This window comes from Rhinoderma darwinii, chromosome 4, assembly GCF_050947455.1.
Source record: "Rhinoderma darwinii isolate aRhiDar2 chromosome 4, aRhiDar2.hap1, whole genome shotgun sequence".
NCBI classification, from domain to species: Eukaryota; Metazoa; Chordata; class Amphibia; order Anura; family Rhinodermatidae; genus Rhinoderma; species Rhinoderma darwinii.
In genome coordinates, this window is record NC_134690.1 from 100605576 (window position 1) to 100749754 (window position 144179).

General features: G+C 43.5%; 1 protein-coding gene across 1 annotated transcript; it reads right to left on the minus strand.

The window, feature by feature from the left end:
- Positions 1 to 50944: 50944 nt before the first annotated feature.
- SLC25A36 (solute carrier family 25 member 36) lies at positions 50945 to 102767 on the minus strand. The gene is made up of 7 exons (XM_075861432.1): positions 102314 to 102767; positions 77274 to 77444; positions 68874 to 68951; positions 66190 to 66290; positions 57742 to 57808; positions 54984 to 55273; positions 50945 to 53741 (listed from the first exon to the last, which is right to left on the minus strand). The coding sequence occupies exons 1-7, from the start codon at positions 102352 to 102354 to the stop codon at positions 53548 to 53550; spliced, it is 942 nt and encodes a 313-aa protein (XP_075717547.1). The 5' UTR covers positions 102355 to 102767; the 3' UTR covers positions 50945 to 53547.
- Between the last annotated feature and the right edge of the window lie 41412 nt (positions 102768 to 144179).

Genomic DNA, 144179 nt, shown 5'->3' on the forward strand with positions numbered 1-144179 from the left:
CAAATAAAAATATTCCACTCCCAGTACGCTTGGAACGCATCCTTTGCGTATGCGCATGCGCGGTAATGATTTTCCGGCCATGTGCGTTCCATTTGGCCGAACTTCCGGTTGGGCGCCATCTTTGAACATGCGTAGTGGTTGTACGCGAACGCTGTGCTTTGAACACATGTGAGACCAGCAACTGTACCATGCTTTGGAAAGATTTGTATGTATATACATATTTCTGTGTTAGTGGCCTCTGCCTGATTATAATCTAGCCTAATTGCTATTTAAGTCACTGTTTGCTATTTGATATGGTATGTATTGATATTTTGTGTACTTTGCATACATATCTATGAGAATTATTATGCACTTTATACAACTATCCTATGATAGGGAATTTCACTTATATTTATATGATCGTTTTTTATGAAATATACACTAACAATGTATTCACTAATTGGTGATTGTACTTCCTATGTAAACCTGAGACTGTGTGCAGTGTGTTGTAGCTTGAGAAAGGCAGTTGCATCTGCCAAAACGTCGCTTACTTGAGGTGAATAAATCCATCCTGTTTCATCTACCATGAAGTTCTGGTGCCGTTACTTTGCTCTATGGTCATTATATATATATATATATATATATATATATATATATATATATACATACAATGCAGAGCACCTCTGAACGTATATAGGGGGCAGCAGAGTATATAGGGGCAGTAGAGTATATAGTGGGCAGCAGAGTATATAGGGGCAGCAGGATATACAGGGGGCAGCAGAGTATATAAGGGGACAGCAGAGTATATAAGGGGACAGAAGAGTATATAAGGTGCAGCAGAGTATATAAGATGACAGGGGAGTATCTAAGGGGCAGCAAAGTATATAGCGGGCCGCAAGGTGTATAAGGGGCAGCAGAGTATATAAGGGACAGCAGAGTATATAGGGACAGCAGAGTATATAGGGGCAGCAGAGTATATAGGGGCAGCAGAGTTATAGGGGGCAGTAGAGTATATAGGGGGCAGCATAGTATATAGGCGCAGCACAGTATATAGGGGCAGCACAGATATCTCCATTTCATCTGTTCTACTTTAATATTGAACACACACTTACAACGAGACATAAACACACACACACACACACACACACACACACACACACACACACACACACACACACTGTAACATATACAGACACACATATACTGTAACATATACACACATATACTGTAACATACACACACACACACACACACACACACACACACAAACACTTGCCCTCCCTCCATGCTGACAGGATCACAGGTTTCTTGCAGGATGGGCTGTGGGCGGCGCTTCCTCCTCGGCTCCTGTTTACTACGTGTGTGTAACGAGCTGAGGACAGAGCAGAGTCCAGTGGCACTCCCTACATGCGCTCGCACACCCAAGACCGGCCCTGTTCACGACTTCCAGTGCCTTATAGGCTGCAGGCCTAACGTGACCTGCAGCCTATAGTATTAATTTGTATGTGCGTCCTGAGGAAAACGCACACGCTCGTGTAAATCCGGCCTCATAGCGGGAAAAAAGGTCAAAATGGCCAAATCATAGTTTTTTTGCCACTACAACCCTCACACAAAATTGAATAAAAAGTGATCAAAATGACAGACATTCCCCAAATGGTATTAATTGAAACAACATCTTTCCACGTACAAAAAGACGCCTTACACAGCTCTGTACACAAAAATATAAAAAGGTTATGGGGGTCACGATATGGTGATGCAAAAAAATGTTTGTTTCTTTCAAACGTTAATTTTTTTTAACCCCTTCCTGACCGCCCACCGTCTTTTGACATCAGGCGGTGCAGGTCCGCAGTCTACAACGACGTCTTTTGGCGTCGCTGTAGATCAGGTTGATGAGCGCTCGTGTGAGCGCTCATCCTCTCAGCAGGAGCTGTAACGAACAGCTCCTGATCTCAGAGCATGTTATCCTTTTTTTTTTGGGAGGCCAGGTGACAAAAAACAGCAATTCTGGCACATTTTTTTAGATCTTTTTATACAGCGTTCACCACACATCATAAATTACATGTTAACTTTATTCTGTAGGTCAATCCGATTCCGGCGATACCTAATTTATGGCACTTTTTTATGTTTTACAACTTTTTGCACAATAAAATTACTTTTGTAAAGAGAATGTATTTTTTCTGTCGCCAAGTTGTGAGAACCATAACTTTTTAATTTTTTCGTTGACGGAGCTGTATGAGGGCTTGTTTTTTGCGAGACGAGTTATAGTTTTTATAGGTACCATTTTTGGATACATACGACTTTTTGATCACTTTTTATTTCAATTTTTGGAATACAAAGTGACTTAAAAAACAGCAGTTATGGCAGTATTTTTTAGTTTTTATTTCCGGCGTTCACTGTGCAGGATAAATAACATAATATTTTTATAGTTCAGGTCGTTACGGATGCGGCGATACCAAATATGTATGGCTGTATTCTGTATTATTTTTTTACAATAATAAATGACTTGATAAGGGAAAAAGGTTTGATTGTGCTTTATTTTATTACTTGAAACTTTTATTGTATATTTTACAACTTTTATTTAGCTCCACTAGGGAACTTGAAGCTCCAATTTTTGTTTGATGTTCTAATACACTGTGTTCCAAATTATTATGCACATTGGATTTAAGTGTCATAAACATTTAATTATTAGTTTTTCAATTAAACTCATGGATGGTATTGTGTCTTAGGGCTCTTTGGGTCACTGTAATCAATCTCAGACACCTGTGATAATTCGTTATCCAGGTGTTCCCAATCAAAGGAAAACTACTTAAGAAGGACGTTCCACATTATTAAGCAGGCCACAGGTTTCAAGCAATATGGGAAAGAAAAAGGATCTCTCTGCTGCCGAGAAGCGTGAAATAGTGCAATACTTTGGACAAGGTATGAAAACATTGGATATTTCAAGAAAACTTAAGCATGATCATCGTACTGTGAAAAGATTTGTGGCTGATTCAGAGCACAGACGGGTTCGTTCAGATAAAGGCATAATGAGGAAGGTTTCTGCCAGACAAATTAATAGGATCAGGAGAGCAGCTGCTAAAATGCCATTGCAAAGCAGCAAACAGGTATTTGAAGCCGCTGGTGCCTCTGGAGTCCCGCGAACCTCAAGGTGTAGAATACTCCAGAGGTTTGCAAGTGTGCATAAACCTATTATTCGGCCACCCCTAAACAATGCTCACAAGCAGAAACGGTTGCAGTGGGCTCAGAAATACATGAAGACTAATTTTCAAACCGTGTTGTTTAATAATGAGTGCCGTGCAACCCTGGATGGTCCAGATGGATGGAGTAATGGATGGTTGGTGAATGGCCACCATGTCCTAACAAGGCTGCGACGTCAGCAAGGAGGTGGCAGAGTCATGTTTTGGGCTGGAATCATGGGGAGAGAGCTGGTAGGCCCCTTTAGGGTCCCTGACGGTGTGAAAATGACCTCTGCAAAGTACGTAGAGTTTATGACTGACCATTTTCTTCCATGGTACAAAAAGAAGAACCGTGCCTTCCGTAGCAAAATTATCTTCATGCATGACAATGCACCATATCATGCTGCAAAGAATACCTCTGTGTCATTGGCTGCTATGGGCATAAAAGGAGAGAAACTCATGGTGTAGCCTCCCATGTTCCTCTGACCTCAACCCTATTGAGAACCTTTGGAGCATCCTCAAGCAAAAGTATCTATGAGGGTGGGAGGCAGTTCACATCAAAACAGAAGCTCTGGGAGGTTATTCTAACATCCTGCAATGATATTCAAGCAGAAACTGTCCAAATACTCACAAATTCAATGGATGCAAGAATTGTGAATGTGATATCTGTAGCGTCCATGGCCGCGGGCCGTCGGGTTTACTCACCTCCCGACGCCCGCAGCCATGGATCTGTTAGCGCTGGTCCCCATCTCCTTCCTAGGGCCAGCGCGCGCAAATAGGAGTAAGTCATCATCATCAACTGCCATGATTTCCTGGTCTATAAGAAGGCCCCTGGCCTTCTAATCCTTGCCTGAGCGTTGTTAGTTTTCCCAGTCTGTCTTGGAAATAGTCCCTTAGTGTTTCCCGTTCCTGTTGTGACCCGTGCCTTGTTTCCCGTTCCTGTTTCCCGTGCTGTTCCTTAGTATCAAGTCATGCCACGTCCTGTGTCATCTGCCACGTCCGGAGGAATCCGCCACATCCTGTGTCATCTGCCACGTCCGGAGGAATCCGCCACGTCCTGTGTCATCTGCCACGTCCGGAGGAATCCACCACGTACTGTGTCATCTGCCACGTCCGGAGGAATCCACCACGTACTGTGTCATCTGCCACGTCCGGAGAAATCCGCCACGTCCTGTGTCATCTGCCATGTCCGGAGGAATCCGCCACGTCTGCCACAACTTGCGGCTCCTGTATCATCCGCCAGGTTTGGCGCTATCTGCTGCATCTGTGCCAGAGCTGCGGCCACCGTCTGGACTATCCAGGTACCCTTGTGCGGGACATTGTATTTCTGGGGTGTCCTGTTGTTTGGCCAGCTGCCTCCCCACTACGGTGGTACGGCCTAGTGGGTCCACTACCCGCTTTGTGACAGTACTCTCAGGCCATGGACCCCGCTGGTCAACCTGAGACTTTGACGACACAAGCCATGCTGGCCGAGATGGAGGATCTCCAGTCACGACAAGACCAGCTCCTCCTGTCGGTGAACGCCATAGCCCATCGTATGCTTGCTCCAACCACAGTCGTCACCGCACCCGTTCCTGCGGTTCCTCCTGCTACACTTCCTGTCTGTACCAGTACCAACCCCCTGTGTATCTTGCCGCTACCTCCACGCTATGACGGAGATCCGAGGTTCTGCAGGGGATATTTTAATCTGTGCCTGATCAATTTCAGACTACATGCCAGGTCCTTCTGTTCGGATGACGTCAGGATCGCCTTCATCATCTCTCTCCTTACTGGCAAAGCCCTGGCATGGGCTAATCCTCTGTGGGAACATCAGGGACCAGAGACCCTGGACTTGCAGTGCTTCTTACGGACCTTCCGCTCGATCTTTGAGGAATCTGGGAGAGTTTCTTTGGCTGCTGCATCCTTGCTAACCCTACACCAGGGAGACCTCTCCGTGGGCAAGTATGCCATCCAGTTCCGTATCCTGGCTGCTGAATTGACCTGGAACAACGAGGCTTTGGTGGCTACATTCTGGCAGGGACTGTCTTTAGGGATCAAGGACGAGCTGGCTGCTCGCGATCTGCCATCTACCCTGGACGATCTTATCCTACTCGCCTCCCGGGTTGACATGAGGGTCCGGGAGCATTCCCAAGAGGTTCTCCGGGAGAGAGTACTTCCTAGGCTGGATTCTACTTTCCAGCAATCCTCCTCAGTCATCCCACCAGGGGATCCGATGCAGAGTAATTATGTCAAATTCAGCATTGTGAGAAACTAGACATGGACCGCACAATCCACAATATATACGTTGATTAAAGAAATGAGGAGGATAGACTATACAATATCAGCATTGTGAGAAACTAGACATGGACCGCACAATCCACAATATATACGTTGATCTGAGCCGCTAGGCATAATTTAGAAACATGAACATGGGCTTATACAGTTTGATCAAAATGTTTACAAAGAACCTCATGTTCATGTTTCTAAATTATGCCTAGCGGCTCAGATCAAAGTATATATTGTGGATTGTGCGGTCCATGTCTAGTTTCTCACAATGCTGATATTGTATAGTCTATCCTCCTCATTTCTTTTGTTTTACTTGGTACCAGCACTCCACGCATTTGAAAAAATACCCAGCTGATTTTAATTCAGGAATGACCTCATAAGTGTTCCTGCTCTTGCTTGTGCTCTCAGTTGGACACTGGGGGCGCATGGCAAGGTGAGCTCATTCCATCTGTTCACATGTTGTGGTGCTGTATGGTGGTGTCTGTTGCTGTAGTGCTGCACTTGTAGGGGGACGTCGCCCAGAGCCAAGTAGGCTTGGCACGGTCTGTTAGCATGGGTGCTTTTGGACCACTGGGTTGCTCCCTCTGCGGGAGCGGTGCTGTGGTGGAGGGGGCCGTCATGTGGTGCTGCAGCCAATAGAGTAGGGACCCACTTTAAAGAGGTTGCCGTGAAGTGGCAAGTGGGCTTATACAGTTTGATCAAAATGTTTACAAAGAACCTCATGTTCATGTTTCTAAATTATGCCTAGCGGCTCAGATCAACGTATATATTGTGGATTGTGCGGTCCATGTCTAGTTTCTCACAATGCTGATAATTATGTCAAATTGTCTACCCAGGAGAGACAACGCAGACGCACTTCTGGACTTTGTCTATATTGCGGCCTCAGAGGCCATATTGTGCGTCTGTGTCCCCAGAGGCCAGAGAGACCCCATTGCCTAGGATTGGTTGGAGAGACAACCCTAGGTGGAACGAAACCTAACATAGCATTCTGTTCCAAGTTGACTTTTCCTGTGACCCTAGTATCCGGCGACAGGATGCATCAAGTTTCTGCCTATCTTGACTCTGGCTCTGCTGCTAACTTCATCCAGAAAGAGCTAGTGGATCATCTTCAGTTGCCCACAGTTCCCCTAGAGACGCCTTTGGCTGTTGACTCAGTTAATGGACTGCCTCTGCCTGATCCCATCATTTCTAAAACCAAGCTGTTGAAGCTCCAAGTTGGAGTCCTGCATTTTGAATTAATTTCTTTCCTTGTTTTGCCCAAGGCCATCAATCCTGTTCTCCTGGGCCTGCCTTGGCTTCGACTACATGCCCCAGTCCTGGACTGGAATTCTGGAGAGGTTCTCCAATGGGGCTCCAAGTGCCATGGTCGTTGTCTGTTGCAGATCCATCCTGTCAAGCCTCCTCTGCCTCAGTTGTTGGCGGGACTGCCTCCCCATTTTGCTCAGTATGCAGATGTTTTCAGCAAAAGGGAGGCTGAGACGCTGCCTCCACATCGGACCTATGACTGCCCCATTGAACTGGTTCCTAATGCCTCTCTCCCCCGTGGACGGGTATATCCTCTCTCCTTGCCTGAGTCTCTATCCATGTTGGCCTATATCAAGGATAATCTGGAGAGGGGTTTCATACGAAAGTCTTCCTCCCCGGCCGGGGCTGGATTCTTCTTCGTTAAAAAGAAGGACGGATCCCTTCATCCCTGCATTGACTACCGGGGCCTCAACCTGATCACAGTCAAGAACAAATACCCGTTGCCACTCATTTCTGAGCTATTTGATCGCATACGAGGAGCCAACATTTTTTCTAAGCTGGACCTGCGGGGGGCTTACAATCTAGTCCGGATTCGCTGGGGTGATGAATGGAAGACGGCATTTAACACCCGGGACGGGCACTACGAATACCTAGTTATGCCCTTCGGACTGTGTAATGCTCCCGCAGTGTTTCAGGAGTTCGTTAACGATATCTTCCGGGATCTACTCAATGTCTGTGCTTGTTGTTTATCTCGATGATATTTTGATTTTCTCCCCATATCCGACGACTCATCGGGGGCATGTCCGTCAGGTTCTACTACGATTGAGGGAGAATCATTTATACGCCAAGCTGGAGAAGTGAGTCTTTGAGAGGAATTCTCTGCCCTTCCTGGGCTACATCATCTCGGATCAAGGCCTCAAGATGGATCCTGAGAAAGTGAAAGCTGTCCTGGAGTGGGCACGTCCTCAAGGCTTAAGGGCCATACAGCGGTTCCTGGGATTCGCCAATTTCTACCGGCAGTTTATTCCTAACTTCTCTTCTCTGACGGCTCCCATCTCTACCCTTACCAAGAAGGGTGTGAACGCCAAAATTTGGACTCCAGAGGCAGAGTCCGCATTTATTAGCCTCAAGAAAGCCTTCATTCAGCCTCGATCCTCCATCATCCTGACGTATCTCGGCAGTTCTCTCTGGAAGTGGATGCTTCCTCTGTTGGTGCAGGTGCACTTCTGTTCCAGAGGAGCTCCAAAGGAAAGGCAGTAGTATGTGGCTACTACTCAAGACTGTTTTCTTCTGCTGAGCGCAATTGCTCCATTGGAGATCAGGAGCTACTGGCCATCAAATTGGCCCTGGAGGAGTGGAGACATCTTCTAGAGGGCGCTGCTCACCCCATCCTGAACTTCACCGACCACAAGAACCTTACCTACCTTCAGTCTGCACAACGACTGAATCCCCGTCAAGCCAGGTGGTCGCTGTTCTTCCCCCGTTTTCAGTTTGTGCTCCACTACCGTCCCGCGGACAAGAATTTGAGGGCCGATGCCCTGTCCAGATCGTTTGAGACGGAAGACACGGTGGAGTCCCTTCAGACTATCATAGACCCATCCTGCATTGTCACTGCTAATCCTCTACAGGTTAGAGACATCCCTCCTGGGAGGACTTTTGTTCGGTTGGCAGACAGGAGACGAATTCTCCGCTGGGGACACAGTTCTAAACTTGCTGTGCACGCTGGTGTCCGTAAAACCCAAGACCTGATTGCTCGTCACTTTTGGTGGCCCACGCTACCTAAAGATGTTCTGGACTTTGTCTCTTCTTGCACCGTGTGTGCCTCTAACAAAGTGACTCACTCCAAGCCTGCCGGCCTGCTTCAACCTCTGCCTGTACCCAATGCCCCCTGGCAGCACATTGTGATGGACTTCGTCACAGACCTTCCTCTGTCAGCAGGATGCAACACTGTCTGGGTGGTGGTGGACCGGTTCTCTAAGATGGCTCATTTTATCCCGCTGACCGGCCTACCTTCTGCTCCTCGTCTGGCGAGTCTCTTCATTCTACACATCTTTCGCTTGCATGGCTTGCCTCTACACATCGTGTCAGATCGGGGTGTTCAGTTTACCTCTAAGTTCTGGAGAGCCCTCTGTAAACTCCTGGATGTGAGTTTGGACTTTTCCTCAGCCTATCACCCCCAGTCCAATGGGCAAGTTGAAAAGATCAACCAGATCATGGAAAATTATCTCTGCCACTTCATCTCTTCACAGCACGATAACTGGGTACAGCTTCTTCCATGGGCCGAGTTTTCAAACAACAACCACACAAGTGAGTCTACCACTACCACTCCGTTTCACATCGTATACAGTCAACATCCCAGAGTCCCTCTTCCTGTGTCGACTTCAGGTACCCGCTGCTGACTCTGCATATGGGGACTTCCTGCAAATCTGGCAACAGACCCGGTCCTCTATTTTGCTGGCGGTAGATCGCATGAAGCGAAAGGCAGATACTAGGAGAAGAGAGCCGCCTCAGTATCTTCCGGGGACTAAAGTCTGGCTGTCCTCTCGGAACATTCACTTGAGGGTGCCTTCATACAAGTTTGCTCCCTGGTTCCTTGGTCCTTTCGAGATCCTGCAACAAATCAACCCTGTCTCCTATAAGCTGCGGCTGCCTCCTACCCTCAGAATCCCTAACTCCTTCCATGTGTCCCTCCTGAAACCAGTGGTCCTGAACCGCTACAGCAAGACTTCTAGTTCCACAGTTGCTCCCAGCGGTCCTTCTGATGTATTCGAGGTAAAGGAGATCCTGGACTGCAAAAGGGTAGGAGGAAGGACTTTCTATTTGATAGACTGGAGAGGGTTTGGTCCTGAGGAGAGGTCCTGGGAGCCAGAAGAGAACCTCAGCGCTCCTGCTCTTATTAAAAAGTTCCTCTCTCGCTCGGGCCCCAAGAAGAGGGGGCGTAAGAGGGGGGATACTGTAGCGTCCATGGCCGCGGGCCGTCGGGTTTACTCACCTCCCGACGCCGCTGCCATGTATCTGTGAGCGCTGGTCCCTATCTGCTTCCTAGGAGACGCCAGCGCTCACTCCCGCTTTGTTCAGCTGTGTCCCGTAGGGTGCGCGCACACGCTCGTGCCCGGCCTTAAAGGGCCAGCGCGTGCAAATAGGAGGAAGTCATCATCATCAACTGCCATGATTTCCTAGTCTATAAGAAGGCCCCTGGCCTTCTAATCCTTGTCTGAGCGTTGTTAGTTTTCCCAGTCTGTCTTGCAAATGGTCCCTTAGTGTTTCCCGTTCCTGTTGTGACCCGTGCCCTGTTCCCCGTTCCTGTTTCCCGTGCTGTTCCTTAATATCAATTCGTGCCACGTTCTGTGTCATCTGCCACGTCCGGAGGAATCCACCACGTCCTGTGTCATCTGCCACGTCCGGAGGAATCCGCCACGTCCGGAGGAATCCGCCACGTCCTGTGTCATCTGCCACGTCCGGAAGAATCCGCCACGTCCAGTGTCATCTGCCACATCCGGAAGAATCCGCCATGTCTGGCGCAACTTGCGGCTCCTGTATCATCCGCCACGTTTGGAGCTATCTGCTGCACCCATCTCCATCTGTGCCAGAGCTGCGTCCACCGTCTGGACTATCCTGGGGTACCAGAGGCGGAGACTGATCGGCTTTCATAATGGCAGACAGGAGGCCATTGTTATGCCTTCTGTTGTCATAGTAGCAGTCGCCAGCCTTGCCATCGCATGGCAGGCTGCCGATTTGCTACATACCGCTAAGATTCAGCGATCGCATTGGATCGCTGCATCGAAGGGGTTAATGGCAGGAATCGGAGCTAGCTCCGGTTCCTGCTGATACATCGGGGTGTCCGCTGTAACGTACAGAGGACACCCTCTGCTGATGACGCCGGCTCAGCTTCTGAGCCGGAAACTGAGCCGGTGCCATCTTGCCGATGGTACTGGAAGCCTTTTAGGCCCCGCCAACGAGCGTGGCATAGGAGGCTTTCGTTGCTGGCTGACCGGGAGGTAAGTAGCAGGCCTCCGATCGCCTTTGCAGCCACCGGCAACCCAATGAGCATGTTGCTGGGGTGCCGGTGGCTAAAATCTCCTCACATGCTGCGATCTCTATTGAAGGCAGCGTGTGAGGGGTTAATAGGTCAGATCAGAGGCTAGCTCCAGTCCTGGCTGATACCTCAGGGTGCCAGCTGTAACATACAGCTGGAACCCAGCGGTGATGGCGCTAGCTCAGCACCTGAGCTAGCTTCATCTCCTTCACATACGTGGAAATGCGTTAAAACACCAGTTTCCATCACGTAACTGTACGTGATTTTGTGGGAAGGGGTTAAGGTCTTTTCAGACCCGGTCTTTAAGGGGTTAAAGGTACTAAACAAAAGCTATATAAATTTGTTATCACCATGACCATACTGACTGGGAGAATAAAGGTAATGTGTCAATTTCACCGTACATTGAACATCGTAAAAAGAAATAACCCAAAAGAAAATGGCGGAACTGCTGTTTTTTGTCCAATTTCACCCCATTCTGAATTTTTTTTCAGCTTCCCAGTACATCGCACATATTAAATAGTACCATTAGAAAGTACAACTTGTCCCGTAAAAATTAAGCCTCATATGGCTGTGTCAATGAAAAAATAAGAGTTATGACTTTTTGAAGGCCGGGAGGAAAAAACAAAAGCATAAAACTAAAATTAGTCTAGTGCTGAAAGGGTTAAAGTCCCTTCCAAGGTAGGATTAGTTCTCTCTTTTAATTACGTTCATTGTGTCTTACTGGAGATGCTCTTAGTGACCATAGTAACCTTGAAACTCTTCTCTATTCAGTATCCTAATTTTCTTAGTACCAGTTCTCATCAGTCTGCTTGACAATGAAGGAATAGAGTGCTGGATTTATGTTGGCCGACAGGTACAGTATTTAGCATCTCAGATTAAGTATATTTTTTTTACTTATTTTGCTGAGTACAGTAGGGGAGATTTATCAATGTATTTATGCCAGTTGTCTGGCATAAAAACATAGCAAAAAATATAGCATTCGAGCCCACCCCCATATTTATAAAGCCCATGTGCCACATTAGATTTCTGAAAAGTGGAGGGGATATCAGAGTTAAGCATGACTCATTTATCAAAGTTTTCCATGACTGTTCTGGCATTGTTTTAAGCCTACGGCACATTGATCAACAGCAGTGCTTCCCAAACTCTCTGAGTCTGGGACCCACTTTTGACCTAGAGTTTTGTTTGGGAGTCCCCACTATCACACTTTTTGTCTGACGTATGTCAACATCATTCGTAGTTAGAAGCCGTTACAGGGGATTGGGCGGGCTCAAGGTATCCTACTGCTTTGCGTCGCTGAGCCCGACTATGGCTGCTGATGGTGGGTCATATTACCCAACTCTTCCATCAATGGCAATCAGAGGTGTAGTTAGGGGTTTGGCATAGGGGGTGAAACACATCTCAGTGGGCCCCAACCCAGTGGGCCCCCTACACAGTATAATGCCCCTATAGCTGCCCCCATACAGGATAATGCTCCTATAGCTGCCCCTATAGTGCCTCTCCAAACATAATAATGCCCCCATAGCTGCCTCTACAGAGTATAATGATCCCTTAGTGCCCCCACACAGTATAATGACCCTATAGCTGCCCCCATCCTGGATAATGCCCCTATATCTGCCCCCACACATGATAAGGCTCCTACAGCTGCCCTCCCCACAGTATAATGCTCCCCATAATTGCCCCACGCAGTAAAATGTCCCCATAGCTGTCCCCACACAGTATCATATCCCCATAACCGCCACCTCACAGTATAATGCCCCACAGCTGCCCTCACAGTATAATGCCCCCATAGCTGCCTCCACACAGCCCCAATAGTGCCTAATAAAAATAATAAAATGCATACTCACCCATGCCCGTTCCCACGACGGGTGGAGGAGATTATTTTTGCTCCTCGGGTCTGTGCAGTGTGCGGCTCTGCGCAGTCAGGCACGATAACGTCACTACATCGCACCTGTCTGTGCTGAGCCACTCACGGCAAAGTGAATGCTGGAGCAAGGAGCCGTCAGGTCCTTGCTCCAGAATTAAATTCAACTGTATCTGCGTCCTGAGGACGCAGATACAGTTGAAACCGGGACATCAGTGAGTGGCTCACGACCCCCGGAGGTCTTAACACGAGGCTTGAACTCTGTTGATGAGTCTAGTGTACACAGCTCTGGGGAGAGACTGGCGCAATATAATAATATATCGCTACCAAATTTCATATTGTGTTATGGCCACACTGCCCCAAAGAAGTTTTCCGCCAACTCTTACCAGGTTAAATTTATGACTCTTGCATGAAAATACAGAAATGGTGAGTGACCTATTGGTGGAGGTCGTTTTTTTTTTTTATCAATTAGTATGTTAATATTGCTATTATAAAAAACTTTTTAGACTTGTTTCAATTAATGTTTAAGTTTACCTGATTTTATTTTTTATTTTTTTGTAACAAAAAGCAGCAATATGCTGTATGCCAACTGAGGAAACAAGGAAAATATTACATTAAAAAACTATTTTTACATGCTTGGGAAAAAAAACTTATAGGAAAATGAAGCCAGTCATGTTGCCATTTTGTATGCAACTACACATTTTTGGAGGGTCCTAATTGGCATAATGGTGACAGGTTAACATTAAACATTAAAAACATCCCCCAAATATTTTTCTTTTTTTTTAAATCCCACAAATTCCTCCATTAATATTTTCTTGTCTTTGATTGGATTTTGTCTCATATTGAAATTAAAACTGAGAAATATATTAAGAAACAAAATCTTCTATACATGTCACAGGTAAGTATCCCCGGTCCAAAAGGGATCACAAATCCATAAAGCGAGAAGGGTCTGCAGCACTCAAATGTAAATTTTAACCACTCCAGGTGCCTTTTGTTTGCTGTTCAAATACCTTTACTATAGTTCTCTATGAAGAATAGGAGGTTCATCTGCTACAACATTTAAATCTTCACAGCATAATCTCTTTATTCATAAGTGAAGATGAAACACTACATGCATGGGTGAATATAGAATATATATTAATTGTTCTAGGTACACTTGCATAAAGTCATGGATTTTGTAGGATTATATTCAGGTGTTTGATTAACCAATTGTACCATACAGATGATAATGATCATATTTTTCAGTGTGTAGGGGGCTTAAAACTGGGTGAGGTACAGCCAAATTCTGCTACAAAGGTGAGGTTGTAGAAGACAGTTTCATGTTACAGGTCCACCATGGCAAGACAGAGCACAGCAATAAGACACAAGGTAGTTATACTGCTTCCGCAAGGTGTCTCCGAGGCATAAATTTCAAAATATACTGGGGCTTCAAGATGTGCTGTCCAAGCTATTTTGAAGAAGCACAAATAAACGGGCAACGTTGAGAACTGTAGACACAGTCGTTGGTCAAGATGGTGCAGGAGATCAAAGACACGTCATGCTTACTTCCCTTTGAAATCGGAAGATTTCCAGCAGTGCCATCAGCTCAGAACTGGCAGAAACCAGTGGCACCCTGGTACACCCATCTACTGTTCGGAGAAGTCTGGCCAGAAGTGATCTTCATGGAAGAATTGCGGCCAAAAAGCCATACCTCGATGTGGAAACAAGGCCAAGCGAATCAGCTATGCAAGAAAACATAGGAACTGGGGTGCAGAAAAATAACATCAGGTGCTCTGGACTGATGAGTCAAAATTTTAACTGGTTCCCGACCGCTGGCTGTATTTTTACGGCCAGCGGTCAGGGTCCTTAAAACCCGAGCCATAGACTTTTTACGGCTCGGGTTTTAACTTGCTGCCCGCGCGATCGGGCAGCTGAATGTCGGGTCTCCGGCTGTCAGTGACTGCCGGGGACCCTGAGGAGAGGATAGAAGCAGCTTTAGCTGCTTCTGTCTTCTCCTATGTCTTTTTACACAGCGCTCAATGAACGCTGTGTATAGGAATAGAGACAGCAGCAGCGGTGCTGTCTCTATTCCTCCCGGTGATCATGTGACTGGTCACATGATCGCCGGGTGCCGTTAGTGGCAGACTGTTGCTGGGTCTTACTAGACCCAGCACAGCCCTATTAGTGACAATCGTCACTATGAGAGGGCTGATTTCCCCTGTAACTGGGGCTGCTGTGCAGCTCCAGTTACAGTGGAAAAACACGGTGTAAAAGAAAGAAAAAATATATATAAAGTTCCCCAAAGGTCTTTTTTGACCTTTGGGGGACAGACCATAGTAATAAAAAAATAATAAAGTAAAGTGCAAAAAAAAATTAAATAACAAATACACATAAAATACCCACCCCAAAAAAAAACGTCCCCCCCCCCGCCAATCATTGTTGTAACGCTAGCGCTGACCCAATTACCCTAATATAGACATGTAATATATTAAAATTTATGGTAGACAATGACGATCACAAATAAAAGGTCTATTTTAGGGTAAACCTAAGTTATTACCTAAAAAAAATTCTGAAACGTAAAAAAGCTTATTTTTTTACTATTATTTTCAAACTTTATGAATAAAAATTCTAAAATAGCAAAAAAGGTGTGTATAAAAACGATAAAAAATTAAACCTGCATTGTCTACGGAAAAACCGTCGCAAAAATCACGTCGTTAGCCCAACAAATAAAAAAAGTTATAGCCATTTAACTAACACGTGCTAAAAATGGGTAAACGATGTCTGGTCCTGAAGGCGCAAAATAGCCCGGTCCTGAACTGGTTAAATATTTGGCTGCAACAGAGGGCAGTTTGTTAGACACTCATACAAGCATAAGACAACACCCTTATATCAAAGGCATAAAAGTACAACACAAAACAGCGGTGTTCGCCGACGACCTTCTCATCGTTACGTCAAACCCTTTGACAGAATTGCCAGTGGTAATAGACATCTTTATCAAACTTTAAAGGGAACTTGTCACCAGCATTTTAACTATCAAGCCAGCAATACCTGGTGAAAGTGGGTGAAAAATCATTGTTATCTAACCTATAAATATGTTCTAAGTAAGCTCTGTACCTTTAGTATTCAGTTTTTCAGTGGTCCTGCGCCATATGCAAATGAGCAGAAAAGAGTAAAATCTTCATTTGAAAAGTCAGATTTTCATTCCTCCAGCGTCTTGACTCCGCCTCCTTCTTTTTGATTGACAGCTACTCTCACTCCACCGCACACGAAATCCTGCGCTTGCGCATTGAGACACCAAATCTGCTGTTCTCACATTCTTTTACGTCGCATGCTCGGCGTTCAGTGTGACGTCAGAGTTTAAACGACAATATTTACGCACAGAGGAGAACTTCAGGAGAGAAGAGAACAGAAACAAACTTTGGACATCTGCGGCCATTGAGGGGTCAGGCGAGTTTAACAGGTAAGATGTTGATGACAGGATCCCTTTAAGATAAATACAGAAAAATCAGAAGCCTTGGGGATAAATATTCCTAACTCTATAACTAGACTACTGGAGACTCAATACCCTATCAAATGGCCTTCAAAATACATCACATATCTGGGAATAAAATGATGCAAACAATGGTCAGACCATTTTGCTCTTAATTTTACTCCACTTATTCACACAGCGAAATCTAACATGGATTCTTGGATTGCTCCATTTATATCTTGGATGGGCCGAAAGAATCGGGTAAAATTAGTACTACCCAAACGTAACTATTTATTCCAAATGTTAACAATCTCCGTTTCATATACATTCTTCACACGTTTAAGGTCGTTAACTTTTCATTATATTTGTAATAATAAACATCCTAAGATTAACTCTGCAACACTATCACTACCAAAGACTATGGGAGGGATTGGAGCTCCCAACCTAAAACTATATTATCACGCAGCAGTTATTTCCATAACAATAGATTGGTTTTGAAAACCAGATGATAAACTCTGGCCTTCTGTTGAAGAAGCCCTAGCACCAGCTCCACTGAGAGCAATATTACTCACTCCTAGTAGCCTCAATAATATCACCTTAAAAAATGACCTAACTAGATCAGCTCTAAAAATATTGTCTCTTTATAAATGCGAATTCGTTCAATCCCCTTCCCCACTAACTTGTGTAATAGATCTGATCGACCTACACCAGGACGAATATGGAATCCACCCTAGTAATCCCTCTATCAAGATATCTGAACCTATAGAATCACTTCTAGAAAATGGAGCCCTTATCTCCTTTCAGGAATGGTCAAAAGCCCCCAATCGCATAAAGTTACATCCAATGCAATATTCTTCTCTCAAAAAAGCACTTATCCCTTACCTTACAAGCGAATACCTTACCTTACATTAAATAGACCACTATTCAAATTAGAAACCCTTCTATCCCAGGCAAAATACCCATCAAAAGTATTTTTTGCGCATCTATCAACTCTTGATTGCCAGGGACATACCCTTGAAAAGGTTCTATGTACCCCAATGGGAGAAAGATCTGGCTATAACGTTGTCTTCAACAGATATTAAACTACTGTATAAATACTCATATGGCCCTTCACACTGTATAAGGATTCAGGAAAACTCATATGAGATTATCTCACGCTGGTCCACCACACCTGTTAAAACACATTTATGGTACCACTCCATTCCGGACACTTGCAGGAGATGTAATACCGAAATATGATCTTACGTTCATACCTGGTGGTCAGGCTCTCGCTTCGCAGTTTCTGGGAGTCTGTTTTATCATATACAAAAGATATTTGTAAAATCTCAAAACCAATCCCCACCTCCACCATTTTCTTAAATCTACCTATAAAAGGTATAGACACTGCTACTAACCACATGATATCGTTTCTATTGGCAGGAGCCAAACTTCTTATTCCTCTGCAGTGTAGGTCTACCCAGATACCCACTATACCACAGTGGCTGAACAAAATTGAGCAGATTTACCACATCGAAGAGGTAGCCACACTCTCTAATAGATCCTTTCCTCGCTTCCTGAAACTTTGGAAACCTTGATGTGATTTTAGAGACACAACACAATCAGAGATTTACTCTCGGAGCCCCAGGGACTGCCATAAATAAATAACAGGACCCTAACTCAGCAATCACTTGATATGTATAGCTTTGATATATATGTCAGATCAACTGTATTTTTAATATATATTTACATACATATATTATTTCTTCTATCTCTGTTGTACCTCCTAAACCTCAAATGTACCTAGCCCCCCCTCCAACAACCCCCCTTTTTTCTCTCCTCTTCTCCATCTTTCCTTATTCCCACATACCTTCACATCCATGTTAGACACTTTTTTCATTCTTGATTGGATTTCCAGACTCTCTCCATTCGCATTAATATTGAATGTATTCTGATCCTTGTATTATCACTCTGTTTCTAATATTCGGCTTATATTGGCCAATACCACTTGGCCTTTTATTTTATCTAACTAACTTTACTAAACACTATATTTATTGCTTGTTATGTACAAAACTGTTTTGAAGTTTTCTCAAATAAAAAGAAAATGTAAAAGAAAAGAAGGCAGTTTGTTCTCCGAAGGGCTGTAAAGCGGTACAATAGCGAGTGTCTGCAGGTAACAGTGAAGCACGGTGGAAGTTCCTTGCAAGTTTGGGGCTGCATTTCAGCAAATGGAGTTGGGGATTTAGTCAGGATTAATGGTGTCCTCAATGCTGAGAAATACAGGCAGAAACATATCCATCATGCAATACCTTCAAGGAGGCGTCCGGTCGGCTCCAAATTTACTCTGCAGCAGGACAACGACCCCAAACATACAGCCAATGTCATTAAGAACTATCTTCAGCATAAAGAAATAAGAGCCCTGGAAGTGATTATATGGCCCACCACAGAGCCCTGATCTCAACATCATCGAGTCTGTCTGGGATTACATGAAGAGACCGAAGGATTTGAGGAAGCGACCTCCACAGAAGATCTGTGGCTAGTTCTCCAAGATGGTTGGAACAACCTCCCTGCTGAGTTCCTTCAAAAACCCGTGTGCGTGTGTACCTAGAAGAATTGATACTGTTTTGAAAGCAACGTGTGGTCACACCAAATATTGGTTTGATTTACATTTCTCTTCTGTTCATTCACTTTGCGTGTTTTTAATTGATTAAAAAAAAACTTTGCAGCATATTTCCACAGCTGCCTAAAACATAATACTATATATATATATATATATATATATATATATATATATATATATATATATATATATATGCATATATAAAATATACTTTCATAATACAGCTTTTTCGAATTATTTGTTCACTACAATAAGGGTTGGAATCACTTGCTGGTGGCTTCGGATCCATAAGTGTATTTATATGCACAATTCTCTAAATGTTCTGTATTGATGAGACCTTTTTGTAGATTAGCTGAAACAATCACTAATTTTACAATACTATACAGTACGTTCATCATCTCATAAATTTCTTTATCCTATGACTCTTCATAAATCTACCCCAGTATGTAGGCAGCAAAAGGAGGGTGAAGGCAGGAGATTTATAGTTACACATTTAAAATTAACTGCTCAAACAGTCTTTGGCGAACAGTCAAAATATTCCTTTCAGATGTGTCTTGCCCCAACACTGTGCAGTAGGTGGAAAAGCTCTCCTCTGTTGGTTGACCTGAGACTTGTGGTTCTACCCGGTGTAAACCCCTGTCTAGATTCAAGCCTGCCAAATCCGATGTTCAGTTACCCATTAAGAAAAAAGTGTGCAGTACAGCACATTATTGTTCTCCACAACAGCAATTTAATATAATATTAGCAAAATACAAAAATATTAAAACAAAATCACAAGTGTCACCCGACATGCCAAGTCTTTTGCCCAACCCTGGGATTTGCCTTTCCAGCTTCTTCTGGACATATGTGAGTATTTTATTAAAGTGCTTTTGTGGACAATGAAACTGTGCTGTACTGCAATATGTAACATTTGTCTTAAAGGGTGACTGAATATCGAACTACGCAGCTTTGTATCCAGCCAGAAGTTTACACTGGTTAGAACTACAACTCCCAGGTTATCCAACAGCAGCAACCGAGGAAACCCTTTCCACCTATTGCACAGAGATGGGGAAAGACACCTCCAAAAGGAATATTTAGACTGTTAGCCTGAACTGTTTAAGTGGTAAACTTTAAATTTGTATTTGCATTAAAGTGACCCTCCAGTCAAAAGTAATAATTTTACTATACATTGCAAATGTATAGTTATCATACCTGGTGCCCTCCTCCTGAACAATACTGCCACCCCTCCAGCATTCCAGTCCCACATTGTCATCCCTCCAACATGACCACCGCTGCAGTCTCATATTTCCCTATGCAAAGCGTTCTTAGGAAGTCTGAGACACGCCCCCTCCACTGCCCACCGATGTACCAGCGCCAATGACATCATCGGTGCTGGCCCATTGGAGGGCAGTGAAGAGGGGGGCTTATTTCGGACTTCCTAAGAACACTCTGCACAGGGAAGTCTGAGACTCTGGTGGACATTTTGGAAAGGTCACATCGGGGGTCCGGAATGCTGGAACGGAACGGCGACAGGATCATTTAGGAGGAGGGCACCGGGTATGATGACTATACATTTGAAATGTAAAGTAAGATTTTAACATTAAGGTATACTGGACTTGACGTTTTCACATGCTCCTATCAGACATTTGGAAAGTGTGGGTAGTTGTATGCAACTAAACTTGTTAAGGAACTTTATAGTGTCGTGCAGGTGAAGAGGAGTTATGGAGCAAGGAGGGACAGGTAAGCTTGTCCACACGTAACAGATTTGCTGCGTATTTTCCGTCCGGAGTTGCGGACGGAAAACACGCCTCGGAATACAGTAGCAGCAAAGTGGCTGTGATTTAACAAATGTCATCCACACACTGTGGAAAAATTCAGTCCAGAAATTCACCTGTGGTGAGTAATTTTAGTTCCGCAGTATGTCAATTATTGCAGCGGAAAGTGGACTGATTTTCCGCGTTTTTCTGATGTACTGTGTAATTTGCTGCACAATTTCTTACAGGGGGTTGGAAATTATATCACAGGGAGAAGAAATATCACCATCACACAGCACCAAAAAAACACAGCAAAAATCTGCAAAAATGGTGCGGATTTTCCGCAATGGATTCTCTGCTATTTGATGCGTAAATGCTGCAGAAATTTTCTGCAGCAAATCCGTTACGTGTGGACAAGCCCTAACTCCCTTGAGTACTTCTGCAGTACTGAGAGGGTGGCTAGTGCAGAAAGAACAGAGCAGGGAAGAATGTGGGCAGAGGAGGAAGAGTACTGCAAAGAGGGGGGCCTGGATTATAAGTGATGCTGCATTTAAAGTGCGCCCACACATACCTACCTAATTCTGTGCCTAGGCGCATGCCCCACCAGTTCTAGCCCTGCTCAGCTCTACTCTCTCCCTACACAATCACCTCTGCACATGACACAGAGCATGCTCACTACAATCTCCCATAGAAGTCAATAGGTCATTTTCAAAATATAAAACCATCATAGTCTGGTTTGATTGAAAAACACTTTTTAATTGATTGTAATTCACTGAGGTTTTTTTCATGTTCCTATAACACTAACAATACCCATCACACAGCAGATTATCTTGCTTTTTTGTTTTCTTCATAAAGAGGAATATTTAATAATATCTCCAAACCATTGTACAACAACATGATATGAAACGAAGAGATTTTACTTCCTTACTTGTTGAAATCCATTTTTCTTGTCACTTTGCTTTGAATAGTATTCCCAAGACACACAATTATCAGAATGACCAGCTATAAAAGGTAGCCAGCACTGTACCTGGAGCCCGCCTCATGCTTTATGACTTTGTACCAAACATATAATTGGACCAATAAATAAATCTACTCTACAGAGAAGTGTTTCTTTGATTTATTTGAGTAATAGGTCTTTATTTCATTTTATGCTTTGCTTCAACACAAAAGCTGAAACAATTAGGTTTTATAGTGAAATGTTACCGGAATATATGACTTAAATGCTAGTGAACAGATGTTATTTCTATTTTACTATTATATTCCGCTACTACGATAGGGCCATCGGCAGCAATCTAGCTAATGGTAATATTGCCTAGACATGTGAATATTACCGGTATATACTTTCAGGGTAACTTCAAAAGGTTATATGGTCATAAACAAGCAGTGGCTGTATACAGTTTATATTTTGGAATGCAAAGATGGGAAAGCAATAAACAAGTAATTCTAGAAAAGGATTGAAAGCATATTAAAATGGAAAGACTAAAGGGGGTTTTACACTGGGCAATTATCGGGCAGACGAGCTTTCATAGAACTCTGTGTAAACAGGCCAGCGATCAGCAGATGAATGAGCAAACGCTCGATCATCTGCTGGTCGTATAGTTTTGAAAAAGTTAAATATCGTTGTTGGCGGCACATCTCCCTGTGTAAACAGGAGACATGCTGCCGAAATAATAATAACGTATGGGGGGGGGGGGGAGTGGCCGGATGTAGAGCAGCAAGAAAAGTTAGCTCCGTACATCAGGGGGACAAAACTGCTCAAAGCAGGCATGTAACTGAAAAAATACCACCTTACCTACTCTCACTAATCGGCTGTTAGCCCAGTGCACCCGCCGACATGACCAGGATGAGACAAAAGCTGGGATGCCCGGCCAAACTTACCTCCTCCTTCTACAGCGCCGCACAGAACCAAGATGGCGCCGGACTGCATCGGCCTCCTCACTACAGGCGGGAAGTCCTCAGTCTCCTCCTCGCTCCAACACAGTCAGAAATGTGAGGACCTCGATCCCGGTCCTTAAGCAGTCCAGCCAAGGTGAGACATGCAGACAATCTCCTTTGCCTCTCAAAAATCACTGCAATAAATCCATGGGGGAATTTGCTACCACATCTACCACATACTCCATGTCTTCTGCAGAACTTCCTATCACTATCTCTGATATGAAATTCCTGCTGTATGAGTTAAAGGAAACTATACATGCAGACATTCATAGTGCAATATCATCTTTTCACACTGAGCTGATAGCTATTGGAGAAAGAACGGCACATTTAGAGGACAAGATGGAGGATTTCACCACAGCTCATAATAGTTTGGTGGACGCTCATAATGCTACAGAAGAGGATTTAACACTTATTAAGCTGAAACTAGCTGACCTAGAAGACCGTTCTAGGAGGAACAATATTCGATTCAGGAATATCCCTGAAAATATTACGGATGACAAGCTGAGAGAATATTTAACTGACTTATTCACAGCATTGATTCCCAACGCCTTAGAAAGAGACCTAGTCATCGATAGGGCCCACAGGGTCCCTAAACCAAGACACCTAGCTCCTGCAATTCCTCGGGATGTTCTGGCTAGAATACATTTTTTTTTTTCATTTCAATGATGCGCTGCTGAAGGCTGCAGCTACTACAGAAAATCTTCCTGAAAGGTTTCAAGACATTTCACTATATGCAGATTTATCAATAGCCACACTGGCCAGAAGAAGAGAATTTGCTCCAACACCCAACTTTTGAGACAACATAATATACCCCACAAATGGGGTTTTCCAGTCAAATTGATAATTCGAAACAACGGAACGACTCACTCTGTCTCCTCTCCTAATGAAACAGCCAGTTTACTTAAAGGGAAGGTGTCATGAATTTATTTATTTTTATCATATTGCTTTTAATGTCATATTTTCAAAAATGTTATTACATTGTGTTCTCATGTTTTACTTTTTTATGTTTTCTGACTTTTACTTCTCTATGGGGGCTGCCATTTTTTTTTCATCTCTGTATGTGTCGATTAAAGACACATACAGAGATGGAATATGGCACATACAACCCCATAGAGAATACGAACGGGAGCCGTTCCTTTTGCAGTTGCGTGCGCCGTCTGTGTGGGAACGGCGCATGCGCAGCTCCCACACAGACCAAAACGAAGCTCGTTCGTAGAGCCAAATCCGGCACCATTTTCATGTGGACCGGAAACCGCTGCCGGACAGTAAGATGACGACTTCCGGCCGCGGCTTCTGGCCATATGTTCAGGCGACAGGCAGAGAAGCGTAGACCAGCGGAGGCGGCGGCAGGAGCAAGTAATTTATGCTCATGTATGTTCATGTGTATTATGTTCGTGTGTATTATGTTCGTGTATTACTGTCTGCTGAGCACTGTATCTAATCCTCCTACACTGTGCAGTTGCTCAGAAAATGGTGGCACACAGTGTAGGAAGTTTGAAGACATTCAAACCCTTCCTTCTCCCGGCACCAGCCAGAAGAAGGGAGGGGGGATTGTGTGAGGACACTAGAGGAGAGTGTGTCCACCCCAAATTTGCAGCATACATCAATGTGGTTGCTTTACCACATTGACCATGCTGCAATTTTGGAAACTGCTCCCTCAAGTGGCCAGCACATGGAAATGTTATAAATTAGAATCTAATTTATAATATTTCCTGACTTGTGAAAAAATGAAAAAAAAAAAAAACAATGTGTAATCACTTAAATACTAATTGTTTAACTGAAAATAATAATAATAATTTCTAGCGACACATTAAGAAATGGACTCTAGATCTTCCACTAGATGGCGATAACAAATCACCAAAAAAGAAGAAGCCAACTACTATTCCACAGGAATGGTCCACTGCAGAACGTCATGAATCCCCTTCTCTTCCGGCTACTTGAAATGTATTTCACCAATTTGGAGATTTAAATCGTTGCAATACTTATTTTCCGAAAAGTTACGTGCTCTATTAACCTCAATACCTTCATGTATCCTGCTGATACACACCTTATTTTTTGTCCTGTTCTTTTTTTTTATTTTTCTCTGATCTCATACTTCCAGACCCCTCGGTGTCAAGTGACTAGCCTAGGATGTCCAGACGGGTTCACTTAGAACCAAGACTTTTTTACCCCAAATTTCCAGATATTTGGGATGTTTTTCAATTGTTCATTTTTTTTGTTTTATGTCCATGGTACTCTTTTAAAAATGTAATGCTACATTTAAACTTGAAACTCCTGTATGCTAGATATGTTTCCATTAAGCAATGCAATGTCATAAGTCACTCTCACAGTTATGCATTTTTAGTGTGTGTAAAATTCTCAAAATGGTTATTAAGATATACACTTTGAATGTTTAGGGCCCCAATAGCCCTTTTAAGAGGTCCCTGTTCTGGAATGAATGCGTTAAACAAAAATGCAATATAATTTGTGCCCAAGAAACCCATTTAAATGAAAGTGATGCTCCCCGAATATGTAATAGACATTTTCCGCATATATTTTATTCTCACGCAACGGAAAAAAGAAAAGGAGTCTTGATAGCTTTCAGGGATATTGTTGCATTTCAACTAACATCTCTGATCTCTGATACTGATGGTAGATACTTGGTGGTTATATGTCTCATTAACAGCAATATTGTTGTAGGGGCTTCTCCACCGCTGGGCTTTATTTACAGCCCGTTGGAGGAACCTTTATTTTTGCTTGCAATTGACTGTTTTCTCACCAACACTGAGAGGTCAGTCGTCTACATAATTTAATAAATTTCTATAGAATCGGAGCAATCCAATCTAGGCATAATTTGTCATATCGTGCCAATTTAGGGGACTTTGGCGCAACGTAATTTACATCCAACATTGTTTTTAATAACAATTTAATAATAAAGTATTTTTTTTTTTTTTTCATTGATAAAACACACTACTTTTCCCACTCCCCCTGTTCCTTCAATCATATATGTCTCATTAACAATGTACTATTTACCATAGTTAATCTTTACGCACCCAACACTCATCAACATAAATTTACAAAAAAAATTAGTTCAGTAAAAAAAAAAAAGGCAGCTTAATAATTTGTGGAGACTTTAATAGGACTGTAGATCCTATTCTTGACAGAAATCCCTCTCATCCTAGAGACAATAGTTGTTGTGACCTTCGTAACTTATTACACACAGAAGAATTATATGATGCTTGGAGAGTCACTCACGCGTCCGAAAAAGATTATACTTTTGTTTCTAATCCACATAATACATACTCTCGTATAGATTTGATACTAGTAGATAAATGGTTACTACAAAGAATATCATGCACAAAAATTGATATAATCACGTGGTCAAACCATGCACCGACATCCATTACATTTCAAGAATCCTTTAACTCTCCTCCAACATCTCCCTGGAGATTAAATAATTATCTTCTTAATAATGAGTCATATGTATCTACCATAGAAAAAGCGCTGTCTGAATATTTTTCATTAAACAATGTTGATAACATCTCTAAAACTACCTTGTGGTGCGCCTATAAGGCAAAATAGCAGCGCTAGAAAAACTATCCAGATTGGCGAGTGTTATAGAACTTACAGATAAATTATCAATTCTAGAAAATAAAAACAAATTTACCATTTCGTCTAAATTAACCGAAGGAATTAAATCCCTTCGTCATCAACTATATCTTACCCTTCAAAATAATTATGAACTCCATCTCCGGAAGTCTAAACTTACGAACTATTGGCAAAATAACAAAGCTTCCAAGCTTTGGGCAAACAAGTTAAAGAAAAAAAGCTGCCAAATCCAGAATTCCTTTCTTTTTCGATAAAAAAAAACAAAAAAACTCCTTAACCCTCTTGATATCGCTAACCAATTTGCTAGTTACTATTCCTCTTTATACAATTTACAGGATAATCACAATACTCCTCAACCATCTCTAGAGGGTATAAATTACTTCTTGGGAGGTATGGACTTACCCTTACTTACTAGTGATCAATTAAAAATTCAGAACAGGGACCTCTCGGATAGGGAAATTACAGAGGTTGTAAAGTCTTTGAAAATCAACAAATCTCCTGGACCTGATGGTCTCCCGAATTAATACTATAAAAAAAATTCTCACATAATATCTCCCTATCTCTTACAATTTTTAACTATATTGTGTCTACTGGTTACACTCCAAGTGAGAAGCTTCATGCAATAATTGTTACCATTCCTAAACCAGGGAAATCTCCAGATTCACCTGCAAATTTCAGACCAATATCCTTATTAAACTCTAATCTTAAAATTATGGCCAAATTGATGTCGAACAGACTCATAAACATTCTTCCCTCAATTGTTCACCCCGATCAAGTGGGATTTATTAAAGGTCGCCAAACCTTGGAAGGTACGAGGAAATTTGTTGACATAATTGAAGTTGTGCATTCTCGTCGGACGCCTTCTCTGCTCCGATCTCTGGATGCGGAGAAGGCTTTCAACAGGGTCCATTGGGGTTATTTAAAAATGGTCTTACAGAAATTTGGTTTTACAGTTCCTTTTCAATCGTCAATACTTTCCCTATACTCATCACCTCCTGCCACTGTATATTCTTCTGGTTTTCTATCCGCAACGTTCAAAATCACCAATGGTACCAGACAGGGGTGCCCCATGTCCCCTCTTCTTTTTGCTCTTTTTAATGGAACCTTTTGCTCAATCCATTAGATCTTCACCTCATCTTTCTGGTATTTTCATAGGTTCTGAAGAACACAGAATAGGCTTATTTGCAGATGATGTGTTAATTGCTCTTTCCAATCCTGAATCCTCTTTGCAGACAACTGTTTCATTAATCAAAAAATTTAGCAATGTATCCTATTATTAAAAAAAAACCTCCAAAAGCCAAATCCTTAACCTTGGTATACTCCAGAAACAAAAAAAAGCTTCTGGCAGAAAAATTCCAATTCAATTGGGTTAAATCAGAAATGACTTATTTAGGAATCAAACTTGTATTCCCACCCTCAAAATTGTTTAACTCTAACTTCTCCCCTTTATTGAACACAATCAAATCAGACATATCCAATCTCCGAACTCAAGGAATATTGTGGTTGGGTAAAATTGCGGCAGTAAAAAATGATAATTCTTCCGAAGATTCCCTATCTATTTCGTAATATGCCAATCTCTATTCCCATATCTTACTTAAAACAACTCCAAAGCTTAATATTAAGATTTCTTTGGAACAAAAAGAAAGCAATACTCAAAGCAGATATATTGTACTTACATCCAAAATTAGGAGGTTCAGGTTGTCCTTCCATATTGCAATATTATAGGGCAGCTATTCTGGATCAATTACGCCCGTTATGGTCCAATGATAAATCTAAACGATGGGACCAAATAGAAATAGATTCCCTAAAAACTACACACATTAAGAACTTTCTATTAGCTGTCTCGCATTTAAAATATGCACCTCAACCTTCTTTGTCTACCATACAAGCCATATTATCCATATGGCCTATGGTTACTCACAAAAAACAGTTAACACAAATGAACATTTACAACAACTCCTTAGAAGTGTCGGAAATTGCGATCCCTAATCTTGATCTCACTAACTGGAAAGACAAAAAATTAGATAAGCTTCACCAATTATGGTATAATGGTAACTTTGCCTTATTCTCAGAGTTGAGCACTACATATAACCTTCCTAATAAGGATTTTTACAAATATCTTCAGGTCAGACATGCTCTACATAAACTACCATCTCCCCCTTCTGACCTTCACTCTCCTTCTTCTTTGGAGAAATGGCTTTCCTTTTCTAATAGATCTAATAAAGGATTGTCTAAATGTTATAAAAAATACTGAATACCCCAAATTCGGACCTTCTGATTCCTATTAAAAAGTTGTGGGAATCGCACTTATCCGTATCATTTACAAATGACCAATGGGAATCCGCCCCCACTGCTACAGCCAAACATTCCAGGTGTGCCAACCATGTAGAAAATTATTCTATAGATGGCACTATACTCCAAAGAGAGTGTCAAAAATATTCCCGAAGTTATCCTCTACTTGCTGGATCTGCGATAGACATAGAGGTACATTTATTCATATGTGGTGGGATTGTGACAAAGCCAATACAGTGTGGCTCAAAGTATTCAAATTGCTTTCTGAGCTTTATGGTTCCAATATCTCCCCAAAACCTGAAATAGCACTTCTTTCCATAGGTTTAAATTTATTCCCAATCTCCTTTCAAACCATCCTTCAACACTTATTAATATCTACTAGGCGTTCAATTGCCTCCACTTGGAAGGAAAAGACACGTGTTAAAATAGAGGATATTATAAGGCGGATGAATGATAACTGTTGGCTCGAATGTACTGTATGTCTGCATCTGTAGCTAAAAAATCAGACATGTTTCAGAAAAGATGGGATGTACGGCTCAGGAGAAAATACAACAATTCCACCATCTCTCCTAGGATCTAATGCTCTCGAAACCTTACTGATGTTCAATACTGATGTGACATAACATTTGGAATTTAAGTTTTCTTATATTATACCAAGTTTTTGTTCTTTTGTTATCTCTTGTTCTATCCATCTAAATGTACTACTTATAATACATGCATTTTCGATGTGAAAGAGACTGATATCGCAATTGTTCTCCTGTCATGTGTATGTATTCCAACAAATATTCATATGTATATGTACATTTATGTGGAAAATTTTCTTTTCTTTGTACAATACATTAAAATTTAATGTTTAAAAAAAAAACAAAAAAACGTATGGGATCGAGTGATTGTAGTAACGACCGCTTGTCCCCATTCATAGCTCCGTGTGACAGGAGCAAACGAGCACTGATCGACCTTGTCTAGTTGATCGGCGCTCGCTGCATGGGCCGATTATCGGCAGGTGTAAAATGGCCTTAAAACTCGGTGTAGACATGTCTCAAGTGTCCTCTAATGTCTCCCAAGGCAGGAAACAGGTAAATATAAAACCTATTTTATTACTATCTAATCGATTATATCCCCTGAGATAAGTGGAGCCAAGGATGTCTGGCATGCATCTCCTCTCTCCCTCCATAGAAATAATATGCGTTGTCGGACCAGCTGCATGAACATGCTAATGGGAGTGACGGAGAAGATAGCTGTTGGATGAACAATTTTGTTGGCTCCAACTATCTTATGTCTATAGCCAGATTTAAAAAAAAATCAAGAATAGTCAGCCAGGAAAATGTTACTACCTGATCCATAATCTCATTGCATAGGATGCCATCTTGAGTCAGTCAAAAGATAGGATCCCCCTAATATCTTTTACCATAATATATTAGAGTAATGTGTACCTAGAACTTATGTTCTATTATTCTTCTGTTTTCTTGAATACAATTAATAATGGAAAGAAAAAGGGGGGTGGGGGTCATGTATGTTTATTAGCATGGACTTGCTCCACTTTACCTTACCCAACCTTCTAATTAAAGTGAATGTATACCCTTAAAAACTATTAGGAACTTACTTAAAACTGTTCATACATCTCACAAAGAAAACGATATACAATAAGTTCCTAAGATCTGAAGCTCTGTAAGAGAAAAAAGGAGGTAAGACCAATATTGTAATGACGGGGTAGGGAGACAGACAGGTGTGCCCTAATCTACCCGCCACTCAATCCCTGCCTACTTGCAACGACCCGTCCTAGGCGACGGGGTACAACTGGGCGACGGTCCCTACGCTCAGTAAGTGCACGACAGACAAACAGACAAGGGTACACAGAAGCTAGGGAAACGGGAAACTGCCCACGGAGACACCGTGAGCAATGAGAGTAGTGAACGAGCCGAGTCAAACCAGGAGTGCACGAGGTACAAAACGCTGAGCAGGAGAGTGGTCAGTAAGCCAAGGTCAATAACAAGCAGAGGATCAGTAGTTCAAGCAGCAGCAGCAGAGCCAGGAAACAAGCAGAGCAGAATCACAGGCAAAGGAGGAACAGGAAAGGCAAGTATAGACAGTGGGCGGGAGCTAGCTCCGTCTGGCCAGGCTGTGATAGGTTCTCCCACTCCTAAGCCTGCCATCCTGAGTGGTGGAAGATGAAGTCAGTCTCACAGACATAGGAGCAGGTGCAGACTGATTACCCACGGGCGTCGACACAGAAGCTGTGTCTGGCAGATCCTTTACAGTACCCCCCCTTTTATGAGAGGCTACCGGACCCTTTCTAGGTGGACCTGGTTTATTGGGGAAACGAAGGTGGAACCTCCTGAGCAATAACCCAGCGTGAACATCCCGGGCGGGTACCCAAGTCCTCTCCTCAGGCCCGTATCCTCTCCAATGGACCAGGTACTGGAGGGAGCCTTGGACCATCCTGCTGTCCACAATCTTGGCCACCTCGAATTCTACCCCCTCAGGGGTGAGAACAGGGACCGGAGGTTTCCTCGAGGGAGCCAAGGACGGGGAGCAGCGTTTAAGGAGGGAGGCATGAAACACGTTGTGTACTCGAAAAGATGGGGGCAACTTCAGTCGGAAGGAGACAGGGTTAAGGACTTCAATGACCTTGTACTGCCATATAAACCAGGGAGCAAACTTCTTGGACGGGACTTTAAGGCGCAAATTTTTTGAAGATAGCCACACCAGATCCCCGACCACAAACAAGGGGTTAGCAGAACGTCTTCTATCTGCCTGAGTCTTTTGTATGCTCTGGGACGCCTCTAGGTTCTTCTGAACCTGGGCCCAGACTGTGCACAATTTCAGATGAACGACATCTACCTCGGGATTGTTGGAACTACCAGGTGAAACGGAGGAGAAACGTGGATTAAACCCAAAATTACAGAAAAAGGGGGAGACCCCTGACGAGTTACTGACCCGGTTATTAAGGGAAAATTCGGCGAGGGGAATGAATGAGACCCAATCATGTTGACAGTCAGAGATAAAACACCTTAAATATTGTTCTAGAGACTGATTAGTCCTCTCCGTTTGGCCATTAGTTTCAGGATGGAAAGCCGAGGAGAAGGACAGATCAATCTCCAACTTTTTACAGAAGGCTCTCCAAAACAATGAAACAAATTGTACCCCTCTGTCAGAAACAATATTGACAGGAACCCCATGGAAATGCAGGATGTGTTTGACAAACAAGGTAGCTAACGTCTTAGCATTGGGTAGTTCCTTGAGGGGCACAAAGTGGCACATCTTACTGAAGCGGTCTGCTACAACCCACACCACCGACTTACCTTGAGATGGAGGCAAATCGGTGATAAAATCCATGGAGATATGGGTCCAAGGTCTCTGGGGAATGGGCAAAGAACATAGTAAGCCCGCTGGTCGGGACCTGGGAGTCTTGGACCTAGCACAAACCTCACAAGCGGCGACGTAGGCCTTAACGTCTTTAAGCAACCCAGGCCACCAGTAGTTTCTGGCAATGAGGTGCTTGGTACCCAGGATGCCTGGAAGGCCAGATAGTGCAGAGTCATGATTTTCCTTAAGTACCCTTAGCCGGAATTGCAGGGGAACAAACAGCTTGTTCTCAGGAAGGTTCTCGGGAGCTGAACCTTGATCAGCCGCAATTTCGGAGACTAAATCAGAATCAATAGAGGAAATGATTATACCTGGAGGCAAAACACAAGCAGGATCTTCCTCCGAAGGAGGGCTGGCCATGAAGCTAGGCGACAGTGCATCAGTCTTAATATTTTTAGACCCAGCCCTATAGGTGACCAAAAAGTTGAATCTGGTAAAAAATAACACCCATCGAGCTTGTCTCGGGTTTAGCCTCCGGGCAGATTCTAAGAAAACCAGATTCTTGTGGTCGGTAAGGACCGTTACCTGGTGCCTAGCCCCCTCCAGGAAGTGGCGCCACTCTTCTAATGCCTATTTAATGGCTAAGAGTTTGCGGTTGCCAATATCAAAGTTACTCACAGTGGGCGAAAACTTCCTGGAGAAGTAGGCACAGGGATGGAGATGGGTGAGGGACCTGGTACCCTGGGACAAGACAGCACCCACTCCCACCTCGGAGGCGTCAACCTCCACGATGAATGGCTCCATTTGGTTGGGCTGAACCAGCACTGGGGCCGAGATAAAGCACTTCTTAAGGACCTCAAAAGCCTGGACAGCCTCAGGAGGCCAGTGGAGGAGATCAACACCTTTGCGAGTGAGATCCGTAAGAGGCTTAGCGATGACCAAGAAGTTAGCAATAAATCTCCTGTAATAATTAGCGAACCCCAGGAAGAACTGTAATGCCTTCAGGGAGGCAGGTTGGACCCTTTCCGCCACAGCCTGGACCTTGGCGGGGTCCATGCGGAATTCATGAGGAGTGAGGATTTGATCCAAAAATGGTATCTCCTGCACCCCAAACACACATTTTTCGGTCTTAGCAAACAGTTTGTTTTCCCGAAGGGCCTGGAGCATCTTCCTGACATGCTCAATGTGGGAGGACCAGTCCTTGGAAAACACAAGTATGTCATCAAGGTACACTACAAGAAATACCCCCAGGTAGTCTCTTAAAATCTCATTTATAAAATTCTGGAAGACTGCGGGAGCATTACACAACCCAAAGGGCATGACGAGGTATTCGAAATGACCTTCGGGCGTGTTAAACGCAGTCTTCCACTCATCCCCCTCTTTGATGCGGATAAGGTTATAAGCCCCCCGTAGATCAAACTTAGAGAACCATTGGGCCCCCTGAACCTGATTGAAGAGATCAGGAATCAAAGGAAGGGGGTACTGTTTCCTTACAGTGACCTTATTCAAGTTCCGGTAGTCAATGCACGGCCTAAGACCACCATCCTTCTTCCCTATGAAGAAGAAGCCAGCACCTACCGGAGAAGTAGAGGGGCGAATGTAACCCTTGGCCAGGCATTCCTGGATATACTCTCTCATAGCTTCACGTTCGGGACAAGAGAGATTAAATATCCTATGCTTAGGGAGCTTAGCTCCTGGTACCAAATTGATTGCGCAATCGTATTCTCTATGAGGAGGTAACACTTCGGAGGCCTCCTTAGAGAAAACATCAGCGAAGTCCTGAATAAACTCAGGTAGAGTGTTCACCTCTTCAGGGAGAGAAATAGAATTAACAGAAAAACATGACATCATGCATTCATTACCCCATTTGGTAAGATCCCCAGTATTCCAGTCAAACGTGGGATTATGCAACTGCAACCAGGGAAGGCCTAAAACCAAATCGGACGATAATCCCTGCATCACCAGTACAGAGCACTGCTCCAAATGCATGGAGCCAACAAGGAGTACAAAAACAGGGGTATGCTGTGTAAAATAAGCATTAGCAAGAGGAGTGGAGTCGATACCCACTACCGGGACAGGTTTAGGCAAATCAATCAATGGCATAGCTAGAGACATAGCAAATTCCACAGACATAATATTAGCAGAAGACTCTGAATCCACGAAGGCACTGCCGGTAGCAGACCTACCACGAAAAGAGACCTGAAAGGGAAGCAAGATTTTATTAAGTTTCATATTTACGGGAAATACCTGTGCGCCCAAGTGACCTCCCCGATGATCACTTAGGCGCGGAAGTTTTCCGGCTGCTTATTCTTACGCCTAGGACAGTTGTTCACTTGATGCTTGTCATCCCCACAGTAGAAGCAGAGACCATTTTTCCTGCGGAACTCTCTACGTTGTTGGGGGGACACGGAGGCCCCGAGTTGCATAGGTACATCCGAGTCTTCCGTGGAAGAACGAAGCAACGGAACCTCGGGAGGCATCATGGGGGAGTCAGAGGAGAAGGCACAAAAACGTTCAAGTCGTCGTTCCCTGAGACGTCGGTCAAGTCGTACCGCTAAAGCCATAACCTGATCTAGGGAGTCAGAAGAGGGATAGCTAACTTGCAGGTCTTTCAGGGCGTTTGACAGACCCAATCTAAACTGGCACCTCAAGGCAGGGTCATTCCACCGAGAAGCTACACACCACTTCCTAAAGTCAGAACAATACTCCTCAACAGGTCTCTTACCCTGACGTAAGGTCACCAGCTCACTCTCGGCAAAGGCAGTCTTGTCAGTCTCGTCATAAATGAGCCCGAGAGCAGAAAAGAAAAGATCAATGGAGGAAAGTTCAGAGGCGTCAGGAGCCAAGGAGAAGGCCCATTCTTGGGGCCCGTCCTGGAGCCGGGACATAATTATACCCACCCGCTGGCTCTCAGAACCTGAGGAGTGGGGCTTTAAGTGAAAATAGAGCCTACAACTCTCCCGAAAGGAGAAAAAAGTCTTCCGGTCCCCTGAGAACCGGTCAGGCAACTTTAGGTGGGGTTCAAGAGGTGAGGTGGGGGGCACTACCAGGGTAGCATCATGCAGGTTGTCCCTCTGAGCCAGGGCTTGGACCTGTAGTGAGAGGCCCCTCATTTGCAGAGCCAGGGTCTCAAGGGGGTCCATAGTTGTGTCAGGGACCAGGGTAGACTAGGTATATGGGCCTGTGATTATGTAATGACGGGGTAGGAAGACAGACAGGTGAGCCCTAATCTACCCGCCACTCAGTCCCTGCCTACTTGCAATGACCCGTCCTAGGCGACGGGGTACAACTGGGCGACGGTCCCTACGCTCAGTAAGTGCACGACAGACAAACAGACAAGGGTACACAGAAGCTAGGGAAACCAGGAGTGCACGAGGTAAAAAATGCTGAACAGGAGAGTGGTCAGTAAGCCAAGGTCAATAATAAGCAGAGGATCAGTAGTTCAAGCAGCAGAGCCAGGAAACAAGCAGAGCAGAATCACAGGCAAAGGAGGAACAGGAAAGGCAGGTATAAATAGACAGTGGGCGGGAGCTAGCTCCGTCTGGCCAGGCTGTGATAGGCTCTCCCACTCCTAAGCCTGCCATCCTGAGTGGTGGAAGATGGAGTCCGTCTCACAGACATAGGAGCAGGTGCAGACTGATTACCCACGGGCGTCGACACAGAAGCTGTGTCTGGCAGATCCTTTACAAATATAAGGATATATTACCAGACAGAGCTTTAAAGGGATATTTCCACTTTAGACATTTCTGGCATACCTATGGCCATAAATGTTTGATAGATGTAGGTCCCAGCTCTAAGACCAACACACATCTCGAGCACGAGGTCTCCCGACCCCGTTGTGCCTAGTGAGGCTTGAATAAAAGGTGGACACGCATGTGTAAGCTCTCTCCATTAATTTCCATGGTAGATACGGAAACACTCAATCAATGCCTGAATGTGACGGAGACCTTACAAGTACTCAAGATAGGTACAGGTTCCAGAGCTGTGGATATGCCATAAATGTCTAAGTCTTTGTTAACATCTGCGTCAGGGTCCCGTTCTGAAGTTCCGTAGGAGCTTCCCGTCAGAACGGGACCCTGACTGAAACATCCCCATCGACTTCAATCGTGACGGATCCGGTGCCAATGGTTTCCGTTCGTCTCAGTTGTGCAATGGTTCCGTCGTTTTGACAGAATCAATATCGCAGTCGACTAAGGTATTGATTCCGTCAAAATGACGGAACCCTTGCACAACTGAAACAAATGGAAACCATTGTGTCACGATCTGTGGGTGTGCGGACTAGGGCCGACCTTAGGTTGGATGGCACCCTGTGCGGGACTCTCTATTGCCACCCCCTACACCAAAAATTAACCACATATATAGACATGCACACACTGGAACATATATACTGTACATACATAAAGACAGATATTTAGACATACAAATAAATATACATACACACATCTGGAATATATATATACAGGTAAATATATAGACGTACAGACACATATACACACACACACACACACACACACACACACACACACACACACACCGGCAGATAAATACACAGACAGGGACATATACAAATACATAAAAGGCACATATATACAAGCACAAAGACACATTCACAAACAGACCCATATATACACAGTACAGATAATGTTGTAGATTTCACATGCAGCCCTATGTAACACCACAGATAACAAACAGTGATAACTGAGTACAGATAATGTAGTAGGTTACCTGCAGTCCTATGTAACACCACAGATAACACACAGTAATAACTGAGTACAGATAATGTAGATGTTGCTTGCAGTCCTATGTAACACAGCAGATAACACAGTGATAACTCTCTGAGTACAGATAATGTAGTAGATGTTACCTGCAGTCCTATGTAACACCACAGATAACACAGTGATAACTCTCTGAGTACAGATAATGTAGTAGTGTTACCTGCAGTCCTATGTAACACCACTGATAACACAGTAATAACTCTTTGAATACAGATAATGCAGTAAATATTACCTGCAGTCCTATGTAACACCGCTGATAACACAGTGATAACTCTCTGAGTACAGATAATGTCATAGATGATAACTATACCCACAGACACATATAAATACACACAGAGGCATACATATAAGGGCAGCAGAGTATATAAGGGGCAGCTGGGTTTATAAGGGGCAGCAGAGTTTATAAGGGGCAGCAGAGTATATAAGGGGCAGCAGGGTATATAGGGGGCAACTGGGTATATAGGGGCAACAGGGTATATAGGGGCAGCAGGGTATATAAGGGGCAGCAGGGTATATAGGAGGCAGCAGGTTATATAAGGGGCAGCAGGCTATATAGGGACAGCAGGATATATAGGGACAGCAGGGTATATAGGGGCAGTATGGTATATAGGGGGCAGCAGTGCATATAGGGGCAGCAGGATATAGAGGGGGCAGCAGGATATATAGGGGCAGCAGTATATATAGGAGGCAGCCGGATATATGGGAAAGCAGGATATATAGGGCAGCAGGATATATAGGGGCAGCAGGATATATAGGGGCAGCAGGGTATAAACGGGCAGCAGGGTATAAAGGGCAGCAGTATATATTGGAGGCAGCACAGATATCTTTGTTATATGAACACACGCTTTTACAAAGAGACAAACACATGCAGAGACACACACTAACATATACACATACAAACACACACACACACACACACACACACACACACTGTAACATATTCACATACAAACACAGAGACACATACTGTATACAGAGACACATACTGTATACACACAGACACACATACACATAGACACACATACTGTATACACACACATATACGCACAGACACTTACCATCTCTCCATGCTGACAGGATCACAGTCTTCGTGCAGGACGGGCTGTGGGTGGAGCTTCCTCCACTTCTCTTGTTCCTCGGCTCTTAGTCTGTGTGTGTAACTAAGGACAGAGCACAGAGTAGAGGCAGAGCCCAGTGGCACCCCCTACATTCTTGGAGGGGGCAGCGCCCTGTGCGTTCGCACACCCCTAAGGCCGGCCCTGGTGTGGACCCACCAGCCAGACCGCCGTAGCAGAGTAGCAGCTGGCCAAACAACAGTGTACCAAGTCTATACAAAGTCCAAGCACAAGGGTACCTGTAAAAGTCCAGACATTAGCAGCTTAGGCACAGATGGAACTTAGACGGCAGGTGATGCAAAACGTGGAGGAAGGTACCAGGAGTGGCAAATGACACCAAACATGGTGTATGACAGCAGGCGTAGCAGATGGCACAACACGACTCCAACACTAGAAAGGGCACAGGAACAAATACAGCATGGAATACTGGATACAGGTAGCAGGGCACAGGAACACTGGGAACAGGGAACGACTAAGGGACCATTTGCAAGACTAACATGGGAATACACAACAACGCTCAGGCAAGGAGTGAAAGGGCAGGGCCCTTTTTGTAGTCCAGGGTGATCTGGGGATAATTAATTCATTATATACATGCGTGCGTGCTGGCCATTTAAGGCCGGGAATGAGCACGCGTGCGCGATCCCTAGTGGTCACTGCAGGGTGGAGCGGATGTGAGCACTGGCGTCTCCTGGGAGGGAGGCGCTGGCCCGGACAAGGAAGTCAGCGTCATGGTCATGGGGGGTAAGTGAGAGTGACGTTCCGGGACCGTGGATGTTACAGTACCCCCCTTATGCCCCCTCTTCTTGGGAACAGAACGTGAGAGGAACTTCTTAATGAAGGCAGGGTCATTAAGGTTTTCTTCTGGCTCCCAGGACCTCTCTTCAGGACCAAACCCTCTCCAATCCACTAAATAAAAAGTCCTTCCTCCTGCCCTCTTGCAGTCCAGGATCACCTCAAACACATCGGAAGGACCGCTGGGAGATACTGCAGGACTGGAAGTTTTTCTATAGCTGTTCAGGACCGCAGGTTTCAGGAGGGACACATGAAAGGCGTTGGGGATTTTGAGGGTAGGGGCAGCCGAATCTTATAGAAGACAGGGTTAATTTGTTGCAGGATCTCAAAAGGTCAGAGGAACGTGGGAGCAAATTTGTACGCGGGCACCTTCAGGCGAATATTCCTCAAAGACAGCCAGACTCTGGTACCCCGAAGAAACTGAGTTGGCTCTGTTCTTCGTGTATCCGCTTTTCGCTTCATGATATTGACTGCCAGCAGAATAGAGGACCGGGTCTCCTGCCAGATTTGTAGAAAGTCCCCAAATGCAGAGTCAGCTGCGGGTACTTGAGATGTAGCCGGAACAGGAAGAGGGGTTCATGGATGTTGGCCGTAGACAATGTCAAACGGTGTGGAAGTGTGGTTGTTATATGGGAATTTGGCCCATGGAAGAAGCTGTACCCAGTCGTCATGCTGCATGGAGATGAAGTGACAAAGATAATTCTCCATGATTTGGTTAATCCACTTGAATTGACCATTGGACTGGGGACGGTAGGCTGAGGAGAAGTCCAATTTCACATCCAGGAGTTTACAGAGGGCTCTCCAGAATTTTGAGGTGAACTGAACCCCCCGATCAGACACGTGATGAAGGGGCAAGCCATGCAAGCGGAAGATGTGCTAAATGAAGAAATTTGCCAGTCGAGGAGCAGAAGGCAGGCCGGTCAGCAGAATAAAATGTGCCATCTTGGAGAACTGGTCCACCGCCACCCAGACAGTATTGCATCATGCGGAGGGAGGAATATCTGTGACAAAGTCCATTGCAATATGCTGCCAGGGAGCATTAAGCACAGGCAGAGGTTGGAGCAGACCGGTAGGCTTGGAGTGAGCAATCTTGTTAGAAGCACAGACAGTGCAGGAAGAGACAAAGTCCACAATATCTTTGGGCAGCGTGGGAAACCAGAAATAATGAGCTATCAGATCTCAAGTCTTATGAACTCCAGGGTGCCCAACCAGTTTTCAGCTGTGTCCCCAGCGAAGGATTCTCCTCTTGTCTGCCCAACGAACAAAAGTCCTCCCCAGAGGGTTGTCTCTTCAACCAACTATAGGCGCTGTTTTTCGAGGCCGAAACACAGACAGAGTCCCGAAGTGTGTCTGCGTTGTTTCTCCTGTACTGTTAACTTGAGACGGTCCACTTGCATAGGTTCCTCTGGTGGAACAACTGATGAGGGCAGCAGGGGTTGCTGGAGTGTAGGAGTCAGCCTAGGGAACCCCGTGAACCTCTTGAGACCGTTCCTGGATCCTCATGTCAATCCGGTTGGCCAGAAGAATGAGGTCATCTAGTGTGGATGGCAGATCTCGAGCGGCAAGCTCGTCTTTAATATCGTAAGACAGACCCTTCCAGAATGTGGCAACCAAGGCTTCGTTGTTTCAGGTCAGCTCTGCTACCAAGGAACGGAACCGAATTGCGTAGCAAAGATGCAGCTGCAGAAGGGACTCGCCCAGGATCCTCAAATAATGTGAGGAAATTCTGTAGAAAACACTGTAAGTCACGGGCTTCTGGTCCCTGACGTTCCCAGATGGGGTTCACCCATGCCAGGGTCTTGCCAGTAAGAAGAGAGACTATGAAGGCGATCCTTGCGTCATTGGATGAAAATGCTTTTGCATGCAGTCTGAAGTGGATCTGACATTGGTTTAGAAATCCCCTGCAGGTACTTGCGTCTCCGTCGTAGCGAGGAGGTAGTGGCAGAGAGAATCAGGGATCGGTACTGGCAGGAGGTGTAGCGGGAGGAACAGCAGGAGCAGGTGCCGAGAAGGCTGCAGCTTGTGTATCCAACCGACGTGCAATGGCGTTCACCGCCTGGAGGAGTTGGTCCTATCGTGAGGTCTCGCATATCCGCCTGCATGATTTACGATATCGTCAAAGTCTTGGGTTGACCAGCGGGGTCCATGGCCTGAGTGTACTGTCACGATCTGTGGGTATGTCGACACACCAGGCCGCACTGCCGGAGCGGAGTAACAGCTGGCCAAACAACAGTGTAAGAAGTGTATACAAAGTCCAAGCACAAGGGTACCTGTAATAGTCCAGACAGTAGCAGCTTAGGCACAGATGGAACTTTGACGGCAGGTGATGCAAAACGTAGCGAAAGGTACCAGGTGTAGCAGATCACACCAGACGTGGTATATAACAGAAGGCGTAGCAGATGGCACAACACTAGAAAGGGCACAGGAACAAACACAGCACGGGACACAGGTAGCAGGGCACGGCAATAGGATACGACTAAGGGACCATTTGATGGACTAACATGGGAATACACAACAACGCTGAGGCAAGGAGTGAAAGGGCAGGGCCTTTTTCATAGTCCAGGGCAGTGGTTCCCAACCGGGGTGCCGCGGCACCCTGGGGTGCCGCGAGAACCGTCCCAGGGTGCCGCGCCACTCCGCTCATCCACTGCAAAAAAAAAAAGATTTCGTTTTTTTGCAACAAGCCCTGCCCTTGACGTTGTAGCAGACGTGACGCGCGGACGTCTGTTACCAGTACCGCCCACCGCTTCCCACTAGAAGCCTGACGGAGGGAGAGGAGCCATTAACGTTGTGCAGAGTAAGTATTTTTTTCTTTAGCTTGTTAGCAGTTGTGTGAGAAATGGAGACAGGGGAATGCTGGAAGTTGTAGTTTTCTCCTCTTATACCTCCTCTCTGTAATGTCCTCTGATATCCCATAATAATGTCCTGGACATGCTGGAAGTTGTAGTTCTCTCCTCTTATACCTCCTCCCTGTAATGTCCTCTGAGATCCCATAATAGCAGTCTGGACATGCTGGTAGTTGTAGTTCTGTCCTCTTATATCTCCTCCCTGTAATGTCCTCTGATATCCCATAATAGCAGCCTGGACATGCTGGGAGTTGTAGTTCTGTCCTCTTATACCTCCTCGCTGTAATGTCCTCTGATATCCCATAATAACATCCTGGACATGCTGGTAGTTGTAGTCCTCTCCTCTTATACCTCCTCCCTGTAATGTCCTCTGATATTCCATAATAACAGCCTGGACATGTTGGTAGTTGTAGTTATGTCCTCTTATACCTCCTCCCTGTAATGTCTTCTGATATCCCATAATAGCAGTCTGGACATGCTGGTAGTTGTAGTTCTGTCCTCTTATACCTCCTCTCTGTAATGTCCTCTGATATCCCATAATAACGTCCTGAACATGCTGGTAGTTGTAGTCTTCTCCTCTTATACCTCCTCTCTGTAATGTCCTCTGATATCCCATAATAACAGCCTGGACATGCTGGAAGTTGTAGTTCTCCCCTCTTATACCTCCTCCCTGTAATGTCCTCTGATAACCCATAATAACGTCCAGGACATGCTGGTAGTTGTAGTCCTCTCCTCTTATACCTCCTCTCTGTAATGTCCTCTGATATCCCATAATAACAGCCTGGACATGCTGGGAATTGTAGTTATCTTCTCTTATACCTCCTCCCTGTAATGTCCTCTGATATCCCATAATAACAGCCTGGACATGCTGGTAGTTGTAGTTATGTCCTCTTATACCTCCTCCCTGTAATGTCCTCTGATATCCCATAATAACAGCCTGGACATGCTGGTAGTTGTAGTTATGTCCTCTTATACCTCCTCCCTGTAATGTCCTCTGATATCCCATAATAACAGTCTGGACATGCTGGTAGTTGTAGTCCTCTCCTCTTATACCTCCTCTCTGTAATGTCCTCTTATACCTCCTCCCTGTAATGTCCTCTGATATCTCATAATAACGTCCTGGACATGCTGGAAGTTGTAGTTCTCTCCTCTTATACCTCCTCTCTGTAATGTCCTCTGATATCCCATAATAACGTCCTGGACATGCTGGAAGTTGTAGTCCTCTCTTATACCTCCTCCCTGTAATGTCCTCTGATATCCCATAATAACAGCCTGGACATGCTGGTAGTTGTAGTTCTGTCCTCTTATACCTCCTCCCTGTAATGCCCTCTGATATCCCATAATAACGTCCTGGACATGCTGGAAGTTGTAGTCCTCTCTTATACCTCCTCCCTGTAATGTCCTCTGATATCCCATAATAACAGCCTGGACATGCTGGAAGTTGTAGTTCCCTCCTCTTATACCTTCTCCCTGTAATGTCCTCTGATATCCCATAACATCCTGGACATGCTGGTAGTTGTAGTCCTCTCCTCTTATACCTCCTTCCTGTAATGTCCTCTGATATCCCATAATAACAACTTAGACCAGGTGGATTTTGAAGTTCTCTCCTCTTATACCTCCTCCCTGTAATGTCCTCTGATATCTCATAACAGTTTGGACATGCTGGGAGTTGTAGTTCTCTCCTCTTATACCTCCTCCCTGTAATGTCCTCTGATATCCCACAATAACAGCCTGGACATGCTGGTAGTTGTAGTTCTCTCGTCTTATACCTCCTCCCTGTAATGTCCTCTGATATCTCATAACAGCCTCGACATGCTGGGAGTTGTAGTTCTCTCCTCTTATATCTCCTCCCTATAATGTCCATTGATACCACATAATAATAGCCCGGACATGCTGGGAGTTGTTGTTCTTATACCTCCTTATTTATTCCTTCCCGAGGAGTAAGCACACTTTCTCTCTGTGATGGTCACTTTACTGGAGGGGCAGATGGTAATTTTATCGGGGGGGACGGGGACTGAGGCTGATGGTCACTTCACTGGAGGGGGCTTATGGTCTCTTTACTGAGGGGTCATTATACTGTGAGTGGGGGGCTGATGGTCATTTTACTGTGAGTGGGGAGCTGATGGTCTTCGAGCGGTTTCTGCCTCTGACCTCTCATTGAAAGTAAGGGTATGTGCACACACACTAATTACATCCGTAATTGACGGACGTATTTCGGCCGCAAGTCCCGGACCGAACACAGTGCAGGGAGCCGGGCCCCTAGCATCATAGTGCTAGGAGTCCCTGCCTCTCTGCAGGACAACTGTCCCGTACTGTAATCATGTTTTCAGTACGGCACAGTAGTTCCACGGAGAGGCAGGGACTCCTAGCGTCGTACATAAGTATGATGCTAGGAGCCCGGCTCCCTGCACTGTGTTCGGTCCGGGACTTGCGGCCGAAATACGTCCGTCAATTACGGACGTAATTAGTGTGTGTGCACATACCCTAATAGGAGGCAGAAAAAAACCTGCGCCGCTCGTTTGGTGCTTTTTTTTGTCTGCGGTTTTTGCATTCACTTCAACGGCTTAAAAAAATGTGGGCAAAAAACACAGCAGAAAAAAACAACGCTGTCAATTCAAAATCTGCCTCAAAATTCCTAAATGAATTTGTAGGCAGATTTTTAGTTTCTGCCTTATAAAAAAACGTTGTGTGAACATACCCTAAGAGTGTAGTGCTTGTTTTTAGCCATTTTTTGTCGTTTTGTAAACAATTTTTGTTAGGGGTGCCCTGAGAATTTATTTTTTTTCCTAGGGTGCCTCGAGCCTGAAAAGGTTGGGAAACTGGTCCAGGGTGATCTGGGAATAATTAATTCATTATATACATGTGTGCGCGTTGGCCCTTTAAGGCCGGAAACGAGTGCGCCCACCCTAGTGGTCACTGCAGGGCGGAGCGGATGCGAGCGCCGGCGTCTCCTGGGAGGGAGGCATTGGCCCCGACAAGTTAGTCTGCGGTCGCGGAAGTCGGGGGGTAAGCGACTGCGGACCTTACACATTGGCACCGGATCCATCACCATTTAAATCGATGGTGATGGAAACGGAAACCTATGGTGAACGAAGCCTAAGGTGGGAATGGCCCTTTAATAACTGGATTGCAATTAGTCCTGCACCAGTGTGTTCACATGATCAGGACAGATTTTTACGTGGTGGAAGTAAACAATGAAGGTTCTTATTGAAAAACAGCAAAGAGGGATCTTAAAAATCGCCAGGAATTGATACAGAAAATATATTAGAAAGTTATATAATTTTTGATCATACAATGAATATGTTTTATTTAGTGCAACCTTAATAACTTTTAAACCTCCGCGTTTGTACCCTACATGCAAATGATATCACTATTGCAAAGATGATACTCTAAACATTAGATAGTTCCCATGCAATGGTGCCTTCATTTGCATACAGCACATAAAAAGGGCTGAAGCTAAATAAAAAAGAAAATCAGTACTCCAGTTTTCACAATAGCTACTAGAATACAAAAAATAGGCTGACATTGTTTCCTGCAGCTCACTTTTCAGCTTTAGGCTTTATTCAGACGAACGTGAAAAAGGTCCGTGCAACGCGCGTGATTTGCGCGTTGCACGGACCTATATGTGTCTATGGGGCCGTGCAGACATGTCCGTGATTTTTGCTCAGCGTGAGTCCGCTGAAAAAAAGTCACGACATGTCCGTTCTTTGGGTGTTTTGCACGCATCACGCACCCATTGAAGTCAATGGGTGCGTGAAAACCACGCATGTCGCACGGAGGCACTTCCGTGCGAACAGCGTGATTCGCGCAACAGCTGTCAAAAGGATGAATGAAAACAGAAAAGCACCACGTGCTTTTCTGTTTACAAACATCCAAACGGAGTGTCTTTGAGAAGAGTGAACCCGGACAACCGAACCGAACTTCACCGGGTTCGGCCGAACTCGTTTTGGCTGAACCCGGCAAAAAAATATCCGGTACGCGACGTCAGGAGATAGTCACTGTCCAGGGTGCTGAAAGAGTTAAACTGTTTCAGCACCATGGACAGTGACTTCCGATCACAATATACATGAACCTGTAAAAAAAAAAAAAAAGAAGTTCTGACTTACCGAGAACTCCCGGCTTCTTCCTCCAGTCTGATCTCCCGGGATGACAATTCAGTCCAAGTGACAGCTCCAGCAAATCACAGGCCAAGCACAGGCTGCAGCGGTCACATGGACTGCGGCATCATCCAGGGAGGTGGGGCCAGATGTCAAGAGAGGCGCGTCACCAAGGACGCGTCACCAAGGCAATGGGCCGGGAAGTTCTCGGTAAGTACGAACCTCTTTTTTTTTTCTAACAGGTTGCTAGATATGGTGAGCGGAATTCACTGTCGAGGGTGCTGAAAGAGTTACTGCCGATCAGTTAACTCTTTCAGCACCCTGGACAGTGACTGACGTCGGCTAGAATCATCTCTATGATGGCGGCTGCGCGAAAATCACGCAGCCGCGCATCATACACGGATGACACACGGAGCTGGCAAGTGATTTTTGCGTCCGCAAAAACGCCACGTTCGTGTGAATCCAGCCTTACAGTGTAGACTGGAGCAGAGACAGCGGTCATCTCCATCATTAGAGGGTGGGGATTTAATGAGTGATGACAGATCTATTGTACTGCTGGAGACCTAAATAAGACAAGACATCAGGACTATACACACAGATAAGGCTTTGTTCACAGCTCTGCTGATACTCTTTGGTCTCTGGGAGAGGAGCTTAACTCCATCTCTTCCTGGACACTTTAGTCTATAATTCAATTCAGTTATATACACACACATGCACTTCAATATACCAGTACCAGATCCAGGAAGCAAAAATTAAACATCAATCTTTTGAATGTATGAGGTTTGAAGATGAATAATCAAATATTGAAGTGGTAAGGCTGGGTTCACACGAGCACATTACATCCATAATGGACGGAACGTATTTCGGCCGCTAATCCCGGACCGAACACAGTGCAGGAAGCCGGGCTCCTAGCATCATAGTTATGTACAATGCTAGGAGTCCCTGCCTCGCTGCGGGACAACTGTCCCGTACTGTAATCATGTTTTCAGTACGGGACAGTAGTTCCACGGAGAGGCAGGGACTCCTAGCATCGTACATAACTATGATGCTAGGAGCCCGGCTCCCTGCAGTGTAATCGGTCCGGGATTAGCGGCCGAAATACGTTCCGTCCATTACGGACGTAATGTGCTCGTGTGAATCCAGCCTAAGAGCTCCATTATATGTAAATGAGGCCTGTGGTTTAGGCTAGGGAAATACCACCACATTTGGTTTGCAGTAAAATCCTGTTTTATGTTGAAAAACGTATTTTTTATTTTTTTGCTGTAGCCCACTTTATCAAAAAGCGCAGTTTGTTGCTTTTGTCTATGCAGTAAAAAAAAAACAACAACAAAACAGTCGACTGCGCTATTGATTCTGTCAAAACAACGGAACCCTGTCACAACGGTGACAAACGGAAACCTTTAGCAACGTTTCCGTCACCATTGAGCTCAATAGTGAGGGAAACGGAAGCTAAGGTTTCAGTTTGCCTTTCCGTTAAGAGATTAACCCTACAGAAATCTCAGACGAAACCCTTCAACAGAAGGGCAACGCTGATGTGATGTGAACAGGCCCTAAGTGCTGCTTGTTTTTGTTTATTTTTTTTCCAGGACCTTCAAAAAACATAATTCACAACCCGGATAACTCCTTTGAAAAATTAGATAACTGCCTAAAATAACAGTGAATACAATGAGCACAAAAAATATACATTGTACTGTGACAGCACACAAATGTTATGAGGAAAACTGAGCATTTATTGTTGATTATTATAATTTTTAAAGACTATGCCACAATAGCTTATGGGTGGCGTATGCCATACAGTGGCATCCAACCATCACCCATAGGCTAAACATATGCTTCATGATGTATACATTAAGCACGTCATAATTGTCTATGGGTGACTGATGCCACTTTTGGGCATATGCCTCCGTTTAAGGCAGTGACGTTAAGGCCGGATTCAGACGAGTGTGTGTGCATTTTGTGCGCAAAAAGGTACTTAACAGCTCCGTGTGTCACCCTCGTATGATGCGTGGCTGCGTGATTTTCGCGCAGCCGCCATCATTATGACACTCTGTATGTTTGTAAACAGAAAAGCACGTGGTGCTTTTCGGTTTTCAATCATAGTTTTGACTGCTGTTGCGAGAATCACGCGGGTCACACGGAAGTGCTTCCGTGTGCTGCGCGTGATTTTCACGCACCCATTGACTGCGTGAAAATCAGACTGTCTGAACAGCCCCATTGACTAACATAGGTCCGTGCGAGGCGCGTGAAAATCACGCGCGTTGCGCGGAGGTATTACACATTCGTCTAAATAAGCCCTAAATCTGACAAAAACACTGTCCATTGAGCAACAACACTGCCATCTGGTGGGCACATGCAAAACTACAACAAAAATTAATTTTGTTAACACCTCTAGAATGATGTTCAATTGACACAGGAGCACAACTTGAGTATCAGCGTGAAGACACAAATAGAAGCCAATGTAGGTTTGCACTAGGGACGAGCAGTTCTACTGCGAATCGCAGTTTTACAATATTTCAGTTTTAAAATTTTTTAATGCCTTATGTGTAAAAAAAAAAATGCACTAGCCCAAAAAAAAAAGTGGTTCACTAAATCCACATGAGATTTTGCTGCAAAGTGTGCTGCAGTCTCACAGCTCCAATACGCTGAACGAGTCATGTGTGCCAGACCACAGCCCTGCAGGTTTATCATCAGTACTCCTGCTTGTAACTTACTGTGTATTCGCATGGTGTAGATTTGCTCATGACTGCAGCAAATCGGTGCTAAAATGTCTTTTTGCAGTGCGGTTTTGCTTCCACAGCAAAAATCGCAGCATTTTAATACACCTTAAGGGTTAGTTCACACGTTGAGTAAATAGTGCGGATTTTCCGCAATTAAATCTGTTGCAGAAAACCCGCAGCAAATACAGTAGCAGCAAAGTGGTTGAGATAAAACAAATCTCATCCACATGCTGCATAAATACGGAGCGGGAAAAACTGCTCAGTAGTTCACCTGCGATGTGGGATTTTATTCTGCATGTCAATTGTATTTGCGTAAATGCTGCTGACTTGTTGTGGATTTTCCCCATTGAATTCAATGGGGAGGTAAATCCCGCAACAAATAGCAGTGGTTGCGGTTTTTTTGCAGTGGGCTTGCAACTGTTTCGCCGCAAAAAAAACGAAACTTAGAAAAAAAAATTATATACTTACCAAGGAATCTGTGTTTCTTCCTCCAGGCTGTCCTCTTGGGATGACGTTTCATCCCATGTGACCGCTACGGCCAATCACAGGCTGCAGCGGTCTCCTGGGATGAAACGCCATGCCAGGAGGCTGTCCTGCTAGCAGACCGGCTAGGTGCTGCAGTTTTCCGCAGCGGACATTCCAGACGAAGTACTGCACCACAGTTTGGTGCTGTTTTTCGCCCGGAATTCCCTGCAGCGCCCAGAGCGGATACGCTGCGTGCTTTTGTGCATCGTATCAGCCCCGTGTGAACTCAGCCGGAGTATTTTCAAATACGCAGCATGTCAATTCTGACACCGAATTTAACAGCCGATTCCACCCTTTGCATTGCATACAGTGACTTTTGTGTATTTGGTGTGAAATTTGCAGCAGCTGGACTTTTATTCACAAGGCTTTCACTTTGAGCGTATGTTCACACAGCTTAGCAAAAGAGGTCTGAAACTACGGAGCTGTTTTTCGCCTGAAAACCGCTCCTGATTTTCAGAAGTTTTTGTAACTTTTTTACGGACGTTATTGGAACGTTTTTTCAAAGCAGTCAATAAAAAAAAACAGATCCAGTGACATGCACTTCTTTGACGCGGGCATCTTTTGACAGCGACACACAAAAATACACCTCGTGAGAACAGAACATTGTAAAACGCATTGAAAGCAATGGGCAGACGTTTGTAGGCGTATTAGAGCAGTTTTTTCAGGCGTAATCGAAGCGCAAAAACACCCGAATTACGTCTGAAAACAGTGCGTGTGAACATACCCTTACATAACAGATATGATGTACCCATTGTGATCAGTTTTTTGGGGTTAACCTTCTTCCCTTATTTATTTATTTTTTTAACTGGATAAAATAGTGCAGGACATACTGTATTTCAGCCTTCAAAAAGCACCAGCAACCTGACAAAAAGAAAGCTAACGCACTGAGCCTAAACTGGAGCTTCACTTCGCGTAAATTATATTACGTATATTAAACTTTTAGTCGCTGGACAGGTCATTGAGGCATATTAGAAGACATGATCTGTGGGGAAATGTGCCCTTTGTGACCCACCAATTGCTAAAATTACAGGGCTTCTATTTTTTTTAGACTCCGAGAGCTTTGGATTTTAGCGGGAATCTTTCATTCACTGCAGTGGGACTGTAAGGGTATGTGCACACACACTAATTACGTCCGTAATTGACGGACGTATTTCGGCCGCAAGTACCGGACCGAACTCCGTGCAGGGAGCCGGGCTCCTAGCATCATACTTATGTACGACGCTAGGAGTCCCTGCCTCTCCGTGGAACTACTGTCCCGTACTGAAAACATGATTACAGTACGGGACAGTTGTCCTGCAGAGAGGCAGGGACTCCTAGCATCGTACATAACTATGATGCTAGGAGCCCGGCTCCCTGCACTGTGTTCGGTCCGGTACTTGCGGCCGAAATACGTCCGTCAATTACGGACGTAATTAGTGTGTGTGCACATACCCTAACGTGCATGTATTCATCCAACTTGTAGGCGAAGAGCTGGAATGGGGCAGGTGAGTACACACATTGGGTGTATGTTTACGCTCCATTGGGAATTTCTGTTCTGATGGGCAAACAATGAATCTGAAATCTAGGTCACTCCCAAAATATAAACACGATTTAAAAAGTGAAGGTCAACAGAGTAAAAAAGCAAGGTCTGATAAGTAAAGATAATCACATCTTTATCCCTGTTCACACTTCATTTTCTGAACGGACGATTAGTGTATCCGAGCTCTCACTCCGAACAAGCCATGTACCTGTGAGAGGAGCACGTGATCAGGATTGGCTTTCGCCATCCAAAATAGGTAAACCATTAAAAAAAAAAACAAAAAAAAACACCTCTTGAGAACTCTGAGGAACTGAAAGTTGCATAGCTTTTCATGATAAAATGAATATATGTTTTACTAACCTAAAGCTGGAAACGCCTTTAGTATGAAATTCTTTCATACTTAGACATAAGTTTAGGCTGGAGCGACAATATGATCATATATGTTTGCAACACAATGCAGAGCAGTAGCTATACCAGGATCTAATGTCCCCATGTCAGCTTTCCATCTTGTTACATCACTATCTAACGCCATCCATATTGTACATGCTACTAAGGTTTAGCATCAAGTCAGTAGTAATTATTCTGACTAGTATGGAGTCACAGCATTTAAACCCTAGGAAGAACCCTGGATAGAATGGCTCTCTAAACTGATGCTCAAAAATGTATATAGATTTTCTAAGAACAGAGGATTTAACGGTGTTTGAATTTTGGCAGGATCCCAATACTATCAGGCCACACGGGTACTGGCGCAATCTTTAGATGCGACCAGGTTATGGCTCCGTACAAGCTACGAGTTGTCTATGGGGCCACTGTTGTCTACCTGTATGCCTCCATATAACATGCGGAATCGGAAAGATTATTTTTTTTTTTTTTACGCGCTCCATGTGAAGCAGTATTACTACTAGGGAAGAAACTCAATGCTTCCGTGTACATGACTGCCATATGCCCGGCACCTTATTATTTCTGCACCCCGGAGATTAAAAGGGAAATTGACTATATGTAAGGCGTAGCAGGAATATTCTTATTTCCAAATTTCTCTTGCATCTCAGAGAAGATAGATGGCGGTCCTAACTAGTCAAATCATTAACATGTTAGGAAACAGATACAACAGTTTTCTTTATTAAGAAACTCAAACTTGTTACATTATGAAAAGAGACAAGCAAGAATATTCTGAGAGTCTCATCTGGAATAAAAGCTCTGAAGATGAAGATAATGTTTATAGATCAAGCAGTGCAAACACAATGCAATTTACAGTCTTCAACCACCATGCAATGCCTTTGGAAAGGTTAAAGAGAACCTGTCAGTGACTTTATGCTGCAGATCAGAGTAGTGACAGACAGGCTGATTTTAGCAGTCTCACGGCTTAGTAAATGTAGCACGTTACGGTGCTTGCATTGCACGGAAAGGTAGGTAGTCTGGCACATTTGTGAGCGGCCGCTTACCCCGACAATGATTGACTGCTTTCTCCCTATTACTGTGCATAGGGAGAAAGCGATCAACTATAATCATCGCAGGGGGGGACGGGACGGGAGCTCATGATTACGCCACATTGCTTCCTCAAAGGACAATGCGAGCGCCCAAACGTTCTAAATGTCAGTTCTCTGAAATCACGAAACTCTCTCACATTAGTGACAGGCCGTTAAAATCAGCCTGTCTGTCACTACTATATGCTGCTCTAAAAGATGGCAGCGCAAAGTCACTCACAGGTTCCCTTTAAAGTAGATCATGGCTTTTATTTCTGAACAAAATTTGGGCGTGCCCAACATCGTCCATCTTGAACAGATGTCAAAACCAAGTGTGACATGGATTGAGATTAACCAAAAACCGTGTTCATGGTCGGTCATTCATTTAATAATGGAGTGGCTACATACAGTTGTTACTTCCGTGAAGGTTACCCAAGAACAAGGTGCACAGCACCAATCCTGGGCGCACCGCTACATGCCAGTGGGTACGGGTCTTAATAGAAGGTGGATAAACCTAAACCGCTATAGCAACATCTTCCTAGAAACTGTACAAATGAAAATGATCAAAATCAGACGTGCTTATGTGTTTGTACATTTTTTTGGGTTGTTTGGAGAAAACTTTAGGCCATTTATATATCCAGAATTTAGAAAATCGGTTTGGAACATTTAATAAATATATCTTCATACCCAAGCTTTAGATCATGTTTCAGCAAGGAGTGGTTCTCTAAAGCTCTGTTTACATCTTTGTCGCAGATTCCATTATATGAATAGCACAGCATGCATCAAAATGATGGACACCACGTCAGAATCCGACAGACCCCATTAGAAGTCAATGGGTGTGTCGGGCACCATTCGTGTCCATTGTGCGATGGTTTTAGCATATCATTCATTTTGTTTTTCTGCTCCTATGACAACACGGAATGGACGACACAGGTGTGAACGGGTGTAATGCAGCCACCGATTTGTAGTTCAGGAGCTGGAGGAAAATTGAGGGTCACCTATATTAGGAAATTATTTTACCATAACTCTCAGACAGACTGTAAATTCTGAAGACCGAACTGAACCAGAAAACGGAGTACTGCAAATCATATACACACCATATTAAATATACAACATTTTATATTAAAAGGAAACTTTACAGCTCATCAGGTCAATTTGTTTTTTTAATACAGAAATGTAAAGGGGTGACTAACATTTCAGCCCTAAGTACTCTCAATTTGAACTACTATTACGGAGTGGCTATGTGATTGACAGCGTAAACAGAAATACTAATTTTAACAAGGTATGAAATAATTTAAGCCCCTCTGAACTTAAAGGAGGGGGCTGCAATGCAGTGATAAAATGCAGCAACACATCTTAAGCACCCAAAAATGGCTATTAAAAATCCGAAATACAATATGTGAATGAGGTGCAAATACCATTTTTGACACCCTACACCAGAAGGCGAAGTGGAGAAAAGGCAGCATCACGAGACCTCCTTTAGCATACTTTCACAGTATCAATTATAGATATTCTTTTAGTTTAATAAATGCCAAGAAGAATGTGACCATAGCAGGGGTAAAAACAGTGAATGCTCGAGATGCTGTTTGAAGAATGAGATAAATTGGCCTTGCTTTGGTAATGGGATGGAAGTGCACATGTTGAGCTGATGCACAAACACCAGCAAAAAACAAACAAAAACATTCAAGAATCCCAAAACATCATATCAAAACACGTTGCAGGATACATATTAAATAAGGAATCTCCAGAACTACTAATTCAAGCCCAGTTTGTACATCTCATTTGTTGAAGCAACCGGATATACGGCAGGTAGGTAGGCATGAGATGTGGATGGCGTGTTTTGCGGTGATTACAGTATGCAGAGGGATTAGAAGGCGGTCTTTACATCTGTACACTGTAAACCAGAAGGATATATATGTGTATGCAACTTCAATCTCTTCATCAATGTCAAATTTTGATAAGCCCAATACAAATCGGTTAAAGGGGAAATGGCAATCCTGAAATGAATGTGGTTTTCCCAGCAACACCCTCTGTCCATTAAATTGCACAAGGGGTCAAAGACCACACGTAATGAAGGCGGCATGAGTACTTCCAGCAGCGGCTATAATACACTTCATGATGGTTCCTCTGAGTCTTTGCTTGTTGTCACCATCATTTTTTCAGTAGATGCTATCTGGTCCACTGTCACTCCTTTGGTCTCCCATCTTTTTCACAGACAAAACAATGAACTCGTGGTTGCTATCCATTCAGCAGATAAACGACCACTTCATAGGTACACATCATTATCGCTGTATTCGGAATCTGTCTAACCAGGTGCGTAGTGAGACCACGGTAAAGGGAACCATAACCTTCTTCCTTCACAACTAATGACAGTGTCTGGAAGAAAGACCTGTATTTTGTCCCCTCCTCACGTAGCCTCGTCCGCACGACCTCTGCACAAAATTAAAGAAAAGGAAAATTAAGACATATACAAAAATTAATGAAGATGATCAACAGAACTGTAACAGTTTGGATATGTTTGGCGTGCTCAAATGTATTGTGAATACAGCCTTGCATAGGGCCCCATTTACCCGGCATATATCATAGGGTGCGCGGCCACCTCTCCATTCATTCAGGACAGAGTCAGATTATCCCCGTACTGGAAATAGGTGCGGGTTAGTACCCACACCTATCAGACATATATGGTGAATCCTGTGGACATGCCAAAATTGTCTCAGTTGGGAATACCGCTATAACTAGGATTATACAGGGGATTTAGAGCTCTGTATCAGAAAAACATAATAAATAAGCACAGTATCATTTAGATTAATAGGACAGTAAAAATAGTATATATTTTGAATGACTGTAATCGCACATGTAGTTTTTTTTTTTTTTAGCCAAACACAATAGTGAATACAAGAGAGAGGAGACATATCAGTCTTTCCTAAATACTTTTCTTTTTTTGGGGGATCCATTCCGGTGTTTGGCTAAAAGAACAAAACTGCATGTATGATTCCAACCTTACGATCAGGTCTCCTTGCCCCTTTTTCTGCCCTTGAGACCCAAATGGCAATGAATGAAGCGGAAGACCTAAGTAAAGTCTGGTTGCTAGAACCATTCTTCCTGACAACCCAATATAAAAGGCTGTAGCTGTTAGGCAGTATATCCCTAGAAACTAGCTCCATAGGATAGGCCATCAATATCAGATTGGTGGGGACAGGACTCCTGACACCCCTGCTGATAAGCTGACTAAAGGGGATGTGGCACTCCAGCGCGCTTTATTAATTGGTCAGGTTCTTCGTCCCAACAGACTTTTCACCCAGTCGCCGGTCATAATGAGTTTAATGTCTTTATTTATTTTTGGTATTATGCATGTCTGATGTACAACCTGGACAATATAAATGAGCACCAATAAAGGGGTTTCATTTTTGTATCTGAATCTTTATACATGTTTGTAATATAATACACAAAAGTACCGCCAGACAACTGAATGGTCAAATACAACAGACACATCTCACGTCTAAGCTCGGCTTCCACAAAGTGCATTCAAAACCAAAAAGGTTTTTCTACTCGGAACATGGGACAAAATGTGAACATAAAACCAAAGATGGCCACAGAGAAGCAGTGTTCAGCCAGACAAGGGATCGTACTGAAGTCCAGACTGCTAGTGTAGGACAATGTGTAAGTTTGCTCACCGTGAGGGTATGCTATTGAGGTGGCACATGTCTTGGAAGTTGCAGCTGCCAACATGAGTCCAACAAAGTCTGAAGCTTCTTTCACAGACTCCTCATCATCATCGATGGTTGATGCAATCTTATGTTCCAGCAATTTGCGTTTAATACTTTCGTAAATAACAAAGTGGATAACAGTTTCAGAGATGCCGGCATACGAGGCAGACATGCCCCTGTAAAAACCCTTCAGGCCATCTGCCCTGTACACTTTGCGGATACATTCCCAAGCACTCATCCGTCTTTCACCTCGGTTTCTAGAAACATGAAAGGTAATATGCAGTTTAATAAAACAATGAATGGTGACATTTTGGATTACAAGTTCAGCTAGCAGCTGTTTCAACCAAAAAAAATATCAAATACAATGAAGGTACTTTGTATATCTGCATTAAAAGGGCTTGTTTCATAAAAACAACCACTGTTCATTGGTCCTATTAGGGTATATGGATATCACAGATGGGGTCCCTTATTTGGGACCCTTCTCTATGAGCATGAGTCAAGAACCACTGAGTAAGAGCAGCTCCCGCTCTGGTGGCCCCAGGCCATCCACGTATAACACAGTCGACCATTTACTTCCCCGCTGCAGGATAAAAGTATGGCCAAATTAAACTTCCCCGAGGGATTGCCATCGGTTCCAGGGGCCAGAGAAGAGTTCTCCTTCATGGGTCAACCCCTTCAAGAAAAACTTTTTTTGTTAGTCATATTGTACCAAAGGGCTGCCAGTAAAAGCTGCTGCTATACAGGTGGATCCCATCAGCAAAGCATTGTACTTCTTCCGGCCTGAAGCACCAGTGTTTAAAACAGGCTTGCGACCCACGATGCTGTTCTGCACGGCCAACCATAGGGACACAGATATGCTTGTCTGTGTTCCAATAGTTCAGAAAGACACAGCTGTCAAGACATCACATCCTGTGCAGTCTTTATACACCTATATCTGTTCTCCCTTCCCTGCACTGATCATAGATATGTGCGCAGGTCTTTATAAATACAAGTTAGCACCCTTTAGTGGCTGCTCACATGTATTTTCAATGTTAAAGCAAGGACAGGTAAGTACTAATAGTGAACTGTGTGGCTAGTAGTAATGGGGTGCACTGCATGGATGGCACTTATGAGGGGGCACTGCGTGGCTAGCTCTGTTATAGAGGGCACTGTGGGGCTGTATGCATTCTATTTTAAGCAATCCAGGCATAACTGTTGCTTCTTTATGCCTAGTACAGGCCTGAAGGGCACTGCACGAATGTTATTCTCGATTTGGTGCTCTTTGAATCCCTCAGACCCTGAACTAGTCACGAAAGTCCGCATCAGTTTTACCCAGAGAGGTCTTTTAAAATCTGAAACATTTATGGCAGAGGATATGCCATAAATGTCTGATAGGTGGGGTTCCATTTCTGTAACGCATATAAAAATCGGGAGAGTGGAGTACCCCGACTCCCTATGAGCACTCCAGAGAGGGGGAGAGGAGGTGTAAAGGTGTCTATGCAAAGGTGCAACTCTCTAACATAGCTGAGCGTTTCACAACTCCCAAAAATGGTTTCTCCAACGCTCTGTACTTTGGTCAAGGTTGAGGGAAGGATGAATGGAGCAGTCTCCATGTCCCAGCTGCTGAAAAACATCCCCACAGCATGCTGCCACCACATGCTTCTACCACCATGCTTCACTGTAGGGATGTATTGGGCAGGTGATGAGCAGTGCCTGGTTTCATCCACACATGACGCTTAGAATAGAGGCCAAAACGTTTAATCTGATTCTGAGAGTCCTTTAGGTGCTTTTTTGCAAACTCCAGGCGGGCTTTCATGTGTCTTTTATTGAGGAGAGGCTTCTTTCTGGCCACTCTGCCATAAAGCCCAGATTGGTGGAGTGCTGCAGTGATGGTTGACCTTCTGGCAGTTTCTCCCATCTGCATACAGGATCTTTGGTAGTCAGCCACAGTGACCATTGGGTTCTTGGTCACCTCTCTTACCAAGGCCCTTCTCCCCCGATTAATTTGGTGGGTCGGCCAGCTCTAGGAAGAGTCCTGGTTGTTCCAAACTTCTTATGGAGGCCACTGTGCTCTTGGGAAGTTTCAGTGAAGCAGAATGTTTTTGTACCCTTCTCCAGATCTGTGCCTCCACACAATCTTGTCTCTGAGCTCTACGGGCAGTTCTTTCCTCCTCATGGCTTGCTTTTTGCTCTGAGACCTCATATAGACAGGAGTGCGTTTTTCCCAATCAAATTAATTTACCACAGGTGGACCCCAATCAAGGTGTAAAAACATTTCAAAGATCTAGGGAAATGGGAGGCCCTCAGAGCTACATTTCAAGTGTCATAACAAATGGTCAGAATCTTTAGGTCAATGCGAAATTTGAGTTTTTCGTTTATAATAAATGTTCAAAAAATTTCTAAAATTGTGTTTTCACTTTGTCATTATGGGGTATTGAGTGCAGAATGATTGGGGGGGGGGGGGGGGATTAACATTTTATTTTAGCACAAGGCCTAAACATAAGAAAATGCATTCGGAAAGTCTTCAGACCCTTTCACTATTTTCACATTGTATGTTTTTCGAGTCAAGCAAATATAAGGGCATGTCATTTCCTTAACCTCATGCAATTTCTGTTTCCATGGAAATTGGACACAGCCCCAAACACAGATAAAGATTTAATTCAAGCATCCACCGTGTGTTCCAGAGATACAGAGGGTACAACACATATCTACTAAGTGACATTTGTAGCCAAGCAACTCATCTTACCTTGCATCCAGCTGTAGCCGTGTTTTTACTAGCCAGATGGGATTGGTGGCTGTGATTGCAGTAAAGCCTAAATCAATGACACTGAATTATTATTTCATATCAAACCAAAGATAACCAGTCAGCGATTACAACATGCATTAATGACGTAAGAGAAAATCTACAGAGCTTCAGAGGAAAAGGATCATCTAGGTTTAAAGCTAGGGAATGCATAGTTCTCAATATTACAATAAAGCTACTTCTAATCCCCCTATTAAGGACCCACCACCCCGTAAAAGAACCCAAACTACTATGTATTATTGTTAGCCAACTAAGATTAATTATTAATATTGTGACAAAGTTGAAACAATACTTTACAATTGTACACAATTCCGGCCATGAAAAGTTTGCTTCAGCTAATCTAAGTCTAAGTTATTTGAAGAACTTCAAGGGCAATATATAAAATTAAGAAAAAAAAAAAGTTATCTTTACCTAGGCCCAAGATATCTTATGTTAACGATCCCTAATAATATAAGAGACTTTCACCTTCTGGTCCCTGTGCCAACACTTCTAGTCCTCACTCCTGCCGGGCAGTGCTGGCATCAGCATAACGCAGCCTGGTGGGAGCAGAGGATTGGAGGTGCTGTCACAGTGACCCAGAGAGTGGCTTCACACACACAACATTGAATCTTCAAAGTGAGACTTCTCAGGACCCAGGTGAAGGATTAAATCCATAACACTTGTGAAAATGCTCCAAAATGGCTATTATATTGCCCTTATATTACAGTTCTTGGAGAGTACGATACCAGAAAAAGGGGTTTAGAAGTACTAAAAGGTATTAAACGGTTAAAGGATACCATAGCAGCTGAGGCTTTAGTAAAGTGTTAACTAAACCAGATATTTTGAGTAGATCTACCTATTAAAAGATAAGGTGGTGGACAGTTAAAGAAATCTCCCCTTTACCCATCTAGCAATCCCCCCTCTAAGAGCTCCCGCTGCCCCATTGTCTAGCACACGTACTCGGTGTCTCCAGTACAGCGTTAAGAAAGGTTAAACAGAATAAAATGACTTGTACGTGGTTATTTTTTAAAGATGTGGCAATAACAATGCAATATCCAGATCTATAAAGAAAAGTGCTTTTCATGCAGTGACGGAGAGAGAAAGAGAGACCATGGTGTGATCATACATCCGGACATATTCGCCATTCATACGTCAAAACACTCAGACAAGCTGCAAACCAGATGATTTGGCCCATGAGGATGTTCTACCCATTACCTGACATATTTTAATCTATAAGGCGGAAAGGAGAGGAGCACCAACATATATGCAGTGCAGTCTGGACAGATCTTATATGTGGCTCTATACAGCTAAAAGACGGCATAATATATTAGAGAACAATATTTTTCATTAAAAAAAATAATAAAATATGTGGAGATGCTCACAAGGACTCCCTGCAAGAAATCTAAATCTACATTGTATAATGGCATCGCTCTCTGTTCCCTACTTTCCTAATAATCTGGTTGCATAAGGGTCAGTTTTCAATGGAGTTCTGGTGTCATTTTCATGAGTAAGTAAGACGGGAAAAAGTGTGCTAAGCAATTTAAAAAGGGTATAAGGGTGAATGGAATGGGCCAGTGAATTAAAGGGGTTTTCCCATGAGACACATTTATGACATATCCACAGGATATGTCATAAATGTCAGATAGGTGGGACCCGCATCTATCTCTAGAACAGGGCCCCCTAAACCCCCGTTCTGTCGCTCAGGGTTGTGGCAGAAGCAGGTGAATTCCAACCATGAATTAGGAAACTGCGTAACGTAAATCCCATAGAATGGAAGGGTAGTTATAGAAACAGCGTAACTCAAATTCTACGCGGCTTCGGTAACTGCCCTTTGCTACTATGGGTGTTACTGAAACAGCGTAGCTCCCGAGCTACGCTGTTTTTGTAACTCCCGACCATATAGGTCAGGAAGTGGCCGGGGAGGCATAGGGAGCAGAAAAAAAAAAAAAAAAAAGAAGGTATAACCGGGTTTAGGGGGCCCCGTTCTAGAGATAGGTGTGGGACCCGCATCCATCTGACATTTATGACATCCTGTGGATATGTCATAAACGTCTCATGGCAAAACCCCTTTAAAAGGGCGACTGTCCGGAGACATCAGTCATCTATAAAGGGTGGATTCACACGCTGCAGATTTTGTTGTAGAAGTTTCTGCTACTGAAAATCAGTTCCATTCATCTGAGCAGAGCCGTTTCTGCAGCAAGCATAAAAACTGCACCAAAATTTGCAGCGGGTCTAACAGTGTGTCAAATCCAGCAATCGAGAAACCCCCAAAAGTTCATGTTTTCAGGATTTCCTGAGAATTGCCACAGATATTTTTCGATGGAATATCCTGAAATCATGAGCTGGTCATGGTACTTGAGTGGAGTTAAGAAACACTGGTGTATAACACTCGGCAGAGGAATGCGGACTGCGGCTCTCCTCCTCAAGAGCTTCTTACACGTTCGTTTTATTTGAAATTGCAGAATCAGCTGACAGCACCCTTGAACTGCAACGGGGAGAAGTGGGCAGTACAGGGCATCCAATGTTCTAACTGCTCATAGACATCTTACAGATGCCTGTATGGGAGTTCCGTTATTGGATGGTTGGCTTCCCCTCTCACAAAAAAAAAATAAATACAAATTTGGTTAACGTACTTCCTTCAAAATTGGCCCCAGTTTGCGAGATACTGAAATTAGTTTGTGAGCCTCGTTAGAGACAGGAGTTTATGTAAATAATAATCTCTTTATAGAACTGCAAAAAGGTTGGCGTAATATAAGCAACAGAAATAAAGAACTAATTTAGTAATTGTAACATTATTTCCCAATATTATTATTTATATACACAAATGATATACTTATAGATTGACAAGTCTGATTAATTAACAGACCACAGGTCAGAAATCCTACAGTATTATCAAGATCGTAATTTACTTATGTAAAATACCTTAGAGTAAATTTATTCCAGTGGCTGAATGATGCCCATAATAAACACATTTATGAGATTAGTACACAGCGGGCCCTCATTATGTTGGTTTTACTTCGCTGTCCAAGCTTAATCGTGGTCAGAAAGTTACACAATAACTTTGTCCTGCAATGCTGGGACAAGATAATACATTTGTGATTTTGGCCCAGTTTCCAGTGGGACTGTGCCCAAAACACACAATTACTATCTTCATAATATCCCAAATCGGAAAGCCGAATAAAAATGCCTCTGTGCCTGATAGTCTGTAAATATAACGCTGGCCAACATGAAGTTGTAATGACCAGTTTAACATAGAAATCACAAACCGATATGTAGATCTTTCAATGCATAGATATATCGGGCTCTTTAAAAAGGGACATAGTGTTTTAGTCTACATGATCTAAATTTGCTATTTAATTTCAGGCTGTAGGGCACTTAAATTTGATAATAGACTGAAAACCCAAAACTCTGTCTGCCCCCAACAACCTGCTAAAAGGAAAACATTTTTTAAATCTGCAGGACAGTAAACCACCACACAAGCACCATTTCATCTAGTGAGGTGGTCGCCGGATCCAGGCGGAGAATGACTGGACAGGTGGCCGCGGGCATGTGCATGGCTCTATCGCTTAATTCCTATAAGAGTTACGGAAACAGTCGAGAAAGCTAGAGGCGGTAGCGGCCTCCCCAGGTGGGGCGGGAGTTGAGTGACCCCCATTCTGGAGATAGGTGAGGGTTCCAGACTTGGGACCCACATCTATCAGACACTTATAGCACATCCCGTAGATATGCCATAAATGTCTATGGTGGAAAGAACTCTTTAAAAAGGAAAAAGTTATGACATAGTATCAGTTAAAGCCCATCTCCACTTGCTAAACAATATCCACAGAAGCCTCCCTCTTTTTATGCCATGTTCACCCTAGCCACATGTGTATCAGCGGCAGATCCGAGGGTCAGCCTTAGATTTCTGCCGAGGATTCTCCTGCGTCGTACTCGGTCATCTGAACAAGGCCTAAACCGGGTTGTCTAATTTGGACAACCCCTTTCCATTTAACTGCCACGATCAGCTCATGTCAGGAGACCATTTGTGTAAGCGGGGGGGGGGGGGGGTGTCCAGAGTGAATAACCCGCTGGTGTAAGTCCAATAAACTGTACTCTTACGGTCACAGATGTTAAAGAATTAAAAATGGATCTACAGCCTGTATACTGGAAGCAACATTTTGAAGTACACATCTTTACATGGGCACAAAACATAAGGCTTGTTAAATTAGTGAATGGTTTAAAACAGAAAAACATATCTAAGAAATTCATGTCAGTGTAATACAATTATGAATAGGACACTGGCATGAAAAAAAAAAATATTCAATACGACTTTCTAGAGGAACACACTCTATACAATACTATGTGTTAATGAATATGCACCACGAACAAACACACACATTCTCACACAACTACACATTACAACTTAGTCTAAGTTCATACATAAATCAAATTATTTTTTTTTAGCTGTATTTCCTAACATTTCTCAGTGCTCTTTGTTCCCCATATAAAAAAGGCAATTACAATTCCAATGTGCGGTTCTTACGCTTTTGGCTGCAGAGAGAAGCTGGGTCAAGTACTCACGAGGGTTAACTTAGTCCATATTTCCGCAGGACGAGACCTGCAGGAGGCGAGCATGAGATGACACAATCTCGCGCCTTTCACAGTGGAAATGTACAGTAAATGCCTAAAATAGACACAGGCTTTTCTGTATCGCAACAACAAGCAGTGGCCCACAACATTGCGTACCAATGAAACCCACGGTAAGGATTTCACAAAATAAAATTTAAAGAGTTACAGAAGGGAAAAAAACAAATTACTGCAAAGAGGAAAAAGATTTAAAAAAAAGAGACCAAAAAAAAAACAAAAAAAAAAAAAAAAACATATATAGATTGATAAAACAAGGAGGAAACTATAAAAAGAAAACCAGAACAGAAAACGTATACAGACAAACAAACATGAAGGAAATTGTTCAGGGGAGGATCAATAAGAATTTCGGTATCACATCAGTTTGACATTTTGCATGAATTGTACATATTATTGAACGTAAAACATATTTCAGTCACGACTTTAATATTTATGTGGGAAAATTCCCTTAAATTTTGCTACAATATATTATTTTCTCTAATCATGTAAAATACTTACCCCTTAAAGGGTTTGGATAGGACTAAACAAAGAATACCACATCAATTTGTGCTTGGTACGGGTTCACCTCCCACCGAGCACAGCAACAAAGGGGGCCACTGTGTCTGGTACTTCAGCTCATCACTATTCAAGTGAATGAGCCAGAGCGGCCACTTCGCTATAATACAAGACACAGCCTATGGAATACAGCCGCACAACGTTGTTCTTGTGATAGTGCAAGGGATCAATGTTTAGTCCTACACAACCCCTTTAACATAAGTAATACTCCGTTTACAGTAATATGACATTTTAGGCAGATCCAGACACATTTAGTGGACATGCCAACAAATATCTCATGTTTTTGGCCACACGAGTGGCTTTACTTTGTGGTCTGTATGAAAAATGAAAGTAGAAGATAATTTGTCTCATGTAATATCTCAGCAAGACTAAACCTACAGTTTAAAGAGAGTTGGGACAATATTCAGTTTAACGAAAAATAAAAGGAAATATTGAGTGTGAGGACTATGTTATCACCGGGGTGCTCGTATAAATGGACAAGTTAATATAACAAAATGTGAGAAATGAGGTTGGGGATAAAATGCATAATAGGCTAAAGAAGATACGCGTGTGCAAACATTAGCGATTGGTAAATAGTAGAGCAATATCTTATGACGATGGATTATACAGACCAGCAAATGGTCAGGTCACGGATGTACGACTGTAGCTAGTGAAGCTGTTAAATGGACTTGGACTTCTATGAAGAAGGTCACTTGCGTTACCTATGACAATCAGTTGGAGTCTCACTTTATGGCCACTTTCAGTCATGTCATATGTTGTGTCAGGACGGATCCTGTCAGAACAAAGCAGAAAGTCCTTACCAAAAACAAGAAACGCTCTACTTTGTTCTGAAAGGATTTGATCTCATTCTTGCCATAAAGTATATGGATCCCATTTGGAGCAGTATCTGAAAGTTAAGGATCTGTGAGGATTAGGGTATGTGCACACGTAGTGACCAAAAACGTCCGAAAATCCAGAGCTGTTTTCAAGGGAAAACAGACCCTGCTTTTCAGACGTTTTTTGACCAACTCGCATTTTTCGCTGCGTTTTTGGAGCTGTTTTCATTGGAGTCTATGAGAAAACAGCTCCAAAAACGTCCAAAGAAGTGTCCTGCACTTCTTTTGACGAGGCTGTATTTTTACGCGTCGTCGTTTGACAGCTGTCAAACGACGACGCGTAAATAACAGGTCGTCTGCACAGTACGTCGGCAAACCCATTCAAATGAATGGGCAGATGTTTGCCGACGTATTGTAGCCCTATTTTCAGACGTAAAACGAGGCATAATACGCCCCGTTTACGTCTGAAAATAGGTCGTGTGAACCCAGCCTTAAAGAGGCTCTGTCACCAGATTTTGCAACCCCTATCTGCTATTGCAGCAGATAGGCGCTGGAATGTAGATTACAGTAACGTTTTTATTTTTAAAAAACGAGCATTTTTGGCCAAGTTATGACCATTTTTGTATTTATGCAAATGAGGCTTGCAAAAGTACAACTGGGCGTGTTTACAGTAAAAGTACAACTGGGCGTGTATTATGTGCGTACATCGGGGCGTGTTTACTACTTTTACTAGCTGGGCGTTGTGTATAGAAGTATCATCCACTTCTCTTCACAACGCCCAGCTTCTGGCAGTGCAGACACACAGCGTGTTCTCGAGAGATCACGCTGTGACGTCACTCACAGGTCCTGCATCGTGTCAGACGAGCGAGGACACATCGGCACCAGAGGCTACAGATGATTCTGCAGCAGCATCGGCGTTTGCAGGTAAATCGATGTAGCTACTTACCTGCAAACGCTGATGCTGCTGCAGAATCAACTGTAGCCTCTGGTGCCGACACGATGCAGGACCTGTGAGTGACGTCACAGATCTGCACTGCCAGAAGCTGGGCGTTCTGAAGAGAAGAGGATGTTACTTCTATACACAACGCCCAGATAGTAAAAGTAGTAAACACGCCCCGATGTACGCACATAATACACGCCCAGTTGTACTTTTACTTTTCAACACGCCCAGTTGTACTTTTGCAAGCCTCATTTGCATAAATACGAAAATGGTCATAACTTGGCCAAAAATGCTTGTTTTTTTAAAAATAAAAACGTTACTGTAATCTACATTGCAGCGCCGATCTGCTGCAATAGCAGATAGGGGTTGCAAAATCTGGTGACAGAGCCTCTTTAAAGAAAAAATTCTGACTGGTTTTACACCATCAATAGAGATGAGTGACCGTCCGGGGTGTTTGTTAATATGGGAGTATTAGGGTCATATGTTCGGAGTGGTTAAGCATTTAGTGCACATCTATTACAAGGATTGGTTTCTGATGTAACATTACACAAAGTGAACCAGAATATCCACACAATTTTCTTGGGTTATAATATATTTATTTTTAAAGTTGTCGTCCAGTTGCGAGCTTAAAATTATATTGCTTGCCTGCTAGATTTTTCTTCATATGCCTGCTCAGGTGTTTTTAGCTTTGCTCCATTAGGGCAAAGCTATGATCAGTGACTTTATTTAAGGGTGTTTTCACATCAGCGTTGGACTTCCGTTCATCGGTCGACTACGCTATTGTTTCCGTGAAAAAACCTGAAAACTTTACGGAACAGAAACAAACGGAAATCAACTGCAATGGAAGAATTACCATCGAAATCAATGGTAATGCAAACGGAAGCTATGGTTTTCATTCATCGGTTCCCCCGACGGAAAGGTTTAACAGAACCGATGAACGGAAGCCCAATACTAATGTGAACAGGCCCTAAGCTGCATTATCTATTAGGAATCTAAGTGGATCTTAAATCCACCTCATGTCTGATCATGACTTACAGCGCTTCTATTGCGGCACATTTTCGGTTATATTGGAGGAATGACAACTTCACAGTATTGGAATGACATTTTATTAGTATTTGGTTTTCTTCCTACCTTTATATAAAACTATAATCTATTTAGCTAGCTGGTAAACCTAAGGAACATATCAGCAGTGACAACATTAAAAGGGATGTTCCAGACCACTACTAGGCGCAAAAGGTAATGTAGAAGATCTAAAAATAAGCAGCAGTGACAGTAAAGAGACAGCTTTATAGAAAAGGAAACAATCAGCAGTCTGTACAAAAATACATAGATATCTCCTTGGGAAGCTACTGAGCAATAAGTAAACTATTAACATCATGTTGGTCCACATAGCCAGAGACTTAAATATTTTCTACTATGGCTAGCAGTATCTAAGCCTATACCCACTGACATCCGTCATTCACAACGGAGAATACATACCTGCTGCCCCCGCAGAGACCATGTGCACCTGTGTGGAATCGGCCACAAAAACATGGTTCAGCCTTTCTTTGCAGCTGGAATAAGCTGCAAAATAGATGGCCCTGCAGAAAGAAAGTATAGTGCCAGGTCACAGGTGTGGTAGAGAACGGAATGCAAACAGAATATATAACGAAAGGCCTTCTAGGTCTGCTCTCCTGGATCCAATTAGGTTTTTAGCTTACAAAATGCAGGTAAAGTCTGCAGCAAGTCTGAACTGTGGCGACCTAGCCTAAAGCAAAGCTTACTCGGCTATCAGCGACATCCCAGAAAAAGCTTATTAATTACTACGGATTCCTTCATCGTTTTCAATCCTGAATGGGCGATATACACAGAATCCAAATTTCTCTGCCAGATTTTTGTTATTATGCAAGAGCCATATACAGATTAAGTCTTTAACCAAAGTTGGATAAAAACAAAAAAGAAAGTATTTAAGAGTAGAGGTAAATGACCGCTTTCGCTTTGTAGATGTAGTCAAAATGGAGAAGACATCTACCTTATTAATAAGATTATTATACGGCTAGCCAGCTAATTCCAGATCAGCCTCGGAGTACATTGTACACTGTTTTTTCTAAAAAGGATGAATTAGCGCACATTGGCACGGTTCGGTGTCAACTTTATTATTAGATAAACAAACTAGGTATATTTTGCTCTGACAGGTCTCTGTGGGAAACGAAATGGTTTCAAATATACCTGTACTTTGTGGAATATGTTTTTTGGTTTCTGCCTTGTATGTGACTACTGCTTCTAAATATGCGAATGTGGCTCTAATAGCCAAATAGGAGGGAACTCGTTCTTTTCACTCTGGGCGGTGTAATGTTTTTTGTATGACGCTGTCCAATCAGCTTACAGCTTCTCCCCCCTCCCTGCCCAGCAACAAAGTATGATCTTATAATATACAGCTTCCATTCACGACTGGGTATTCAACTGGCGATATCTCCGGTTGTGTCACAAGTAAAACGCGATCCTGGTGTCATATGAAAGATTAGAATCTCATCTTTCATATGCCACCAGAACCGGTGTTCTAGGTGGTCTACAACCTGAGATATGGCTGTTTGAAGTGATGCCCCTTCCCTCCAGCCTCAGTCTCTCACACTGTGTGAAGCAGCTTCATGCTGATAGGACAGCGTCAGAGGCTGAGAGGTAGCTCCATCTCAGGGGAATCGCTGGTGTTGACACTTGTCAAGTATGGGCACGTTTAAATATTTAGAAATAAGCTCATAAATTTTAAAATAATAAAAAAAAGTTTTGGGACACAATTTTTCACCAGCATTATCAGTGTGACAGCGCCTATTATATTAGCTAGGAGATAGGGCATTACTAAACTAGTGACAGAGCCTCTCTAATTACAGATTAAGGCGACATCCACAGGACCGAAATGCTGCAGAATGAGGAAGTTCAACAGTATGTGCAGCCACAAGAATTAATGTATAAAACACAGAATGGTGTACAAAAATATAAAGAAAAAAAAAACCTGAAAACACATACCTAACCTTACAGCTCCGCCCGTCGGTCTGTACTTCCTACTGCAGCAAATAATTTTTCCTCTCCTTAAATATTTGTACGCCATTCTAAACTGTTAGATGAAAAAAAAAATTGTGGCTGTACAACCCCTTCAAAGTCCGCAATCAGATCCCAAAGTTGCGGATTTTGATATGGATTAACGGAGGTAAAATTAACCCGCAGAAATTGTAAAAAATAAATAGAAGACAGTGCTCTTACCAATCCTCCAGGCACTCCCGTGCGAACACTTCCCTGGTTCCCTGACAATCTGTTTACCGGCCTCCAGCGATGATATGTCATCTCGATAGGCGACCACTACAGTCAATCACAGGCTGCAGAGGTCACATGTGTCATGTCATCACTGGTGCCAGGTGAACAGAGTCTGGCTGAGGCCCATGGAAGAGAGTGACCAGGGGATTGGTAAGGTGTGCATTCTTTTCTCCGCAAAATGGAAATCCGCACAATTTGGTGCGGATTTGACTCAGAATTAGATGCAGTAAATCCGATCTGGGTAGACCTGGCCTTTTAGAACACACTAGCTTAATTTTTTTTAGGATATCGTATAGATGCACTTTTTTGAAAGGAGCCTGTCTCCATGTTGAAATTTGGTCTCTGGCAACTGATCTTGAGGACGGTCTGCAGGGTATACATACCTAAACTCATTAACTTGTTTGACTACATGAACTCAGTATGTGTTTATGTAAAATATACTAACATTTATTAAAGGTTGTTATTTATACCGCTCTGCTGTGTCTATAAAAATACCTGCCAGGCATAAGAGGGTCCTTGGAAAAGGTTGGCATCAGTGTCAATACATACAGTAGTTAGTGTTCATACTTCAGGTATAAACCATGTTCAGCTTTCGATACGTACAGAGATTTACTATTTCACGAGCTAGGTATATTCCTGTAGCGGTCTAGGTTTGCAAGGAGATTATTCTTGTGTAAATTCTTTCGCTATATTTAGACAAAGGTATTTAGAGCAAAGTTCTGTTAGGGAGGTCAGAGCTGCGCGGTCTTCTGCCATCAGGGCCATTGTGCTCAATAGAACACAGAATACGATTTTGGTGGATCAAACAAAAACATAATTTTTACATCCATGGCGTACAATATTGTAGAATAGGACCCTTAATGAGATGACAATACCTGGATGGAGCCACTCCTACTAAGTTAGGGCCCAGACCTCTGAACAGGGAACGAGGACCCTCCTTCTGCAGAATAATCCTGCAAATCAAAAAGAGACAGTGAACAGACAAACTTTTGCAGATCCATATTTCCGTGCTAAAACAAAAAGACGAAAGTGCCATATTTCCTCAATAACGTATGTAGTAATGTAAATAAGGCCTTATAGTCAGTAATTATTTTTTACTGTTATAAAAGGTGCGGTTTGTTTTATTTTTTACCGTTAAAACTTGATACAAAAATGACGCAGGCTCCTTTTTTCTGTCCTGTTAGAGAACAGGATCCAGCCTGTACAATAGAAGTGAATGCAAACAGGAGAGGCATCCATTTTAGAGGTACCTGGTCTACAAATCCTAAAGAGCAGTACCGTTTAACAGGATGAAAAAAACGTGGTGTGAACCTAGTCTTAGAAAGAGTAACAGGTCTTTATTTTTTCCTTGCATAAACCTGATTATTCCATAAATGTCATCTGTAGCCACCAACTCAATAAAGGGGCTACAAATCACGATATAAAACAAACCCATATACCACAGTTCTCCCATTACAGAGACGTGGAGCACTGTGGCATACGAGAAGTCTTCTGTTCTATAGGATTGGTCATAGCATTCTGGAAATGTGTCTGATCATTAAGCGGAGGTAGGCAACGCACCCTATGAAGTGGATTTCACCTGGGCCTCGGGCCGCCCAACAGACACCAAAACCTCCAGGTGGGCATCATTGCTTTAAAACAGATTTAAATGTGCCTCCACCTATGATCTCCTGCCTGACCTTGGGCGTGCACAGGTCTTACTAATTAGAATTGGACCCGTGCACTTCACTCTATGGGCATGGTAAAGTTGCAATGGCAACTGTACCACCCAGCGGGCAGGGGCATCTCTCTACGTCGGATATCAGGCCGGCCAGGTCACCAGTGGAGATATAGTTTATGCAATACGACTGCTTACACGGTGAGGATTTTTAGCTATTTTTGCCCCCTTCTAAAATCGAACATATCCCTGGAACAACTCCTCTGTCACAAAAAGCAATAGTCAAATCCACTTGATTACTTAACAGTTGAATAAGTGTAGACAGAGGTTAGAACATCATTGTGTGCTTACATTAGGTAAATATTGACATCTGATTTTGGTGGAATTCGTGTTTAGATAGCGTCGCAAAGAAAAAAAAACACTAACACAGACTATGTAGTGTCCTTCACTGCAGATGGCCTATCCTGGCACATCCCCTTAGCAAGCCTAAACCTCAGTGAAGGAGCCAAACTTTTAAACTTCTGCCCCGTGGGAGGCATCTCCCCTCCCCGCAAGCTGCAAAATGTACATTACATTCCTACACAGCCTTGCTGCCAAGAGCTGCTCCGGCTAGTCATGGCCACATACTTTTCATTAAGATACCCCCTAGCATGTGCTTCCTGTCACGAGGGACCATGAACACCCATTACCCTGTCCCCAGTCCCAGCTGATCAAGCACCAGCAGCATGTATCAAATTGAATGGTGTAGATCTACGCTTGCCTAATAAAGCAAAACCCCCCTGTTGGTACCCCCTCCGAGCCAGAGCCGCTTACAAGATGCAGCTTCCCTTGTGCTATAGAGAAACCAAACGAAGGGCAACCCGTTGACCGCCGGAACAGGGAATGGATCGCCTTTCTAGTTTGTTACTAATTTAAACAGGATACTGAAAGTGTTTTGTTTTTCAAATCTGTTTTTATTGACTGTTCATTTTTTGTTTTCTGCACATGAGTATAACAGTTCAGATATTTGCTTTGCAGCAGTCACGTGGACATAGGAACGCTCAGTGAGAAGACTACCTATTAAAGTGGTTTTAGTCATGCTGCGACCCTGCAGAGGTCACTGGGCAGGGAGGGGGAGAAGGCAGCCATCATCTATTGTCAATCATGTGATCCTGTTATCTGCCTTCCGCTTTGTAAGCCAAAACCAGGAGTCGAACCTACATAGAGAAAAAGTATCAGAAGGATTTGTTCCTCTTCTGTACCCTGGTTTTTACTCAAAGGGCCCCTGGCACACGACTGTAAAAAAAAAACTCTGTAATTGCAGACCGCAATTATGGACCCGCCCGGTTCTATTGGCCGCAGACACCTTTCTATAGCACTATGGATAGGTGTCCGTGTCGGGAAATATGGAGCAGGTCCTACTTTTCTGATTTTACGGGCCGTGCTCCTATACTTTGTATGTGAGCACGGCACGAAAATGCGGCCTGCATGAGGCCTAATACTGAAGCAAAATATTGACCAATACGCTGCCGTGTGAAATTAGCCTTGTCCACACGTAACGTAATTGCTGCAGAAAATTTCTGCAGCACTTCCTGTGAAAGTAGCCGATATTACGCTCCGGGGGAAAAAAAAAAAACGCACCAATTCCTGCGCTTTTTATAGCAGAAAATGGTGCGTATTTTGCTGCGTTTTTCTCAATGCTGGGAGATGGTGACATCTCCTCTGAAAAACACAGCAATTTAGTCCACTTTCCGCAGCAGGAATTGATTTGCTGCGGTATGAAAAATACGCACCGCAGGTGAATTTCTGCAAGGAAATATTACGCAGCGTGTGGTTTGCTCCTACTGTATTCTGCAGCGTATTTTCTGTCCGCAATTCTTGACGGCAAATACGCAGCAATTCCGCTATGTGTGGACAAGCCCTAAGGCCTTATTTACACGAACGTGTGCGTTTTGCGCACGCGCAAAAAACGCTGCATTTTTTTGCGCGTTACAGTTCAGAGTGGCATCAGCGTTTGGTGCGTGTTTTTTGCGCATATGGCATCATTATGACACGTGGTTTTGATGTTTAGAAACAGAAATGAAGGAGGTAGTTTTATTATTCCCTTCACTTCTTGAACAACTGTTGCGCGAATCAGAAGTGTGTCCGTGTGCTGTGCGCGGTTTTCACGCACCCATTGACTTCAATGGGTGCGTGATGCGCGAAAAACGCTAAAGTATAGGACATGCTGTGAGTTTCACGCAGCGGACACGCTGCGTGATGAACACGGAATGTCTGAACGGCCCCATCGACTTGCATAGGTCCGTGCGACGTCCGTGATTTTCACGCGTGAATCAGACGTGAACTATGCTCGTGTAAATAAGGCCTAGGAGTCAGCCCATGTAAACCTGATTAACCTAACAATAGGTATTTTTCTGACAATACATTCCCTTTAACGCCCATTTATTGCAGCTGCCATAAAACACACCTTGCTGCGCCGTCCACAGTAGTGCTGCAAACCGCAGGATCTAACAGATTACACGTGATGATTTCATAATATTCTCCTTTACTTTCACACTGAGAAACGTGCTTGTAAGAAATGATACGGTAGGCTGGATGAGAGATTGACGGAAGCTCCTTATTCCATAAATAATTACTAATGTGTCACGTGCTTGGCTCCGATAAGGATTATTATTATGCTGGTGTAGATATGCGCTCCTCAAGTGATGAAATAGATTGGGGTGGGGAAATAAACATACATCTGACGGCTCATTAAGAACATTCATGTGAAGAGACAAGTTACAAAACAAGAAAAATAAATAAATAAATGGTAGTTCAGTGTTTTTTGCAGGCAGAAGAAAAAAAATAAAATAAAATCGGCCTCAAGATTCCTTCAGGAATTTTGAGGCAGATTTTGACCTGCTTGCACTCAATTTGCTGCGGTTTTTGGCCACGGCCATTGAGCGCCGCGGGCAAAAAACACTGCGAAAGCCGCGTTCTCTGCCTCCTATTAATGACAATGGGAGATCAGAAACTGAACCGCCTGAAGAACGAGCAGGACGCTTCTTTTTGCCGCAAGTGCTTTTTTTCCAGGATTTTCCAGGAAAAAACCGCCTCAGTCTCCCATTGAAATCAATGGGAGGTGGTTTCAAACCTTTTTTACGTCAAAAACAGCAGAGAACTCAGTGTGAACATACCCTAATACTTCTAGATTTGTGGAAGGCGGGAGTAAATCCTGTACTCTGACTGGATCTAATCCTATTTTTGCCAAAAAGAATACAGTCCTCAGAGATTATGGAAATAAAGCAAATAGGTTGTAAAAGTGTTTCATCTCGACAAGTCCTTCCCATAAGCCCTGTTAGGGCAGATGGATATTGTAGAGCTCGGGACCACCTGTATGAGCCTAAACAGAGAGCTGCTAACAAGAGGCGGCTGTTGCGGGCCAGGTCAGTCCACGTATTACATGGATTGCAATTCATACCCATTTTCCCCTATTATGGCCGTTGCGGGGGAAACATGTAGTCAACCACACCTTCTTCTGGCAAAACCAGTTGTTTTGGAAGCAGGACCTGTGGCGATCAGCAGATCAACTGCAGTAACTGTCAAAGTAAAGTGGTTGGTTTTCAGTGAGGAGACTACCCCTATATAAGTGTTCTTTTCTTGCTTCTCTTTGTAAGTAGTAGCATTTATATGCAGCCCCCAACATTTCTACCAATGCTTTTTCAATGGTGCCTGTATTCTGTTGCTTGCATGAGTGGCAGCTACCATTCCCCTACATTATTGAAATTAAAATATTTTGCAGAAGATTTGGTATTGGTTAATGTATCATGTATAATTCTTTAGCAGATTATGCCACCATTTGCTGATTGGGAATACGAAATGAGTCACAACACTTCCCAACATAGACTAAATTATAACAGTGTTCTTCTATTTTACCACCATGCCATCCCAAACTTGTTTAAAAAAAACAAAAAAACATAAACAAATGAATAACCCAGCTTCTTCTTTTCCATCTGACTTGCAGAAATCACTGTCTGTAAGGAGTAACTACAACTCCCATGATACCTTGCCCTGGCAAAATTTAGGGAGGTGTGGCCAGATCACTTCTTTTAGGAGTTCTATATAAACCAGAAGTCTATGCTCAACATTCAAAGAGTGTGCCGATCCCTGTTGGCTCGCAAGGTAGAATATTATAGAAGCCGTAGTTGGTCTAGCACGTCGTGGTATAAAATTTGCGTTTAGTCAATACTCCAAACATTTTTTTATTTTTTGTTATTTGAAAAAAATCTGAGTAAAGTCCATAACAGGTTTATGCGTATTGCACCTCACAGTTTAGCCATAGAAAGATTAAGGCTAGTATTGACTATGCCCAAGAACAACGCGAAAGCATATTATAAACTTGGTGTTGGTGCTGTTTTTTTTTAAACATGTTTGAATGGAATAAGTGGACTACACATGAAATTTATACAAGGACGTTCAAGATAAAACTACAATATTAGAAGTTACATTTATATAAATAGGATGCTGTAGAGCCAAAGATGCAGGTCTAATGGCACAGGAAAACTGTATTGTGAACCTTACATCCTCTAGAGTAGATTCCGTTAAAAATGCAGAACACGCAGGACTAGGAAACTGTGTGGTAGTCACCCAGCATGTTCCTCGTGTGTGGCTATGCAGTTGAACAGGTCCATTCTGATTGGTATTTTATTAAATGAGAACCCTACAAGACACAGCAGTGGCATCACACATCAAAAATCATAATTCACATAAGGAACTATGGAGTCTCCCTTTAAGGAGGCATCGGATACGGTTTCTAATTCCTTTTAAGTCCTGTAACTGAACTGCATAGGAAAAACAATAGTTCCTTTTCTAAATAAATTCTGTAGCCCTGGCAAAAAAAAAAAACTAACTAAAATAACTCACTTTTTTATGGCAAAAATGGAATTTCCTGTAATGCACTACAAAAATAGCAAAGGCTGAACATATCAGAACACCCCCCCCCCCCCCATAACCCCCAATAGAAACAGATCTAGGTGAAGTCAGCAGAATATCACACAACGCACACAGATATCTACTCGGCGATATGATCCCGGCATCACTTTCTCATTCTCTAATGACATCCAGTCAGGCAGAATGGCAAACAAATTAGGAAAACAGAACAAACTAACAACATTGACCGGTGATTTAACTATATGGGGCATTATTATAAATAAGGACTAGATTAAGAAGGTAAACTGGCTACAAATCCACAGCTCAGGAAGCAATTTACTTCCGATGCATCCAGGAGGAAATTAGGGCGCTCAATGTGCGTCAGTTCGGGGACTGATTAAGTGGTCACTTGATTCAAGTGGTCGTCATCGGTAAATATACTTTTTGATCAGCAAAACAACTGAACCCACGCAATTTATAGAAATCACAAGAAGGTGTCTCTTCTGCATTAGTACAGATCTCGCATCCGTATTTATAGTGGTATATATGGTTAGAACTCGCATAATAAAATTGTACAATGAATAAGCCAAAATTAAGGAACCATCAGTAGAGCTGAAAGACGCTTAAAGGGTTATTGCCATCTCGGACATTTATTACAGGTGCCACCTCTTGGATCTGAACCGGTCGATAGAATGGGGCCCCTGGACCCTTGTTTTACCCTCTGCTGCTGGGCTCAAGCCACTTGCTGACAAGGTGGCCGGGTTTTAACACGCGGTTTTTGCAAGTCGCATCAGCTATCAGACATATCCTGTGGATATGCAATAGACATCAGAGATTGGAATACCCCTTTAATGGCAGATTGATGTCACCATTACGTATTAGACAAGACTGAACTAAGACATATCACTGTTTTCTACCACCATCGTGAAACGAACCTAAAATTTTCAATATTTTCACTGTGTATGATATACACACACACACACACACACACACACACACACACTTGCTATTAACTCCTTAACAACTAGATTTGTTTTAGCCTCTCTGACCTAGCCCCATTTTTTCAAATCTGGCATGTGTCATTTTATAAGAGAATAACTTTAATGCTTCTACTCATTCAAGAGATTCAGATAATTTTTTTAAATTTTTATTTTATTTTTTTTATGGACTAGTTCAGTTGTAAAGTGGCTTTTCCTAACCTTTAGACATTTAACAGGAATTAAAGGGGTTTTCCCACGAGAGACATTTGACACATGATGCACCTATCTCCAGAGCGGGGCCTCCTAAACCCCATTCAGCCTCTCTGGATTGCGGCTAGATGAGGTGTGTTCGGACCATGAAAAAAGTTATATGGTCGTGAGTTACGTAAACAACGTAACTCACTGAAATACGGTGTGTCCGTAACTCCAATAGTAGTGAATGGCAGTTACAGAAGCAGCATAGCATGAGAGCTACGCGATTTCCGTAACTACCATTAAGTTCTGAGACTTACGGAAACAGCGTAACTCAGCGAGTTACGCTGTTCACGTAACTCACGACCAGAACACGTTTTTCACAGTCGGAACACACCTCATTTAGCCGCAACCCACAGCGGCTGAACGGGTTTAGGGGGCCCGGTTCTGGAGATAGGTGCGGGTCCCAGAGTTTGAACCCGTATCTGACATTTATGACATATCCTGTGGATGTGTTAAATGTCTCTCGTGGGAAAACCCCTTTTAACCTATGTGAAGATGAAACTTTATTTTAGGTTTTTGCAGAAATTAATATTTAATCCGTTTTTGAAACACAACTCAATACTTAGAACCCTGATTCTGCAGTTTTAAAAAAATATCTTATATATGGCCCTGTGTGCTACTGGACAAACACAGGCCTCAGTAATGAAGGAGCATGTTGTGGATTTTGGGTCCTCCTCTTTTATTAGGATGTTTTCCAGGCACCATTATAGACTACAGAGGCCTTGAGGTGCCAAAACTTAAGAAACACCCACAAAAAGACCCTATTTTGGATACTACACCCCAAAGAATTAATCTGGGGATGAGGGGAGTAGTATTTTGACCCCACAGGTGTTTCATACATTTTATTAGAACTGGGTCGTGAAAATTAATTTTTTTTCCAATAATACGCAGTTTTAGCTCACAATTATTTTTTCAAGCCATATGGGAGAAAAAGTACAACACAATTTGTTCCGCAAATTATAGTACGGCAGTTTCAGCACACAGCAAAACCTTAGAAAGGAAAGGGCACCATTTGGCTTTTGGAGTGCAAATAGTTTTGTATGACACGTGACATTTGCGGACACTTTGAGGTACTAGTACAGTGTAAACTCCCCAGAAAACTAGACCCTCAAGGAATTTATCAACGGGAGTAGTGAGCATTTTGACCCCACAGGTATTTCCCAAAAATTAATGCGCAGCGGATGGAGCAAACTGAATGTTGCAATATTTCAACATATACCATTTCAGTGCCCAGCTTGTGCCACTGAATACACACCTTATAAATTCTTAAGCGGGTTCCCCCAGGTATGACAATGCCATATATGTGGATGTAAACTGCGGTTTGGGCACAGGTACAGCCTATGGAGTCGGGATTAACCCCTTGAGGCTAAACAATGCAAATCTCACCAGGCTCCTGTGAAAGACTCTTTTGGCTTATTAAATTAACATTCCCAAATATTTTATTCTAAAAGATTTTGTTACAACACAAAAATAGACTTTTCTATTGTATTTCGTACTTGAGACAGTGCAGTGGTCCTGGGGACACTCTTGCCACTCGGTTAACGCTAGCGCCATTCACGGTGTTGAGTTGAACTTCAGAGATGTAGAGAGTCACTGATGAGGACTGCAGTCTGGTCTTTACAACTTCCAATGGGCACGTTAATATGGCACCAACAGTGCCCCCACATCTGTAAATAAAAGTAATAAAAAGGGAAAAAATACATTTAGGAAATATAGATTTAAAAAAAAAAAAATATATATATATATATATATATATTCTATCATTTAGTGTATACATCTATGTAGAACTATGAGAACCAGGTTGAGACAGCTGATGCTTTATTGTTACAAACCCAGTAGGGGTGATTTATTAAGAAATTTATGCCACTTTAGCGGCGGGAAAAAGTAAAATATTAGATCGCAAGTCAAAAATGGGGGCAGGGCTAAGCAGAAGGGAACATGGCCACCTTCAGCCTGACAAATTAGCTATCATTTATGAGATGTAAGCCCCTTAATAAATTTGCTGCAACTTACTGCAGCGGGCTGCTAAGACGAGTGAAACGCCAGTCTTAATAAATCTGGGCCAGCATGTTCTGATCTTGCAGTCGTATATCCGAACCCACACCTTGCTAACCTATTCCTGAGCATTGTACATGACCTGATACATTCTGCATGTGAAGAATACTGACTCTGAGGGGGAAAACAATCTGGGGAGTCTCCTCCACTCGCAAGGATGCAGAGACACACAGGCTAGAGCTTTGAGAGAGGGAAAATAGAGCATGCTTCACAGGGAGTACCCACTGAGTTCTTAACTTGCAGTTCCACAAGCAGGAATGTCAGACAAAACAGGTCTTGAAAATAAAAGCAATAAAGAAAAAAAAAAAAAAAAAAAAGAAGCCAACAGCATAGTGGAACTTGAACCTCTCAAGGTACACGGACACATATTGAAAAATATTTTTTAATTAGAAAAGGTGCACATACCGCATTAGTAGAATACAGAAATTGTAAGCAACGGAAAAACATTAACTAATCACGCTAAATAGATGTACCGTCTGAGCTTTCCGTCGGGGGAACCCATGAACGGAATCCAAACTGAAATAGGTTTCTATTTGCATCACCATTGATTTCAATGGTGACGGGTCCGATGCGCATGGTTTCTGTTTGTCACTGTTTTGTAAGGGTTCCGTTGTTTTGACGGAATCAATAGCGCAGTTGATTACGGTATTGATAAATAAAGTGCCGTCTGTAAGATTTTCTACATGTTCCTGTAACAAGCAAACAAAGTCTTGTAGAAGTCCTGCAGAAAACACAGGCACTCTTCCATTTTCGGCTGCTGAGATGGCGTAGCTTAATAATCTTTGTGACTGCTGACAGGGCAGAGGCTCCTGCTGCAGCCAGTTGTCTTAAAGCCAGACACAGGACTTTAATGGTATGTTCACACGCTTAACGAAAAACGTCTGAAAATACGGAGCTGTTGTCAAGGGAAAACAGCCCCTGATTTTCAGACGTTTTTTGCTACGTTTTTTTACGGCCGTTTTTGGAGCTGTTTTCATTGCAGTCTATGAGAAAACGGCTCCAAAAAACGTCCTGCACTTCTTTTGACGAGGATGTAATTTTACGAGCCGTCTTTTGACACCGAGGCGTAAAATGACAGGTCGTCGGCACAGTACATCGTAAGACCCATTGAAAGTAATGGGCAGATGTTTGCCGACGTATTGGAGCAGTTTTTTTCAGACGTAATTCGAGGCGTAAAACGCCTCCATTACGTCTGAAAATAGGTCGTGTGAACCCAGCCTAAGGGGGAGTTCACACAGAGTTTTTTGACACGGAAACAACGTCAGAAAAGGGGCAAAAAAACCGCCCAAAAATGCCTCTCATTGATTTCAATGGGAGGCGGAGGAGTTTTTTTCCTGCGAGCGGAAAAACCGTCTCGTGGGAAAAAGAAGGGACATGCCATATCTTCGGTGTTTACGCCTCTGACCTCCCATTGACATTAATGGTAGGCAGAAAAAGCGTATTTCGCGCCATTTTATGCCCGCGGCGCTCAATGGCCGTGGGCAAAAAGCACAGCGAAAATCGGCGTGCAGGGAGAGGAAAATCTGCCTCAAACTTCCAAATGGAATTTTGAGGCAGAAATTCCACCCGCAAAAAAACTCAGTGTGAACATAGCCTAAGGGTATGTGCACACACTTAAAAAACGTCTGAAAATATGGAGCTGTTTTTCAGGCGTTTTTGAAGCTGAAAATTAAGTTTATTTTCATTTGGAGCTTCTTTTGAGGCGTTTTTCATAGTGTTCAATGGAAAATCAGCTCCAAAAAACGCCTCAGGAAGTGACATGCTACTTCTTTTTAGGCCCTATTCACACAGAGTTTTTTGGCACGGAAACCGCGCCGCAAAACTCTTCAAAAACCGCCCGAAAATGCCTCCCATTGATTTCAATGGGAGGCGGACGAGTTTTTTTACCGCAAGCAGAAAAAACGCCTCGCGGTAAAAAGAAGCGACATGACCTATCTTGAGACGGTTTCCGCCTCCAAAACCCCATTTCAGTCAGTCAGAAAGGGTAAAAAAAAAAAAAAAAAAAAAACGCCTCAACGAATGTCATGACGAGTTTTTGTTAAACCACTGTGCAAAAAACGTCCGGAGCAGTATGAACTAAATGCGGTTTTCCCTATTGATTTCAATGGGCAGATGTTTGTAGGCGTTCAGCTTCCGTAAACGCTCCGAAATACGCCTGAAAACACTGCGTGTGAACATACCCCAAAAAGTTTTGATCGCCGGGGGTCTGAGCATCAAGACCACCACCAATCGCTAAAACAAAGTGGCAGAAGCGCTCGTGTGAGTGCTGATCGGCTTGCTTTTTGTTCTGGCTTTCCGAGAAAAGCTGAACAGTTGATGTACAGACTCCATAGAAAGTCTATAATCCAATACACCGCTACAAATTAGCTTTCCGAGAAAAGCCGAACAGAAACTAAGCGGCTCAGTGCGAGCGCTTCTCCTGCTTCGTTTAGCGATCGGTGGGGGTCTCAGTGCTCAGACTCCCAGAGATCAAAACTTCTGACATGTCACTAGGACATGTCTGAAATTTGTTGAGCGTTTAGTTACCCTTTAAAGCAGCCACATGAACGGAGAGGGCGGCACAAAAGACCTTGACATACTGAACACAAGTAGCACGAGTGTCCATTTTTCTAAATAGTAAATATAATTAAGAGATTTCAGGTCTACTCTGACGACTGTATGAATAATAATATTTCTCGAGAATGTTCGGATCCTCAGGCTTCACGCTTTCTGTATTACACACACAATCATATCAGGTTTAGAAAATGTTGCAATACCAGTCAGCTGAGCCCTAACAGGAAGGAACGTTTTAAGAATAAAAGCTGCATGGATGAACAGCTAATGAAACAAATGAGAACTCCTATCTGTTACTGGCCGGGAACTTCATTAAGGCACAAATGACACTGGTCCCTTGGAAAAAAACAATGAAGGCCATGAGTTTAATGATCCAGTAAAGAGCACAAGTCAAACATCAAAAAACTCCATGAGGAAATGAGAACCTTTGAAAAACAAAAACATTTTTCTTTTATGGTCAGATGAGAAGAGTTTGGTAGAAAACGAAGCAACAATTCACTTGTGAATGAAACAAAATAAAAAGCAATATTATACACAAACGCATGGACTGGTTATAACCATAAAGATCGTGGCTATAATGTGGCTGGTTACCATTAACTTTGCTTTGTTGCCTAGCAGGTGTTGCCTTGCAGCCCCAAACATACAAACGACTCAAACAGTCAGGCAATAGTAAAAAAAGAAAGAAAAATAAAATAAAAAATTAACGAACAACTTTGGGCCATTTCCCCATCACTCAAATCTTTCCAAAGCAAGTGGGCGGAGCTTAGCAGGAGAGCATGGCACCTGCAGCACGACGCATTTTTTATAATTTGACAGTTGAAGGGGAGACAAATTTTATTGCATCGTATTACAGCTTGTTTTTTTTTTTTATGAAGACTGACGAAGTCTTAAAACATGTCCCGCTAAATATAGAAAATTACACGCAGTAAGAAAATAGAAACACAAAGGGGATTTCCCACGGGGAACATTTATGACATATCCACAGGATACGTCAAATGCCAGATAGATGCGGTTCCCACCTCTGTGACCCGCATCTATCTCTAGAACGGGGTCCCCAAAAACGGCTAAAAATACAGGGGGGGGGGTTGAACGCCTCCAAACATCTGCCCATTGAATGGGAAAAACGGCATTTCATTCTCACGGGGCGTTTTTTTACACGACTTTGAAAAAACATCCCGTAAAAAAGAAGTGCTCACTTCTTGAGCCGTTTTTGGAGCAGTTTTTCATTGGGTCAATAGAAAAACCGCCGTAAAAACGGCTGTAAATCAGAGGCAGTTTTCCCTTGAAAACCGCTCCGTATTTTAGAGCAGTTTTTTGTTAAGCGTGTGAACATACCTCAACCCCTCGAGGACGCTGCCCTTTTTCAAATTTTCACTTGTTTTTTTTCTCCCCACCTTTCAAAAGCTATAATTTTTTTTATTTTTCCGTCTATATCGCCATACGAGGGCTTGTTTTTCCAGGACAAGTTGTAGTTTTTCATGGCACCATTTATGGTACTGCATAATGTACTGGGAAGCTGAAAATTATTTGTGGGGTGAAATGGGCAAAAACAACGATTACGTCATATTTTGGGGGGGGGGGTTTGTTTTTATGGCGTCCATCAGGCGGTAAAAACTACATATCACCTTCTACTACAGGTTGATACGATTACGGCAATACCAAAATTTGTGTTTTGTTTGATCACTTAAAAAAATAAAACCATTCGCTAAATTAAAAAAAACTTGTGTGTAGCCGTATTCGGAGAGCCATAGCTTTCTTATTTTTCCATCAATTTAGCGATGTGCGGGCTTAAGTTTTATGGGGCAAGCTGTAGTTTTCACAGATACCATTTTGGGGTATATGCGACTTTTTGATAATTCTCTATTTAATTTTTTGGAGCGCTAAGGTAACCAAAAAACAGCAATTTGCGTGATACATATATATATTTTTTTTTTTTTGTGTTACAGCATTCACAGAGCGGGTTAAACAACGCTATATTGTGATAGTTCGGACTTTCACGGACGCGGCGATACCAGGGGAAAAATGGGAAAGGGGGGGGGGGGGGGGTTTGAACTTTTAATACTTTATTGTTTTTGGAACATAACAAAAATCTTTATTGAACGGTTTTTACTTTTTTTTATTAGTCCCCCTAGGAGACCTTATGCAGCGATCGTTGGATCGCTTGCATGATATACTGCAATACTAATGTATTGCAGTAGATCGTGATTCTGACAGCCTCCTTTGAAGCTCTGCTGGAGGCAGAGCTTCAAAGGAGTACAAAATGGCAGACCTGGGGGCTTTTGTTCGGCCCCCAGGCTGCCATAGCAACCGTTGTAACCGGCCGATCGTGCGGGGGGCGCAATTGCGTGTTTGAGGGGGCGCCCCCCTGATTCGAACACTTTAAATGCTGCGGTCGTGATTGATCGCAGCATTTAAGGTGTTAAACGGGCGGAATCAAAGTGAACTTTGATTCCGCTCATTGCAGGGAGGTGTCGGCTGCGTGTAACAGCTGTCACCCGCTGTGTATGGAGCGAGCTCAGCCCGTGAGCTCACTCCATACTTCCCCCTCAACCCTCATCACGTACAGTTACGTGATTTTGCGTGAAGGGGTTAAGTCTGGCTGTAAGGGTGGATTCACACGTGGCAGATTTCGTTGCAGAAATTTCTGCGACTGAAAAATCAGTTCCATTCATCTGAACGGAACTTGCAGAAATTCATGTGTTTGCTGCAGAAACAAGATAAAAGGATGTGTGCAACCACCCTAAGACAACTGGCTGCAGCAGAGACGAAGAGGGTATATATATATATATATATAGGGGGGGGGGGGTTCGCTGTCGGAAATTAAAACGTAGAAACAGTCCAAGTTAAACAAAGTGCTTATCCAGCATACAAACAAATCAAAACACCTGGCCCATCTGGGCACTAACAGCTGGTTTCTTCACCTATTATAAAGTACAGCATTAGGGGAGATTCACACGAACGTTGCGTTTTTGCGCGCGCAAACAACGCAGCGTTTTGCGAGCGCAAAAACCATTTGACAGCTGCGTGTGTCATGCGTGTCTGATGCGCGGCTGCGTGATTTTCGCGCAGCCGGCATCATAGAGATGAGGCTTGTCAACGCCCGTCACTGTCCAAGGTGCTGAAAGAGCTAAATCTTTCAGCACCCTCGACAGTGAATGCCGAACACAACAGCGAAAAACCTGTACAAAAAAAAGATAAAGTTCCTACTTACCGAGAACTTCCCGGCCGTTGCCTTGGTGACGCGTCCTTGGTGACGCGCCTCTCTTGACATCGGGCCCCACCTCCCTGGATGACGCAGCAGTCCAAGTGACCGCTGCAGCCTGTGATTGGCTGCAGCCTGTGCTTGGCCTGTGATTGGCTGGAGCTGTCACTTGAACTGAAGTGTCATCCCGGGAGGTCGGACTGCAGGAAGGAGACAGGAGTAATCGGTAAGTTAGAACTTCGGGTTTTTTTTACAGGTTAATGTATTTTGGGATCGCAAGTCACTGTCCATGGTGCTTAAACAGTTTAACTCTTTCAGCACCATGGACAGTGACTATCTCCTGACGTCGCGTACCGATAATTTTTTTGCCGGGATCGGCCAAAACGAGTTTGGCCGAACCCGGTGAAGTTCGGTACGCAAAGACACTCCGTTTGGATGTTCGGAAACAGAAAAGCACGTGGTGCTTTTCGGTTTTCATTCATCCTTTTCACTGCTGTTGCGCGAATCACGCTCGTCCCACGGAAGTGCTTCCGTGTGGTGCGCGTGATTTTCACGCACCCATTGACTTCAATGGGTGCGTGATGCGCGAAATACGCAGAGTTATTGAACCTGTCGCGCTTTTTGCGCAGCAGACAAACGCTGCGCAAAAAGCACGGACTGTCTGTACTGCCCCATAGACTTGTATTGGTCCATGCGTGCCGCGTGAAAACCACGCGGCCCGCACGGACCGAATACACGCTCGTGTGAATCCCCCCTTATAGGAGTACAGCGTTCCTAGGAACAGACTTCCCAATATGGTCCCCAATTATGGACCCATTCAGTTCTATTGGCTGAGGACACCATACTGTATCACTACGGATAGTTGTCAATGCCGTAGAAGTGTACCACAAAAGATAGAACATGACCTATCTTGCTTTTTACGGGCCGTGCTCCCATATTTTGTATGGGAGCACGGGCCGAAAATCCAGACTGCTGTCTGCGGCCGGCCGTGCTCGCAATCACGGCCCGTAATTATGGGCACGGCCGTGTGCATGAGGCCTTACCAAAAGCCTCAGCAAACAAAGTTTTGCTGAGAAACCAAACTTTTCTTGGATTCCTCATCTCACCCATCTAAACCAGCCAGGTGAGAAATACACCCATCTAGTACTTTTCCAGCCACAGGCCCACATAATATGGTCTATTAGAAGAATCCAGAAACTAGAATGACCTTCTTTTAGTGCTCAATGGAAATCAATGCAAAAAGTAAGATGCCAGCAACAAGTTTGTGGACACGTTGGGGCAGATTGATCAATGCATTTATGCCGGTTCTCATTGAAAAATATGGAATTTGGGCCACTTTTTCAACACGCGTGGAGGGAAAAAAAATTAAAAAAAAAAAAGTGGGCAGGGACTGCAGTGTCTGATGATATTTATAATCTCCACCCTCCCTCAGCAGCTATTTGGGACCAGGTAAAAACAAACACAAGAAAAATGAAGCAGGACATGGCACCCTCAAAATATTAGAGATTAAATAGGTATAATAAAAAAACAAATGTTAAATATTTTTTAAAAACTAAATGCATCTAGTCACATAGTAGGTGTACCACAATGTGAATAAGCAAGGACGAGTAGGACATTTAGTCATTACTTCTTAAAAAGTAGGAAGAATACAGAAGTGATCACTAAATTCCAAAGTTATTTTCAAAAGGAAATAAAATCCTTGTTGTGAAACTAAAAAGGTCCACATGGGGATACTGGGGGTTACAATATCCACCTCTTAGGCCTGATTGGATAAATTCAGAGGAGGAAAGTGAAAACCTCACTGAAGTCTGTTTTCACCAGGCTGACAAACAGAACTGCCATTGTCTCACTGCAAATCTTTCCAACAGTCTGGACGACGCAGAAATACAGCAGAAAGACTTAAAGGGAACAAACCGTTTTATTCCTGTTAAAAATATGGAAATTATATGTCCTTCAGAAAAATACAGATCCCAGGAGACTCAAAATGTTATGTCGTCCTTCGCAGCCAATTATTTTTTGTTGTTGCCCTAAGGTCTACAAAGTAAGAAAAATAATATGAAGGCCCCCTGCACATGGCCATAGCCGTGTGTACATTACGTGATTACGGACACCCACATTTGCAGGCCACGTTCACATTAAAGTGTATAGGAGCACGGTCCGTAAATGCAAAAAAATAGGACGTCTTATTTTTTGCGGGTCATATACAGTAAGGTGTTCCTGGTCCATAGAAATGAATGGATCATTATCTTTATCCGCAGTTACGCATTCGTAATTGCGGATAAAAATTATGGTCGTGTGCATGATGCCTAACTTTACAAACAGACATGATTATAAATGTCCTGTCAATTTGTGCCTGCAGCTCCTATGCGCCTCCACGGTAACAGACTTCAAACTGTGTAGTCTGAGACTCCATTTCATTTGTCCTCTACTTTTTGTAGATGGAAGAGAATATGGCGGCAGGAGTAGACCTACAGTGCATTCAGACCCTTTTACTTTTTCACATTTTGTTATGTTATTCCCTATGCTAAAATAAAAAAATTAAGTTTTTCCCCATTATTCTGCACTCGTTAAAACGTAGAAACATAAGCAAATTTATTAAAAATAAAAACTCAAATTTCACATGGACAGAAGTATTCAGACCCTTTGCTATGATACATATAATGTAGCTCTGGGGGCCTCCCATTTCTCTAGATCATCTTTGAAACATTTCTACACCTTGATTGGAGTCCACCTGTGGTAAATTCATTTGATTGGACATCATTTGGAAAGACACACCCCTGTCTATATAAGGTCTCACAGCTGACAATGCATATCAGAGCAAAAACCAAGTCATGAGGAGGAAAGAAGTGCCTGTAGATCTCAGAGTCAGGATTGTGTGGAGGTACAGATCTGGAGAACGGTACAAAAAACAAAACAAAAAAAAACACAAAACATGAAATAAGTTTGGAACAATCAGGACTCTTTCTAGAGCTGGCCGCCCCACCAAACGAAGTAATCAGGGAGGAAGGGCTTCGATATTGAGGGGACCAAGAACCCAATGGTCACTCTGGCTGAGCACCAAAGATCCTGTGTGCAGATGGGAGAAACTTTCAGAAGGTCAATCATTGCAGCACTCCACCAATCTAGGCTTTATGGCAGTGGCCAGAAAAAAGGCTCTCCTCAGTAAGGGCCTTTTCACATCATCGTTCGCTTTCCGTTCCGTCTGAGGTTTCCGTCGGATTAACCCCGCAACGGAAAGTGAAACGGAAACCACAGCTTCCGTTTCCATCAACTTTGATATCAATGGTGACGGAAACATTGCTAATGGTTTCCATTCACCACGATTCCGGCAGGTTTTCGGTTTTCTGACGGAAAAGCGCAGTCGACTACGCTATTGATTCTATTGTTAAAACGGAAACCTGCCGGAATGGTGACGAACGGAAACCATTAGCAATGTTTGTCACCATTGATATCAATGGTGACGGAAAGGGAAGCTGTGTTTGGTTTCACTTTCCGTTGCGGGGTTCACCCGACGGAAACCTCAGACGGAACCCTGGAACGGAAAGCAAACGCTGATCTGAACAGGCTCTAAGGCACATTGAAAGCCTGCCTGGAGTTTGAAAAAAAGCACCTAAAGGACTCTAAGTGTATGTTCACACGGTGTATTCAGGAATATTTCGGGGCGTTTACGCCTCGAAAAACGCCTGAAAATGGAAGCTGAATGCCTACAAACATCTGCCCGTTGAAATCAATCGGAAAAACAGCATTTAGTTCATATGGGGCGTCTTTTTACGCCCGTTTTTAAAAAACTTAAAAAGTGCATGTCACTTCTTGGTGTTTTTTGGAGCCGATTTTCCATTGAACACTATGAAAAACTCCTCAAAAGAAGCTCCAAATTAAAAGAAGCTTCAAAATCGCCTGAAAATCAGAGGCTGTTTTCAGAGGTTTTTTGTTATGCGTGTGAACATACCCTCAGACTGTGAGAAACCAGATTCTGTGGTCTGATGAAACCAAGATTGAACCTTTTGGCCTCAATTCAAAGCATCATGTCTGGAAAAAACAGGCACTGCTCATCACCTGCCCAATACCATCCCTACAGTGAAGCATGGCGGTGGCAGCATCATGCTGTGAGGGTGTTTTCCAGCGGTTGGGACAGGGAGACTGGTCAGGGTTCAGGGAAAGATGGATGGATCAGGTTTTCATTAGGAATATCTTTGTACTTTGCTCCAGAGCGCTCTGGATCTCAGACTAGGGCGAAGGTTCACTTTCCAACAAGACAATGACCCTAAGCACACAGCCTAGACAGCACAGGAGTGGCTTAGGGACAGCTCTGTGAATGTCCTTGAGTGGCCCAGCCAGAGCCCTGACTTGAACCCAATCGAACATCTCTGGAGAAACCTGAAAATGGCTCCCCACTTTCCAAAAGCCATAATTGTTTTATTATTCCGTCGATATAGAAATAAGAAAGCTTGTTTTTTTGCAGGACAAGTTGTGGATTTTCACAGCACCATTTATTGTACCAGATAAAAGTAGTGGGAAACATTTTTGTGGGGTGGAATCGGGAAGAGAAAAATAAAAAATAAGCGATTCCTCAATTTTTTTTCACTGTGCCGTAAAAACTGCATGTTAATTTTATTCTGCAGCTCAATAGGATTACGGCGACACCAAATTTATATTTAGGTTTTTATTGTTTTACAAGCAAGAAAAATGGATTGTTAAAAATAAAATTTTTGTGTTTTGTCGCCATATTCTGAGAGCCATAACTTTATTTTTCCGTGGATTGAGCAGTATGAGGGCTTTTTTTTGTGGGGTGAGCTGTAGTTTCTACTGGTACAGGAGATTACTTTTTATTCAATTTTTTTGTGGGAGATGAAGGGACCAAAAAACAGTGTTTCTGGCGGTTTTTAATTTTTTTATGCCGTTCCTCATGCTGGTTAAATATTGTTATATTCTAATAGTTTGGACTTTTACGGATACAGCGCTACCAGTTATGTTAATTTTTACATTGTGGTAGGGAAATTTTATATATATATATATATATATATAAAAAACACAGCAAACAGTTTTTTTTTCTGCTAGTCCACCTAGGGGACTTGAACCAGCGATCGTAGGATACCTTGCAAGATGTATCACAGTATATCGTTATACTCCTATGAAGCCCTGCTGGAGACCTTCATTGGGCCCCCAGGCTGCCATGCCAACCATCGGCACCCCACGATCGTGTTGCAAGAGGGCCGATGCAACGTCAAAGGCAGCTGTCCCCCTGTTTCTACCTGTGCCTAGATGTCGCGGTAGTTTTGTTCGTGCCATTTAAGGGGTTAAATGAGCAGGGTCCCACGCTTTACAACAAAGTGTCGGCTGTTACACACAGCCGACACGCTCGTTCTATGGAGCAACTTTCTAAATACTTTTTATTAAAAATTATTTTTACTTTGACATACGGCTGCTTTGTATCCTGTATACAGAGCAGCTGTATCTAGCGCTGTATCCTGCATCAGTCAGGTCAGTGGCACTGACTGGTTCAGTGTCAGTGGGTTCTGTGTGTCTTGGACACGCAGGATCCACCTGTTACCTATCAAATGTAAGTTATGAACTTAGATGTGATAGATAACAGCTTGATCCAGTTCGACACACTGAACCGGTCAGTGCCGCTTACCTGACTGATACAGGTTTCAGCTGCTCTATGTACAGGATACAAAGCAGCTGTATCTGAAAAAGTAAAAATTATTTTTCAATAAAAAAAATATTTAGAAAGTTCCAATCACAATAAGGCCGGATTCACACGAGCGTGTGCGTTTTGCGCGCGTAAAAGATCCATAACAGCTCCGTGTGTCATGAGCATATGATGCGTGGCTGCGCGATTTTCGTGCAGCCGCCATCATTATGACACGCTGTATGTTTGTAAACAGAAAAGCACAGGGTGCTTTTCGGTTTTCATTCATAGTTTTGACTACTGTAGCGCGATGCACGGCACACGTTCGCGGTTCTTGAAGTCAATGGGTGCGTGATGCGAGAAAAACGGGCAAATATAGGACATGTCGTGAGTTTTACGCAGCAGACATTCGCTGCATGAAAATCACGGACAGTCTGAACGGCCCCATAGACTAACATAGGTCCGTGTGAGACGCATGAAAATCACGCGTGTTGCACGGACGTATTATACGTTAGTCTGAACAAGCCCTTAATTTAGCAGCATAAAAATATGCCTTATATGGAAACCCCAGTATTTGCCATTGAAATCAATGGGAAGCGGTTTGCAGGCGTATTTCGGAGCATAATTTGAGCATTTTGCGCTCCGAAATACGCCTAAAAATAAGCTGTGTGAACATGCACTGAGTTTATAAATCTTGTGTAAAAGCAGAGTTTTCTTTCCTGCTAAGTCCTAGGATTCTTGGCAGAAGGTACTGGACCCCTGGCAGAAAGATGCAAGACAAACACGTGCCCTCAAATAACTGTCAGACGGGCAACAAGACTCCTAATGGGCGCAGTGTCCAGAGAGACGCTCCAAAGTGCTCTCATTTCTAGGAAGTGTGCTTATACAATAAACCGGGTACACACAGCAACGTGCCCTAATTAAGGGACAATCAAGCTTTTGTACGGAGGATCTTGGCAATAAAAGCGGATGTGACAGGGAGAGAAAAAAAACACCCGGACAAGTGGAATCTCTGCAAGACCCAGAGCCCACGAGTAATTAAGAAAAGCTCTTCATTAGCCTGCTGATTGGTGAGAAGTAGAAACTGCGCCAGTAAAACAATGCTCTCAATATACCGTATTGGCACTCCGTGGTTAGCATGTTAAAGCATCTCAGGTGAAAACGACCCACATTTAAAAGCCATGTACACTTTTGATGCTAAATTTTTGTTTTTTAAACAAATCAATGTTCTAAAGTGATTTAAAAAAAATATATGAATTACTTTTTGAGACGCAGCTGCTATTTATCCTGTATATATAGAAGCTGTATCGTTCTCGCTCAGCCGATTCCACCAGTTCAGCTGGGCTGACGGCTCAGCTGAAAGCTGGTCCTGCAGGATCCAGCTAATAACGCTAGCATCTAAGTTCATGAACTTTACCCGGAGCAGTCAGTGCAGCTGACCTGACGGAAACGGCTTTGACAGTTGGATACAGCTTATATGTATACAGGATGCATAGGCGCTCTATTACAAAAAAAAATTAAAAATAAAAATCAATTTGAGTTCAGTTTTTTTTTTACGCGGAAACTGCGCCAAAGAACTGCCAAAAACATCTCCCATTGATTTTAATGGGAGGCGGAGGAGTTTTTTTCCGCGAGCGGCTACATGCCCTATCTTCGGGCGTTTACGTCTCTGACCACCCATCGACATCAATAGGAGGCAGAGAAAGCTTTTTTCGCTGCGTTTTTTGCCCGCGGCGGGCAAAAGACATTGCGAAAAATGTGGCAAAATGCGTGCTGGCAGGTCAAGATCCGCCTCAATTATTCCAAACAGAATTTTGAGGCAGTTTAAAATCATCACTTAAAAAACATTGGTTAAAAAAAAATAAAAAAACAACAACTTGGCTTTAAAAGTGTACAAGGTACAATGAGCCAATAGTTAAAGGGTATGATATGACTTGGTGCCAGGCATGCCAGTGTCTGCTGCCCTTCCTGGTAATCTCATGTAGAAAGGTTCTACTGGTTTACAGAGTATGATAAGATTGTAAGACCCCACTGACCTGCATTGCGGATGGTGGAAGCCTTCGCGTTCTGGAACAGGTCAAACATGAGAGATTGTCTACCAAATCTTATCGATCAACAGCACATCACGCAGCATTTAGATTTTAAGCTCTTACGGGCAAGGTCCACTCTCCTTTTGTCTCATTGTTTGTTCATTTATTTGGATAAGTTGTCATTTAAAAAAAAAAAAAAAAAAAAAAAAAAAAAAAAAAGATTACTTGTTCTGATAAAAGGTGGCATCTCGCAGGTTCACAATGGAGATATAATAACGCCTCCCAGGTAGTTTATGGACCAAACACCTAAGAGTGTAAGAACAATGCGGCAGCCTGGATAGATATCTAAATAACTACTGTATAGTAGAGATGTACAATGACCTCTGTATTTAGTGGTGTGCTTAGTCATATATAGAACCACAGGGAGCGCCATGTTGGCATAGCAAAATGGCTATATTTGTGAAGACTGGAAGGGACTATGAACAGATTGGGTCAAGCCATTATGGAACCCAATGAAAAACCATCACTTGCCCGTTTATGGCTGTATGTAATGGACTATTCTACAGTACTTGGATCAAAATACGAGGAATCACTTAAAACTCCAAATATGATAGACAAAAACAGCCTGCAGTATACAAAAGTTATAAGGAGCGTTCAAGAATTGCCAAACTCAAAGTCCTAGTGGCAACTCATTAAAGAGGTTTTTCCCATATCAATCATGTATGGAATATCCACATACTATGTCATAAATAAACCATCGGTGTCTATGGAAAGCGGCCACCAGCTACATTTGCTTCAGTGGAGACTGGCACCACTTGCGTGAAGCGCTCTCCATTGAAGGCTATGGGAGTGTAGAGAAAAATCCTTTGATATTTCCAAAATTTCTGTGCAAAGGTTCAATATCTCTGTTAATCTATTAACATCCAACCACTACATCTCAAAATCAGAGGAGACAAAGTACAAGCCTGCTGTACAAAACTTGTGTTTGGTCTGTTACAATTGCAGCCCTCACTAGATTTTATTACATATAAATATCCAGTTGCAGAGCTCGGTAGTTTCATATCACATTGGCCCCACACATCTCATTTATAGGTTTGCAAAAATGTATAATGTAAAATACACTTACGGTTTATTCAAACGAATGGGTAACAAAATAGGCCGTTTTTCACCCGTGCGGGACCCGATTTCACAGACTTGAGTCTATTGAGGGATCCATGAAAATCAGGAAAACTGGACATGTCCTATTTTTTCAAGGGTCTCTTAAATAGTCCGTTAAAAAAAACGGTCGTGTGAATAGCCCCAAAGAACTACATTGATTTTAAAGGGAGTCGGTCACCAGAATGTCCGTATTAAAATAGTAAGTGTATTGTAGAGGACACTAACCTGTTTCTAGCGTTTATTTTCAATTTCTGCCGCCTTTGTAGAGAAATCAGTTTTTCTAACTTTATGCTAATGAGCATTTAGGTGCAATGACTGCTCTTACTTCGCTCCCCAGTTCAACCCCCCTCCTTCCATTAATTGACAGGGGACAGGCAGCGTAATCGGCGCGTTCATGCCTGGCCCCCATACAGTCTGTAGCGCACGCGAGCAGAAAGATCGTACTGCGCATGCGCCGAGTAAAGAGCAGGGACGCACGCGCGTTACGGGGCCAGGCATTAATGCGGCTTCCATCCTAGGGAGTTGTATGGCCTCCATGCACTGCCGTTTGCATGAGTCCTTGCGGTGATTATTTCACATAATTAAATTAACTATGTCTAATTAGTTACTGCGTTAAACGTCCACTACATTGCATTGGAAAGTGCAAACCCAATGTTAATAGTACAATAGATAGATCGGATGAAAAGCAGAACTGCCCAGATATATTATTTTATGTTAATGAAACCCAAGTTACTTCTTACATAAGCCAGAGATGGGGGGGACGAAGCTTCTTTGGAGAAGCTTCACCTTCACAGCAGGATCCTTACACGACATATGAGCAGAGACCACGACAAGGAGCCATCACCAGAAAAGGCCATGTCTTTAATCAGCATTATTAAATAAAATGGACGATCACTTAAGTCAGCTGTGGGATCGAAGTCTTCTAGTAGGAACGTTTACAATAACGTGGGAAAGTAAGTCATACTAATGGGATTCATTCACACATAAAATAGAGCATGTATACATTGCACTAAATGCACATATTGTTAATGAGATGAAGCTGTAAGCCATAAGTGCACCCACTAGGCTGGGTTTTCAAGCTGCAGTATTTTGGTTGCAATTACCACAAAACGTCGACAAAGTGCCACGATTTTGCTATGATTTCCCAGTAACAATGCACCAATACCGCAGCGGAAAAACCCTACCTTACACACCCCCCAAACTGCAGATAAATAGGCTACATATGAAACTTTTGGAGATGGTGAAGTAGGGAGGTAGTCGCTTCTGGACACGGAGGTCACTGGTGCTGTTTTTACAGGATCCATGACAGATCCATTTTGTAATGCAATGAGAAATAAGCAGATCTGCACTTCTGGGGGAATATTTAGCGGGTGCACCAACCATCCACCATTACCTAAACCTTTCTTAAGACATGAAAGCTCAACAGTCTGGTGAAAGATGCTCTCGAGCAGGGGTCAGCAACCTTCGGCACTCCAGCTGTTGTGAAACTACAACTCCCAGCGTGCCCTGACAGCCAAAGGCTTTAGTATTCCAGCCAAAGGCCATTAAGGCATGCTGGGAATTGTAGTTTCACAACAGCTGGTGTGACGAAGGCTGCTGACCCCTGCTCTAAAGACTTTGTGTTCGGCCTGCTACGTGGCCACACAGTACTGAGAAACAGCTGTATCATGGAGGTACTCTTCCCTAGAAGTATACATTTATCTTTGTTCGATTGCCAGATGAGGATATTTATATGCCTACAGATTCCAATTTCTTATTTTTGTTTTTATTATAAGCAAAACAATATAGACAATAACAGAAAAACGAAAAAAGTTTTATTACAACTACATCCTTCACATTGTCTAATTAAAGAACAGAAGTTCTTCACCAAGGTGACTTCAATGTAAGTGCAACTCCAAGCGATAGAGAGCTAGGACAGAAATGCCCCACCAAGAGCAGGCCCTATGCCATGAGGAGAAGCAAATAAATGTCCTTGTGTAACTTCACACCGGCCATTAAAACGGACAGCTTGTACGTACAGCTCCGGCTAGTGACGTGGAAAAGCTGCATTTACAAGTAATTCTGCTTTCTCCTCAGATCGGAGCTCCATTCACTGCACTGTGACCTTTGGCCTACTAGGGACTAGCGAGGCAACACTAGGAGGCTTACCGGAGAGATTTACCCTCAAACACATGAGAAATAACTCTGTGTAACCAACAAAAACAAACCTATGTTATAGCAGGGCCACAGTACATAAAGCTGCCGAGGAATCATCCACTCAGTTATATCACTGGCTGAGCTTACTTACAATAGAGTCCAACATTGCACGACCACTGACAATTAGGAATTAATATGGTTTTTGTTTGAATGTCAATTTTTCCTGAAAAAACAAAACACTGAGCCGAGTGAATAAAAATGCTTTTAAGAAATAAGAAAAATAAATAAAAAACAGTGGAGAAGATATAATAGAACTGGTGCAAAGGAAAAAAGGAGTAGGAAAAAAAAACAACAACCAGATTCCACCTCCAATTTCTTTTAGAGGCCTCTTGGAAAATGAAAGTAGCAACCGGAGGTGTTGACATGGCAACTACTCCACTTCTTTGCACCACTTTTGAGATATCTCACCCAGTGTTCCACTAGTAACCAATCAGATCACTACTTTCACTTTCAATAACATAGATAGCGATAAATCAAAAATCATTCAGATAGTTTGTAACAATCTTTACATCGCTGGATAATTTAAAGAGGCTCTGTCACCAGATTTTGCAGCCCCTATCTGCTATTGCAGCAGATAGGCGCTGCAATGTAGATTACAGTAACGTTTTTATTTTTAAAAAATGAGCATTTTTGGCCAAGTTATGACCATTTTTGTAGTTATGCAAATGAGGCTTGCAAAAGTCCAAGTGGGCGTGTTTAAAAGTAAATCAGTAAATCAGCTGATGCAGAATCATCTGTAGCCTCTGGTGCCGGTGTCCTCGCTCGTCTGACACGATGCAGGACCTGTGAGTGACGTCACAGCGTGATCTCTGGAGAACACGGCTGTGTCTGCACTGCCAGAAGCTGGGCGTTCTGAAGAGAAGTGGATGACACTTCTATGCACAACGCCCAGCTAGTAAAAGTAGTAAACACGCCCCGATGTACGCACATAATACACGCCCAGTTGGACTTTTACTTTAAACACGCCCAGTTGTACTTTTGCAAGCCTCATTTGCATAAATACGAAAATGGCCATAACTTGGCCAAAAATGCTCGTTTTTTAAAAATAAAAACGTTACTGTAATCTACATTGCAGCGCCGATCTGCTGCAATAGCAGATAGGGGTTGCAAAATCTGGTGACAGAGCCTCTTTAAGACCGAATTAACCAAATACTGTGGATTTAGGAGGCAATTTGAAAACTCTTAAGGCCAGAATCACCCTCACAGTTTTGTCTCCGTTTTTTTGAGCCAAAAGCAAAAAATTAATCCAAATGGAAGGAAAGTTCTAAAGAAAAGACTGATGAATCTCCTTATTTGTGTCCACTCCTGTGTTTGGTGAAAAAAAAAAAAAAAAAAAAAAAAAAAGAAGTCCAAGAAGTGGTCCAGAGCCATTTTCTATGCACAGTGAGGGTATGTTCACACGCTTAGCAAGCAAAAACAGCTCCTGATTTTCAGACGTTTTTGTAACAACTCGCATGTTTCACGGCATATTTTACGGCCGTTATTGGAGCTGTTTTTCAATGGAGTCAATGAAAAACGCCTCAAAAAACGTCCCAAGAAGTGACATGCACTTCTTAGACGCGGGCGTCTTTTTACGCGTCGTATTTTGACAGCGATGCGTAAAATTAAATCTCGTGGGAACAGAACACCGTAAATACCATTGCAAGCAATGGGCAGATGTTTGGAGGCGTAATGTTTCCGTTTTTTCAGCCGTAAACGGCCCGAATTACGTCTGAAACTACTGCGCGTTAACATACCCTTACTCTCGAGATCCTACAATGGTCTACGATGTGGTTAAAGCTTTCAAGAGGGATGTTGGTTAACACAAAGACAGGCAAAATAGTTTAGGAGACAGTTTTATAAATTCTTGTTATCTGGCCATTAGAAAAAATAAAAATAAATCAAAGCTGTCGCTAGAACACAACGCAAAAAGTTAGGCGCTACAAGAACATTTTTTTCGTCCGTGGTCAACCTGGTCCCTGGGATTTGTCCAGCCCTGGTTTAACATATATGTTTTGGAAATTTGTACTTCATGCACAAATATGTAAAACAATATAATAGATGCCCCACAGCTTTCTGAAGATCAAGGGTTCCTCCTCAATCATCTCCAAGTGCCCTAAGGGTATGTGCACACGTAGTGACCAAAAACGTCTGAAAATACAGAGCTGTTTTCAAGGGAAACAGCCCCTGATTTTCAGACGTTTTCTGAGCAACTTGTGTTTTTCGCGCCGTTTTCTACATCCGTTTTTGGAGCTGTTTTCATTGGAGTCTATGAGAAAACAGCTCCAAAAACGTCCAAAGAAGTGTCCTGCACTTCTTTTGACGAGGCTGTATTTTTACGCGTCGTCGTTTGACAGCTGTCAAACGACGACGTGTAAATGACAGGTCGTCTGCACAGTACGTCGGCAAACCCATTCAAATGAATGGGCAGATGTTTGCCGACGTATTGGAGCCGTATTTTCAGACGTAAAACGAGGCATAATACGCCTCGTTTACGTCTGAAAATAGGTCGTGTGAACCCAGCCTAATAGATCATTTTACAAGGGGTTGTCACAACAAGAAAATCCCCTTTAGGGTATGTGCACACACTAATTACGTCCGTAATTGACGGACGTATTTCGGCCGCAAGTAGTGGACCGAACTCAGTGCAGGGAGCCGGGCTCCTAGCATCATACATATGTACGACGCTAGGAGTCCCTGCCTCTCCGTGGAACTACTGTCCTGTACTGAAAACATGATTACAGTACGGGACAGTTGTCCTGCAGAGAGGCAGGGACTCCTAGCGTCGTACATAACTATGATGCTAGGAGCCCGGCTCCCTGCACTGTGTTCGGTCCGGTACTTGCGGCCGAAATACGTCCGTCAATTACGGACGTAATTAGTGTGTGTGCACATACCCTTATTGAAAAATAACTTGTGGCAACTACACCACTTCAATTTTACAAAAAGCCTGTTTTCAGAGCATTACTTCTATTTCTATAAAAGTTGGTTCTCACAGGACACAGAACCTCTCATGATAAAATCTCCAGACGTTTAGGTGCCCAACCAACATCTTACGTCAGTCGTGCCAGAACTGGTACAGCTAGCGCTACCACATCACAGGGGGGACAGACTTCCAGAAAAAGAACTATCCACTTTGACTTTTGTTTGTACCACCTGCAACCTGCACAAGTTAAAAACGCATACAGGAAACGTTTAGTGTAAATCGCCCCTTACGTTTCCTGATCGCTCCAAGTTTCTAATGGTACAACCTAGAAATCAATGTCCACAGCTAGGAACATACAAGGCCATGGCTATGTAAGGAAACACAGTAGTGTCTTCAGCTGTACTCCAAGATGTCCTCTCCAGGCCCCAGCCCTACTATGAGAAATTTTTTAGGGTATGTTCACACGGTCAACAAAATACGGAGCGGTTTTCAAGGGAAAATAGCTCCTGATTTTCAGCCGTTTCTTAATCAAATAGAGCGTTTTTCGTGGCGTTTTTTACAGCCGTTTTTCTATTGAGTCAATGAAAAACGGCTGAAGAAGTGACATGCACTTCTTTTTACAGGGGCGTCTTTTTGAAAATGAGGCGTAAAAACAGAATGCCGTATTTCCAATTAAAGTCAATGGGCACATATTTGTAGGCGTTCTGCTTCCAATTTTCGGGACGTTTACACCCTAAAAAAATGGCTGAAAATAGCCTGTGTGAACATACCCCAACAGTTCGAATTCAACGGCTACGTTAACAGAAAGTTTAACTTCTATATAACCTATGTAATAAACGGGTTTCTAAAGGGGATGACTGCAGTTTGTGGGGTCACTTATGGGATCCTCAAACCACCCTGTACCTGCCAGGGAAATCCAGGGAACACGGTGGTCACCGTAGTATTTTCTTTCCATGACAAAACTAAACAGCTGCCCTGCAGGTCAAACATTTTTCTTTTTTTTTCTTTTCAACTAACCTCAGAGTCAAAAAGTTTGTTCAGCTGTGTTCACATCTACGTTCTGTTATAAAAGCACGGGAAGAGCCGGATCGGTCAGAATGATGGAAACCCAGTATGCCCAGCATAACCCATTGGCTTTAATGGGTTCCATCATCTTGCCAGACAAGATAGCGTTGCAAGCTGTACGATTTGGTCCGGCAAAAATGACTAAATCTAACGCAGATGTGAACAGGGCCTTAGTTTCAATATTTTGACCTAAACTATAAAACGTAAGAACAGGCCAGTAAATACAAGTCCTTGCTTGGCTCTTCCATCAAGTATCTAAAACGCTTGCTTAGCCATTCCTTATGAAGGTTTCAGACTGTTGTCATAGGTTGCAGTCTAGCGTTTGCTTATTGCTCCAATACGGATGCTAAAACGCGGTCGTGCTACTGCCGTCTGAAGCCTGCTTTGGGCCAGGAACACACACCGTTTAGATGCATTTTTTGGCTCCGTTTTGAGTCAAACACCAAGAGTGGATACAAAATATAGAATTTGCATTAGTCTCCTCTTTATACCTTTCAGATCTACTTCTGGTTTTGGCTACAAAAAAATAAAAAAAAATAACCAAAAACCTGCATCAAAGTGGTATGTGCGATTTTGGCCTTCGGGTGCATTCACACACGGCAGATTTTGTTTGCGAGATTTCTGCAACTGAAAATCACGATGTTCATTTTTTTAATTTTATGTCATTTTGTATATGCTTTTTTTCTGATGTTTTCTTAAGTCCTACAGAGAAGCCTATGAGAAAATCCATCAGGAAAAAAAAAATAAATACCCAGAGCATGCTCCGCTTGAAAAAAAAAAAAAAAGCGACAAAAACACCAGAAACCAAAATGCAGTTGTTTGTACTGCATTCTATATTTCACTATAAACTTTAATGTAACATCTGGCCGGACAAAAAAAAAAAAAAAAAAACCACAGCAAAAAATAAATAAAAAAATTCAGCAAATCGCTGTGTGTGGATCCAGCATTAGTTGTCCGTTTCTGGAAAGCCTAGGTAACAATCAGTAAGCCGCCATTGCAGCCCCCAGATGTCATCAGCTTACCTAGAGCCCTGAATGGCAATCCTGTCTAGTTATGAATAGAGTGTGCATGTATCACAACATAGGTAGACATATTTAGGATATGTTCACACAGGGCGGATACGCTGCATAAAAGCGCACAGCGTATCCGCCCTGGTCGCTGCAGGGAATTCCAGCCGAAAAACTGCACCAAATTGTGGTGCAGTTTTTCGGCTGGAATGTCCGCTGCAGAAAACTGCACGCAAGAAAAATAAATAAATAAAGAAATGTAATTCTTAGGGTATGTGCACACACACTAATTACGTCCGTAATTGACGGACGTATTTCGTCCGCAAGTACCGGACGGAACACAGTGCAGGGAGCCGGGCTCCTAGCATCATACTTATGTACGATGCTAGGAGTCCCTGCCTCGCTGCAGGACAACTGTCCCATACTGAAAACATGATTACAGCCCAGCTCCCTGAACTGTGTTCGGCCCGGTACTTGCGGCCGAAATACGTCCGTCAATTACGGACGTAATTAGTGTGTGTGCACATACCCGTAGCCATGGTGATGAATCCCTCGGCCATCCTGCAGCCTGGCCTCCTGGGGTGAGGTTTCATCCCATGTGACCACTGCAGCAGTCACATGGGATGAAACATCATACCAGGAATCTGGCCTGGACGAAAAAGAACAAAATTATGGGTAAGCATAGGATTTTTTTTTTTTTTCTGAGTTGCGTTATTTTGGGGCGGAATCGCAGCTTTTCTGACGCAAAAAAAAGAAATTAATTAATTAATTTAAAAAAAAAAAAAAAAAAAAAGCAATTATGCTAATAGAATTTACATGCGCAGATTGAAAAACTGCACCGCAGATTAATTTCTGAGCATTTTTTCCACTTATTTACGCAGTGTGCGGATGAGATTAGTTTAATCCTCATCCACTCTGCTGCTACTGTATTATGCTGTGGATTATCCGCAACTGAAATACGTTGTAGAACATCCGCAGTATTTGCGCTACGTGTGAACCTTTACCATTCTGGAGTTTGAGAAAGCTTTATTGGAAGTTATTAGTCATTGAATGAAGAAACATAATTAAGACACAGCTGAATAGAACATATACAGCGAATCTGTCAGCGGGTGGGGGAAGGTAGGCAGGGGGAGCGTCCCCAGTCTCCTAACTAGGACTACGCTATATTGTTTCAGTGCTCCTATTAGCCAAACTCTACCATTTCTTTTTTTGACTCATTAGGCTACAGACCTAAAGCTGTAATATGACAGCTCCAGTTTACCAGCTTGAAGAATGGGATGACTTGTATGTACTTCTGTGAACTGAGAAGTGGGAATTAGATCCACACAAGAAAAGTTGTTACTATTAGACATAACCGGTGAAGCGCAACAAGCAAAACCGTGTATTCAGAGAGTCATCTGTAGAACAAATCATGTCTCGTTCCCCTGGCACACACCGAGCAGTATTCTGTAATCTGTAACAATATGCGCTATCACAACACTTGATAGGGCATTGCCCTTGTGCTTCTGTACGGCAGCCAATACCCTCACTAGCCTGTATCACCGTAATCTAGGTTCTCCTGGGGATCCGGACAATGGAAACAACTTCAGTATAAGAAGTTACTGCAAATGGGCAAACCGAATGTTGTCCATGCGAGCGATCGCTCTACAGACTACTCACCCCTCCAAGACAAACCTTCCCTTACAGGTTCTGCTAGTGATCATTAAATAAGCCAAGCTGCTAATCCTTTAGGAAAACGCCAGACGAATGTACTCTGCAATCTAACTTTCACAGAACACAAACAAAACACACAATGTGATATTTTACACCAGTAGGCCAATCTAAATGGAGATGCGATCAGGAAATTTGCACAATCAGAAATTCACTAATATATCGGATGTTTGTATTAGCTGCATAGACATTGAATAAAGACACAGCGCACATACCCGCAGTTCCATTCAGAGGAATTGGGGTTCACGTCCACTGATCTAGTGATCAGTAGGGGTTCCAGCGATCACACATTTATCACCTGTCCCATGGATGTGTGATAAATGTTCTTAGTGGGAAAACCCCTTTAAGCCATTCAGATCGCCCTAGTTTTGTCCTGTACAGGTACGGATGGGAAGTGATGGAGGAGCGCTGCTCTACTGCTGGGTAGCTGGACATACCTGTGTAGGAGCTTTGATAACTTTTACCGCGAGCATATGACTGCAAGAGAATAAAGATCAGAGCAACTGAAACTAAACAGACCAAAAATACACATATGATCCACGGACTACTCCGATGTGTACAATGATGGGACACTGTACACACACAAATCTCAACTCCACATTAGTAACTGGCGAGCAAGAACAATGTAAGAAGTTTAATCAATCATTATGGTGAACACTTATCAGCTAAAATCTTTATGACCATAGAGGGAGTGATGATCATTCAGGAGGTCTATTCAGCCAGGACCATTGCACTACTTTCCTAACTTCTCAGTCATTAGTGGGTTAAACGTCACAACTGAAGAATTGATCTGTATTGGACGATTAAATACATGTTTTACAGTACACAAGAACAATGCCCAGACATGGAGAATCATTCCCAGGCAATAAAAACAAGATAAAGGTAACATATACATATTTTTTTTATATATATACACATACACACATATGACGTATTAGTACGTTGCGATCGTGCACTGCTCCTGACCCACGATATGTTATGTCAAGGTGAGGTGACAGCAGCGAGCGGTATGCAGGTACCTACCCTCCAGCAAACAGATGCACCAAGGTGTCTCTCTGGCTCATTCTCTCTCATTCTTCTCCCCTGCAGATAGAAGGAGGGGGCAGGGGGGCAAGTTCCCTTCACGTCTTCTGCCCGCTGTACCCGCTCTCTGGTAACCGTGGATGGAAGAAGCAATGCCCCGAGTCAGCGTATAAGATAGAGCAGTGGCAGCAGTCAGCACACAGCTCGGGGACGTAGGCCCGCTGGCATGCCACCAAGCAGCAGCTACTGCACAGCTCAGCTCTTGCGGCTACAAGCTGCTCACAACCAGACTTGTCACTGTATATAAAGGTGTATGGCGCCTACACAGGCTGTAGAGAGCCCCCGCGCTGACCTCACACACAACCAGGGTCCTGCCTGTATCACTGTCCCCTGCATTCACCGCTCCCCTCTGCCGCCTGCTCCCCCTCTCCCTCATGAATATTCAGCAGCCCGACATAAACACAAGCTGATTGGCTGGCTAGCTGAAGCGGAAGTGACGGAGGGGCGCTGCTGCCTCACACGTGATTTGGCTCCCGCTGGGATAAATGTGTGAGGAATGTTCAGTGTACAAGTCTCAGACTTCATCACTGATTAAATGACTACATATCCCAGCATGCCTTGCCACACGCTGGGCGTGACTAAAGAGACCAGCAGTTTAGCCGTGGTGTTGGAGGTTCACAGGTCGCGAAGCTAAGACAGTGACATGTGTGATGCCTTGTTTATAGTAATCAGAAGCCATTATCGACATCACAATCAAGTTTAGGCGAAATTCACACGAACGTGTACGTTTTGGGCGCGCAAATAACGCAGCGTTTTGAGCGCGTTGCAGTTCCGTGTGGCATCAGTGTTTGGTGCGTGGCTGCGTGATTTTCGCGCATATTGCATCCTTATGACACGTGGTTTCGATTCTTAGAAACTGCAATGACTGTGGTGCTTTTTTTTTTTCCCCTTCATTTATTTAACAACGGTAGCGCGAATCACACGCGACACACGGAAGTGCTTCCATGTGCTGTGCGCGATTTTCACGCACCCATTGACTTCAATGGGTGCGTGATGTGCGAAAAACGCTCAAGTATACGACATGTCGTGAGTTTTACGCAGTGGACACGCGTGAAAATCACGTAATGTCTGAACCGCCCCATTGACTTACATAGGTCCGTGCGACGTGCGTTATTTTCATGCGTGTATCACGGACGTTAAATACGTTCGTGTAAATAAGGCCTAAGGGTATGTGCACACGTAGTGACCAAAAACTTCTGAAAATCCAGAGCTGTTTTCAAGGGAAAACAGACCCTGCTTTTCAGACGTTTTCTGACCAACTCGCATTTTTCGCGGCGTTTTTCGCGGCGTTTTTTACATCCGTTTTTGGAGCTGTTTTCATTGGAGTCTATGAGAAAACAGCTCCAAAAACATCCAAAGGGTATGTTCACACGGCCTATTTACGGACGTAAATCGGGCGTTTTTGCCCCGAATTACGCCCGAAAATAGCGCCTCAATAGCGCTGACAAACATCTGCCCATTGAAAGCAATGGGCAGACGTTTGTCTGTTCACACGAGGCGTATATTTACGCGCCGCTGTCAAATGACGGCGCGTAAATTGACGCCCGCGTAGAAGAAGTGACCTGTCACTTCTTTGGCCGTAATTGGAGCCGCTATTCATTGACTCCAATGAATAGCAGCGCTAATTACGGCCGTAATTGACGCGGAGTTCAAGCGCCTGCACATGCCGGTACGGCTGAAATTACGGGGATGTTTTCAGGCTGAAACATCCCCGTAATTTCAGCCGTTACGGACCCCCGCCGTGTGAACATACCCAAAGAAGTGTCCTGCACTTCTTTTGACGAGGCTGTATTTTTACGCGTCGTCGTTTGACAGCTGTCAAACGACGACGCGTAAATGACAGGTTGTCTGCACAGTACGTCGGCAAACCCATTCAAATGAATGGGCAGATGTTTGCCGACGTATTGTAGCCCTATTTTCAGACGTAAAACGAGGCATAATACGCCTCGTTTACGTCTGAAAATAGGTCGTGTGAACCCAGCCTTAGAAAGTAAAAACTGCGGTTTTCTCACGTAGGGGCAGTTCACACGTAGAGTAAATGCTGCAGATTTCATTGCGGAAAATCCGTATCACGAGGGCTTGTCCACACCTAACAGAATTGTGTATTTTCCAACTGGAATTGCGGATGTAAAATACGCAGCAAAATACAGTAGCAGAAAAGTGGGTGAGATTTAACAAATCTCATCCACACGCTGAGTAAAATTTCCATACCGAAATTCATCTGTGGTGTGTATTTTTCGTGGACTAAATTACTGTGGTTTTCAGAGGAGATATCACCATCTCGCAGGCTTGAAAAAAACGCCGCAAAATCCGCACCATTTTCTGCAGTAAATGCGATTTTTCCTCAGCGGAATGTCTGCTAGTTTTATCGGATTTGCTGCAGAAATTTTAAGCAGCAATTCCGTTACGTGTGAACAAGCAATACAGTAGCAGTAAAGTGGATGAGATTTGAACAAATCTCATCCACACGCTGCGTAAATGCTGAGCGGGAAAAAACTCAGAAATTGACATGTGCGTTTTTTTAATCCGCAGCATGTCAATTGTATTTGCGTAAATGCTGCTTATTTGTTGCGGGACTTCCTAATCGAATTAAATGAGGTAAAACCCGCAACAAATATCAGATGTTGCATTTTTTTGTGCCAGAATCTCTACAAAAAAACGCAATTCGGAAAAAAAACCTTATACTTACCCAAAAGTCTGTTTCTTTGTCTAGGCTAGCCTCCTGGGATGACGTTTCATCTCATGTGACCGCTGCATCACATGGCATGAAACATCATACTCAGGGGTGCAGAGTATCAGGACGTCGAAGGGATGCGTTGCCATGGTAAGTATACATTTTCTTTCTGGGCAGTTTTCGGCAGCGGACATTCTGGCCAAAAAACTGCACCACAATTTGATGCGGTTTCTCGGCCAGAATTCCGTGCGGCGCACAGAGCGAATACGCTGTGTGCTTTTACACAGCGTATCCGCCCTTTGTGAACATACCCGAAAACAACCACTGTACATAAAACGATAGCAAGAATGAAGAGCTACTCTGGGCCACATTCACATGACATTATTGGCCTACATTTTGTAAGAAAATGTATACGTAAAACAGCGGTGGCATCCGTCACCCAAAGGCTATTATGGCATTCGTTTAATGTATATGTGATTAAAAGCTATTGAGAAGCTTATATATTTATAGAGGTGTGTGACGTATGCCATACAGCAGCTTACATCACCCATAGGCTCCCATGTTCAAAAACGTATACAGCGCAGTATACGTTTTTCCCAGAATCCTGCTGGATAAAAAAAAAAGGTATACCAGCCCGATGGAGGCCGAAAGGAAACTCTATTGGCCTCCATCCGGTTAGTGGAACTCTATGGACACATTTAGCGTATGTGTTGGGAGCCAAAAAAAGTCGCCAAAAAACGAGCGCTGTACTTGGCTATCTCCAGCAGTCCCATAGAGAATGAATGGAGCGGCAACGCGCATACGTGACCAGACGCTTTGTTCATAGTGGGGACTCAGGACCCAAAAATCAAACACTTATCACCTATCCTGAGGATAGGTGATAAGTTGTTGTGGTGGGACAACCCTTTTAACTTCTTCCCTTCGCAGCTATTTTTCAGATTTTCGTTTTTTCCTCCCCACCTTCCAAAAGCCATCATTTTTATATTCTTCCCTCGATATAGCCGTATGAGGACTTGATTTTTGCGCGATGATTTGTAGTTTTTCATGACACCATTTATTGTACCATATAATGTACTAGGAGACTGGGGGAAAATTATTTGCGGTGTAGAATGGGAAAAAAACAGCAATTTCTCCATTTTTGATGTTCACCGCGCGGTAAAAACGGCATGTTAAATTTATTCTGCAGGTCAATACAATTACGTAGATAACAGATTTATATAGTTTGTTTCACTCCTTTAACAAGGGAAAAACTAATTGTTAAAAATAATCATAATAGTTTGTGTCGCCATATTCTGAGAGCCGTATCTTTACTTTTTGATCACTCTATATTCTATATTTTGTGGGAGATGAGGTGGCCAAAAAACAACGATTCTGGCATTAAAATTTTTCTTTTTTACGCCATTCACCATGTGGGTTAAATAAAGTTATATTCTGATATTGTGGTCTTTTACGGATGTGGCGATACCAGTTATGTTAATTTTTGGGGGGTTTTCCCATTGCTTTTGGGGGGAGAATGGGAAAAGTTTTTTTTTTTTAACTTAATATTTGTTTATATATTAAAAATACTTTATTTACCTGTTTCTACCAGGACTTAGTAGGATATATATATATATATATATATATATATATATAGAAACCTACAAAGACCAACAGATTCTACATAGTCATATGTATCTAAACTATAAACTTTATTGAAATACAAATATAAAACAACATTAAAAACTGTAGAAAACGCTACAATGGAACAAATAGACACAGCAAACAATAATATACTGATCTAAAGACAATAATGGTTGCACGGTGTATTAAGAACACACGTCCTTGTCAATGACACATAATGAGTATATAACGTTTAATAAAACCAGTGCATAAGCCCATATTGTTACAATTGATAATGAATATCCTGTAGTACTAGATCAGAAAGAAGTCAAAGTGGATACATGCCAAAAAATATAAATGCCAAAGTATTGGATTAAATAATACTGTGCCTTCTCGGGGTTGTTACTAAATGTGTATAGACAGGCCATTATATATCCCCTCAAACCAATGAACTCATAAATACAAGAGTTTCCAACCTGTATGCTATGTAATTAAAGGATCACAAAAGAGTGCGTACCATCTTAACGGCGCATTCGTCAGGTGACTTCAGATGGGGCGCCACGTGATAACGTGGATATACGTCTGACGGATTAACTGGGTCGGTTGTGAATAGGAATTTTTTAGCATTGGGAACACTAGCATTGTTTGTATACCTCAACACTAGGAGCTTCCGGTGCGGTTATCACGGACTCTAGTGTGAATTAGGGTCAAGACTATTGTTATGCCCATTTTTCAAATGCTGATTCCGTATTGATATTCTTGTTGAACACTGAGCTATAGTAGGTTCACAATTGAATTAGAACTCAGAGTTTATTATTTAATAAGTTTTTATACACACGGTGGGGCTTTTTCACAGTGGTGATTGTACCCCTGTTTTTAGAGAGTTATAAATAAATGTTATATTTTACTCATATATTACACCAGTGAATCCTTTAAAATTGTTATGTTGTGGGAGCACAATTGAATGTATCTTTGAAATACAGTGAATTTATACGTCTGACGCCACCATAACAGCCATTGATCACGATCCACGTCTCTATTATCTGGCTATCGTGCAACTGTCCTACATAGTAACATAGCAAGGGCCCTTTTACACTGCTAATTATCGGGCAGACGAGCGTTCACAGAACACTCATTCCCGATCATTGCCCTGTATAAACAGATAAACGATCAGCCGATGAACGCGCAAATGCTCGTTCATCGGCTGATTGTATAGTTTTAAATGCCAAAAATATCGTTGTCGGCAACACATCTTCCCGTGTAAACAGGGAGATATGCTGCCGACATGATAGAAATGTATGAGGACAAGCGATCGGAGTAACCAATGCTCTTCGCCATACTAGCTTCTTGTGAAAGGAGCAAACGAGCGGAGATCAACCAGCTGTCTCATTGATCGATGCTCGTTTACACGGCCCACGTCGGGCCCTGTAAAACCACCCTAAGGCTAAGTTCACACTGAGTTTTTTGACGTGGAAACTGCGCCAAAAAGCTCTTCAAAACCGGTAAAACCGGCTCCCGGGAGAAAGAAGCGACATGCCCTATCTTCGGGCGTTTCTGCCTCCGACCTCCCATTGACTTCAATGGGAGGCAGAGAAAGCGTATTTCGCGACGTTTTATGCCCGCAGCGCCCAATGGCCGCGGTAGAAAAACGCTGCGAAAATCGGCGTGCAGGGAGAGGAAAATCTGCCTCAAACTTCCAAACGGAATTTGGAATACAGGATAAAAAGCACCCCAAAATTTGTAAAGCAATTTCTCCCGATTACGATAATACCCCATATGTGGTCATAAACTGATGTTTGGGTCCACAGCAGTGCTCAGAAGGGAAGGAGAGCCTTTTGGATTTTGGAGCGCAGATTTTGCTGGAATGGTTTTCGGTGCCATGTCGCGTTTGCAACGCCCGGAGGGACTAAAACAATGGAAACCCCCCAAAAGTGACCCCACTTTGGAAACTACACCCCTCAAGGAATTCTATCTAGGGCTTTAGTTAACATTTTGACTCAACAGTTTTTTTTGTAGAATTTAGTGGAATTACTCCGTGAAAATTAATATCAACATTTTTGTCCACTAAGATGTTAAATTTTTTAATTTTCACAAAGGATAAAAGAGAAAAAGCCACCCAACATTTGTAAAGCAATTTCTCCCGAGTACGACTATACCCCATATGTGGTCATAGTTTTTTTTTTTTATTAGGAATTAATTAATCTTTTCAGGACTGATCCTTTTTTGCTTTTTCATTTTCATTTTTCACTCCCCGCCTTCCAAGAGCCATAACTTCTTAACTTTTTTTATTTTTTGGTCGATTGAGCGGTGTGAGGGCTTATTTTTGGCCGGACGAGCTGTAGCTTTTATTGGTACCATTTTATGGTACATACAACATGTTTTGGAGTTTTAAATTCTTTATTTCTTACGGCTTTCACTGTGCGCAATAAATTATGTTTTACTTTATTCTGCAAGTCGGTACGATTACGGAAATACCATATGTATTAAGTTTTTTTTTATTTTGCAGCATTTGCACAATAAAATCAAATTTTTATAAACAAATACATTTTTTGTGTCAACATATTCTGAGAGCCATAACTTTTTTATTTCTCAGTCAAAAAGCTGTGCAAGGGCTACTAAGGGGAGCTATTACTGAGAATAGGCTATTAAGGGGGGTACCATTAACCCCTTCCCGCTCCTGGACGTACTATTAGGTCATGGCAGCTGTATCGTTCGCGCTCCATGACCTAATAGTACGTCTCGGGAGTAACGGCCGTTTCGGCCGTCCTCCCGACACATACAGGAGCTGTGACAGCTGCTGTCACAGTTCCTACAGCGGGGACCAATCGCTGTGTCCCCGCTGAGTAACCCCTTAAAAGCTGCGTTCTATAGAGATCGCGGCTTTTTAGGGGTTAAGCTGCCATCGCCGGCCTGCTACACGATAGCGGCCGGCGATGGTGACTATGGCAACCGGACACCAAACAATGGCGTCCGGCTATGCCATAGACGGAAGCCTAGTGGGTCCTGACAACGTCAGGACCCACTATGCTTGCTGTCAGTGAGTAGCTGACAGCTCTAATACACTGCACTACGCATGTAGTGCAGTATATTAGAATTGCGATCAGGGCCTCCTGCCCTCATGTCCCCTAGTGTGACAAATTAATAAAGTTAAAAAAAAGTAAAAAAAAGATGTGTAAAAATAAGAAAATAAAAGTTTTAAAAGTATTAAAAGTAAAAATCCCCCTTTTTACCTTATCAGTCATTTATTATTAATAAAAATATATAAACAAACAAATAAACTATACATAATTGGTATCGCCGCGTCCGTATCGGCCTGAACTACAAAATTATTCCGTTATTTACCCCACACGGTGAACGCCGTAAAAGAAAATAATAAACCGTACCACAATCACAATTGTTTGGTCACTTCACCTCCCAAAAAATGGAATAAAAAGAGATCAAAAAGTCGCATGTACCGAAAAATGGTACTGATCGAAACTACAGTTCGTTACGCAAAAAATAAGACCTCGCACGGCTTTATTGCTTGAAAAATAAAATAGTTCTGGCGCTTAGAATAAGGTAACACAAAAAGTGAATGATTTTTTACAAAACGTATTTTATTGTGCAAACGCCATAAGACATAAAAAAAAACTATAAACATCTGGTATCGCTGCAATCGTATCGCCCCGCAGAATAAAGTGAATATGTCATTTATAGCGCACGGTGAACGCTGTAAAAAAAATAGAATTAAAAAACAATAGTAGAATTGCTGTTTTTTAGTCACCACGCCACCTAAAAATAGAATAAAAACTGATCAAAAAGCCGCATGCACCCCAAGAAAACTACAATGGATTCCTCAAGGGGTCTAGTTTCCAAATTGGGGTCACTTTTGGGGGGTTTCCAATGTTTTGGCACCACAAGACCTCTTCAAACCGGACATGGTGCCTAATAAAAAAGAGGCCTCATAATCCTCTAGGTGGTCCTTTGCTTCGGAGGCCGGTGCTTCAGTCCATTACCGCACTTGGGCCACATGTGGGATATTTCTCTAAACTGCAGAATCTGGGCAATAAGTATTGAGTTGCGTTACTCTGATAAATCCTTTTGTGTTATAAAAAAAATGGTATAAAGAGGATTTTCTGACAAAAAAATATGTAAATTTCACCTCTACTTTGCTCTAAATTCCCGTGAAACACCTAAAGGGTTCATAAACATTCTAAATGCTGTTGTGAATACTTTGAGGGGTCTAGTTTCTAAAATGGGGTGTTTCATAGGGGTTTCTAATATATGGGCCCCTCAAAGCAACTTCAGAACTGAACTGGAACCTAAAAAAATAAATAAATGAGGCAATACTACGCTTCTTACATTATACTGATAATGAACCGTGCCCATCCCGAGATGACCCCAGTTTTGACCGTTTGTATAAACAGAGACCCCTATTAGACCGTTTCAGTGCCCGGTTTTCCCAAGCATACACCCCCGAGAAGTGTATTTCTATTGATGAGTCCCTGGTACATTTTAAAGGGAGGGTTCAATTCCACGAGTACCTGCCGGGTAAAAGGGCAAGGTATGGCGTGAAGATGTATAAGATGTGCGAGAGTGCATCAGGGTATACCTACAGGTTTAGGATATATGAAGGAAAGGCCACCCCCAAACCAGACTGCATCCTGGACTACAATAGGTACATGGGAGGGATGGACTTGTCAGATCAAATCCTGAAACCCTACAGCGCCATGCGGTGTGGTATAAGAAGCTGGCCGGGCACATCATACAGATGGCTTTGTACAATGCGTACGTGCTACGTCGATGTACAGGCCAGAGGGGAACTTTCCTGGAATTTCAAGAGGTGATTATCAAGAACCTAATCTTTAGGGACCAAGAAGGGGGGGGGCACCCAGTACTTCTGGAAGCGGGGCCACACGCATCATACCAGGGCGGCAACACTTTCCAGGAGAAGTTCCCCAAACTGGCAAGAAGGGAAAAAGTCAAAAGAGGTGCAAAGTCTGCTATAAGAGGGCGATAAGGGATGACACAATATATCAATGTGACACGTGTCCCGAATAACCAGAGCTCTGTATGAAAGAGTGTTTTAAAATTTATCATACATCCCTTGGTTTATAATTTACCCCAATTTTACTTACCCTGATGCACTCCGCACAGCTTATCCCCCCTCGTCTTTCCCCTCTGAGCCCTGCTGTGTGCCCAGGCAGCTGATAACAGCCACATGTAGGGTATTGGCATACTCGGGAGAACCTACATTACAGTTTATGGGGTGTAGGTCTCCGGTCAAAATGCTCACTACACCTCTAGATGAATGCCTTAAGGGTGTAGTTTTTAAAACGGGGTCACTTCTTGCGGGTTTCAACTGTACAGGTACCTCAGGGGCTTCTGCATACATGACTTCGCACTAGAAAATCCCAAGTAGGCCAAATGGTGGTCCTTTCCTTCTGAGCCCTCCCATGGGCCCAAACGGCAGTTTATCGCCACAAATGGGGTATTGCTGCACTCAGGAGAAATTGGGCAACAAAATTGAGTATTTTGTTCCCTGTGAAAATAAGAAATTTTAATAAAAAATGACATCTTATTGGAAAAAATGACATTTTTTTAATGTCACAGTACAATTGAAATAGGTGCTGTGAAAAAACTGTGCGGTCAAAATGCTAACAACAACCATAAATGAATTCCTTGAGGGGTGTAGTTTCCAAAATGGGGTCACTTCTGGTGGGTTTCCATTGCTTTGATACCTCTGAGGCTCTGCAAATGCGACATGGCACCCGAAAACCAATCCAGCAAAATCTGGACTCCAACAAACACATAGCGCTCCTTTCCTTCTGAGCCCTCCCATGGGCCCAAACGGCAGTTTATCACCACAAATGGGGTATTGCCGCACTAAGGACAAATTGGCCAACAAAATGGGGTATTTTGTTCCCTGTGAAAATAAGAAATTTTGATCACAAATGACATTTTATTGGAAAAAATGACATTTTTTTCATTTCACAGCCCAATTCAAATACGTGCTGTGAAAAAACTGTGCGGTCAAAATGGTAACAACAACCATAAATGAATTCCTTGAGGGGTGTGATTTCCAAAATGGGGTCACTATTGGGGGATTCCTACTGTTTTGGCACCTCAACACCTCTTCAAACCTGGCATGCTGCCTAAAATATATTCTAATAAAAAAGAGGACTCAAAATGCACTAGGTGCTTCTTTGCTTCTAGGGCTTGTGTTTTATTCCACGAGCGCAGTAGAGCCACATGTGGGACATTTCTAAAAACTGCAGAATCTGGACAATACATATTTAGTAGTGTTTCTCTGGTAAAACCTTCTGTGTTACAGAAAAAAAATGAATAAAATTGAAATTCAGCAAGAAAAATGACATTTGCAAATTTCACCTCCACTTTGCTTTATTTCCTGTGAAATGCCTGAAGGGTTAAAAAACTTTCTAAATGCTGTTTTGAATACTTTGAGGGGTCTAGTTTATAAAATGAGGTGTTTTATCAGGGTTTATAATACATAGGCCCCTCAAAGCCACTTCAGAACTCAAGAGGTACCTTAAAAAAAGGCTTGTGAAATTTTCTTAAAAATATGAGAAATTGCTGTTTATGTTCTAAGCCTTGTAACGTCCAAGAAAAATAAAAGAATGTTCAAAAAACGATGCCAATCTAAAGTAGACATATGGGAAATGTGAACTAGTAACTATTTTGGGTGGTATAACCGACTGTTTTACAAGCAGATGCATTTAAATTCTGAAAATGCAATTTTTTCAACATTTTCTCTAAATTTTGCAATTTTTCACCAATAAACACTGAATATATCGACCAAATTTTACCACGAACATGAAGCCCAATGTGTCACGAGAAAATAGTCTCAATCGCTTGGGTAGGTTTAAGCATTCCGACGTTATTACCACATAAAGTGAAATATGTCAGATTTGAAAAATGGGCTCTGAGCCTTAAAGAGGCTCTGTCACCAGATTTTGCAACCCCTACCATTTTCGTATTTATGCAAATGAGGCTTGCAAAAGTACAACTGGGCGTGTTGAAAAGTAAAAGTACAACTGGGCGTGTATTATGTGCATACATCGGGGCGTGTTTACTACTGGCAGTGCAGATCTGTGACGTCACTCACAGGTCCTGCATCGTGTCGGCACCAGAGGCTACAGATGATTCTGCAGCAGCATCGGCGTTTGCAGGTAAGTCCATGTAGCTACTTACCTGCAAATGCTGATGCTGCTGCAGAATCATCTGTAGCCTCTGGTGCCGATGTGGCCGACACGATGCAGGACCTGTGAGTGACGTCACAGATCTGCACTGCCAGAAGCTGGGCGTTCTGAAGAGAAGTGGATGATACTTCTCATCAGAAAGCCCAGCTAGTAAAAGTAGTAAACACGCCCCGATGTACGCACATAATACACGCCCAGTTGTACTTTTACTTTTCAACACGCCCAGTTGTACTTTTGCAAGCCTCATTTGCATAAATACGAAAATGGTCATAACTTGGCCAAAAATGCTCGTTTTTTAAAAATAAAAACGTTACTGTAATCTACATTGCAGCGCCTATCTGCTGCAATAGCAGATAGGGGTTGCAAAATCTGGTGACAGAGCCTCTTTAACCCCTTAGTGACCACTAATACGCCTTTTCACGTCATTTACTACTGGGCTTTAGGCTAGGCTGACGCCTTTTCACGTCAGCCTAGTCTAAGTCCTGCACGGGTCTCCCGTGCAGGCAGGAGCCGGGGCTCTGCTGTCTGATGACAGCTGAGCTCCTGCTCCAACGCCCGCGATCGAAGTTTACTTCGATCGCGGCCGTTTAACCCGTTAAATGCCGCCGTCAATAGCGACCGCGGCATTTAACTTTGTTTACAGAGGGAGTGCGCTCCCTCTCTCACCCATCGGCGGCCCGCGAATGAAATCGCGGGTCTCCGATGGGGTGTCATGGCAGCCGGGGGACTGATAAAAGCCCCCAGGTCTGCCCTGGACATATGCCTGTTAGGACGCGCCGGAGGCACGTCCTAACAGATTGCCTGTCAGATTTACACTGACAGGCAATAATGCTCTGGTATACGAAGTATACCAGAGCATTATAGCAGCGATCGGAACATCGCACAGTAAAGTCCCCTAGTGGGACTAATAAAATCAGTCATCAAAGTGAAATAAAGATTATTAATAAAAAGTACAGTAAAAAAATAAATAAAACCATTTTTTTCCATAAAAAGTGGTTTTATTTAGTAAAAGTGTAAAAAAAAAAAAAAAGTACACATATGTGGTATCGCCGCGACCGTAATGACTCCATTAATAAAGTTAATATGTCATTTAAACCGCAAAGTGAACACCGTAAAAAAAAACGCCAAAAACTATGGCGAAATTGCAATTTTTTTCCATTGCCCCCCAAAAAAGTCATAATAAAAATGAATCAATAAGTCCCATGTACCCCAAAACAGTACCACTCAAAACTACGTCTTGTCCCGCAGAAAACAAGCCCAAAAAATCACTACATTGATGGAAAAATAAAAAAATTACGGCTCTTGGAAAGCGACGATGCAAAAACAAATAATTTTAGTTCAAAAGTGTTTTTATTGTGCAAAAGTCGTAAAACATAAAAAAACCTCCACATATGTGGTATCGCCGTAATCGTACCGACCCATAGAATAAAGGTAACATGTTAATTACGTCGCACAGTGAACGGCGTCAATTTAAAAACGCATAGAACAATGGCGGAATTTCAGTTTTTTTTTATAATCCCCCCCAAAAAGGTTAATAAAAGTTAATATAAAAATTATATGTACCCAAAAATGGTGCCATTAAAAAGCACAACTAATCCCGCAAAAAACAAGTCCTCATACAGCTATGTAGACGAAAAAATAAAAACGTTATAGCTCTTTGAATGCGACTATAGAAAAACGAATAAAATAGCTTGGTCATTAAGGCCTAAAATGGGCTGGTCACTAAGGGGTTAAAGGTAATGTGTTGCCAGCAAAACATGTTTTTTTTTTTTAGTTAAACAGTTAGTGTATAGGTGATTAAACATTGTTCTAATTTTTTTATTTTTTTTCACGAGTCAGGAAATATTATAAATTGGATTCAATTTATAATATTTCCCAGCACTGGTCACTAGATGGAGCCATTCCCAAAATTGCAGCATTGCATGTGGTAAAGCAACCACATTGCTTTATGCTGCAAAATTGGGTAAAAATCCCTCGCTCTAGTGAGCTCTCAGAATCCCCCCCTCCATTATCCTGGCTAGTGCCGGGAGAAACGAGGGGTTTGAACGGTCTAACCTCCTACACTGTGTGTCGCCATTTTTTGAGCTAACACACAGTGTAGAAGGTTAACATACAGTAGTAAAACACACTGAAACACGAACATACATAGAAATAACTTACCTGCTCCAGTCGCCTCCGGTCCATCCGCTCCGTCTGCTGCCGCTGCTCCATGTGCACAAGTCCGGAAGCCGCGATCGGAAGTAGTAATCTTACTGTCCGGCCGCGACTTCCGGTCCACAGGAAAATGGCGCCGGACGGCGCGCATTTCAAATTGAACTGTGTGGGAGCGGCTCATGCGCCGTTCCCACACAGCGGCGTACACGATAGTGGATGGAACGGGCCCCGTTCGCAGTCCCTATGGGACTGGAGCTGCCGTATTCCATGTCTGTATGTGTCGTTAATCGACACATACAGAAATGGAAAAAAAAATGGCAGCCCCCATAGGGAAGAAAAAGTGTGAAAATAAAAAAAAGTAACACACAAACACACAAATTAATCCAAACGTTTTTACTAAAGCACTAACATCTTTAACATATTAAAAAAAAATTCTTTGTGACACTGTTCCTTTAAGGCCAAAACTAGGCTGGGTCCTTAAGGGGTTAATGAGGAGGGGGCACCAGAACTGAGTAGTGGTCCTTAAGGGTGGTATCAATATTGATTAGATGGAACTAAGAGGCATTATTACTGAATAGGGTGCTTTATGGGGCACCATTAATTAGTAAGCAGCACTAAGTGGCATAATTACTGTGCGGAGGGCCCTAATACTATGTGTAGGGGCTCTATCACTGGAAAAGTGAAGATCCAAAGATATCTGTGTGTCAAATTCTGCAAAGAGAATTTGTGGCCGGGAGAAGTCGTCATGGCGATCTGGGCAGATGGAGAAGAAAAGGGAAATTTAACTACTCTAATCAGAAAAGACGTCACCTGTGAGTGACTAGATTTACCTGTACTGTATTCACTTTTACGTCTGCAGTGTTATAATACTCTGCAGAGCACCAATTTAGAACTGATATGTAAACACATATGGGCACTGTAGGGTCATATTGGTTGTATTGGTGTTAGGTATATGTGGTCATGGTGTGGAGGTATTATTTGATCCTTGTATTGTGGTATCATTTGTTAACTGTAAGGGTCAGTTCACACGTTGCGTAAATACTGCAGATTTTCCACAACGGAATTTTGTGGCGGAAAATCGGCAGCATAATACAGTGGCAGAAAAGTAGATGAGATAGAACAAACTTCATCCACACACTGCACAAATAGTGAGTGGAAAAAATGCTCAGAAATTGACATGCGGTTCAGATTTTTAAATCCGCAGCATGTCAATTGTATTTGCAGAAACGCTGCTTATTTGTTGCAAGTTTCCCGTATTGATGAGGAGGTAGAACCTGCAACAAGTAGCAGATGTTGCCGTTTTTGCAGCGGAATCGCAGTGATTCCGCAGCAAAAAAACGCAACTCAGAGAGAAAAAAAAAATCGGATACTTACCCTTAAGTCTGTGTTTCTTCCTCCAGGCCAGCCTCCTAGGATAACGTTTCATCCCATGTTACCGCTGCAGCCAATCGCAGGCTGCATCATCCCAGGAGGTCTGCCTGGATGACATCAGATGGCTGGCCTACTGGGGTGACGTTTCATCTGATGTGAATGCCGCTGCAGCCAGTCACAGGCTGCAGTGGTCTCCTGGGATGAAACGTCATCCCAGAAGGCCGGCCTGCTAGCCGGCAGGATAAATGCTGCAGTTTTCCACAGAGGACATCCCAGGTGAAAAACCACCACAGCGCGGTTTTTAGCCGGGAATTCTCTGCGGAGCACAGGGCGGATGCGCTGCGTGCGTTTACGCAGCATATCCGCCTTGTGTGAACATAGCCTAAGACTACTAGGCCTCATTCACATCTGTCTTGTAGGCTCTGTTAGGGGCCTCCGACGCAGATCCAGCCAAGTTTGACAATAGCGTAGCAACGATGGACACCCTGACGGAACCTATTAAAGTCAATGGGTTCCGTCGGCCACTGGTGATGTCCGTCGTGCAATGGGCCCGTTGCTTCCGTTATTCCCTTATTCTGCTCCTCTGATGTGTACTGATGACAGTGTACTGAGAAAGTGGTGTATCTAAGCCTACCATGTGTTCTGAAAGTTGGTTTATAGCTATGCTGTATTTCGTATATATATTTTTGGGGAAGGCACAAAATCTATGTCTTCGGGCCCGTGCCCCTGTTCTTTTTAGACCCTAGCAACAACCCTGCCATTCAGTATCTGGTTTCACAGGATACAAGACTTATGTAATTTACAAATTAAGTTAAAAAATTAAACTTCACTTCTTGATATAAAATTAGCTTTTTTTTTCTCTTTTCTTTAAAGACAAACACATCAATTGTAGTAGATTGGTTCCATTCATCTGCAGTGTCTCCCACTGTATTATTACATTATGCTGGATATGAGACACTGTACGCTACATGTGTTTCACATCATCCTAAATAAAGTCTGTACCAAATCATTTAGTTCACGCTTATTCCAACCTTATTAAAGAGCTTGTCAATGTACTGTACTTTACCAATGGAAGTGTACAACCATTCACATGGGTCTCATAATCAGAATAAGCGTTTCCTGTAACTATAGTAAAATGTGCTGCTTAAAAGATTGTCTGCTTTCAGATTCATATGTTCTGCTTGAATATGTTTAGCAAAAATACGGGGTCCTCTAATTGACCTCCCTTCCCCTGTAGTGGAAACTGGGGTGGCTATATGTTGGTATATAAATGGCTATATGGTTGTCTATATATAAATGGCTATTTGCTTGTCTTTATATACATTGCTATATGCTTGTCTAGATATAAATTACTATATGCTTGTCTATATCAATGGCTATATGCTTGTCTATGTATAAATGGCTATATGCTTGTCTTTATATACATTGCTATTTGCTTGTCTATATATAAATGGCTATATGCTTGTCTTTATATACATTGCTATTTGCTTGTCTATATATAAATGGCTATATGCTTTTCTTTATGTAAATGGTTATATGCTTGTCTTTATATAAATGGCTATATGCTTGTCTAGATATAAATGGCTATATGCTTGTCTAGATATAAATGTCTATATGCTTGTCTTTATATAAATGGCTATATGCTTGACTATATATAATTTATTATATGCTTGTCTATATTTATTACATGCTTGTCTGTTATCAGTGGATGTGTCTGCAATGGCTGAACCCACTAACTAAAAGGTTGTCCGCAAACTATTGCCACGTAGTGTATTTGTATTTGCGCATTAGAAAACAACAGATGTACACTTTCAATCAGTATTCAGTGGTTGAAACAAATACCAAGACCAAGTGATATTCACTGCCAACATAGACTCATCAGTATAGACATAGACTCAACATAGACTCATCAGTATAGACTCATCAGTAGAAGCTTTATTCAATAAAAAAATTTCAGAAAACAACATTGATTCCACATAAAGTATGCTATTTAAACTATTTATATTTCTACTAAGGGTTCAGAGATGTAGTAATAAATAAAGAAAGAATTTAATAGGTTAATCCAAACAAAGAAGTTTATGGCATATCCACATAATATGCCCTAAATGTCTGATAGATTCAGGCCCCCAGGCCAATCCCCCAGTACATATTTAGGGCCTCACCAAAATTGAGCCTGGCTGTATGAACTCACCATTCCTCAGGCCTCTTATCCTTCTCTTCTACGGCCCGACACACGTTTGACAAGGGGCGTGGCTTGTTTGCCAAGGGGTGGGGCCTGTTCAGCGCGATAGTGGCGAGAGTAAGAAGAATGGGGAAGAGAGAAGAGGCAGGAACAAGCAACAAGGTCTTTCCTCAGGGAGCAGGAACAGGTAAGCACTGTGCTGTGCAGTTGTGCGCCGGCCTTCCATCACCCCTGGGCAACAAGCAGGATCAAAAATTATCACCTATCTACAGGATATGTGATCGTTTTCTGATCACTGGTTGTCCCACCATTGACCCCCACCGATCACGAGAATGGGGGTCGCGAACCCCCTGTTTCTTCTCACGCAGCCTGCAGTAAAGAGGAGCTTGAATGGAGAGGCGGTTGAGCATGCACCCGCTACCTCATTCAATGTCAATGACGGAAACAGCCGAATGCTGTACTCTGTTGTTTCCATCATTCTCATAGACTTTGAATGGAATGGCACATACTTGATCGCTACTCCATTCAATTTCCTCACTAAGGTCGAGCAGTGAGGAGGAACAGGGGGTCCACCCTCGCAATCGGTGGGGGTCCTAGTGGTGGGGACCCCAGCGATCAGAAAATGATCACCTATTCTGTGAATAGGTTATCATTTTTGATTCTGGGACAACCACTTAAAGAGTTTGTGCCACAATGGACATTTATCCCCTATACACAGGATAGTTGATAAATGTCTGATCACTGGGACCCCCACGATCACTAGAACCAAGTTCCAGAGACACATTACATCTGATGCCGTTAGGCGGTGTCAGGACAAAATGTGCAGTAGGCAGCAGAAGAGACCCAGGAAGTATACGGAGGCATCTTATGTGAGGTCTGAGTATATATATTTTTTTATTTTCCCTTTCAAATTTGATACATTACAAAATTATTGTTAATCAATTAGTTATTTGAACTACTATAATAATACTACATTACTATAATAATACTACATTACTCAGGGGCATAACTAGGAAAGACTGGGCCCCATAGCAAACTCTTGACCGGGGCCCCCCCCCGGGTGCCACAAGCAGCCCCCCTTATAAATAGTGCCCCGTGTAGAATGTGCCATACAGCCCCCCTGTAGACAGTGCTATATAGCCCCACCTATAGACAGTGTCACACCCTATTTGTAGATAGGGCCCCACCTCCCCTTGTAGATAGTGCCATACAGCCCCCTGTAGATATTGCCATAAAGCCCCCACTGTATATAGCGCTATACAGCTCCCACTGTATATAGTGCCACACAGCCCCCCCTTAGTAGAAAGTGCAGCACAGCTCCCCCTTTAGTAGAAAGTTCCACACACAGACCCCTGTAGATTGGGCCACATTCAGCCCCCTGTAGATAGAGCCACAGCCCCCCCTTGTAAATAGTCCCATACAGTTCCCCCATGTGTATAGTGCCACACAGCTCCCTCTTGTGTATAGTGCCATACAGCTCCCCCCGTGTATAGTGCAACACTACTCTCCCTTGTGTATAGTGCCACACCGCCCCCCCCCTTTGTGTATATTGCCACACAGGCCCCCTTTGTGTATAGTGCCACACAGCCCCCCTTTGTGTATAGTGCCACAAGGCAATGGCGCATCAGAGAAAGTTGTATCAGCCAGGGAGATGTCACTCAAACATGGAAAGGTGGGTTTGGAGGCAGGACTATGTGACTCTTCAGGATAGCGGCACTGCCCCATGACCCTCTAATGAGTAATTAGCATATAGTGTGCGATGTTTTAAAAATGGATTTTAAGAATTTTGCTGCATCTGAAAAAAACATACAAGGGAATGTTTGGAAATATTGTCAGGTCATGTATTACCGCATGGTGGCAGTTCAAGCGGATAAAACTACCTGACAGATTCCCATTAAATATATAATGAATTGAGAACAATTCCACCTGCCCTGCAATTTTGTTATTATAAATATGTCCTATATAATTACAGCTCCAGAAACAAGCTCTGACATATATACAGTACCACAACCAAGCTCAGTACATAAATACAGTACCACAACCAAGATCAGTACATAAATACAGTGCTAGAACCAAGCTCTGACATATATACAGCACCAGAACAAAGCTCAGTACATAAATACAGCACTAGAACAAAGCCCATACATATATACAGCACCAGAACCAAGCTCAATACATAAATACAGCACCAGAACAAACATCAGTACATAAATAAAGCACTAGAACCAAGCTCAGTACATATATACAGCACCAGAACAAACCTCAGTACATATATACAGCACCAGAACAAGCCTCAGTACATAAATACATCCCCAGAACCAAGTTCAGTACATATACACTACCGTTCAAAAGTTTAGGGTCACTTAGAAATTTCCTTATTTTTGCAAGAAAAGCACAGTTTTTTTCAATGAAGATAACATTAAATTAATCAGAAATACACTCTATACATTGTTAATGTGCTAAATGACTATTCTAGCTGCAAACGTCTGGTTTTTAATGCAATATCTACATAGGTGTATAGAGGCCCATTTCCAGCAACCATCACTCCAGTGTTCTAATGGTACATTGTGTTTGCTAACTGTGTTAGAAGGCTAATGGATGATTAGAAAACACTTGAAAACCCTTGTGCAATTATGTTAGCACCGCTGTAAACAGTTTTGCTGTTTAGAGGAGCTATAAAACTGACCTTCCTTTGAGCTAGTTGAGAATCTGGAGAATTACATTTGTGGGTTCGATTAAACTCTCAAAATGGCTAGAAAAAGAGAGCTTTCATGTGAAACTCGACAGTCTATTCTTGTTCTTAGAAATGAAGGCTATTCCATGCGAGAAATTGCCAAGAAACTGAAGATTTCATACAACGGTGTGTACTACTCCCTTCAGAGGACAGCACAAACAGGCTCTAACCAGAGTAGAAAGAGAAGTGGGAGGCCCCACTGCACAACTGAGCAACAAGACAAGTACATTAGAGTCTCTAGTTTGAGAAATAGACGCCTCACAGGTCCTCAACTGGCAGCTTCATTAAATAGTACCCGCAAAACGCCAGTGTCAACGTCTACAGTGAAGAGGTGACTCCGGGATGCTGGCCTTCAGGGCAGAGTGGCAAAAAAAAAAAGCCATATCTGAGACTGGCTAATAAAAGGAAAAGATTAATATGGGCAAAAGCACACAGACATTGGACAGAGGAAGATTGGAAAAAAGTGTTATGGACAGACGAATCGAAGTTTGAGGTGTTTGGGTCACACAGAAGAACATTTGTGAAACGCAGAACAACTGAAAAGATGCTGGAAGAGTGCCTGACACCATCTGTCAAGCATGGAGGAGGTAATGTGATGGTCTGGGGTTGCTTTGGTGCTGGTAAAGTGGGAGATTTGTACAAGGTAAAAGGGATTTTGAATAAGGAAGGCTATCACTCCATTTTGCAACGCCATGCTATACCCTGTGGACAGCGCTTGATTGGAGCCAATTTCATCCTACAACAGGACAATGACCCAAAGCACACCTCCAAATTATGCAAGAACTATTTAGGGAAGAATCAGGCAGCTGGTATTCTATCTGTAATGGAGTGGCCAGTGCAGTCACCAGATCTCAACCCCATAGAGCTGTTGTGGGAGCAGCTTGACCTTATGGTACGCAAGAAGTGCCCATCAAGGCAATCCAACTTGTGGGAGGGGCTTCTGGAAGCATGGGGTGAAATTTCTCCCGATTACCTCAGCAAATTAACAGCTAGAATGCCAAAGGTCGGCAATGCTGTAATTGCTGCAAATGGAGCATTCTTTGACGAAAGCAAAGTTTGAAGGAGAAAATTATTATTTCAAATAAAAATCATTATTTCTAACCTTGTCAATGTCTTGACTATATTTTCTAGTCATTTTGCAACTCATTTGATAAATATAAGTGTGAGTTTTCATGGAAAACACAAAATTGTCTGGGTGACCCCAAACTTTTGAACGGTAGTGTATGTATTGTAAAGGATCTCACAGTTTCTGTGTTGACGCCCGTGGTTAATCAGTCTGCATCTGCTCCTAGGTCTGATAGAGTGACTCGATCTGCTACCATTCAGGCTGGTAGGCTGAGGAGTGGGAGAACCTATCACAGTCTGGCCAGACGGTTCTAGCTCCCGCCCTCGGTCTATTTATACCTTCATTTGCTTCTTGTCTTTGCCTGTGATTCTCTCTTGTTTCCTGGCTCTGCTGTTCCAGCTATTACTATTGACCTCTGCTTCATATTGACCCTGGCTTTACTGACTACTCTCCTGCTCTGTGTTTGGTACCTCGTACACTCCTGGTTTGACTCGGCTCGTTCACTACTCTTGTTGCTCACGGTGTTGCCATGGGCAACTGCCCCATTTCCCTTAGCATCTGTGTACCCTTGTCTGTTTGTCTGTCGTGCACATATTGAGCGTAGGGACCGTCGCCCAGTTGTACGCCGTCGCCAAGGACGGGTCGCGCAAGTAGGCAGGGACTGAGTGGCGGGTAGATTAGGGCTCACCTGTCTGTCTCCCTACCCCGTCATTACGTGTATAGTGATCTGACTGCTCCTCTTCTCTCCTCCGTGTCCCCTTAGGCGCATCAGCATGTGGTGCCTGATGCTGAGCAGTGAGAAGCGGTGAGGTGAGCATAATTTTTTTTTAAACTGTCCAAAGGGAAAGGTGTTTGGGTAGGTAGTACGATCGGAAGGGAAAGGGAAGGTATGGAGCCTGGCATGGGCTGCTGCCTTTTTACGTCCCACAGAATAAAATCTCTGCCAGCTGAGAGCTGGCACAGGTTTTCGCTATAATTTACGACAGTTTTCTGGTGTAAATTCTAATAAATTTTTAGGCCACTGTGACCCACCCAAATTTGTGAAGCCACACTTGTATTTGAAAAGTGGCGAGAGTGGCGTAGAAAAGGCGAAAAAATCTCAATCCCTGACTAAGAACCTCTTTTTGTTATATGGACAGCAATGTCAGGGGTTTCTCCAGGGGCAGGATTCTCGACCAAAGCAATGCCGATGATCTGGTCGGGGACTATGGCATTATAAAGCTGTTGACATTAGGGGCTTCTCCAGGGCCGGAGGTCCCCCAGTGTTCTTCCGATGTACTAGCCAGCGACTCTGACGTTACAGCTGCTCCTGACATCACTGTCCATTAATGCTGATGCTCTGGTCGTGGACTACGGCATCGTAAATCTCTTTACATCAATAGTAATATATGGACACTGACGTCATAGTGCAAGAGTCCCCCGGAGCGCTTCTGGCGCTCTGGCCCTGGATTCCGGTATTGTAGCTTCGATATCACTGTCTATATATGAACAGTGATGACAGATGCTTCTCCAGGGCGGGAATGCTCAGCCAGAGTGCTGCCGACCATCTGGTTGGGGATTTTTGGCATCATAATGCACTTGACACCACTGTCCATATATGGACAGTGACATCGAAGGCTTCCCCAGGTCTGAAATGTCCAGTCAGAGGGTTGCTAACGCTTTGGCCGGCGATATCGGCATCACCAAGCTCCTGACGTTACTGTCCATATATAGACAGTGATGTCAGGGACTTCTCCAGGGACGGAATGCCCAGCCAGAGCGTTGCCGGCTCTGGCCTGGGACCATTTGCATCATAATGCTCTGGACACCACTGTACATATGTGGACAGTGACGTCAAGGGCTTCCCCAGGGCTGGAATCCCTGGACAGAGAGTTTTTAACGTTTTTGTAATGTCAGGATAGGGAGACAGACAGGTGAGCCCTAATCTACCCGCCACTCAGTTCCAGCCTACTTGCACAGCCCGTCCTTGGCGACGGCGTACAACTGGGCGACGGTCCCTACGCTCAATATGTGCACGACAGACAAAACAAGACAAGGGTACACAGAAGCAAGGGAAGAAGGGCAGTTGCCCACGGCAACACCGTGAGCAACAGAGTAGTGGACGAGCCGAGTCAAACCAGGAGTGTACGAGGTAACAAATGCAGAGCAGGAGAATAGTCAGTCAAGCCAGGGTCAATATGAAGCAGAGGTCAATGGTAACAGCAGAAGCAGGAGAGCCAGGAAGCAAGAGAAACACAGGCAAAGGACAAGCAGCAAATGAAGGTATAAGTAGACCAAGGGCGGGAGCTAGAACCGTCCGGCCAGGCTGCGATAGGCTCTCCCACTCCTCAGCCTACCAGCCTGAGTGGTAGCAGATCGAGTCACTCTAGCAGACCTAGGAACAGATGCAGGCTGATTAACCACGGGCGTCGACACAGAAACTGTGTCAGGCAAATCCTTTACGGTACCCCCCCCCTTTTATGAGGGGCCACTGGACCCTTCCTAGGTGGACCTGGCTTGTTGGGGAACCGAAGATGGAACTTCCTGAGCAATAACACGGCGTGAACATCCCGGACGGGTACCAAAGTCCTCTCCTCAGGCCGTATCCTCTCCAATGGACCAGGTACTGGAGGGAGCCTTGGACCATCCTGCTGTCCACAGTCTTAGCCACCTCGAATTCTACCCCTTCAGGGGTGAAAACAGGGACAGGAGGTTTCCTCGAGGTAGCCAAGGACGGGAAGCAGCGTTTCAGGAGGGAGGCATGGAACACGTTGTGTATTTGAAAAGACAGGGGTAACTCCAGCCGGAAGGAGACAGGGTTAAGGACCTCAATGACCTTGTACGGCCCTATATACCGGGGAGAAAATTTTTTGGACCGAACTTTAAGGCGCAAATTTCTTGAAGACAGCCACACCAGATCCCCGACCACAAACAAGGGGTTAGCAGAACGTCTTCTATCTGCCTGAGTCTTTTGTATGCTCTGGGATGCCTCAAGGTTCTTCTGAACCTGGGCCCATACTGTGCACAGTTCCCGATGAACGACATCTACCTCAGGATTGTTGGAACCACCAGGTGAAACGGAGGAGAACCGTGGATTAAATCCAAAATTACAGAAAAAGGGGGAGACCCCTGACGAGTTACTGACCCGGTTATTGAAGGAAAATTCGCAAGGGGATTGAAGGAGACCCAATCATCTTGACAGTCAGAGATAAAGCACCTTAAATATTGTTCTAGAGACTGATTAGTCCTTTCAGTTTGGCCATTAGTTTCAGGATGGAAGGCCGAGAAGAAGGACAGATCAATCTCCAACTTCTTACAGAAGGCTCTCCAAATCAATGAAACAAATTGTACCCCTCTGTCAGAAACAATATTGACAGGAACCCCATGGAGACACAGGATGTGTTTGACGAACAAGGAAGCTAACATCTTGGCATTGGGTAGTTTCTTGAGGGGCATAAAGTGGCACATCTTACTGAAGCGGTCTACTACAAGCCACACCATCGACTTGCCTTGGGATGGAGGCAGATCAGTGATAAAATCCATGGAGATATGGGTCCAAGGTCTCTGGGGAATGGGCAAAGAACATAGTAAGCCCGCTGGTCGGGACCTGGGAGTCTTGGACCTAGCACAAATTTCACAAGCGGCGACGTAGGCCTTAACGTCTTTAGGCTACCCAGGACACCAATAGGTTCTAGAAATAAGGTGCCTGGTACCCAGGATGCCAGGATGGCCAGATAGTGCAGAGTCATGATTCTCCCTGAGTACCCTTAGCCGGAATTGCAGGGGAACAAACAGCTTGTTCTCAGAAAGGTTCTTGGGAGCTGAACCTTGATCAGCCGCAATTTCGGAGACTAAGTCAGAATCAACAGAGGATATGATTATACCAGGGGGCAAAACACAAGCAGGATCCTCCTCCGGAGGAGGGCTTGCCTTGAAGCTACGCGACAGCGCATCAGCTTTAATATTTATAGACCCAGCCCTATAGGCGACCACAAAGTTGAATCTAGTAAAAAACAACGCCCACCGAGCTTGTCTCAAGTTTAGCCTCCGGGCAGATTCTAGGAAAACCAGATTCTTGTGGTCGGTGAGGACAGTTACCTGGTGCCTAGCCCCCTCCAGGAAGTGCCACCACTCTGCAAATGCCCATTTAATGGCTAAGAGTTTGCGGTTGCCAACGTCATAGTTACTCTCAGTGGGGGAGAACTTCCTGGAGAAGTAGGCACAGGGACGGAGATGGGTGAGAGACCTAGTACCCTGGGACAAGACAGCACCCACTCCAACCTCGGAGGCGTCAACCTCCACGATGAATGGCTCCATATGGTTAGGCTGAACCAGCACTGGGGCAGAGATAAAGCACCTCTTAAGGACCTCAAAAGCCTGGACCGCCTCCGGAGGCCAGTGGAGGAGATCGGCACCTTTGCAATTAAGGTCCATAAGAGGCTTAGCGATGACCGAGAAGTTAGCAATAAATCTCCTAGAATAATTAGCAAACCCCAGGAAGCACTGTAAAGCCTTCAGGGAGGCAGGTCGGACCCATTCAGCCACAGCCTGAACCTTGGCGGGGTCCATGCGGAATTCATGAGGAGTGAGGATTTGACCCAAAAATGGTATCTCCTGCACCCCAAACACACATTTTTCGGTCTTCGCAAACAGTTTGTTTTCCCGAAGGACCTGGAGCACCTTCCTGACATGCTCAATGTGGGGGGACCAGTCCTTGGAAAACACAATTATGTCATCAAGGTACGCTACAAGAAATACCCCCAGGTAATCTCTTAAAATCTCATTTATGAAATTCTGGAAGACCGCGAGAGCATTACACAACCCAAAGGGCATGACGAGGTATTCGAAATGACCTCCGGGCGTGTGAAATGCAGTCTTCCACTCATCCCCTTCTTTGATTCGGATAAGGTTATAAGCCCCCCGAAGATCAAACTTAGAGAACCATTGGGCCCACTGAACCTGATTGAAGAGATCAGGAATCAGAGGAAGGGGATATTGGTTCCTTACAGTGACCTTATTCAAGTTTCGGTAATCGATGCACGGCCTAAGACCACCATCCTTCTTCCCTACGTAGAAGAAGCCAGCACTTACCGGAAAAGTAGAGGGGCGAATGTAACCCTTCGCCAGGCTTTCCTGGATATATTCTCTCATGGTTTCACGTTCGGGACAAGAGAGATTAAACATCCTACCTTTAGGGAGCTTAGCTCCTGGTACCAAATCGATAGCGCAATTGTACTCTCTATGAGGAGGTAACTCTTCGGAAGCCTTTTTAGAAAAAACAGCAGCGAAGTACTGAATAAACTCAGGTAGAGTGTTCACCTCCTCTGCGAGAGAAACCAAATTAATGGAAAAACAGGACGTCATGCATTCATTACCCCATTTAGTAAGATCCCCAGTATTCCAGTTAAACGTGGGATTATGCATCTGCAACCAAGGAAGGCCTAAAACTAAATCGGACGATAATCCCTGCATCACCAACACAGAACACTGCTCCAAATGAATGGAGCCCACAATGAGTTCAAAAACAGGGGTATGCTGCGTAAAATAACCATTAGCAAGTGGAGTGGAGTCGATACCCTCTACCGGGACAGGTTTAGGCAAATCAATCAATGGTATAGCTAGAGACATAGCAAATTCCACAGACATAATATTAGCAGAGGACCCTGAATCCACGAAGGCACTGCCGGTGGCAGACCTACCATAAAAAGAGACCTGAAAGGGAAGCAAGATCTTATTAGGTTTCATGTATACGGGAAATACCTGTGCGCCCAAGCGACCTCCCCGATCGTCACTTAGGCGCGGAAGTTTTCCGGCTGCTTATTCTTATGCCTGGGACAGTCGTTCACTTGATGCTTGTCATCCCCACAGTAGAAGCAGAGATCATTCTTCCTGCGGAACTCTCTACGTTGTTGGGGAGACACGGAGGCCCCGAGTTGCATAGGTTCATCCGAGTTTTCCGTGGAAGAACGAAGCAACGGAACCTCGGGAGCCATGATAGGGGGGCCAGAGGAGAAGGCACAAAAACGTTCAAGTCGTCATTCCCTGGGACGTCGGTCAAGACGTACCGCTAAAGCCATAACCTGATCTAGAGAGTCAGAAGAGGGATAACTAACTTGCAGGTCTTTCAGGGCGTTTCAAAGAATTAGACAGACCCAATCTAAACTGGCGCCTCAAGGCAGGGTCATTCCACCGAGAAGCTACACACCACTTCCTATAGTCAGAACAGTACTCCTCAACGGGTCCCTTACCCTGACGTAAGGTCACCAGCTGAGTCTCGGCAAAGGCAGTCTTGTCAGTCTCGTCATAGATGAGTCCGAGAGCCGAAACAAAAGGTCAACATAAGAGAGTTCAGGGGCGTCAGGGGCCAAGGAGAAGGCCCATTCCTGGGGCAGTCCTGGAGCCGGGACATAATTATACCCACTCGCTGGCTCCCAGAACCTGAGGAATGGGGCCTTAAATGGAAATAGAGCCTACAACTTTCCCGAAAGGAGAAAAAAGTTTTCCGGTCCCCTGAAAACCGGTCAGGCAACTAGAGGTGGGGTTCAAGAGGTGGTGTGGAGGGCATTACCTGGGTAGCATCACGCTGGTTGCACCTCTGAGCCAGGTCTTGGACCTGTAGGGAGAGACCCTGCATTTGCTGAGCCAGGGCCTCAAGGGGGTCCATAGTGTGTCAGGGACCAGGGTAGAAAAGGTATATGGGCTTGTGATTATGTAATGTCAAGATAGGGAGACAGACGCTCAATATGTGCACGACAGACAAAACAAGACAAGGGTACACAGAAGAAAGGGAAGAAGGGCAGTTGCCCACGGAAACACCGTGAGCAACAGAGTAGTGGACGAGCCAAGTCAAACCAGGAGTGTACGAGGTAACAAATGCAGAGCAGGAGAATAGTCAGTCAAGCCAGGGTCAATATGAAGCAGAGGTGAATGGTAACATCAGAAACAGGAGAGCTAGGAATCAAGAGAATCACAGGCAAAGGACAAGCAGCAAATGAAGGTATACAGCGAAGGAAATAAGTATTTGATCCCTTGCTGATTTTGTAAGTTTGCTCACTGTCAAAGACATGAACAGTCTAGAATTTTTAGGCTAGGTTAATTTTACCAGTGAGAGATAGATTATATTTAAAAAAAAACACAGAAAATCACATAGTCAAAATTATATATATTTATTTGCATTGTGCACAGAGAAATAAGTATTTGATCCCTTTGCCAAACAAGACTTAATATTTGGTGGCAAAACCCTTGTTGGCAAGCACAGCAGTCAGACGTTTTTTGTAGTTGATGATGAGGTTTGCACACATGTTAGTTGGAATTTTGGCCCACTCCTCTTTGCAGATCATCTGTAAATCATTAAGATTTCGAGGCTATCGCTTGGCAACTCGGATCTTCAGCTCTCTCCATAAGTTTTCAATGGGATTAAGGTCTGGAGACTGGCTAGGCCACTCCATGACCTTAATGTGCTTCTTTTTGAGCCACTCCTTTGTTGCCTTGGCTGTATGTTTCGGGTCATTGTCGTGCTGGAAGACCCAGCCACGAGACATTTTTAATGTCCTGGTGGAGGGAAGGAGGTTGTCACTCAGGATTTGACGGTACATGGCTCTATCCATTCTCCCATTGATGCGGTAAAGTAGTCCTGTGCCCTTAGCAGAGAAACACCCCCAAAACATAATGTTTCCACCTCCATGCTTGACAGTGGGGACGGTGTTCTTTGGGTCATAGGCAGCATTTCTCTTCCTCCAAACACGGCGAGTTGAGTTAATGCCAAAGAGCTCAATTTTAGTCTCATCTGACCACAGCACCTTCTCCCAATCACTCTCAGAATCATCCAGATGTTCATTTGCAAACTTCAGACGGGCCTGTACATGTGCCTTCTTGAGCAGGGGGACCTTGCGGGCACTGCAGGATTTTAATCCATTACGGCGTAATGTGTTACCAATGGTTTTCTTGGTGACTGTGGTCCCAGCTGCCTTGAGATCATTAACAAGTTCCCCCCGTGTAGTTTTCGGCTGAGCTCTCACCTTCCTCAGTATCAAGGATACCCCACGAGGTGAGATTTTGCATGGAGCCCTAGATCGATGTCGATTGACAGTCATTTTGTTTGTCTTCCATTTTCTTACTATTGCACCAACAGTTGTCTCCTTCTCACTCAGCGTCTTACTTATGGTTTTGTAACCCATTCCAGCCTTGTGCAGGTCTATGATCTTGTCCCTGACATCCTTAGAAAGCTCTTTGGTCTTGCCCATGTTGTAGAGGTTAGAGTCAGACTGATTAATTGAGTCTGTGGACAGGAGTCTTTTATACAGGTGACCATTTAAGACAGCTGTCTTTAATGCAGGCACCAAGTTGATTTGGAGCGTGTAACTGGTCTGGAGGAGGCTGAACTCTTAATGGTTGGTAGGGGATCAAATACTTATTTCTCTGTGCACAATGCAAATAAATATATATAATTTTGACTATGTGATTTTTTTTTTTTTATTATATAATCTATCTCTCACTGGTAAAATTAACCTAGCCTAAAAATTCTAGACTGTTCATGACTTTGACAGTGGGCAAACTTACAAAATCAGCAAGGGATCAAATACTTATTTCCTTCACTGTAAGTAGACGAAGGGCGGGAGCTAGAACCGTCTAGCCAGGCTGTGATAGGCTCTCCTACTCCTCAGCCTACCAGCCTGAGTGGTAGCAGATCGAGTCACTCTAGCAGACCTAGGAACAGATGCAGCCTGATTAACCATGGGCGTCGACACAGAAGTTCTGTCAGGCAAATCCTTTACAGTTTTAGTTGAAGACTCCGGCATCACTAAGCTCCTGATGTAACTGTCAATATATGGACAGTGATATAAGTGGCCCCTCCCTGCCCTCCCCGGAACGCTAAATAAATTCCATCCACATATATTTCTGCCATAAAATTGACAATTTACTTATGTGGCAGAATTATCTTACGGAATAATTGTAAAAAATTGGCATAAATATTTTGATGTTTGGTATGTAATACTTATTAGCTCTTCCCATATATGTCTCTTTGCAAAAATACGCAATATAAAATGTACAATTAGTGCAATGTTATAAAATCATATCGAGGCATGAAATAATTTCCTTTCATGCTTGGGATGTACATATGTATTTGCGTATGAGGGTACACTACTGACTATCCATTGATTACACAGGGATTAATAATACCTTGTGAATGTGGGTTAATATTAAATGATCTAATTGTCATTTCTTTCTTAAATAATTTTTTGGATGTAGAAATGAAATTATAATGATTACATCTTGGAAGGAACATGTTGGCAATCCTGCAATAGCATAGATTTCCTGTGTGGAATATTTCATTCTTAATTGTAGAACCAATAAAATGTATGTTGGATACTATAAATACAATGACTTTGGCTGAACTTGCCAAGACAGCTCTGAGGAAATCCCGACAAGGGATGAAACGCGTCAGCTGACCTAATCAAGCGAGGCAGGTAGTGACGTCGAGACTCTGCCTTGTGAATCCCTGACCGTGCTGGGAACATCACATGAAAAAGGTTACGATGTGGTTCGGAAACTTACCTTCTTGAAAGTGTGGGCCCCTCTTTCTCTAGGATCAAATACCTCTTGGCGCTTATGGTGGAGTAACCTTGTACATCAGAGGAACAAAAAGCCTTTATTGAAAATGCAATCTCAAAGGCTGGAAAGAATATACGAGCACATGGGCTGAAAATCACCTGGTGAGAGCCATTGGAGCCTAAGCTATGCCTGCTCCTCTTCCACGTGTTTCCCCGGATGATTAAAGGTAAAAACCATGTGGACAATAGAAGTAAGATGTACCGTGTAAAATCATAAGGAACGACGCTCTCTGAGATAACGATAACGTTAGGGATCAGGAGGAATATATATTGACCGTAATGGTCTAAGAACAGACTGCTGGTTTCCCTTGATTCCCTAGGAAAGATCTGTTTCTGAAAGGGAGAAACGAGAGCTATACACATTGAAAATATAACCTCATTTTTGCAGGATGGCCTTATCCCTGTAAAGGAACGATCATATATGGGAAAGCCTTCCTTATCAACTGATTTTTCAAATCTCCTTAATAGGAACTGTTGCCATCTTACGAGGAAATACACAAAGAAATGTATATAGAGAAAAAACGCAGGTGTGAATGTAACCCAGCGTTTTTTTCGGTCTATGCTATTGACCCCAATTTTTTGGAGTAAACAAGGTGTACATGAATGCTTTGTCAAATTAGCTATACAATCTGTGTATGGGAGGTATCTGTATCCATATGTAACCCTTTCCTGGCCAGGAGAAAAAAATGTTTTAAAATTTGTGTGAATATATTTATATTTTCAAAATATTTGGAGTTTAAAGAATAAAATAAATTTTCATAATTTTTCAATGACCCAAGAGTGCCTTGTTATATTCTAATATTAATTTTTCTTTTTTGTTTTGCATATAAGTGGGTTCTCCAGGAACGGCATGCCCGGTCAGAGCCTTACCAACACTCTGGCTGTTGACTATGGCATTGTAAAGCTCTTGACATCACTGTCCATTTATGGATAAGTGACATCAAGGGCTTTCCCAGGGTCGTCATCCCCGGCCAGAGCATTGCCTACGCTCTAACTGGGGATTTCAGCATTGCAATGCTTGTGACATTACAGTCCATACATAGACAGTGACGTCAGGCGCTGGCTGGTGGCTCCAGTATTGTAGCTCTTAACATCACTTTATATATATGACAGTGACTTCAAGGCCTTCTCCAGGAATGGAATGGTTACCGACGCTCTGGCCGGGGACTCCATTTATCGTAAAGCTCTTGACATCAATGTTTATATATGGACACTCACATCAGGGGCTTCTCCAGGGGCAGAATCACCGGCCAAAGCCTTGCCGATGCTTTGGGCGGGGACTACGTCATAGTAAAGCTCTTGACATCACTGTCTATATACTGTATGTGCAGTGATGTTAGGGGCTTCCCCAGGGCATCCGTCCTCTGGATGGCTACTCTGGTATTGTAGCTCTTGACATCACTGTCTAAATAAGGACAGGGCCAATACTCTAACCTGGGGCTACGGCATGATAAAGGTCTTGACATCACTGTTCATATATGGACAGTGACGTCAAAGACTTCCCTAGAACTGGATTTCCTTCCAACGATCTGGCCGGGGCCTCTGGTATTGCAGCTCTTGACAATACTGTCATATATGGATAGTGACGTTATAGGCTTACCCAGGGCCGGAATTCCCAGCCACAGTGTTGTCGACGCTCTGGCTCGGGACTATGGCATCGCAAAGTTCCTGATGTCACGGCAGAATCCCCAGCCAAAGTATTGCCAGTGCTTTACCCAAGAACTATGTCAACATAAAGCTCTTGACATCACTGTCTATATATTTACAGTGACGTTAACCCTTTCAAGACCGAGCTCATTTTGGCCTTTAGGACCAGCCCCATTTTTTTAAATCTGACATGTGTCACTTTATGTGGTAATAACTCTGGAATGCTTTTGCCTATCCAAGCGATTCTGAGATTGTTTTCTCGTGACATATTGTGCTTTATATTAGTGGAAAAATTTGGTCAATAAATTCATTGCTTATTTGTGAAAAACATCAAAATTTCGAGAAAATTTGCAAAAATTATGATTTTTCTAAGTTTTAATGTATCTGCTTGTAAAACAGATAGTAATACCACACAAAATAGTTACTATTTCACATATTCCATATGTCTACTTTATATTTGCATAGTTTTTTTGAGCATTATTTTATTTTTCTAGGACGTTACAAGGCTTAGTACTTTACCAGCAATTTCTCACATTTTCAAGAAAATTTCAAAAGGCGATTTTTACAGGGACCAGTTCAGTTCTAAAGCGGCTTTGAGGGCCTTATGTACTAGATAGACCCCATGAATCACCCCATATTAAAAACTGCACCCCTCAAAATATTCAAAACAGCATTTAGAAATTTTCTTAACCCTTTAGGCGTTTCGCAGGAATTAAAGCAATGTAGAGGGGAAATTGACAAATGTAATTTTTTTTTGCTGCAATTCATTTGTAATACATTTTTTTCTGTAACACAGAATGTTTTACCAGAGAAACGCAACACAAAGTTTATTGCACAGATTCTGCAGTTTTTAGAAATATCCCACATGTGGCCCTAGTGTGATAATGGACTGAAATACCAGCCTCAGAAGCAAAGGAGCACCTAGTGGATTTTGTGGCCTTCTTTTTTTAGAATATACTTTAGGCACCATGTCAGGTTTGAAGAGGTTTTGTAGTGCCAAAACAGTGGAAATCCCCCAAAAGTGACACGGTTTTGGAAACTGCACCCCTGAAGGAATTTATCTAGGGGTACAGTTAGCATCTTGACCCCACAGGTCTTCTGCTATATTTATTGGAGTTTGCCTGTGAAAGTGAAAATCTACTTTTTTTCTGAAATAATATAAAAAATAATAATATTTGCAAGGAATAAAGAATAAAAAGCACCCCAAAACTTGTAAATCTACTTCTCCCGATTACAGCAATACCCCATATGTGGTACTAAACTGCTGTTTGGACCCACGGCAGAGCTCAGAAGGGAAGGAGCGCCATTTGGATTTTGAAGCGCAGATTGTGCTGGATTGGTTTTTAGTGCCATGTCGCGTTTGCAACGCCCTGGAGGGACCAAAACGGTGGAAACCCCCCAAAAGTGACCCCATTTTGTAGACTACACCCCTCAAGGAATTTTTCTAGGGGTATAGTTAGCATTTTGACCCCACAGTTTTTTTGCTGAATTTAGTGGAATTAGGCCGTGAAAATGAAAATCTACTTTTTTTCTGAAAAAACATAGAAATCTTTAATTTTTACAATGAATAAAGGAGAAAAATCACCCCAAAATTTGTCAAGCAATTTGTCCTGATTACAGCAATACGCCATACAGTATGTGGTAATAAACTGCTGTTTGGACCCACGGCAAGACTCAGAAGGGAAGGAACAATATTTGGCTTTTGGAGCTCAAATTTAGCTGGAATGGTTTTCGGGCGTCATGTCGCATTTGCAAAGCCCCTGAGGTACCAAAACAGTGGAAACCTCCCAAAAGTCCCTTTAGGGGACTGGAACGAGCGATCATTAGGTCGCTGGTACAATACACTGCAGTAGTAATGTATTGCAGTATAATATCATTTTTACAGGCTCCTGTAACAGCGCGATCGCTGTTCCTGTCCATTAGTCCCGGGTGTCAGCTGTAATACACAGCGGACACCTGCAGAATATGGAGCAGGCGCAGCGCATGAGCCCGCTCCATATATAACCCCCCCTCACCACGACATGCTATTAAGTCGTGGTGAGCGAAGGCGTTAACGCTCAGCGGATGGTGCAAAGTGAAAATTACAATTTTCCACTGATATGCCATTTTAATGCACAATATGTTGTGCCCAGTTTGTGCCACTGAAGACACATACCTCATACAATGTTGAGCGGGTTAGCCCGGATATAAAATATCATATATGTGGACGTAAACTGGTGTTTGGGCACACTGTGGGGCTCAGAAGGGAGGGAGCGACATTTGGCTTTTGGAGCGCAGAGTTTGCTTGGTAACTGTTCTGTTTGGGGTTTTGCTGGTATTTCAGTTTATGATGTGGGGGTATGTGTAAATTGGGCAGAGTACATCAGGACATAATAAGAGGGTATAATAATTCGGTAAATAAATAATAATCCGCAGATATGTGGCCAATGTCGCACTGATAAATGGCGCCCGATCATATCCGCTTTTGGACACTGCACAATTTCTGTCGCTATATTCTGAGAGGCAGAACTTTTTTTATTTTTTCTTCACCGGAGCCATGCGAGGGCTTGTTTGTTGCGGGACAATCTGTAGTTTTCATTGGTACCATTTTAGGGTACATGTGATTTGTTTTATCACTTTTTATAAGATTTTTTTTTGGCAAGCAAAGTGACAGAAAAACAAATTCTGACAAAGTTTTTTGTCTTTTTTTTTTACACTTTTTACCGTGCGCTATAAATGACATTTTACTTTATTCTGCGGGTCGATACGATTACGGCGATACCAGATGTATATAGTTTTTTTATGTTCTGTGGCATTTGCGCAATAAAATCACTTTTCAATAAAATTATTTCTTTTTTGTGTCACCATATTCTGAGAGCCATAACTTTTTTATTTTTCAGTCTAAAAAGCTGTGTAAGGGCTTGTTTTTTGTGGGATGGGTTGTAGTTTTTATTGGTACTATTTTAGGGGACATGCGACTTTTTGATCACTTTTTATTCTATATTTTTGAAGGGTTGATGACCAAAAAAATAGTGATTCTGACATAGTTTTTTAATTATTTTTTTTGCGCTGTTCACCGTGCTTGAAAAATAATATTATAGTTTTATAGTTTGGGTCGTTGTGAACACGGTCATACCAAATATGTGTATTTTTTTAACATTTTCATTTTTTTCCTATAATAAAAGACTTATAGGAAAAAGCATTTTTTGTTTTGTAACTATTATAACTTGTTTTTACACTTTTATAAAACATTTTTATTACTTTATTTTTTACTTTTTACTTGTTTTACTTGAAGACTGGCAGGACTGATCGCTGCTATAATACATTACACTACCTAGGTAGTGTAACGTATTATAAACTGTCAGTGTGACGCTGAGTGTCACACTGACAGGAAGCTTATGAGAACCAGCATCAGGCTGGTTCTCATAGGCTGCCGTGCATGGCAGACCCGGGGGCTGTTATATGGCCCCCAGTTTTGCCTTGTAACCGACTGCAGCACCTGCAATCGGTCCCCGGGAAAGTTTGTTGTAGCAACAAAACTTTCCAGTTTGTTGTAGTAACAAACTTTCCGGTTCGTTGCTACAACAAACTTTCTGTAAAGGATCTGCCAGGCACAGCTTCGGGGTTAATTTCCATACGTAATCAGTCTTCACCTGAGTCTATCTCTCTGAGAGTGACTCCAGCTTCCACCACTCAGGCTGGCAGGCTTAGGAGTGGGAGAGCCTATCGCAAAAATGTGTGTTTGGGGTACAGGAGATACCATTTTTGGGTCAAATCCTCACTCCTCATGAATTGCGCATGGACCCCGCCAAGGTTCAGGCTGTGGCGGAATGGGTCCAACCTGCCTCCCTGATGGCGTTACAGTGTTTTTTGGGGTTCGCCAATTATTACAGGAGATTCATTGCTAACTTCTCGGTCATCGCTAAGCCTCTTACGGACCTCACTCGCAAAGGTGCTGATCTCTTCCACTGGTCTCCAGAGGCTGTCCAGGCTTTTGAGGTCCTTAAGAAGTGCTTTATCTTGGCCCCGGTGCTGGTTCAGCCCAACCAAATGGAGCCATTTATCGTGGAAGTTGACGCATCCGAGGTGGGAGTGGGGGCTGTCTTGTCCCAGGGTACCAGGTCCCTCACCCATCTCCGCCCCTGTGCCTACTTCTCCAGGAAGTTTTCGCCCACTGAGAGTAACTATGATATTGGCAACCGCAAACTCTTAGCCATTAAATGGGCATTTGAAGAGTGGCGCCACTTCCTGGAGGGGGCTAGGCACCAGGTAACGGTCCTTACCGACCACAAGAATCTGGTGTTCCTAGAATCTGTTCGGAGGCTAAACCCGAGACAAGCTCGATGGGCGCTATTTTTTACCAGATTCAACTTTTTGGTTACCTATAGGGCTGGGTCTAAAAATATTAAGGCTGATGCACTGTCCCGTAGCTTCATGGCCAGCCCTCCTTCGGAGGAAGATCCTGCTTGTATTTTGCCTCCCGGTATAATCATTTCTTCTATTAATTCTGATTTAGTCTCTGAAATTGCAGCTGATCAAGGTTCAGCTCCCGGGAACCTTCCTGAGGACAAGCTGTTTGTTCCCCTGCAATACCGGCTATGGGTACTTAGGGAAAATCATGACTCCGCACTATCTGGTCATCCAGGCATCCTGGGTACCAAACACCTCATTGCCAGAAACTATTGGTGGCCTGGGTTGCCTAAAGACGTTAAGGCCTACGTCGCCGCTTGTGAGGTTTGTGCTAGGTCCAAGACTCTCAGGTCCCGAACAGCGGGCTTACTACGTTCGTTGCCCATTCCCCAGAGACCTTGGACAAATATCTCCATGGATTTTATCACTGATTTGCCTCCATCCCAAGGCAAGTCGGTGGTGTGGGTGGTAGTAGACCGCTTCAGTAAGATGTGCCACTTTGTGCCCCTCAAGAAACTACCCAACGCCAAGACGTTAGCTACCTTGTTTGTCAAACACATCCTGCGTCTCCATGGGGTCCCTGTCAATATTGTTTCGGACAGATGGGTACAATTTGTTTCTTTGTTTTGGAGAGCCTTCTGTAAGAAGTTGGAGATTGATCTGTCCTTCTCCTCTGCTTTCCATCCTGAAACCAATGGCCAAACTGAGAGGACTAATCAATCTCTAGAACAATATTTAAGGTGTTTTATCTCTGACTGTCAATATGATTGGGTCTCATTCATTCCCCTCGCTGAATTTTCCCTTAATAACCGGGTCAGTAACTCGTCAGGGGTCTCCCCCTTTTTCTGTAATTTTGGGTTTAATCCACGGTTCTCTTCCGTTTCACCTGGTAGTTCCAACAATCCCGAGGTAGAGGTCGTTCATCGGGAACTGTGCACAGTCTGGGCCCAGGTTCAGAAGAACCTAGAGGCGTCCCAGAGCGTACAAAAAACTCAGGCTGATAGAAAACGTTCTGCTAACCCCTTGTTTATGGTCGGGGATCTGGTGTGGTTATCGTCTAGGAACTTGCGTCTTAAGGTCCCGTCCAAGAAGTTTGCTCCCCGGTTTATTGGGCCGTATAAGGTCATTGAAGTCCTCAATCCTGTCTCCTTCCGGCTGGAGTTACCCCCATCTTTTCGTATACACGACGTGTTTAATGCCTCCCTCCTTAAACGCTGCTCCCCGTCCTTGGCTCCCTCGAGGAAACCTCCTGTTCCCGTTCTCACCCCTGAGGGGGTGGAATTCGAGGTGGCCAAGATTGTGGACAGCAAGATGGTCCAAGGCTCCCTCCAGTACCTGGTCCATTGGAGAGGATACGGGCCTGAGGAGAGGACTTGGGTACCCGCCCGGGATGTTCACGCTGGGCAATTGGTCAGGAAGTTCCACCTTTGTTTCCCCAGTAAACCAGGTCCACTTCGAAAAGGTCCGGTGGCCCCCCATAAAAGGGGGGGTACTGTAAAGGATCTGCCAGGCACAGCTTCGGGGTTAACTTCCATAGGTAATCAGTCTTCACCTGAGTCTATCTCTCTGAGACTGACTCCAGCTTCCACCACTCAGGCTGGCAGGCTTAGGAGTGGGAGAGCCTATCGCAGCATGGCCAGACTCAGCTAGCTCCCGCCCTCTGTCTATTCATACCTGCCTTTCCTGTTCCTCCTTGCTTGTGATTCTTTCCGTGTGGTTTCCTGGCCCAGCTACAGCTCCTAACTATTTGATCCTGCTCCATACTGACCCAGGCTTTCTGACTACTCTTCTGCTCTGCGTTTGGTACCTCGTGCTCTCCTGGTTTGACTTGGCTCGTTCACCACTCTGTTGCTCACGGTGTTGCCGTGGCCAACTGCCCCTTTCCCTTTGGTTTATATTCCCTTGTATGTTTGTCTCGTGCACTTGCTGAGCGTAGGGACCGCCGCCCAGTTGTACCCCGTCGCCTAGGGCGGGTCGTTGCAAGTAGGCAGGGACAGAGTGGCGGGTAGATTAGGGCTCACTTGTCCGTTTCCCTACCCCTATCATTACACTTTCCCTGTGATCACATGACCGGGACCTGAACCAATTAGGTCCCGGTCATGTCTCCGGGACCAGAGGCAGGGGTTAACAGCGCGATCCGGGTGTCAGCACTACTCTGAGACACCCGGATCGTGCTTTTAACACCCACCGTGAATTCACGTCGGCGCTGCACAGAGCCCAGCAAGCGCCGACGTGAATATACAGTGGGCGGTCGGGAAGCGGTTAAGGGCTTCCCTAGGACCGGAGACCTCCAGTAGCGCTTCCAATGCTGTGGATGTCTACTCTTGACATCACTGTCTATATACGGACAGTGACGTCAAAGGCTTCCCTAGGGCTACATTTTCTTCGGAGCCCTTCTGACGCTGTGGCTGGTCACTCCGGTAATGTAGCTCCTGACATCACTGTCCATATATGGACAGTGATGTCAGCGGCTTCTCCATTGCCAGAATTCCTGGCCAGAGCTTTGTCGACGATCTGGAGGGGGACCATGGCATCATAAAGCCTCATATACTGACAGTGACGCCAAGGGCTTCTCCAGGACCGGAATCCCCAGCGACAGCATTGCTGACTTTCTGGTTGGGTACTCTGGCATAGCAAATCTCCTGACGCTACTGTAAAGGATCTGCCAGGCACAGCTTCTGTGTATACACCCATAGGTAATCAGTCTGCACCTGCTTCTATGTCTGTGAGACTGACTCCATCTTCCACCACTCAGGATGGCAGGCTTAGGAGTGGGAGAGCCTATCACAGCCTGGCCAGACGGAGCTAGCTCCCGCCCTCTGTCTATTTATACCTGCCTTTCCTGTTCCTCCTTGCTTGTGATTCTTCTCGTGTGGTTTCCTGGCTTCTGCAGCTTCTGAACTATTTGACCCTGCTTCATTCTGACCTTGGCTTACTGACTACTCTCCTGCTCTGCGTTTGGTACCTCGTACACTCCTTTTTTGACTTGGCTTGTTCACTACTCTCCTGCTCAGCGTTTGGTACCTCGTACACTCCTGGTTTGACTCGGCTCGTTCACCCCTCTTGTTGCTCACGGTGTTGCCGTGGGCAACTGCCCCATTTCCCTTAGCTTTGTGTACCCTTGTCTGTTTGTCTGTCGTGCACTTACTGAGCGTAGGGACCATCGCCCAGTTGTACCCCGTCGCCTAGGGCGGGTCGTTGCAAGTAGGCAGGGACTGAGTGGCGGGTAGATTAGGGCTCACTTGTCTGTTTCCCTACCCCCATCATTACAGCTACTGTCTGAATATAGACAGTGATGTCAGGGGCTTCTCCAGTGCCAGAATTCCGTGCCAGAGCTTTACCCACGCTCTGGTCAGGGACTCCAGCATTGCAAAGCTCCTGACATTACTATCCGAATATAGACAGTGACATCCCGGGCTTCTCCAGAGGCGGAATTTACAGTTGAAGCAATGCCAACACTCTAGCCAGGGACTCCCGCATCGTAAGGGTCTTGACATCACTATTCATATATGGACAGTGACGTCAGAGGCTTCTCAGGGCTGGATTCCTGCTGATGGGCTTTCAACACTCTGGCTGGCGACTCCGGTATTGCAGCTCCTGACATCACTGTCCATATATGGACTGTGACGTCAGGGGCTTCTCTAGGGCCAGAATCTCTTGCCAGAGCATTGCCAAGTCTCTGGCTTGGGACTCCGGCATTGTATAGCTCTTGATGTCACTGTCCATATATGTCAGCAAAGTGGATGAGAATTTAAGAAATGTAATCCACACGCTGTGGAAAAAAATTGCACGGAAATTGACATGCCAATTTATGTTGCAAGTTGTCACCATGGATTTCACCCTTTGAAATTCATAGGGTGAAAACCCGTACGAAATCTGCAAGTAAAACATGCAGTGAAAATATGCAATTGCTTTTTTTCCATCGCAAATCAGGTATGTGTGAACGTATCCTAATATGTTACCTCTCAAGAATACAATCTCTGATACCTCAGTATAATATAAACACTCAGGCTAGGTTCACACATCGCGTAAAATTTACAGTCTGGAACCGGGCTAAAAATCTGTACCCAAATTCGTAATGAAATACATATAGGCACGTATTTCGTTGTTAATTTTGGTGCAAAAGTTAGCCCTGGATTTTCATTCCTTGCATTGCAATGAATTAAATCTGCTCTGAAATTCCACTGCATTACCGCAACAGATAGAGCATGCTGCGATTTTGATAATCCGCAGCATGCCTACAATCCACAGCAGATTTTGCTTTGAGTCAATGGGGTTTGTTAAAACTCCATTCACTAACATTGTACTGTACTTTGTTACAGAATTTCTATGTGAATTTGCAACAAGTAGGCAATGTGTGAATTCACCCTAATACCTCACTATAAAGGTTAATTCACACCCGCCAAATATTATGAAGAATTTTTTTGCGACTGTAGAAAAACAGGTGCTTGCTGCAGAAACAATCCTTTTAAGATTAATGGAACTGATTTTCTGCAACAAATCTGATGCCTAAGGGTACCCACACAGGTTTGATGCATATTTTTCCGCATCAAATCTACAGAAAATCTGCCACAAAATCTACTTTTAAAAGGGTGAAATCCGCTGTGACTAGCAACTAAAGAATGTGCATGCTGCGGATATTGAAAATCTGCAGCATGCTCTGATATCCATGTGGAAAATGTTCCACAGCATGTAGATGGGATTTAAATAGACACTATTACCTCACAATAATATACATTTGAATACTTTACTACAGGGATGGGGAACCTTTTTTATGCCAAGGGCCATTTGGATATTTATAACATCATTCGCGGGACATACAAAATTATCAACTTAATAATGCCCCCCATAGCTTTCCCCCACACAGTATAATGCCCCCCATAGCTTTCCCCCACACAGTATAATGCCCCCATAGTTGCCCCGCAGTATAATGCCCCTATAGCTGCCCCTATAGAATATTGCCACCCATAGCTGCCACATACTGTATAATTCCCCATACAATATAATGCCCCCATAGCTGCCCCATACAGTATAATGCCACCCATACAGTATAATGCCCCCATAGCTGCCCCATACAGTATAATGCCCCCATAGCTGTTCTGTACAGTATAATGCCCCCCATAGCTGCTCCATACAGTATAATGCCCCATACAGTATAATGCCCCCCATAGCTGCCCCATACACTATAATGCCCCATACAG

What these genes read in the sequence shown, in the direction of transcription:
- SLC25A36 (XM_075861432.1), bottom strand. Translation starts at nt 102,354, where the DNA reads ATGAGCCAGAGAGACACCTTGGTGCATCTGTTTGCTGGAGG. An exon ending in GGACCACTGCACTGTCTCAA is followed by an intron (nt 68,952 to 77,273) that starts GTACGAAATACA and finishes TTTGATTTGCAG; the next exon opens with GATTATTCTGCAGAAGGAGG. An exon ending in CTCAATAGCATACCCTCACG is followed by an intron (nt 53,742 to 54,983) that starts GTGAGCAAACTT and finishes AATTTTGTGCAG; the next exon opens with AGGTCGTGCGGACGAGGCTA.